Source organism: Ambystoma mexicanum, chromosome 5p, assembly GCF_040938575.1.
Source record: "Ambystoma mexicanum isolate Mex_15411 chromosome 5p, UKY_AmexF1_1, whole genome shotgun sequence".
Classification (NCBI taxonomy): Eukaryota; Metazoa; Chordata; class Amphibia; order Caudata; family Ambystomatidae; genus Ambystoma; species Ambystoma mexicanum.
The window spans coordinates 1,035,190,458-1,035,334,636 of NC_090930.1; positions in this window are offsets into that span (position 1 = coordinate 1,035,190,458).

A 144,179-nucleotide genomic window follows, 5' to 3' on the forward strand; every position below is an offset into this window, starting at 1 on the left:
GTGGTCAAGCACTGAGTGAACCCGCTACCCGCCCCTGCCATACCACACTCCATTGAAAATTTTAACGCCATCAACACCTTCTTCATCGACAATATCAGCAAGATTCTCCAGCTTATAGACACTAGGTCTGCATTCACCCACCCACCTTACGTCTCTTCTCGTGAAATCGGCACACCCTGGACAACATTCAAGAAACTCCCTACAGAGGACCTGGTAGACACCCTGACTGCCCTCAAAGCCACATCGTTTACAGACAACATCCTCCCTGAATCCATCTTCAAGACCCGCCCCGCAGAAGCTCTCCTTCCCTACCTGGAGATTATCATCAGAACCCTAACTCAAGGCACCTTCCCATCAACCCTAAAGTCAGGATAAATCCTCCCTCTGCTAAAGAAACGCACTCTGGATCCCAACAACCTATGTAACATTCCCCAATCACCCATCTTCATTTCCTAGGTAAGATCATCATGAAAGCATTAGCTGCACAAATGCAGAAACACATCAACACCAACAATCTCATCCAAACCTACAAAACCAATCCAGGTTCAGACCCAGATGCAGAATGGAGACAGCAACTATACAGGTGGTGGACAACGCCCTCAACATCCTTGATGGTGGCCACCCCAGCCTCCTGGTTCTACTCGACCTCTCAACCACTTTTGACACAGTAGATCACCAGGCACTCACGGACACCCTACATCAGCGCCTGGGGATCTGCGACCTTGCCCTATGCTGGTTTCAGCCCTACCTCGCAAACCACCAGCAGTTTGTTGAGATGGGCTCCTCTAGATTGCCAATCATACCCATCATCTGTGTAGTCAGGCAGGGTTCCATCCTCTCCACAGTGATCTTCAATCTATACATGAAGCTGCTGGGAGCCCTCATAGCCACAAACAATATCCACATCCACCAATATGCGGATGACACACAGCTATTCCTCAAGATGACTCCATCAAGGACATCCACAGGCTCAATTCCTGCTTCTTGTCTAAACAGTCTTGGATGTCCTGTGCATACTTGAAGCTCAACCCCACCAAGACCGAGTTCCTATTCCTCACCAACAACACTTGACCACCCAGATATACAGACCTGGCTATCAACCACAAACCCTGAGGACTTCACACCCGAGCTCACCTCCTGCGCCAAGCCCCTCGGGTTCCACATCGACAAACACCTTTCCTTAAGACTCAATCAGCTTGGTATCAGGTATCCTTCCTGCAGAAAGCCAAGCCCCCCCCGGACAGATTTACATTCACAGTTCAAGCACTGGTCCTATCCCACCTGCCTGGAGGAAATGCCCTCCTCGAATGCCTCCCGTTGTCCTCCGACTTTGAGAAGTGTCCTACACACGTTTGCACACCTCATCAAGGGTCTATGCATATAGGACAACCTCACCACGGCCCACATTGACGATCACTGGCTCCCACTGCACGCAGAAATCACATACATGTCTTGCTGCATCATCTGTAAGGCAGTCACCCTTAAGTCACTCATTTACCTCGCAGAGAAACTCAGCATCTCCAGCAGACAGTGCACCACCAGAAGCCAGGACACGTGAGGACTTGAAATCTGCGGCTGCAAAAAGGAAAGGACCAGAAAACAAGACTTCTCTGTCTACACCCCAAAGATTATGGAACCTGCTCCCCGTCAGCATCATACTTGCCCCCACGCTCCTATAAATCAGAAAATAAATAAAGGTCCACGTCTTCAAGGAGTCTCTCCTCCTCAACAACTAGGCCATCATGTCGCCCCCTGTGCCTCCTAGGTTTTTAGAGGCAATCTGTCTCTCTGCTCCACACTAGCATGTACAGCTGTACCCCTCCTCTTGGCCCCTCTGTAGCCTACTCCCGCCTGTATATCTGTTCTGAAAAGCTCCCCATTATGTATCTGTACTATTGTATACCTCTGTAAAGTGCTCCATTGTGTATCTGTATTGTAATGCTCTAATAATAATAATAATAATAATAATAATAATAATAATAATAATAATAATATAAATACTAATAATTGGATTGAATTGCCAGAGGCTCCTCCCATTAATGTATTAGTGCAAATAGTTGTTGCTGCACAAATGTTAACTAAGCTGATATCCCAATTATAGTCTCATTTGCAAGACTGTTGAACGCTGGTATGCACAGCACTGGGGGAATGTAAATCGGACGCACTGTCCGATATGGAAGATGATCAATGAAAGCAATGTGCTCTCATGCACAATGTATTTCACGTTCCCCGAGATTATGCTTAATGCATTGTAGGCACATTCATCATTTTGTATAACACTCACTTACAAAAAATGTATCCCATTAGACCTGATTGCTGCCCAAAATGTAACATTTAATCAGGGGACTTTGATCATATGGCTTGGTTACGTAACTTGATTGGGGGGTTCTAGAGCAGTGGTCTTCAAACTGTGGGGCTGGCCCCCCTAGTGGGGCTGAAGCATGTCCAGGAGCTGTGGGAGGCTCTTCAAAAAGGCTTGGCGACCAGTCGACGGTGATGCTTTTGATAGAAAATATAAGTAGGTGTGCCATCTGCAAGGTGGTAGCAACAATATTTGTACTGATAAGGGCTCAGCCACACTATTTCGAATCATGGGGAGGCTTAACATAAAACAATGTCAATACCTCTGTTCTAGAGGTAAGTAACAAATGGGCTTCAGTTGATACTTGGATATACAGTGCCTTTGTCACTGACTAGATGCCTTTTGGGGCTGTTCGAAGGTAGTCCAAAAATTCACAATAAAAAGTGGCTTGCGGACATGGTACAGATAAATGAATTGGAAACAAACTTCTGCAGTTTATACAATCAAAGATGTTTTCTGACAGATACATTGGTAGACTTCCGCACCTGTTTAAGATCAATGAGAGAAGAAACCTCGACTATTGTAAGATTAATTGGCTGATTTACATGTCACTAAAAATGATGCCCATATATCGATAGCTCATGTAATGATGTGTGAATCTTATTTCATTGTATGTTTTCTTACTGCTGTGCCTTTTGTCATGTACTTGTACCTTCACTGATGAAAATAATTACTCCACCGAATTTGGGTTTGGGGTGGTCGGGTAGCTTGAGATTTCCTTTTTCCATAAATTACATGTTGTAGACTATCCTTATCCTATAGGATCCTTATGGCAAGGAAGTCGTTATAATTATCCTGCTCCATACATTTTTATTAAAAAAACATAATCACATAGTGCAGATTACAAATGTTTGAGTGGAGAGAGTTCAGTGGATGGATATTGTTGAGGGCTGTGAGAATAAACGTGGGCACTCTACATTTTAAAGTTTTCAGAATTATAGCAGTGTTCTACTTTACGAGAGTGTATTTAGTACAATACACTGAGAGCAAATATTTTAAACTGCTATAAAAAAAAGTGTTATACACCTCACCTTTTCCACTCTGCAGCTTAGCAAAACGTAATGGAAACAACAACATAAGGGGTTCACAGGTGCTTTTTATGGAGGACTTTATGTACCGTACAAGCTCTTAATGGCGGGCCAGTTCTGCTGGGTTTTTTTAATCAAGAAATATTTTCATAATGTTGAAAAATATTCTTTTTGAAGTGCTTTTTGCAACTTTATTGCACATTTTTTAAGTTGAAAGTTTGTATCACATTTAATAAGCAATGTAACATTTTCTGAGGAAAGTGTGTAATAATTCATAGAAACATAATGAAAACAAGGTGTACTGTAGGCTACAGAAGAGTAATTGAGGGGTACAGTCAACATACATTAATGATAGTGCTGTAGCACGCAGCAATAACATTTACTGCTGGCAGTTTTCTATCCACAATTCACAATCTGCTTTTGTCTGTTTTCATAGAGCAGAAAGGTTGTATGTATCGGTAGGGGCCGGTGTGATCCATGTTGTGTTACAGATGGATGAGAGAGCACAGGCACGTTATGTGACATCACCCTGCCACTGGCCAGCGTGCAAGATGCCATTCGTAGGCCTACCCAGACAATAAAACTGCCGGGAGTTGGCGAAAGGGTTATCGGGAATAGTGGGTGAGTTTGAACGGGAAGCTCCAGACAGGAAGAAAAGCTCCCAAATAAAGGTGGACGACAATAGGCAATTCTGTTCAGTGGGAAAATTGATGGATACCTGGAAAATGTCACCCAATCTGTGAATTTCACTGCTGGGCGGCATTGACAGTTTGGAGCCTTTTTTAAAATGTCTTCTTTTTTTTAATGATTTTTTTTTGGGGTAAAGGGGTCTTTTGACTTTTTTTGTGTGTTTTTCTGACTACACAAAAAATGAGAAGGTGGCAAAAAACGAAATATCTGCCACACCAAAAAAAAAATGCCAATGGTGTGTTAAAAATGGTGAAAATTCAAACAGGAACGGAATTGTTGCGGAATTTCGCCCATTCTGTTTCGCCCGCCCGTATTACTGAATAGTGTTGTGTATCATGTTTCTTAATAGAGCAAACATATTCAGAATGTACAATTTGCACAAGATCACAAAGCTACACTGCAATGTAACACAAGAGCTCTGGGTGAGCAGTTTGCTAAAGTTCACAAGGTTGAACTGGAATTGCTCCTGAAGGCCCAGTACTGACTTCTGTACTGACTGCTTTGTGCCCTGTGCCTGAAACACAAGCTCTCTGTAAAACACTGTTTGGGAAAGAGTACAAGGATATCCAAGTAACGTGTACATATTAATTGTATGAGGAGTTTCTAATAAACACGTAGGGCCTGATTCCCAGAGCGTTTTCCTATGGGATTGCGCCGTTATAAAACACTTCTGTGGAACAGGCCCTTAATGCACTATGATCACTAGGTGGGCACCCAATCACAACATCTTATATTTTCATTCGAGTGCCACCATAAGTAACAATTATCATGTGCCTCACAAATGTCACTTATGGATGGTTTTTCTTCTGTATGCAAAAATATCACAGAACGTCTCCAATTATATACATGGAGTGTTCAATTCATGACAAATTTCCTCTTTGCCTTTTGTTCCTTCTTTCTGTGATGATAACAGTAGTGAGACAGAATGCTTGCTCTGTTGACAAAGTGCCTTTTCTGTGTCCCACAATAGCTAACATCAAAATGCCTGGCATGTTCTGCTGCTTATTCTCTGGTCTGTAGGCAGTCACTCTCCTTCGTCCTTCTCCTCATCATCTTAATACCCCATATCCATCTCTTGCTTCACCCACATCCCTAGTCACAATCTCTATACTCCTGATACCTTGGATATACAACCCCAAACGATTAGTGATACACCTATGGTTTTATTGGTAATAACCTTTTGGGTCGGATATCAGTGAAGGATGTCAACATCTTACATTTTTTAATGTGGATGACAGACTTATCCCATTAGCCATTTCTTCCCAGAGATCTTTTAATTGGAATTGTTCTGCCTTTGTGATGTATTGCGACTGCCATTGAATTATCTGCAAAAACTGTACATCAATGTTAGTATTCCACATACATAAGACAATTGGGGAAATATCATTGATTGATTAATTATTTATCATGTGTTTATACACAAGTGTTTCAAAGCGCAACCATGCAAGGGAGGGGACACCATAGGGAAGACAAGACAGACGATCTTACTAGGCATGGTCATTCCGATTATGCAGGTGAACAGAGAGGGAGTGCTTGGGGTAAGGGGGTAATAAGGACAAGTAATAATAATAATTTGGCATTTATATAGCGCTACGAACCCTCAGGTATCTGAGCGCTGCTTATTATTACCCATGGTGACCTCGAAGGATGAAAGGCTGAGTTGGCCCCACCGGGATTCGAACCTTTATTAGCAGGCTCTGCACTGCCTGCATTAGCAGGCTCTGCACGGATGTCAAAGCAAGCGCTCTACTTGCTGTGCCACTTGACCAGCTAAGTGCTCCCAGTCCCGTCAGAACATGGGTTAAATACAGAGAGATACCACTGTCATTGGTCATAGTGCCTCATTGATTTAGATTCCATTAAAGCTTTAAATTAATTCTTAAGTGCACTTTGACATTGTATGCTTAACATGGTACCTGATTGCTGGTTGCTTTGGAATGTTCTTTTAAAACATGATGTACATTTTTGTGTTTGATATTCAGTAATTTTGTTTTGCATGTCTGGATTGGTAAGGTGAATCAAAGGCTACCTCTCCCTGATAGCACTGGAGCAGTTGTGGACAAGATTCTAAAGCCTAGTGTAACATAATTAGATTACACCAGTGGGACACAGAAGTAAAGTGTCCGATGGACAAAATAGAGTACAAAAAAAAAAAACTAAACTTACCACGAGCAAATCAAATATATCAAAAAAGTCAATGATGGGCAATCCCTGTGCGAAATAATCATCAGTGTCAAATAAGTGGCACGGCATAAGGAGCGGTTCTTACAATTGTATGGAGGAATAAATTATAAATCAGAGAATTCGAGTCCACATACCACAAAGAACAGGACGTTGTAAGTATCACGCTGATGTCACATTCAGAAAATATGTCCGTGCCGTAATGGCCGTAACCAACATATAGCCTATATAGCCTATATATTGGTTACGGCCATTACGGCACGGACATATTTTAGTTTACTTTAGTAAGTTTAGGGTTTTTTTTGCACTCTATTTTGTCCATCGGACACTGGCTTATGGCCAATCTGTGGCCTTTTCCTTTGGTGCCTATTAGACTGTTACTTCACTGCTTTTTCGGGTGATTTGTGCACACTATGCATGACTGGAGGCTCCGGTGTGGCTGTGCACAGTTCAAGAGGACTTTTGTTTTTGCTCCCCCATACCCGGAGTGATGTATTCACTAATTGCTAAAGCATGTTAACTTACCGTATATCTTCTGTTTTGTTTTAACATTTGCAACTGCCTGTGCTTCTGCTTGTTCCACTCTCCAACTATGGTTTACGGTATGCCAACGACTTTTTATTATACAATGTGTTGTGTTATTCGGTTTTATTTAAATCATTATCTAATGAAATGTGATGCGGTTGTATTTGTTCATACTTAATGTGATTGTGACATTTTGGATCTTGCTTTTGTTATGTAATATCAATGTTGCATTTAACTATTCAGCCTTGAAAACGACCTGCGTGTCGAAACACGTGTCGGCTGTTCCAGCTACAATTAAAGCATCAACTGTGCTACTAGTGTCCCTTATTTACATAGGGCCTCATTACGACCCAGGCGGTAAGGGGTTTACGCCAGCGTAAACATCGCCGACCCTTACCGCCTGAGTACGAGGTCCCTTTGCACCATGGTGAGTTTAACGCCTGCTTTTTGCAGGCGTTAAAATCCATGGCGCTAAGGGACCTTGATGTTAATTACGCCACCGTAATTTACGGTGGCGTAATTAACGCCTTCCCCACTCCCATTATGCCCTATGGGGCAAGAATGGGAATGGGGAAGGGCAAAATGGGGATTGGGGACTTACCGCCCCGCCAAGGTCGGAATGGGGCGGTAAGTCTGCCAACCACCATGGCGGAATTGCACCCTTAGCGCCATGGACCATGGTGCTAATAGCACCATGGTCCTCCGCCAAGGTCGTAATGAGGGCCATAGTGTTTAGCGCCCCTCCACCTAAACCCCCTTTTTTGTAATATAAAATGCATTTGGCGCACATAAAGGGAGAAAGATGAGCATCTCTAATGCCTGATGGCCCCTCTCACAATACTTCAAAAGTAATGCATAACAATTTGTACACTATTGGTACGGAGCACTACTGTATGTTACCAATTTCGACCTTCACACTGAAGGTGAAAAGGTGCAGAAAAACGTTTTTTTTTAAAATATCCTTTAATGTTAGCACTGTGTAAAACTAAAAACGACCCTAGCCAAGCATAGAAAGTATATTATGTTGGCCATAAACCAATCGCATCACATAATCAACATCGCAAGCACAGACTCGTCAGTATAACCATAGGGCGTCCATCTTGTGTAACATTCGCCATTTGCTTTTTTCCTTTCTGTTAAAATGCTTTGCAAAACAGATTATACTCTGAAGCTCATACACGGTACGAGGCCGGAGCTTGCATGTTGAAAGAACAGCCCAGACAGGAATGCCAAAAAAAACAGAAATACATTGTTTTCCTCCCTCACTGAGTCCTTGAGAGCAAGCGGAAACGGCATTTAATCAGCGGCCCAGGTGCCGGCCTGTCTCCCTACAGCTGTAGAAACAGGTAGTTAAAACATGATTTAGACTTTTCTAGCGGTCCTCCTTCGCGGAGCTTCCTTTGAACAGGCTGACCCTTAGTTCACAAATAGAAACTGGTAGATAACGTGCTTTGGAATGTGTCTCTCTCGCAAACATGATATCTTAAATGATCAAGCGCTTTGTGTTTTTAATAACAAGACCTATGTCTGCAACTGTTGCTAACTATAAGTAACGTGTCATAATTGTCATAATTGTCAATCACTGAACCCTAGCTCAAGAAGATACACTATAGGCGGTTCTGATGTGCCTTGAAGGCTGTTATTTTGTATATGTGTAACTGTTCTTATGATGCTCGCTCTCTTGCGTCTCACGAGGTCTGGGTGACACACGTTGCGAGACGTTAGACCACAGTGGCTGACTGAGCATATTTTGCAATAAACCCTAGCACTTGAAAAATCGAACCTTGTGTTTGACGTATCACTAGTATATGGTGATTGTGCCTTGGTTTCCATATGCAAAGGGTCTTTAGGCCTAGCAACTGGTCAAGATGTTATTTCTGGGAAGGGGCGAAAGGGCAGTCTGAGGAAATGTCTGGCCGATGTTGCTCTGAGGACGCAGAATGTGCTAAACCCACTAAGAGGGAGGTGGCTTCCACTATAAAAAACAGAGGATACCAAGGAGTGCTACAAAAGGCAGTCTGAGGCAGTCTGATTGCTGAATTAGTGATTGGTTCCTGCTTATCTTCTATTTATCTGCATTACACCAGGCACTGGTTAAACAAATGCATTCCCGTTTCTGCCTAAATAAGTGAATCATTGATGTGTAATTCCTCTGTGCTATCATCTTCATTTTGCTGCTAACCTCCCTCTAGTTTTCAAATCCTTAATTGCTATCTATATCAACTGAAATAACCAGAGACACAACTGGAAGCCTATTTTGCAGTTGCTGATAATTGTGGACACATTTGTTCATTTTCTGGTGAGGATTGGGAAATAAGATCAATAACTGGGCAGCCCTTTTTGTAATTTTGGATGAAGAGGGGGCAAAATAGTTTTGAAACTGAGTCTGCACTCTGGCTGAATTATGACTCCCCATGACAGGCATATTAATGCGTCATCGGAATTGTACCCTAGAGCTTTTCCTATGTGACAATTCTTTTAGAGGCTGTGCTTGCAGGGTTGGTTTCCCTAGGATTGTGCTCTGATTGAAACTTTTCAAAGATTTCTATTAATTACTAACTAATTTGCCTTGATGAATCTAAGTTAAAATATGGCACACTTTATAGATTTCGGGCCTGATTCACAGAATGTTTTCCTAAGGCATTGCGCCATTATAAAACACTTCCATGAATCAGGCCCTTTGTGGCTAATGTCAAACTGCTGCTAAAATGTATAATTTCTAGCACCCTAACATGCCACCCGATTTCGTGAAAGCATCTACGGTCTGCTGTTGACCCTTAACATTATGAGGAAAATGAAACCGCAGCCAAATCAGGAGATCAATGAACTGGAGAAACAGCATGGAATGGAGTCAATCAAGCCATGTTTATTAAATGCTGTGGCATAGGAGAACAAATACATACTTAAGAATCATCTTTAAATCCTACCTTATGCACTTTTACTGAGACTGTTGTTAGTAATACTTTAATCAATGGCGCACAATATTCCTTGATGAGTGTGAATAATGATACCGCTTGATAAAGATGTTCAGTCAGTGATCCCAAAATATATAAATGACACTATACTGCATTTACAAACTGAGGCTTAGCTGTTGTGCCATGACATGAAGATACAGAGCTTGCATTATTAAGGTAACCCATGTGAGGAATATTAGGTATCATATGAAGATTAATTTACATACTGGTCTTATTATATATCGAAGAAGGGTCAGTTGGTTGGGAATGAGAAGTAAGGATATAATGGTAGACAGTATGGTCCTAAATTGTATTTAATTAATGCATGGCTGGATCAAACTCAGACTGGGTCTTATACATGCCTGGTATGAATGGGACAGTTCTACCCCTCTTAAAACCTGATCTACAAAAGATGAAAGAAGGAGGAGTAAACTCAAGCCCATGTGTAAACTGGTTTGATGCTTTATCAGACCAGGATAGTAACGTCTAACTGCACTTGACAACCCCAATAATAGATCACATTGCAGTGAAGAGCCTCTGTATGAGCTGGACACACACTTACTGTAACCCAATGTCTAATTATTACTGCACACTGTGAACATCTTCATAAACATTAGACTATGACTCTCGTATATGATAACAGGGCCAGCCCTGATGCCATAAAACATGAGGATGGCCGCTAACTACAATGATTATTCTTGGTCTGAACTAGATCATTTAGGATTATTTCTTGAGTGAATGGAGGGGGTTTGTATCATATTTTAATATATTTGTTAGGTGTGGGATGTGTGATAATCACAACAGGGCAGTAGATGTTTTTTATGATGATTTCTGAGCTGCCACAGCCAACCTCTACCTCTTTGGTGCACTTGGAACTGTAGGTCCTTTCAATTAAGATATTTTCTCTTTCAGTCTTTTAAGCTTTGAGCTTCAATATGGCTGGAATATATGAATACATTCACTGATGAATTCTCAAGAATGTGATGGCCATTGACATTGCTAATCATATCCGTTGACTAATCTATGTTAAGCATTTGCATAGTCATGCTGCTGGGGCTCTAGGTGGGAAGTTGCAGCAGCTATGATCTAAGCAGCTATGTTGGTGTTAAAGGACAGGCTGTTAGATACATTTAAGTTAGAAAGGTTCAGGAAAAGCGAAGATCCAGGTAGAAGTGTATTTGCCATTTGCTCATTTATTTAAGATACATTTGTTTTTGAATTCCATTAAACATTGAGCTGGGTTATTGAAGATTCAGGCATGCTTTCTGTCTGTTCCCCATTTTTGCTTGAGTCAGTTACATTTTATGTTGTGTTTTGCTTGCATACAATAAGCCAAGATTGAAACAAATAAATCCTTTCCTCAGAGAAAGAGGCCACGTACAATGTCAATTTGGATTGTTTAATCTTTTATGAATTTCTGATCTTGAAATGTGTTGGTTTATGGAACAGATGTATTAGAATGAAATAATTTTCTATTGTATAAGATCTGTTCCTTTATGTTTTAAGTCAATCTGTGATGTACTCTATGTTATAAGAATGTGTATGTCATATCTAAGGATCATTTAGGATGTATTGTACATTGTTTTGAGTATGTGTCTGTATTTGTAAATATTATTCTTGTAACTGCTTTTATACATTTTCAAGTTTCGAAATAAAACTTTAAATCTGATCTGACCTCTTGTCGTATTCCAGAAATACCAACTCCACCAGTCGGAAACTCTGCAAAGGGTAGACTTGCAGAAATACTACTGGTGGTATTTACTGCTAGCTCTGTTTTTGCAAAAACATCCAACCAAATCATAACAAGGCCCTGAATCACATAGTAAGGTTTTGTGAGGCGGTAGTCTACTAATTTTGTGAAATATACACTGCATGGTTTATTATAACTGCAGCAATTGTGTTGTTACCATAGTTATGAAAATTCTTGCATAGAACAAGGAGCAATAGTTTGTAAAATGTTGACTTTACCCTTGTTTCTTGAGTTGCATGATTAATGAAGAAATTATAGGACTGGGAGAACCGGCTGAAAAACCTATCTAAAAGGGACTTGACGTGGCTTGAAAATATCAAACCATATGGAGCAAAGGCTCTGAATCGCTCAAAATATTTGACCGGGAAATTTCAGCCATTTGTATAGGTATAAATAAATATTTGATGGTTTGACGTGGCTCAATTACAGCTCTTTTGAAATCCTGGATTCGAGAATACTGGACTAGAATCCAAGAATCCAGTATTACTGGTGACTAAGAATATGACACAATAGGGGCAAAAACGAATGCACAGATCATCTCGTTCACAACGGTAGCATTTGCATTGCATATCAGGGGGCTGTGTGACAGTGCAAATGGTGCACTGACAATCATTAGTGATGGGGGCATGCTCCCGACACTGATGTATGACAGAGTCCCAGAACCCAGCCAGGTGCTGGGAGCGTGTCATTGAAAAATGTTGCACAAATGATCATTTCTATCCTTGTTTGAGGGAGAGAAATGCAAGTGGGACTGCAGTGGTTTATGCTGCTGCTGTTCCATTTAAAAGAAAATGTGTGACACGGTCTGCAATAACGCTATCATGCATTGCGCATCCCCTTGGCATATATTCCAAATAGATGCAGGCAAAATGTGACTCTCAGCACTTGCACCAAGAAAAAGATCACCCCATCCACAATGTAGACCTAAGCATTTCATGGAGGCAGTGTGTCAGCACACATGATCTGCTGCCAAGTCCCCTTGCATACATTAGTGTTGGGTACACACACCGTATAGACCCAAGGGTATATACAAACTCTCATAGCATTTAACAAAGTACTCTGAATATAGCAATCGCTTTACAACAGAACAAACCTTCAATTGTTATCACAACGTTCTTTATTAGTATTTATACATAGAAAAAGCACAGTGAATAAAAAATCATTCATTTAAAATACATTACTAAGTCCATAGTTCTATAAATTATTGCAAATTGAACACACACATCCATCCGTAACCAATATTCAAACCATTCAAACCAAACCACACTCATTCCCATACATTATTCATTCATGTAGTGCAAAAAACGCTAAAGAACAATTTATAAAGAAAGTAGGTCATGAACATTGACCTAAAGTGCAACGTGCTGTCTTGCCAATAAATGCACCATAATAATCAAAGGCTGGCATGTATCAATTGTCTATTCTGATTCAATAATTCACCAAGCATTCTCCCGACACTAATGTATGACAGGTTACCAGCATGGGTACTGGAATGACATTTCACAGTGAAGGGCCGTTAAAGGGGCCATCATTGTTAAATGTTTAAAAGAAAAGAAAACACTTCTTTCTCTGCTTGAGGGTTAGAAATGCACGGGACAGCAACCGTTTATACCGTGGTTGTTCCATTCAAAAGTAAATACATGACAGGGTCGGCAATAACACTGTTATGCGATGCACATTCATTTACATCTATTCCAAAAAGGCGTACGGGAATGTCACTATTTTTTGAGCATTCCATTTGTGTGTGTGTGTGTGTGTTTATTTGTGGACATTGACATGCGATTTGAAATACGCGGAAATTACGCCTTATTTGCACAAATGCCCAAAGGGGTTGAAAAAGGGCATCTGAACATGTGCACCTGTGATAGGCACATTCAGTTTTTATTTTGTTGTTTGGTGTTAAGCTTAGGCATACATCTTTATATGAATTGTGGTTTTTGTGTGCTAATCTGTATACACATGCTTGTTGTGCATTGCTATTTTCATTTGCTGGGACTGTGGGAATTGTTGGTATTTTAAGTTACCCATCTTCTTATGCAGTTATTGTTTTCTTTTGCTGGGGTGTTTGCCTAATTTTGTAAATGTGTGTCTAATAGCTGCAGATATATTTTGTAATCTATTATGGTTATTCAGTTGACTGTTACTCTTTGAGTTTGGACTGCTGCTACTTTTTTCATTTTTTCTTTCTTTGCTTTGTTTTGGTCTACTGGTTGTGTTGTGTGTGTTGGGGATGTGTAAGATATGAATTATAATATGTTTCCTTCAGTGGACTTGTAATATTTATATTGCTTGGTTTTGGGTCTACTCTTCCTTTTTCTATTTTTATTGACTTTTGTTTGGGCACTAGTCCAATTTAGTAAGTTTTGGTCTACTAGTTCCGTTTGTATTCAGATGTATCAGATGTAAATGTTAATCCTTTTCTTTTGAAATTATTTGGTGGGTTAGAACTATTTATATTTCTTGGCACTGTGGCTACTCCTTTTGCTGTTTGTATCTACGTTTGTTGGTATAGTGGCCTAAATTAGTAGATTTTTTGTCTATTAGTTGTTGTGTATGAACAGGGGATGTGGGAGTGGGTGTAAGCACTGGTATGCCATTTGTAGGTTGTAGTGTACATACTATCTGGTTAAATGCCTCACAATGTTTGCATTTATGTTCCCAAAGATTTTTTAGTGGCCTTCTCATTTTGCAATATGCGCATGAATGTTGTGAAGGGAGGAAACGTGAAAATGCATGAATTGCTTGCTTTAAGGTACTAGTGATTATTGTATGATGAAAGTATGTTTTATATCTATTCAACTTTGTACTGGACATGCAATGTATCAGGCATCCTATTTGTTACATGCATATGTCATGTGCCCAGTCTGAATGATGATGTTGCATGTCGTAAGAACAAAGTAAAACATTCGTTTTGAAGCAGCTCCCAAATATGAAATGTACTTAGTCTTGGACAAAAGCCTGGACAAAAGTCCAAAACATAGATCCGTGGTACTGGAAAATCTTTTAGTAAATATTCATCCCTGCCACCAGAACAGGGTTAGATTTTGGTGCTGACGAATCCCTGACAAACTCCCAGTACTAGCTTCCCGTTCTTGCGCAATGATTTGACGTCCAAACAGGAGCAGGGACCTCATGACAAATAGCATCTTTATTCGCTGGGTTCATGTAGCGAATCAGGACCTTCTTTGGTGATTCATCGAGTTTGTCTGAGTTTGTTCATTCAATCAGAGACCTTTAATCTCCAAAATGAAGTTTGTCTCCGTATATAGGGGCCAACTTTCTTCCTGTTCCTTTGTGAGTTTTGTTAGGCTGTGGGGACAGGTTGAGTACAAAAACACAGCTTCCGGAATTACCATTTGTGGCAGTCATGGTGTGTCTGTGATTCTGTGATAGGGAAGAAGGCTCAGAGGGAATAGGAGAAGGTGGAGCTATGCTTGTCCCTGCAGAAGGAAGAAGATTCTCTTATGGTGGATGAGGAGGGGGAAACCTTGTGTTCTTTGTGGGCACCCGTTTGTGGGCCCGGGCCACATAGCAGCATTGATCATCTGACTCAGTGGGGGAGGCAGAGCCATAGGCCTGAGGAGAGGGGCAGTAGTCATGGTCATCAGAGGTGGCCCCAGCAGTGACAACAAGCACAGGGGCAGGGGAGGCAGGGCCTCATGAGGGTACCCTCAAAGATGCAGGAAATTATGGGCCTCACAATGATGCATTCACAGAGGCATTGGAGTAGCAGGAATGCATATTCCTCATGTGGTAGGATGGGGGCTGCAACAAGCACACTGGAAGAGCCGTTTGGGACGGATAATGTCTGGGGCGGTGGCATAGAGGAGGAAATGATCCAAGGCTCAAGGGATACTAAAGCCTGCAGAGGTGTCACAGCTGGCTGTTGACCTAGTTGAGGGAAAGGAGGGGAACTTAGAAGAAGAGGTGATTGTGGGGAGCATCTTTATCCTCCTGCAACAGCAGAGGGGGGAAGCCATGCCCAGGAGGAGCCACATAGAGTTGTAACCTCAATCCCCCCCTACATAGCCCACATGGACCTTGGTGTGGGACTGCCAGTAGGGAAGACTGTCAAGGGGGCGGGACCTGAGGTCTTGCACTTGGTGAAAAGCTGAGAAAAGAGGATTAAGAAAGCAAGGGACAATGGCCATAGCCTTGAGATGATGGCCATGCAGATCCATGTGCTCCAGTGGCACAGGAAGATGTAGCAGGAGCACTTTTCCTCGGAGGATGCTATCAACCATGCAGCTACTACTGCCCCATGAAGCGTTGGTGAGGAGGGTGGCGAGGGTCCAAGCAAAAGCTATGGCAAGAGTGCAGCACAGCGGTGTCATCAAGAATGCCCTATCATAACCCCTGCACCCATTGAGCCAGCCCAATTGGTGTGAGTAGCACCAACAACTGTTGTCAGTGGTAGGCACCTCTTGCCAATACTTCCCCAAAAATCGGTTGAGATGGTGTTCTGCCAGCCGCACTCACTCTTGCGAAGGACTCCCTTGACAACATCATGTGGCAAGGAATTACCTACTGCCCTTATTGAGCGCACTCCATTAACCAGGCGAACTGGATCGTATAGTTGTGGTGGCCGACCCGGGGAGTCATATTGAGCTCCATCACCATTCCTTCTGTAGTTCATGGTGCAGGAGGAAAGGGATGAGTCAGTCATGTGGGCGCTAGCCTCGCATGGAGAGTTCCCACTTGCAAGAGTGGCAACAGTCTGTGGGAGAGCTAGATAACTTTACACAATACTCTGTGGGAGAGTCTTAGAGCTTTAGTGGTGAGGCGCACCCTGCCAAAGAGCCCTAGGGCCTTTAGTGGTTGAGTGTGCCCCGTGACAAAAACTGAGATCCTTAAAAGGTGGTTGCACTTTTTGGGAGAACTTAGGAAATGTAGAGGGTTGCTGTGTCCTATGAACAAATCTATGAACCTTAAGCATTTGCTGCACCCTTTGGGAAAAGCTAAGAACCTTAAGAGGTGACAACACCCTGTGAAGGAACCCAAGAACCTTAGTTGGCAGAACCTTAAGGGGTGGCTGCACCCTGTGAGAGAACATGAGAACATTATAGGGTGTCTGTGCCCTGTGAGAGTACCTGCGGGCCATAATGGATGCCTACACCTTGGGAAAAGGCCAGAGAACCTTAGTGGGGGGCTTGGGCCTGTGGAAGAACATACAAACCTTTGATAAGTGATTGCGATCCCTAAACATTACTTGCACTTTAGTCAGTGCAACAGCATTTGGAAGACAGAAACTGGTCAGAGCCTCTCAGTCACAGTCACAACTAGCACTATTCGTTTCCCAACCATATGCACCACAAAACAACCCTGCTCCACTTTTCAGTGTCTAATAGGTACCGGGTAACAGACCTGCAGTTGGGGGCTTCTTTCTGGCACCACAGCAACTCGCACAAGTGTTTCTGGCCAGACAGGTTGCTTGCTGCTCCAGTACCATAACGGGTCATCATTTAGTCCCATGGGTGAAGCGTCCAAAAAGTAGCAATCAAGCTTCTATGCGACACATAGTCCATTGTCTGTTCGTGTTGATGACCTGTGTGGAGAAGCCCCTCACGCTCACACCAGAGAAAATACACCCCACTAGTGAAAAAATCCCAGCACACCTCTTGCAAGAAGAGCAAGTCTTTAATCTGATAAAATCCAGGTACGCAATAGCAAAGAACTCTGCTGTCATGGAGCTCTCTAACAAAAACCAACATGGACGGCAGCTTATAAGGGCAAAAAGCATCACAATGATGTACATCACATAGGATTCAAATCCATGGAGCTGGTTGGTGTGACCCTATACATATGCGACCTGCTCCGTATGGGATGCCAGGTCATTGTTCCCAGATTTCCTTGTCCATCTTCTTTATCAGGCGCTGGGCTCGATAATTGCCAATTAAGGATGGAGTTCACTGCCTGCCCTATCAGTTCCCTAATGTGCACCTGGTTCCGCAGACATGGATGCAGAGGCTACATTCGAGGCCGTCTTATCTGAGAAAACACCAGCCCGATACCAGACGCGTCTGTGCCATTCCAAGTCTTCCCACCCGTGCTGCTAAATGTATTACTTTCCCTCCCTGGCACCTCGCCACACAAATTACAGGTGCCTCAAACATTCTACTGTGATCTATTTAACAAGTGGGTGACCAAACAGTTTTATGGTCAGGGGTCTTGGACTGACCGATGTCCTGGAACGCTAGGTTCTTGGGACGGGGGCATCTGGGCAATATAACTTAGAATTTGGGTTGGGCTGGGTCACAGGCTTGTGCCCTCCTTCTTATGGGATAACTGTTCGCAGTGAGCTCTCAGCCCCCTCATTGCCTTGCAGGGCGCATGCTTTCTAGGTTACATGTGCTAATGATACGAAACAATGAGAGGTTTATGAAGCTGTGTGAGGCCTGTCCTACTCCTGCCCCAGTCGTACCCTGCTCTCGCATTCACACATGTACAACTATGCCCTGTGCTGGGGCCTACTGTCCTGGCAGCAACACAGCACCGGGCCTTCATTTAAAGATGGCGGCTATTTACCAAAACGGCGCCTTGCGTCTAATGCAATCTACATCCACTCTCGCTATATTCTATCCATAAATGCAACCCCTCAAAACGCCCGCCTACACACTGCCCAAGCATCTACCACCGCACAGTCTTAGGTCTTTGCCGCATTCGAAACCTCTTGAGGGCCTGGGACAAGCACCTCTGTTTCCCAACACCTGCCTGTATTCAAGATGCCAGAGTCAATGAGGAATGTGTTCCACAGATTCTCCTTCCCTTAGGCTTTGCCCACACTGTTCACAAAACTCTCACAAATGTCAGTGATGTGTCACCCATTGATGCTGCCATCTTCCTTGAGCTTGGCAAGCCCAGTGTACTTGGGAAACCTTAGGCTGCTTGGTGTTCTTCCTGCTGCCTTCATTCCTTCTCCACTTTGAAATGCATGTCCACAAAGGAATTCAGCTGGTACTCAATAGTACCTTTAAATCCACTGTCCGTGGATCATCAAACTAGGTAGAAAGCTGTTCCCTCACCATCTGTGGCACCACATCACCTGCAAAGATGCAGACTCTACCCATGGTGGTCAGGTTGAGCTCAAGCAGGGACACCAGATCGAGAACCTTTCTCAATGGTGCATTGTGATGGATAGCCCATTTTCTGGCCTCCTCAAAGGGTCTTAGCTCGGGTTAGACATTAGACAGCAGCTTTCTCTGATATGGTGTTGATAAAATGCCGGAGCTGGTGCCCTGCGGCGAGTGATGCAGTAATTTGTGATAGCATTGCATTGCTTGCATAGCCTGTACAGGATGTGCAAGGTAGAATTCGAACAGGTGGCCACTGAGGTCTTCAGGTTGTGCAGTAGCGAGCTGTGGTCCACTTGCAGTTGATGCACTGCATTTTTGGCATGTATGTCAAGTTGAAATGGAAGCTATTCTCCTGGGCCACAGCAACCCCTTCCTTCACAGGCTGTCATTTGCTGATAAAGCCTGTGACCACGGGGTCAAGAACATGTACAAAGCAGTAGGTGTGCATTGTCTTGGCAATTTGTAAGGCAGAAAGGGCATTGATCCACTGTCTGCTGCAAGAAATCCCGAATGCAAAGTATGAAGTCTTAACCACTGAGTTTCCATCCCCTCCACCTTCTCCCGGATGTCAACTCCACTGTGGCATCTGCCCTGAAACCCTTGCATTCACATGATTGATAGAATGAGAAACATCATGCCATCCTACCTGCTCTTAAAGCACTTTTAAAGCTAGTGGAATCCAGTAAGAAATTATTTTAAAAAAATGTAATCGTATTATATAATTACAGTTATTTTAAGGTATTCCCCACATGCTCACAGGTACGCAATTAAACACTGGAGTATAACACAGTTGAAGACAAGGCATCCAGCGAAGGTGAGAATTTCACCCAGCCCTGAGAAATACTACCCTCAGTGAGGACATAACCTGAGAGAGGAAAAGATCCTGCACTCGAGGCAGTACCTTGGGAATTGCAGTGTAGAAAAAAGTAAGCAGGCATACAATGAATGTCTAGGGCAAAAATTGCTTGCTTGGCCGATATCTTGACTGTGATGATGCTGATCTTAAAGGAATGGTTCGGTCAGAAATATTATTGTCCCTATGGTTCGGCCATGTGTTTTTAACCATAAGTCGATCGATCGTATAAACATTTCCTATGTACCTTACCCGAGTTTTCGTCTCTCGAACACAAGCGAAATCAGGCAGCAGGTCGCGGCCATCTAGTGATAATCTTATCACTTGCTGCATCGCCCTGGGTGACCTGCGTTTGCAGCACTAAATCATATCCCTCGCCCCTGAGCCTGACATCACCAGATCATTTATATTCTCTGACGCTCTCCGTGACGTTACTGGGCAGCGTAGCCAAACGCGCCCAGTCGTCACCTACGCAACTAGACGCGGAACCTGGAAAACAACACACATCTTCTCACAGCACAGCACGTCACAATTAGGAATATGAAACTGTACTTTAAAAGGAAACAGCAAGACTGTACAATTGGTAAAGTACATTTATTTCTCATTAAATGTTTTGATAACATTCGGCGTCTGACATAATCGATCAAAATGGGAATTTTTTCCTTCACTGTCGATCCGCAAATCCGCAAATGTTTATCGTGAGTCACACGCTGTTCCTTTTCGGTACACAAGGTGTTCGTTTTGTCTAAATGAAGCACTTCGGTTGCACGATGAATTGCAAAGCTGGTGCATGAACTTGGCACTAGACCACCGTAAAGGTTGTTATGTTGCTCCTCATCACTGGTACCTCGTAAGGGAATATTGGACCTTGTCTGTCGTCCCAAAAGATGGTTAAGTAGATCCAGTGATTGACATGTAGCTACAGCTGGCGGTTGAAGAATCCATTGGTCGGGGTCTGGAATAGATGACAATCGCAGAATGGCACGATGTACCTGTTTGCAAAAAATAAAAATAGAAATGTGTCTCAGTAGCCGATCTTAATTACAATCAATCATTTTCTTTATTAGCACAGAGGTGACACAATGTGAACCGAGAGAATACAATGTGGAATATCAAAGTACTCCGCTATTTGCTTCCGAGGATAGTGCCATGGAGTATGTTGAGCTCTAAACGTAACAAGAAACTGTGGCAACAATTCGAGGTGCACAAACAATGTAATTATTTATTAGCGTAGAACCAGGGAGAAACGAGTGGTGGTCTACATGCGTCTCGATGCTGGCCTGCCCATGTGCCCGGTAGATAGCCCAGCACACAACGGTTGTACTATCAGTTCATTGCAATATGCCACACAGAAAGAACAAGTACAATGTGACCCAGCAAAAACGTTCAGATATTGGTATTTCAACTAGTTCTGGCATAAAATCGTCTAAAGAGAAACTTACATTATATTCAGCATTTCCATTCTCTTGGCATAATGCAGACCGTAATGCAGACTCCTCCGTTCGTGTTAACGAAATTTCATAAACTGAACTTATATGTAACTAGGTCCAGTTTCGGAATGGGAAACCTTATCATATCATATGTTGTTACACCCCCCCTTCAATTCAATCCCTTTCGAAATGGTCCCTGCCTCTCAAGGTAAAAAAACAATAGAACCTTATACTGTGCGCAGGACACATGGGTCTCCCAGCTTCTAAGCAAAAATTCAAAGCTGTTGACCTTCACTCACAATGAACATACTTTCTTTCTTTGCAACATCCAATGTCAACCCATCCATGAGAATATGATTTTTGAAGCACGGGCACAGGATGAAAAAATGTGGGGCTGTCACTGGTCATTGTTCGTTGTGGTGCTTTGGTGTATAGGGGAAACCTTCCAATGACAGAATGCCCCCTACTCTCAAATTATAATCAATGTAACACAAAAACTGAGTCGAAATGTGTCAAGTAATAGGTCCACCTCTGCTTATCTCATCACCTCATACCCTATGGCATGTTTTCACAGTCATTACTTCTTGCGTGCCTAGAATGTTTTGTAGCCTAGGTCTAATCCCTTTTGTGTGATGCGCAGATATTCAGCTGTTTGGGGAACTTTTTGGCAAGGCAACTGCCAAAACCCAACGATTCTTACACACTGTTATCCATTGGTCATTTATACGAAAAATTAAGGTCCCATAGTAGCTCGACTAAACTGTGAAATGTGAAAGCAATCGTAATAATTATACTATTTTTTTAAGAAAAGCACTAAGAGGATAGATATCAAAAGACAAATTGCATACTTTATTTGTACAGAATATAAAAACATTTTTGTCAACAAAAAAAAACAGATGGTAGTCATTTGTACCGGGATTTGAACGATTGAACGAGCTCTTCTTTGGGTGGACATGGCACATTGGCAAAGTTTTGTGGCAATGTATCTGTGCACTGAACAGATTTGTGCGCAATTCCATGAGTATCCATCTCTATGTCATTAACAATAAGATCTTTCACAAAATCGAATTCCATTTTGTCACATAATGGTTTGACAACCCATTTTTTTGCTTCTTTTCGTAAAGGCCATAGTGTAGCGAAGCATCCCTAAGTTTCCTGCAGTCCTAGATTGTTCCTGGCCTATTTTCTCGTTATGCACTAATACCGCTAGTAAAGCCCTAGATTTTATCCCTTGGATGCCGAAATGCAATCTCTTTGGCCTGTACTTTGGGCACATATTGTGGAACACCTCAAAATCTCCTGTGTGACAGAATTCTGTGAGTCCCCTCAGATCTCTTGATAGAGTTTTATCAAACACAATCTTCTCAAGTGCTTTGTGTGGAGATGAAGATGGGATCAACCACTTCTTCTTCCGTGCCTGCTCTGGGGACAAAGGGCCATGTTCACATTGGTGGAAATGTTGGTTTTCTGTCCAGTGGTGAACGTTGGAACAGTGGTGCATTAGTGACTGCCATTTTTCCAGTAGAATTTCCACAGACCTGTCACATGTTTTGGAGCTCCACCAAAGATGGTTGCTGAAAGACTGGGACCATTGTGAAATACTTTCAAAACCTTTTTTTTCCCCTGCCGCCCTGATTTTTTTATTGATTCATTTGGCAACATGCCATACATCAAATTGAGGTGTAATATTGGGATAGTGCTCTCTCATTGTCTTGGCTATTGAAACCTGTCTGTCCGTGGCTATGAGGTCGATTTGCATTCCCCTCGATTGTAGATATTGCAGTGATTTAATAAAACCAAGTTTCTCCATTGCCACTGAGGATTTACATTGGGACACCTGCACGACCACCAAACTCACAATTTTCTTAGTTTCCATGTCCTGAAAATGGTAGGTGCAGTACTTGGCAGAAAATCTGGGGCTGTCACACTGTCCATCGACAGCTAGCCTGAACCGTTTGTCGGAGAAGGTACTTTGAATAGCCAATTGTTCAATGTTCCATGCTTCACTAATGTCAGGGAATAGATAATCACATTGGTATTTGTAGTATTGTGTTTTAGAAATGAAATGGAGTCCCACAAACTGAAAGAAACTGGATAACTTCATGAAACTAGTGCCACTGAAAAGTAAAGCTGCCGCACACAGTAGATTGCCAGCTGGCATTTTCCCCAGCATCGGTTGAGTGGACCATGAAAATGTTTTATGGAACTTTTCACAGGTGGCGTGTATTTTGAGGTTACTGCCTTGTGTTAGACGAGTCACGCTCACCAATGGCTTCCCACATACTGCCCCTCCCACTGAATGCACACATTTCACCATCTTTATAATCTCGCTCAAGCTGCTGTCGAATACAATGTATTTGGCCTCTTTTATTAGATTGTCATCCGGCAACACTGTTGTTTCGGACTGAACTGTTGTTGACATAGCAGCCAAACTGGACATACTCTAGTCGATATCTGTGTCTGGTTTGTCGGTCAATAGTGTTGATGCTTCAGTCTCTGTCATTTCAACATCTGTTACTTGACCATGGATAGGAGAAAACATCAATGTGGACTGTTTTTTGGGGGCCATTTTTTTGGCGGGTGTCGATTGTGTCAAGTGCTCATCGAGTAATGTAAACTATCTTCTATAAATTGACTTTCACCTTCATCTGGCAGAGCATGCGCATTGTAGCAATGGTCCAGAACACTTTGCTGGATTTGCCGGTCATATTAAATTCATTTTCTGGCCATTGGACATAGGCATCTCGAGTGTGAACACGCCGCGCCTCAGTTTATAGTTCCTCCATGGTGAAAACAGTTTGGCAAGCAGCATCTGTCATTTGTATCGCTGTCTATGTCTGCATAGTCCGTACTCCATCGGGCAACTACAGGACAGATAGGAAAAGGGATGTTCAGTGTAAATCCAACATACAGTGTTGTACAATTTACATTAATAAAAAAAAATATATTGAAGGCTTCAGCACAAAACAATTGCCAAAAACAAAGTATATATAACTAACCTTATTTTTGTTTCTTTTCTTTGAAACCTTCTTTACTCTAACATCACTATCAGCAATCTGGCCCACCGACTCAGATCCATGTGCCTCCCGTTCAATATACAGATCTTGTATACATCCATACAAACAATAGTATCCCTTTAAAATAAGTCATTTGCATTACACATATAATAAGACTGACTTTCTTTCGTTAGATGGTACTGTAAGTACACATACCTCTGGCTCCGGATCAACTGTAAGGTCTGGTTCCGGAACAACATCAAGGGATAATGTAATTGTAGAGGATGCTCCAGCATCTCCCTGAAACACAGTACTTGCATTAGTAAGGACAAAAATATTGGAAATTGGACACACAATTTGGAAAGACGACAAAGGTACATATCAAAATTAAAGTACGAATGAAACATTGTGTAAAACAATTACACGATATGTAAATATGATCAGATTATCTCGTCCAATTGAACTGCGAAGACCCATAACTCTGGCACCGGATCTACTATGAGGGATGTTGTAATTGTAGTGGACGCTTCAGCATCTCCCGGAAACACAGTACTTGCATTAGTAAGGATGAAAATATTGGAAACTGGCCACACAATTTGGAAAGACGACAAAGGTACATATGAAAAGTAAATTACAAATGAAACATTGTGTAAAACAATTATACAATATGTAAATATTATCACATTATCTAGAATTCCGTGCATGAAACCAGTCTGGAACAGAATAGCTAGGTAAGATTACCTGATACACACTCGAAGTGGTTGATGACTCCAGGCACAACATGGATGTTCAATCTTGTTGCTTCATATTCGGTGGATAGTCATGGAGTTGTAAAGGGAAAGTATTATTCCATTTAGAAATTCCAACATTAAAAAGTGGCATGTTTGGAGACTGAATACGAGAAAATTATGCTTATGTAAATGCATAATATAGCATAGTTATCTGTCCTCATAAATCAATTTTCTATGTGGGTTCTCAAAAACAAGGACTGATGTTTAGCAAAATAGTCATTATTTAAACAGATATTCAATCACATAAATATCGAAAGTATTATAAGTTACATTTACACCGAAAATACAGGCGTAAAGCTAAATCTGGAAGCGTGACTCACCTGTGGCGGCATTTTCGCGAATAAAGTCGGAATAGCGTTTGGGAGCAATTTACGAGTTGTTCTCAGTTGATTCCTCTTTGTGTACAAGTATGTGTCGTACATATCCAGGTTGAAGCGCAGGCTGCAGATGCAGTATCGATGACCCCTCTTGTCCTCCAAGACTTGTTTGACTTTACTTTCAAGCTCTTCCGGTGGATATCCGCAATATCTGACCCATTCTCTTATTCGATCAACTGTTTTAGGGAATACATGCATTGTAATGCCTTCAGATTTGTCATGGGTCTTCGAAGGGCAACTGAAAATAGAACATGCAGGCCTTGTTGTAAATTCTGCAAAAAACATTATTAAAATTATTTCGCATAAAAATGTGAGAAAGAATGAATTGGACCATACATTGTTCATTGCAGACTTTCTTTTGGGCACCACAGCAAAACCAATGCAGCGTGGGCGGCTGTATTATAGGATAAATTTCACAAACGAATCATTGATGTGTTCAAAATCAGAACATGTTACTCGTCCCTTGAATGTTCTATCATGCACGAAAAGGAAACATGCTTATACTATAGACACGGACCGTGAAGGATGCAATACGATACCAATTGACACTGATAAAAATTGATATATCGGTAACATAACAAAAAGAAACTCAAATCAATAGCAATAAGACAAATTAACATAGCACTAGTGAGTATGTTACTTCGACATAGATATACATTTACAAATGAAGGAGATATGATTAGGATGCATGCCCTTACCTTGACCAACAAACAGTTGGATTCAGCAAGCAGAGTAATTAGTGGCAGGAGAACAGGGAGATGTTCACAGGTAGCACACTGACGAGTTCACTCGAAGCGGTCACAGAGTAGCACGATCACGAGCTAACTTGCAGTGCTCAAAGATGTTCTCATGGTAAATATCAAGTGGTTTATAAAGAATAACAATAAGGGGTGTGTTTGTGAATGAATGACGTGTATATGTCGTGGTATTATGTGTATTGCCGGGGAGTGCCCTGCGTCAAGGGGAGCCTGCCTGGAGACTCAGGATCTGAGGAGGCCATGTGAACAATGGCCCCTGGGCATAAGATACCTTTTGAAGTGTACATGTTGTTTGGCACCTGGGCCGTTTGCGCCCCTGACAGCACCCCTTGGCAGCGCACATCCACTGGTGCGAACTGCCTTTGATAGTGGAGGGGGAATGGATGGACCTGGGGCGTGCAGACAAGGCACCGGAACACTGCTGAATGGTAACACACTTGATTCCCTTAAAAACTGAAACAACAATTGATAAAAAATATGTTGTGTTTTATTTGGTTTCTAATTTTGATGGCACAAAAATACTACACATTGGGCCTCATTAAGACCCAGGCGGTAAGTTACCGCCTGGGTCGTACCTTTACCACCATGACGTAAACTACGTTTACGCCATGGTGGTTGGCGGACTTACCGCCCCATTCCGAGGTGAGTGGGGCGGTAAGTCCCCATTAACCCATTTACCCTTCCCCATTCCCATTTCTGCCCCATAGGGCATAATGGGAGTGGGGAAGGTGTTAATTACGCCACCGTAAATTACGGTGGCGTAATTAACAACAAGGTCTCTTAGCGCCATGGATTTTAACACCTGCTAAAAGCAGGTGTTAAAACCTCCATGGCGCTAAGGGACCTCGGAATCAGGCGGTAAGGGTCGGCGCTGTTTACGCCGCCGTAAACCCCTTACCGCCTGGATCCTAATGAGGCCCATTGTAAAGGTCTGGTTGCAGCTCAGCGAGGGAAAATCCCCTGTACTGACCGCTGTCACTGGGGAAAGTTTGTCTAATGGCACCAACGACACAGGCGGGTATTACTCGTCGTGCACGGTGTCCAAGCCTCCCATGAAGACACCATGTGTACGAACGATAGGCCAGCAGCCAGTACCACCTGTGAAAGAGAAAGATACAAACTGTTTTTAAATGACCAAGATAAGTGTATTAAACCTTAGTTGTCAATGGCAATTCTTGTAGGCAATGGCATTTTTTGCCAGGACAAATGCTAACTAGACACTGCACAATACTGAACGACTTTTATGCAACTATTACTAGAGAATTGCAAGACTAAACTGATATGACCATGATATATTGAAGTTACGAGAATACAGGGGACAACCATGAAATAGTAGTGTCCTAACGGACATCACAACCAGACTATACGTACTCATTACTGGGATTATGAGGGCAAACTGTTGAGCGAAGTTCATGCATAAGCACCATCAAAATTCTCAACACGGACCGTGTGAGGCAGGCTGCCGTGAAGTCTGGCAGCTCGGTAACGCATCACGTCTGTAGATCGCGTTGCGATATGTAGGACAAGCATCCTGAGTTTTCTCGGCAGCAGCAGTTCTCCTCCTCGGTTGGCATTAGCGCGCACCGATTGCATGTACACCAGGTGGAAACACCGTCCATGCGCCTAGGCCCACGCTCTTCATCTGTTGAATCGTCCTCCCAACTGTTGTCAGAAGCCCCATCGTTTCCGCATCTTTCTCTTTGCAGTAATTCCTCCTCGGAATACTCGAGCTCGTACAGGTACGGCATTATTGTTGCCATTGTGTGGTAAACAAAAACAAACGAAAATTATTTATAGCGGTGGTATTGGTATCTGTTCACACGGGCTACAAGCAACGAAGGTAGCTGACCAGAGCACAGAAACGAGTCACAGAATACTCAAAGAAATACAGTGAGAGGAATGGAAAAGAAAATCTGCTGTTGTGTGTTGTGAAACGGTCTGTTTATACTTATTGAGGAAAGAGGCTTCCTGCCGTTTCCATGGCAACACGTCATTAGCTGAAGGGCAGAGAACGTTGACACGAGACGTGCTTTGATGTTGTGAAATGGGCGGTACGCGTCTAGTGATGTCAGGCTCAGGGCGGGGGATATGATTTAGTGCCGCAAACGCAGGTTACCCAGGGTGATGCAGCAAGTGATAAGATTATCACAAGATGCCGCACCCTGCTGCCTGATTTCGCTTGTGTTCAAGAGACAAAAACTCGGGTAAGGTGCATAGGAATTGTTTGTACGATCGATCGACTTATGGTTAAAAACACATGGCCGAACCATAGGGACAATAATATTTCTGACCGAACCATTCATTTAAGATCCCTTCAGAGTTAAATAAGCTATTACAGTTAATTGGCTTTTAACTCTGAAAACACTGAAAAGCAGTCCTGCTCTCTGTGTTGTAGAGCATGAGGCAACAGTGAATCACCAAGGGGACCAGGTGGTCTGACTCCGCCAGTAACCACACCAGACAGAAACTACTGAAAACCTGGAACTTTCAATGCGATTCGCTGTTACATCAGAGATAGACATAACTTTGGGCTGCTAGGCGAGATACCCAGATTAATGATTCAGTGTGTGAATGAGGCTAATGTGCAGACTTCGTATCATGGAAGGAACTGCTAATGATTTCAAGCAGCCCCCTCCATGCTATATTGGCCCATTTTGCCAATGGTCGTGTCTGGGTTTCGGTGTTATTTTAGCACCATTAACAAAACATCATAAATGCTGCCTGGCTTATTTGTGTAAGTTAGGTAGCATTTACATGCATTCCTATAGAAAACCTGCTGCTTTATGCAGGTGCAAACAGCATGTGCATACATGCCAACCCTCCCGATTTAGGTGTGGCACTCCGGATTTTTCAATTAAAAATAGAGCATTTTTTACTCTCCCGCCTAAAACAATAACTCCAATGCAACCCTATGGGAAAATTACATTCTCCCGATTTATGTTGCAAAATCTCCCTCTCAAGGGCTGCAGAATGTTGGCATGTCTGCATGTGGGTTCCATCGAAATACACAGAATTCCGCCCCGCATTCAAATCACATGTGACCCAAGATGCTCTTGGATTTGTGTGGCGAGGACATGAGTGGCCGAATCGTGAATTGTGATCTCTGACATCACTCTATTTTATTTTATTGTTTAAAATTCAGACCAAGCCGGAGAGCAGCAGAGTGCTGTGCATGGTGTGAGTAACCAGTGTTTAGACTGGCATCGTTTAACAGTAGTGCAGTACTGTTAGTTGAGGTCTGTGCGTTCATTGGGATTAGTCCTATTTGACTATATTATTTTAATTGCGTTGGTCAATTTATCAATCAAAGTTTCATGTCACATAAAAAAGTGTCAATCGCTGTATGCAGGTTTTTTACACACCGCGCAGAACCCTTGTGCCACAAAAATGACTCCATACTTTGTGTTTCAAGCTTTAAAGGAGCTCTGAATGGCCGTGGCTGTGGTAGCTTAACAACATTCGCACTCCGTGGGTTAAAATCCAGCCATTAGCAGTCACTGCCTCTGTAAAGCCTTTAATAGTTTCATCCTGCTATAGAAACAACTCCAGGTTTGTGATCTGACTGTCACAACATGCGTGCTCAAGCCGTCTCTGCTGTGTGCAGGTGCTTGAGGGCAGCATAGATTACGACTCGAAACTAAGCGCCATTTTGAACTTTCAATCAATCAGTCTGTTAATTGCCCAGTCACCTGTCTGTGAAGATGTGCCAAAAAAATCACACTTTTAAAAAAACACTCCAGATAATATGGATTATGTGGTATGTCACCATTAAAGACAAGGCCAATTCCCACAAGGACTCAAAGAAACAGAAAAGTGCACATCTACGTTCCCCGGAGTTCACAGGCTCTGATTTAATAATAATAATACACTTCTGGCTATTAGTAGGTTCCTGTTTGTAGCCAAGTGTGCATGCAAGCAGTAGAGAATGAGAAAAATGTATTTTTTCAAGGTCAGGTTTTGTAATTGAATGTCTAAGAACGTGGTGCCCTTGACTTGACTGCAATGTAACATCTGAACGCAATGCAGAAATACATCATGGGATCATAGTAACAGTGTGCTTGTCTCTCAGATGTGCATCCCTTGTTCACTTTTCTTCAGTGGGACATCCTCTTGCAATGAACTGTGTGCCCCGCCAAACTCCCTACATACCCATACACTTCAATGGGCTCTCAACCACCCAAAAGAAAAATGATGTGTTTTCACTAGCCCAGAGACACAAAACGTTGAGAGCTATGACAATGCACCTGTCCGAGAGGCAGTCCGCCCTCCTGACCCATACATGGAAACCCCAACTTCACAATCACAGGAACATACATTTTTATATCAAATTGATAAGAACCTTGCTGTAGTGTGTAAATAAATAGTGTAGTGAACCTCTATATATTTAATGGCACCCCATTACATGTGATGAACCTTCAAAAGGTTGTATATACATTTTATATAAACACACTAAGAATCCCACTCTACTGTATACATAGATGATGTTTCAGCACCACTAGATATTTAATAGAACCCCAACAATGTTAAGTACATATATTTTATATACATTGTATAGGCATATTATATAAATGAGATGAGAATCCCAAAGAATTTTAATAGAGCTGTATTTGAACACCCCACATATATGATGGCCCCCCAAAATCTTTATATACATTTAAATTAATTTTATCAAAATTTGATAAGAACTGTAAAGGATTGGATATAAATAGGTATATATCTATGGGTGGTTCTAAGACTATTGGCCTCATTATGAGTCCGCCGGTAACCCTGCCGGTGGTACCCGCGGGTTGCTGCCAGACTTGTACAATTTTCCCAGCGCCTGACTTCCAGGTTCCACCAGGAGATTACAGGTCCGGTGGCCTGGGATGTCAGGCGCCAGTAAAATGTAAGTCCCCATTCCCATAGAGTCCCATACGATTCTACGGGAGTGGGGACTCAGAAGCACCGGCACCATTGTTAATGGTGCCGGTGCTTCCGTGAAGGGTCTGCCTGCCATGGCAGGCAAACATGTAGTTTGCCGGTCCAGAAACAAGGGTGCCGGCGACAATTCCGGCACCCTTGTATCCGGACCAACAAACTTGTAATGAGGCCCTATGACTCTGTTATGGGTGGGTCTTACAATGATAGCTGTTTCTGTGGCTTTAAAAATGTGCGCTCTTCAGACTTCTCAGGGCTATTCAGAGTGGTGTCAAGGAAACTGTAATTATGAACATCTACAGTTTCAATGAGTGTAAAACAGCCCCCTGGCAGCTCCAGTGAATCTAATGATGGTTAAAAATGTACAACCTTATTGGAGAATACAACAGTATTAATGCAATGGAAGACTGTCAGGATTTGATGGCGGCCCGTGAAGCTGAGGAACTCTGTAGGAACATGACTACACTTTCTGTCGGCAGTCAGCTGCCTTTCATCTCCACTGTCAAGGGCGATCTATTGGCGATGCCAATGAAAACATTTCAGTACAGTCGATGAGATGGTTAATTTGGAAACTGTTACCAGGCATTATGCTGTGGTTCTCGAACAGCCCCTGGCTGCTAATTTGGCTGACAATTAAGTTGAGCCTGTGTGATCATGTTCAAGCAAAATGGATACTGAAGAAATGGTCATGCAGAATGATGCAGTTTTGGTGACAGAATGTGACCCCAACCCCATGAACCTTTGGGGAAAATGGGAGGTCATCAAGAGTGGATATTGAATGACGTGTCAACCGGTGGGTATATTTTAAAAGCAAGCGTTTGTATCATCGAGGGGGTATAACGCCTAACCCAGAGTTAAACCAAGCATTTCTGTGTTGTTTATAGCCTATAACTGCTAAAAAGGACGGCAATGAGGAGAGCCAATATATTGAAGACACAGTTAATATTCATTGATGTTCAAGACAAATTGAAAACCCGGGAAATTGCAATAATAGATTGTGAGCAATGTATTTCGATAATGGAGACTGATAGTGTTAAAGAAGATGCAAACACATCAGTTCTGACCTGGGTTGATATTCTAGCCATTCAGGGCTTCACAGCCATAGGAGTGAAAACATGTTTAAAACAACACTTTCACAGATGGTGCATCGGGCCTAACATTTACAGTATGCAGCAGGAGGCTGCTGAATGTATAGAAATATCCCATACAGATGCTTCATTATGTAAAATATGCTACATGTTGAAACCTAAATGTCTTGTAAAAATGATGCACCTAATACAGCCGTCAACCCAGCTAGGTGTTGGAAAATGGGTGGAACAATGTGTGCCTAAAACATTGTGGGCTATACACTTGCATGTAAGCACCTATTGAAAATGAAGCAATTTAGCTCAGGGTGTCTGTTGTGTGTTATAAGTATAATTGAGGAAACGATTTACAAGTGGGGGGATAAAGTATTTCTAAGCCAGTACATGGTGTCCAATATACTTACCTATGAAAATTGAGAATGTAAATAATGTACATGTTTTTAGTCTTATTTGAAGGAAATAAAAAATGAATACCTGTTGGGAAGCTGCCAATTTAATGTGAAACCCGCCAGTGGCTGTGTACAGCAAATACTTTTGGGTTTACTTAAAAAGCATCTAGTCAGTATATCCCCAAGGATGTTATTTTATCTGGAAACACCACAGCAGATATACAGACGTAAATGTAAAATTGTTCTATGTATCGCAAACATATGTTCCACCAGATGTCACCCTATAAAGGACAACCACTGGCAAAATCACTACAAAGGGTGTTAGAACAATTCAAGGTCGCTTTTGTTACTTTCATTGCGATTGAAGGTGTATGACATGTCACAGTTTATTAGGCGGTCACACTCAACTAAGGAAGTTCCTTTCCCCCCAAACAAGATGGAATGCACCCAAAGCGCTTACACAGATTTACCTTTAGTGAGGCTTCCAACCCGTCTTCCACCTACCCCAAGAAATACCCTGTGTCACCAATGGACTTGGAACGGTATCAGGTAATAATATCGTCACATATATGGTCGCCGTAAATAATATCGCCGGGAAAATGTCAAGGCTATATTATTTGGGTGACCATATATATGGCGACAGGGGCAAAACAATATTTATTTATTTAATATTTGACAAAGCAGACTAACCACCAACATCAACCACCAATGCTGTGGATCCACACAATAGCACAACTCCAAATTACTTTCTGTTATTAAAACAAGAGAGGTCAAATTTTGAAACATGCAGTGAGTTTATATTAGATTTAATTTCAAATTAACCAATAGAAAACATACACAATACAATGGAAAAAATCATTTTGCAACAGACATTCAAAGGACAGGCAGTGTTTTGGGATTCTGATTTGGGAGGCTAAAAAATTAATGGGAATTTTCGTAGTTGGCTTTATCTTTAGAAAAGCAATGTTTGAGAAATAAACTGCATGGGAAATCGTTTTTTAGGCTTTTATTTGACAGGCAAGGTTGGAAAAAGGGAACACATGGGGAATTTCGTTCTGTACCACACATACAATTGAGATGTAATGCCTGGTAATTCTGGTTTGGGATGCAACAGAATAAATGGGAAATTTCATTTTGTACCACTCATACAATGGAGATGTAATCCTTGGTAATTCTGGTGTGGGATGCAAGGGAATACATTGGACATTTCGTTTTGCACCACACATACAAATGAAATGTAAGGCTTTGTAATTCTGACTTTGGAATCACTGGGAATAAATGGGAAGTTTTGTTTTGTACCCTCTACATTCACTTCAAAGGTTGCGTTTAGGATTACTTCTTTTGGGATTCGGTATCCCTCCTTCTGGACAGACGTCAGGGGTTTCATAAGGACAGTCACCCAAGTCTTTATTGCCTATACCGGCTCTAACAAACTGGGCATGAACTTAGTTAGTTTTGAATTCTAACAACACTCATCCCATGATTTTCTATATGGGAATTCATTGATTTAAATTCAATTAAATGCACTAAGGATCTACACAGCTTCCCCCTCCCCACAATATAATGGAAAGTATTAAAGAGGGCTGTTCCCAAAACAATTCAACTTAAATAGATAGGGTGATTTTCATTTGAATTGGATTTAATACAATGTGCCAAGGGCCTTCCAAGTACCACCCCCCTACACGCTATGCAAGATGGAAATTAAGGCTGGCAGCCCCTTCACACATTGGATGGCATTTAGGATATGTTTACTTACATCGGATGCTTTGGTCAGGGAAAAACAGCAAAGCTCCTCTGAAGGCAGCACAGATCTTGTCAAGGATTTTCAGTCGTGGATTTTCTCCTGCACCCATACTCCCTCTAGCTCCTCTGATTGGGTCCCAGCTAGCTTCTAGGTTTCCCTGTCACTTTCTGCAATGCAAAGATTGAGGCCTCTCTTCTAGTTGTTCCTCTCAAGAGAAACAGGCTATCTCTAGAAATAAGTGAAAAGACATTATGATGCGAAATGGACCTCTTATAGGGCTAATGACACTCCTATATTATCATAGTTCCCATGGTAAGGATTGGCTAGCACTCGCCCATAACCTCCCCCCAAGATGGCCACTGGCTGCTGATAGGACCAGAAGTTGGGAGATATGTATGATGTAAACTGAGGGAGGAGAAAGATTCATCATCTCAAAATGACATGTGGGATTTACCTTTTTTTGTTCTCAAAATCTAACAACAATTTAGTCATTGAAGGTGTATGCTGACAATCATGACTTCCTTGGAAATATTGGATTGGCACAAGTGGAAGAGTTAGTATGGCTCACTTTAAATGTGCAGACATTGTGATTTTGCATTGTGGAGGGTACAGTTTGGGGTTTGTGACTCCAGTGTCTTGTCAAGTTGTGCTGAATAATTTCTTTAAAAGCCTAATGCAACTGTTTCCTTCTGCACAGCTTATTTTTTGGGAACTAAATCAGATGCAAACATGAAGATGTCAAACACATATTTTCAGTCCACAATTGAAGAATCAAGGCAGCTTGTCAATAAAGGTGTATCTGCTTTTTTATATGCTGCAGTAATGTCATCTTTTGAGAGTGATATACTTTCTGTTGGTGTGAATTTTGTTGTCAAGAACGAGTTCATTTCAAAGATTTCGGAAATGGAATTTTCCTTTACAATCTTAGTTCCTGCAAAAAAAGGCGAAAAGGGTGTTTGTAAACAAATGCCCCCAAAAATGAAGGTTCTTTTCAGAGCCATCAATAAATATGAAATAACTTAAATTGTGTTCAAATTTACCCCCCGCCACCACTTTGAGTGGCTGTGATGTCCACGGCTACCTCAGTGTCTGTTGATGGCACATGCCACATGCAGGTCTTTCAAAGATTGCCTGGCATGAAAAGGAGACTGTGGGGATTAGCCAATGAGGTGTTATGGTTGTGGTTTACAGGAAGAGAGGGTAGTAGGTATTTTGATTGGTGTGTGTAGGGAAGAAGGGTGTGACTAGTGCTCAAAGAAAGCTCACTGTGTGGATGGTGGGAGATTGCTGAGCGAATAATTTGACACAGTACACTCAGTTGTGTGGCCTCTCTGGTGGAGATTTGCTGGTATACAGTGTCTGGGCTAATCTGGGTGAGTTTACTATCATTTTGTAAGACTATGGCTCACTTGCAATGCCCATATATTATTGTTGTTTATTGTGGCGGAAATAGCTTGGGGTATGTTACTCCTCTCTATTTGCAGGTTGCATTAAAAGATATGTTCAAAGGCTTAATGGAACTATTTCCATGTGCAAAGGCTATTTTTTTCAGAAATACATCCACGAGAAGTGTGGAGATGGCCAAATGTGTTTTCTGCACAACTAGAACAAGGCAGGCACCTTGTAAATAAAGGTGTATGTGCTTTTTTGAATGTGGGTATGGCATCTTTTGAGCACTTAGCAAGTTTATTTGAGAAAGATGTACAGTGCATATGAAAACATTTCTAAGTAGTTTTAGGAAAATAAATCTGAAAAGCAATAGAAAAATCAAAACAGAAAAAACTAAAACAAAAAGGCTCTTTTAAGGGCCATCCCATTCAATTGGACAATCTGTCCGTGGACACCGCGGTGGTCTGCAGATGGCACGTGCCTCATCCCGGTCTTTTAAGGCTGCCTGGAATAGAAAGAGGACTGCGGATATTGGGGACAGTAGTGGTGTCCAAGGGCATCGGTGGATCAGCCAATCAGGTTTTCTCTGTATGGTGCACAGGAAGGGAGAGTGGCAGGAGTTTTGTTAGTAGGAGTTCCGAGATTATTGAAAATGGCCATAGCAATGTATTTCAGCAGGCAGAGTGTTTGGATTTTGGGGGACTCTTGGGTCCACTGGTTGAAGGTGTATGCTGAGCATTGTGGAATAACCAAAAATCTTGGATTGCCTGAAAGGGAAGTGTTCTGGTATGGAGTCTGATGCATGAAGTGGGAAGACCTGCTCCCATTTTGAGCAAATATGCTTCAATTGAAACATGCAGACTTTATTATCATTTATTGTGGTGGGAACAGTTTGGGGAACGTGACTGGAATTTCATTGCAGTTTGCAATGAAGGACACATTGGGAAAGTTGAAGGAAATGTTCCCTAATTCAAAAATGATTTTATCACTCATTGCGCAGACGCAGATGTAGATGCTTTCCAGTTCATTTGGTCCGCAAATGGAAAAAGCAAGGTGCAACGTCAATTAAGCTGTGTGTGCATTTGTTTGCGATGTTGGCATGACATAGTTTCACAATGAGATCATTAAATTTGATAGGTTCTATATATTTCAGCAAGATTGAATTCATCTAACTGATGTGGGTAATCAGATTTCTATGGAAAACATTAAAAATGCTTGGAAGGAGTTTTTTTGAAAGTGAGAAGAAATAATGAAATTCTGTGAAATGTTTTCTTAGTTCAGTTTGTAAAACCAAGAATAAAAAATCTATAAAACCAAAAACACAAAAAAGGGTTCTTTTAAGAGATACCCTTTTCGAATGCAAAACAGTTACAATTACTTCAATCAGATAGGTGGCAGTGTTTCTCATGCTACTTGACAGCAGCCTTGAAAGCACTCCAAAACTACTCCTCCCTTCCAATCCTTGCTTCACAGAACATGTATAGCACTATGACCCTCGAAAGGTAAGGGTCAACAGCATTTGGTATTGCCTGTGAAGCTGCCGCTTGGATCCTCTACCCCAAGGGAGTACCCTTTGTGGTGACAGGGGCAAAAGAAGATGATTGGGTGGAGGAAATCAACCAAGGTATTGCCTTTCTCAGACCAGTCGGGTGGCTTGGGTGTGTCGATTTGGTGTGGCGCCTCATGGAAGTAGTACCGGAGGAATACAAGACAGGTTTCCCAAAACTGAGTATAAGTTTGCACTCAGTGCATCAAACCTTGCATGCACGAGCCTCTGGGCATTTGCAATGGTTGTAAAAAATTGCCACACCCATGACTCCCTCTGAGTACTGCTGACAGGGGCTTCCTCCACTTCATCCTCTTCTTCCGCTTGATCCTCCTCTTCTGTATCACCACGCCTGTCCCTCACCAGGCCCTCCAGATGATGATGGTGGAGGTGGTGGGGGTCGTGGGGGACTGTGCAAAGCAATAGCCATAAGAGATGCCATGGTCTCCAATATGCACAGCAGTGAAGTAGCAGTTGCTGTCCGCAAATCAGATCTGCAAAGCAGTAAAGCGAGAATTTGTGCACTGCAAGCAGGTGCTCTCTCCTGGATAGTCAAATTGAGAATGAGGAAAAGTAATTAGTGGGTCCCTTCTGAGGAACCGTCCATGGACAGTCGTGCTGTTTGCGGACAACCGAGACGCACAAAAGGCCTTGAAAAGTTGTAAAAAGTTGCCATATCAATGAAGAATGAGCCTGCGAGCTGTGCAAGGTTAATATTTCTGCCTTAAACATCCAGATTGTCTGGAAAAGCACTTTTGACCTGTTCGCAGCCACAGACACCATTCGCAGGCACCCGTGTCATGCCACATGGGTGTGGTCACATGACCGCGGACACCCTCCTGGAGGGAATCGCAGGGCACATGCGCTCGATGTCCGTAGAACAGTCGCGGAGTCCACAGACTAATTAAAAGTGCATCAAATGAAAACGGACATGTCCAGACATCGGCCCTGTCCGGGGAGTGTGGACACCCCAGACAGTCGTGGTGTCTGGGAACTCATAAAGGAAGTTTTAAAAAATTAGGAAATATCACACACCAATAAACAAACAATTTATAGTACAAAAATATATTTATTCAAGAAAGGGATGGGAGAATCAGGAACTGTTGTACAATAATTATGAGAGGAGAAAGGGAGTGAGGTTTCATCAAAGCGTCTTTCATTAAAATATTCAGAATTTGGTGTGGATGATTGCTCGTGACAGGGGGGACAGGTGCAAGAAGGACAGTAATAGGGAACATTTTTATTACATGATTTTTCACATAATGTACAAGTTTATCTAATGTGTTGCACACTGGGGCGTGGTTTCTCCATGAAAACTATGAACTGTAATAGAAATAGACATTATTATTTGAGTGTGGTGTGTACAGAATACATTATTTGTTTACATTAAAATATCTATTGTACACCATTGGAGATGTTATCATCGCTCATTTCATCAGTGTGCTTGCCATTTCTGTAATAGAAAAAAAGGACTTCTGTCTTATAACACATGTTTCTGTAATGAAAGCTAATAAAAGAAATAAGTGCAATGCACTTACTATTTAGTGAGAATGTGTTGTCCAATAAGCACCTGGTGTTTCTTAATCTGTATGCAGAGTTGTAGTGAGGAGATTATATGAAGTGTACAGTTATGGTTTGTGATTGGTGCATACCATTGTAATGTGTGTTAAATAAAAACAATTTGTATTTTTAAACGTGTTTGTACAAAAAGATATATTTGCATGTTGTAAACATTAGCTGTGATTTTAAGTACATCTGTTTGTTGGTTGCTGGGTACATCTTTTTTAGGTCTCCCGAATGATTCCGACCCTTGTAAATGTCACCCGATGTCCGCTGACTACTGTGCTGTCTGCGGATTCCTATTTGATATATTGGGCAGGGGGGCATATAATAATGGGAACTTGTAGCAGATTAAAGAGACACTAGTAAAAACCTATGAAAGGCACTGAAATTCATGATAACATCTCATAGTAAAGAGATGCTATCATGAAGTTGCACTAACAAAAACCCATGAAATTCACTGAAAAAACTTTGTTAAAGGGATTGTTAAGTTGCACTAACAAAAACTCATGAAATTTACCAAAAAAACTTTGTTGAAGGGACATTATTGTTACAAGTAAAACCGAAAACTGCTTGAAATTCGCTTGTTATGGTACGCTAAACAAAAATTAGTAATGGGCGCCCTTCTATGAGAATTAACATGGCAAAAATGGCCTGTTCTATGGGATGGTACCCCCTCTAGAGTCTGCACCCACATTTTAGCTCACTGTACCTTTCAAAGATGGGAAATTCCCATTTGCATATTAGTCTTTGTCCCGCCCACATGGGCAGTCCAGCACCAAAATGCTATGGCAAGTCCCATCTGAACAAGAGTACCAAGAGCAACCCCATACACGTGTTTCAGCCTTGTTGGGCATCATCAGTGAGGTGGAGCTGTGCCTCTCTTAGCACAGTGAGCAAGGGATCCACGTCTAGATGACTATTTTTTTTATTTTTTCAAGGGCCTTAGTTTTAATCACCGTGAGTGTCCTAGGGTCATCCAGACGTGGACCCCTTGCTCACTGTGCTCGAAGAGGCACAACTCCGCCTCACTGATGATGCCCAACAAAGCTGAAACAGGTTTGTTCAGAAGGGAATAGCCATAGCATTTCGGTGCTGGACTGCCCATGTGGGCGGGACAAAGACTGATAAGCAAATGGATTTTTCCCTTCTGTGAAAGGTACAGTGAGCCAAAATGTGGCTGCGGACTCTATATTGGGTACCATCACATAGAGCAGGCAATTTTTGCCGTGTTTGTTCTCACGGAGGGGCGCCCATGACTAATGTTTTGATGGTACGATAAGCAACCATAACTCCCGCCACCTCCGTGTACTGCTAAGACTAACACCCAGGACATCAAATATGACATCAGAAATGGCATTGATGACATCACTGATGACATCACATATGAAATTAATTGTGATAAAAAATCTCCAAAAGGGGTTGTGTTTATAATGTTAGTAACAAGATTTGAGGGGTGATTGGGAGATCCATCACGAACTACTTAATGTATTAAAAAATGTAGTCACCTCAACAAAACATCATATTGAAGTGTTGTTGTTAAAACAGGACCCTAATCATACATAAACATATGCAATGGCTGCCGAATGCACTATAGAAATACAACATTTTTCGTTTGGTAATTTTGGATAGTCAAACAATTAATGGTACCTTGTCAGAGTTTTCAGTAATGAAAAAGATGGAATAAATTGCTAATAGCTAATAGCTAAAATAATTGCAGACTTACTACATACTTGTGTTAGTACAAACAATACACATCAAGATCTACAATGCATACAAATCTGAGGCACATACAAGAAAACTTAAGTAAGGAGCAGCAAAGAAACAATACCACCAAAAAATGACAGTAACATTAGACTTTATCATGAAGTACACAAATGATTTCTGTGTTTGAGGCTTGCTTATTTCACCATGTTTGTGTACCGTGAACTGAGGCCAAATCCTAAGGAAAGTGCATTAGCAACCTACAAGAAGGTTAATGAGTACATATGTAACACTTTTTAATTCATAAAATTGTCTCTATCAGTGAACAAATCACATGGCCTTAATATGTCAGTGAACAAAAAGTAGTGTGCCAGATATGTGATGTCATCAGCGATGTCATCAGTATTTGTGATGTCACCTTTGATGTCCTGGGTGTTAGTCTTAGCAGTACATGGCGCGAGTTATGGTTGCTTAGCGTACCATAACTGGCAAATTTCTGGGCTTTCCGGTTTTACTTGTAACCATAACGTCACTTTAACAACATTTTTTCACTAAATATATATTATATATATAGAGAGAGAGATTTCCAATTTGCCTTTTCCAGGAAAAATGTTGATTTTAGCAGCAATCAATCCACTGAAATCTTTGATGAAAGTGCTAACTACTTGGATCCACTTAATGCAAGTTTTGGACCTGGAAGTGGAGCAGAATTGATTTTAGTTGCATTGTCCAACAACTTGAGGCTCTCAGTTGACCTACACTGACTTGCGGCCATGGCCCCACTTGCAATCTCAGGGACTTTTGACACTGTGAACCTCAGGATTCTTAGGCCCTTATTCACAGAAGCATTTTATAATGGCAAAACCCGATTGGAAAACGCTCTGTGAATAAGGACCTTAGTCTTCATTTGAAAGAAGAATAAGTAAACGATTTATCACTGAAATGGATTTAAACATTCCTTTCCAAGAGAGTTCAACAAATCTCCTGGCCTTTACTTAGACTATAGATTGTGAGTTTCTCAGGAAATGGCTTTTTAACCGCTCCACTTTATCATCTGTATGCCACCATTGGCAGAATTGTTTAGAACCTTTTTATACAATGGTAGCTTTGACTTCTGTGATGAACAACACATTTTTTTAATTCAACCATAAAACATAAAACTGAGATATTAGTGGCAGGCTGCCTCTTGTAGACATTCCTCTTACCTGGCCCAACGTAATGGAGCCATACCCTGAGCCTGTGCTGGTAGTAAAAACCTGGAAATGTATCTTGACTCAGAGCTGTCCCCAGAATATCAGGTAATTTATGTAACTAAAGCAGGATTCTTCTTACTTTTCCAACTTCAGAAAAGGTTTGCTTATCTGATTGAGGATTAACAGACACAAGCTGGTAGGGTTCTCGCTTGGATTATGCAGATTCAATCTACTCAGGAAAGCTTAAGGTCCTTCTCCACAAACTTCCACATTTCAAAAATTCTTCAGCTGGCTTCCTGCAAAATACCAAATGGCAGCACCGCGTATTGCTGGTGTCAAGATCCCTACCCTGGTTACCAATTGAAAAGTGCATTGAACTTCTCTGTATTTCACATAAAGGTGTGAAAACATAATGTCCAGCGTTTATCCAATGAAGGATCAAAACCGTACTTTGTTATCTGATTGATACGCTTGAGTAACTACAACCTTATTACCTACAACCTTACCAGGCTGCATGGGTGGTTGCTCATGTTCTCATCAAGCTCCCATCCACTGAAACCCTCTTCCACAATATCTTTGATTAATCCAGAAGCATCTGTCTTTTTTAAAAAAAGCTTTGAAAACATGGCTCTTTAAAATCTCTAATATCTCTAAAAATGACCTTGTCTCTACCTGTAAACAGTTTAATACCTTCAACTCCTCTGCATTATTTGTAACTTAACTAACATAACATAGCATAGCATGACATAACATAATAATGCTTGTAATAGTGCACTCAAAAAATGTACTAACATAACATAAATCACAGAGTAAAATGTGATATCTCATACTTCTCCACACAGTGCTTAAGTTGTGGATTTTTCATATCACTCTGTGTGAATACTCTGTATCTTGTACTTTTCCCATGTTTCCATTTTAGGCGAATAAATCTAAAAGAATTTCATTGTTTTGTTAATACCATTTGTGATATTTAAGCAAAAGGCTGCCATTTGCATAAACTGTAAATAATCCTAAAATGTATACTTTGGTCCTGATAAACACTGGGCATCAACGTTGGAAACCTTGCAGCCGAAATCCAATTTACTTTGTCATGTTAAGTTCTTATTGTAAGTTCCCTTTTTGTATGTCAATGTTAATATTGTCCTACTATTTTCCTATTTTTCCTAAAATGACCAATTATGGCAAGGCACATTGCAAATGCCACTACCTTGAATTGTGGATGTTATTATTTTATTATGTATGACACAGGACCAGCCCGCACTTTGCAAATTCAAATCTGTGCAAGTGTGGACTCAGACCTTCATTCGCAACATTGACTACCATTAAATTATGCAATAATAACAACTTTTATAACATTCAAGCCCAAATTCAAGTGGACAATATAACTAGACCCTATTTGCAAATAATGCCTGTTTCTACCTTTACGGGTAACCTCATAAAGAAGGGGAAATGGGAGGCTCTGCCGCAGCAGATTTCGTCTGGCATATTTCATTGAGTTTTTTAAAAAGATTTTGCCGAAAATAATTGTGGAGGGTAGGTTTGGGCTAATAATAAATGTAGGGTGACTAAGGGGGGGGGACTGCAGGGGTCCCAACCCGCATATATTTTGTGGCAAAATTAACCGTTACCAAAAATAATTTGATTAAAATGTTCAGCGATGGAAAAAACTCTGCAAAATCACATAGAACGTACGTGTCATGATGCCTACCCCCGGAGCACCAGGCCAGGCCCATCACCCCCGGGAGCAGGCATCATGCTCATGTTGGACATCAGTCCTGGTGTTTTGTGCACTTACCTTAAGCTGATGCTGCAAGATTCAGGCCTCCTTGAGACCTGAAAGGGACTATTTTTTTATTGGGACTATTTTGCCACTTGGGCGTGGCCAGGGAAGGATACTTACCTGGAACTACTTTGGGGGCTATTTAAGCCACGGCCAGACAGTAGCTCACGCTTCGCGTTGTTCTGCATCCAAGCAGCTGAACGCTCACCGTGTCTGCTCCTGCATCTGGTCTCCAACCACGCCCGCCTCGATCCTGGAACACCTGTAAGGAAAGAAGAGAAGAGAAAGGTGAAAACCAAGAATTTTATCAAACTTCTTACCGGCATCTGGAAGCTTCACGCCAGCGTTCCTGAGAAAAGACTTTCATTCAAAAGCACCGCATTGCTCGCTGCAGCGCCGCGCTTCACTCACCTGTCCTCGGGAGTTCTTCTGGCTCCACCGCGATTGTCTGCACCGGTCGCCACATCTCTGCGCCTAGGGGGGAGAAGAAGAGACAAAAGGTGAGCAGAAAGAACATATGAGGAAAGCCTAATTTTCTGCCATAACACTTACCGGTCTTCTGTTGGTGGACCATTCCTCATTTCGGGTCGGCGCTGCTTCGTTGCCAGGTACTGCACCCCGGCCACTATGGGGAAAGGACAAAAGACATTACTGGAGGAATATAAAGACATTAAGAGGGATCGCCCCCATCGCTAACTCACCTGAGTTTACCATCGGCAATTCAATCCCTCAACGCATCGCCTTCATTCTGCACCTGAAATAAAGGACAGATCACAGGTTAGGAAGGCAACAGAAAAGGAGGCTCTACACTTGAACTTTTGTAATCTTCATACTTACGGCGTTCCGCTCGGAAAAGCCAAGTGGATTTGCCGGCGCCATTCTGAAAACCAGTGAAGTAACTGGACAAACACGCGCCCCTGCACCAGAAGCAGGATGGAGAGTTCATCCTTTCAAACCATAAGGTGAGCTTCAACCAGGGATTTCGGAGGAAGTTAGAGAAGAACGAAAGTGGCAAGGGGGGAGCAAGCACACTATTCTGCAGAAATCCCCTTTCTCATCTGCAGAAGGATATTCCTATGGGCCAGACAAGCAAGATTTGAGGGTCCTGTTCAGTCGGTGTTCCGAGTTCTGCGCATCACGCTCGAAGAGGCCACAGCAACCCAGACTAGACCAGCGCCTCCGTGGGAGTCAGGTGAGTGTTACAGAACGCGAAGCCTTCCTACGAATTCCCACCCAGGCGCTATGGAAACTTCTGAGACTGATCAGTTGGCCCAACTACTGGGGGAATTACGGGCCGAAGTACACGCCGCTCGTCAAGAGACTAATGCTCTAATGGAGGGAAGTGATTGTATCAAAGGAAAGAACTGATGACCTGGCTAGACAGTTTTTGCAAGGTCAAGCTGGACACACTCCTCTACCCGGTTCCGGGGGGAACCCCGCTCCTGTGGTTCCCAATAAACCTGTGCAGATTAATCTACCTGGAAACATGCCGCTGGCCCCACCCGAGCGCTTTGCTGGGGACCCCAAACAATTTGCCGTATTCATGAATCAGTGTTGTTTGCACTTCCTATGCAGACCTGGGGCCTTCCCTAATGACCAGACCAAGGTAGCCTTTGTGTTGTCATATCTCAGGCGCTGCGCTGCCGATTGGTCAGTTCCACTGGTTACTCAAGATGACCCGATTCTCCGTGATTTCCAAGGATTTCAAGCAAGCATGGAAAGGTTATTTGCTCGACACTCTCAGGGGCAGGCTCTGGATGACGAACTCCTATCCCTGCGACAGGGCAATAAGGACCTCCTATCCTACATTGCAACCTTTAATAGACTAATTGTGGAAACTGGGTGGCCAGAGGATAAAAGAATCACGTTATTTTATCGAGGTCTACGCGGAGAACTTAAAGATGTCCTGGCCCAAGTTGTAAATCGCCCCAAGAATGCACAGAATGTATAGACTTAGTGGTCCAATTGGATCACAGATGTCAAAACAGAAAAGCAGATCGGTCCAAGTTTGAGAACCAGGTGTTGGTCAAGACCCACGCTAACCCCAAGGGTGCTGATGTCTCTGAGCCTATGCAAATCGGAGGGGTTAAAGGACCTTTAACTCAAAAAGAACGTGAAAGAAGACGGCAGATGCAATTATGTCTTTATTGTGGGTCCTCTGGACACTTTCTACGAGATTGCCCGGCAAAACCGCCCAAGAAGGTGGTAGGAGCCGCTGATAAAAACCATGAAGACTCTGTTTCGGGAAACAACCACGCCCGACAAGCGTAGGGGTCCGCTTGCCGAGCTTGAAAACTAACTCTCAGACCTCGCATTTCATTGTGCCAATGGTCCTCGTAGATCCGGAACAGCCTAAGCGGTTGCATGCAATAAAGGCATACATTGATAGTGGGGCTATAGGAAATTATGTGGATCGTGAATTGGTCTCTAGGATTAACCTCCATCTGTGTCCTAAAACCAGCAAAGATGTCATCACCTCAGTCGATGGAACCGAAATTGCCTCTGGACCGGTAACACATTCCACTGCTGAGGTGACACTTATAGGTCCGGACGGCCATCGGGAGGCAGTTGTGTTTGATGTAATCAAGGCTCCACAGTTTTAGGTTATTCTCGGAATCCCTTTGTTAGAGACACATAATCCTCGAATTGATTGGCGAGCAAAGAGAATAACCTTCCCGGATTGTGCACAAACCTGCTACCCAGAAAATCTGAAGATTAGTCTAGAGTCTGTAACCACTGTCTCCATGCAACTACCTCCGGAATACCAAGACTTTCAGGACGTCTTCCAAAAGGAACAGGCCAACACGTTACCTCCCCAAAGGTCGTACGATTGCCAAATCGATCTGGTGCCCGGTGCACAACCCCTTTGTAGCAGGATTTATGCCCTTACTGAACCTGAGAATCTGCATTTGAGACAATATTTAGATCAATACCTAGCCAATGGTTTCATTCGCCCGTCAAAGTCTCCGGCATCCTCGGCTTTGTTCTTCGTGCCCAAAAAAGAAGGCGACCTTAGAACTTGTATCGACTACCGCGCATTGAACCAGATAACTGTTAAAAACTGTTACCCTCTGCCTCTGATCCCTGAACTCCTTGACCAGGTGAAGGACGCTTGTGTATACACCAAGTTAGATCTCCAGGGGGCTTATCATCTGGTGCGAGTAAAAGAAGGCAACGAATGTAAAACGTCCTTCCGTACAAAATATGGATTATTCGAATACCAGGTGATGCCTTTCGGGTTGTGCAACGCGCCTGCTGCCTTCCAATTCTTTATGAACGATGGCCTTCGGGAACTCATAGATGTTTGTGTTGTCGTATATATCGATGACATTCTTGTGTACTCCTCTTTGGAATCTGATCACAGAAAGCATGTCAGGGCCGTCCTTGAGAAATTGCGCCAGCACAAACTGTTTGCAAAGCTGGAAAAGTGCATTTTCCATTCCACCGAGGTTGAGTTTCTTGGATTCATCATGACACCTAAAGGGGTCTGAATGGACTCACGAAAAGTGGATGCCATCCTCAAATGGCCATCACCTTGTTCGGTGAAAGGTGTCCAAAGCATGCTTGGTTTTGCTAATTTTTATCGCAGATTTATCCCGGAATTTTCACGTGTGGTACAACCCATCACTGCACTCTTGCGAAAAAATAAATGCTTCGAATGGACCGAGGAAGCTGAACAGGCCTTTCAGGAATTGAAAGCTAAATTCACGTCCGCACCTATTTTGAAGCACCCGCGTCCCGATCTCCCATATATAGTCGAAACCGATGCGTCCAGCTTAGCCATGGGAGCTGTCCTGTCTCAGAGAGACCCTGAAACCAACCAACGGCACCCCGTAGCATTTTGGTCCAGAAAGTTCTCGCCGCCTGAGGTAAATTATGCTATCACCGACAAGGAATTATTAGCCATTAAGTCCACCTTTAAGGCTTGGACGCATTATCTTCTTGGCGCCAGGCATACCATCACTGTGATCACTGATCACCGAAACTTACAATATTTAAAAACTGCCAAGGCTCAATCGTCACGCCAGCTCCGATGGGCTTTGTTCTTTGCTGGGTTTGATTTTGTAATCACTTACCACCCCGGCTGTAAGAATGGAAATGGGAGAAATAGACACAAACTCAGAACCTGTGCCGATAATTCCCGAACAAAGAATTTTGTGGATAACCTCTTTACAAACCCTTGAAGACATTCAAGCACGGGTAAAACAACTCTTGGACTCTACAGCCTTGCAGGATTGGATCCAAAGGGGGTCTTACTATTCGTTCAACGATGGCCTACCTTACTTCCAAGGACGCTTATTTCTGCCTGAAAAGGAATTGCAAGAACTGGTTATTTCCCGTCATCATGATACCCTGATGGAAGGACATCCTGGTGTTGCCAAAACTGAGGAAAAAATTAAACGACAATTCTGGTGGCCTTCCTAGCGAAAGGATATTAAATCTTTGGAAAGGGGTGGGGCCTCAGGAAAGGTCTTGGGAACCCAGCGACCACATACATGCACCTCGGCTGGTAAAAAGGTTCCATCGGAATTTCCCAAACAAACCGAAACCTCCAGAGGGAACGACCTTGGGAGGGGCCTTGGGGGGGAGTGCTGTCATGATGCCTACCCCCGGAGCACCAGGCCAGGCCCAGCACCCCTGGGAGCAGGCATCATGCCTCTGGGTAAAAGCCCAGCGGCCCCTTATAGGGGCTCTTTGGACTCTGTCCTGGGGCCGTTGGCGCCAGGCTCATGTTGGACATCAGTCCTGGCGCCATAGGCGCCAGGCTCATAAAGGAAGGTGTTTTGTGCACTTACCTGATGCAGACCATGCTGCAAGATTCAGGCCTCCCTGAGACCTGAAAGGGACTATTTCTTTATTGGGACTATTTTGCCACTCGGGTGTGGCCAGGGAAGGATACTTACCTGGAACTACTTTGGGGGCTATTTAAGCCACGCCCAGACAGTAGCTCACGCTTCGCGTTGTTCTGCATCCAAGCAGCTGAACACTCACCGTGTCTGCTCCTGCATCTGGTCTCCAGCCATGCCCGCCTCGATCCTGGAACACCTGTAAGGAAAGAAGAGAAGAGAAAGGTGAAAACCAAGCATTTTATCAAACTTCTTACCTGCATCCGGAACCTTCACGCCAGCGTTCCTGAGAAAAGACTTTCATTTAAAAGCACTGTGTTGCTCGCTGCAGCGCCGCGCTTCACTCACCTGTCCTTGGGAGTTCTTCTGGCTCCACCGCGACTGTCTGCACCGGTCGCCACATCTCTGCACCTAGGGGAGAGAAGAAGAGACAAAAGGTGAGCAGAAGGAACATATGAGGAAAGCCTAATTTTCCGCCATAACACTTACCGGTCTTCTGTTGGTGGACCATTCCTCATTTCGGATCGGCGCCACTTCGTTGGCAGGTACCACACCCCGGCCCCTATGGGGAAAGGACAAAAGACATTACTGGTGGAATATAAAGACATTAAGAGGGATCGCCGCCATCGCTAACTCACCTGATTTTACCATCGGCAATTCAATCCCTCAACGCATCGCCTTCATTCTGCACCTGAAATAAAGGACAGATCACAGGTTAGGAAGGCAACAGAAAAGGAGGCACTACACTTGAACTTTTGTAATCTTCATACTTACGGCGTTCCGCTCGGAAAAGTCAAGTGGATTTGCCAGCGCCATTCTGAAAACCAGTGAAGTAACTGGACAAACACGCGCCCCTGCACCAGAAGCAGGATGGAGAGTTCATCCTTTCAAACCATAAGGTGAGCTTCAACCAGGGATTTCGGAGGAAGTTAGAGAAGAACGAAGGGGGGAAGGGGGGAGCAAGCACACTATTCTGCAGACTGTTAATCCCCTTTCTCATCTGCAGCAGGATATTCCTACGGGCCAGACAAGCAAGATTTGAGGGTCCTCTTCAGTCTGTGTTCCGAGTTCTGCGCATCACGCTCGAAGAGGCCACAGCAACCCAGACTAGACCAGCACCTCCGTGGGAGTCAGGTGAGCGTTAGAGTACGAGGGCCCTATTCATCAGCGGGCTTTCGATCCTTTCGATCCTTCAACACCCACTTACACAGAGCGGCTGGGGCATTCGTGCTTCTCCCTGCAGCTACTAAAGTAAACAATTAGACACAGTCAGACATCTGGCCACGGATTCCAGTCTGCTTCAAGTGAGGGAGAGTCACAATGTCTAGCTTCTACGAGGTAGGTGTATGCACATCTGAAAGCTGCTCACATCGCTAAAAATACAACACGATCATCCATTGAAGTGATTGTCACAACAGATGATGAAAATATGACCTAAAGCCCCCCTTTCTAAGTCTCCTGCTCTCATGGGACTGCCCCGCAAATGCCCAGGTAAAGCTGGTTCTCACAGCAATGTGGGATGGTAATGCTTCTGCCAGAGGCATTGCTGCAGGAGTTTGAGGGGGCTATAGCCCTGGGACTTTTGGTTGTAACCCACGCTAGAAGCTCAGGGGCACAACCAAAAGGCTAGCAAGCACGGCGTCCTGGCAGTCCCGACCTTAGGGTAGCCCCAGATCTTTTCCAGACCTAGCAACACCCCTGCTGATGTTCTCAGACTGTTGCTCCAAGTTCTCGAACCCCACTTTTAATACTGAAGTTAGGGATTAAATGCTGACTTTAACAGTTTACAAAGCTTTCCAGTTGCCCTGAGCCAGTTGTGATAGGCTTAGTTGGTCTGACTTTTAAACATCTAGTACCTGCAGCCTGCCAAGCTTAAGGGGAAAGGTGAAACTTACATCATCCATTTTGAAGCTGCATTTGCACAGAGTCAAACATTGCCCCGCTGCCAAAAGTACAATGCTGAAAGTTTTGCATTGTGGCAATTTTTGCTCAGGGCAAAGTCTAGGGGTAATGTGTGGCATGTAATAGAAATGGTATGAGCTAAAAAGCCAGGACAGGCCCAACATCTCAGAGCTCATAGCAGTCAATTAGAACTCCCGAGAAACTGCCATTCAGCACAGCTTAGACAGGGAGTTGTCAGACTCGGCATTGCCCGGGCTGGTCTGTGCCTCTCTTCTGTGAATCATGCCAATGCATGGAATGTGCAGAGCGCTCCACCGCTGAGGGCTGCAGCGTGCCTTCCGGGCACGGACCACCTGCAGATTCTGTTTATAATTCCAGCATCCTAGCCTGATTGATCCTAAAATAGAAAGGCACAAAGTAAACAGATCATTATTTTGTTAAAGTCTGCTGACTGGGGCGTTGTGTCTACTACTTCCAAAGGGAGATGAGCAGATAAGTAGGTTCAGATGCTGAAATTACACGCAGATTTTGGTTTTGATAACTTTCTAGGCCTTCATTTTTTCCTCACTGGAACCCGGGGTTCTTTTACACAGGCATTCCCAATGCCCTGCGCGCTTGCACTCTCAATACTGCATGTGCTTGCATTCCCACTGCCCCCAGTGCACGCATTCTCAATGCCCCAAGCACTTGCATTCCTAATGCCCCCAGCGCCGGCATTCCCAGTGACCCCCAACACCATCATTCCCAATGCCCTCAGCGCTTGCATTCCGAATGTCCCAGCACTTGCATTCCTAATGCCCCCTGAGCTGGCATTCCCAGTGACCCCAACGCTGTCGTTCCCAAAGCCGTCTGCACTTGCATTTCCACTGCCTCAGTGCACGCATTCTCAATGCCCCAAGTGCCTGCGCTTTCAATGCCCCAACACTTGCATTCCCAATGCCCCCAGCACCGGCATCCGCAGTGACCCCAGCACCGTCATTTCCAATGCCCTCAGCGCTTGTATTCCCAATGCCCCCAGCACCGGCATTCGTAGTGACCCCAGCACCATCATTCCCAATACCCTCAGCGCTTTTATTCTCTATGTCCTCGTGCTTGTATTCTCAATACCGCAAGCGCTTGCATTCCCACTGCCCCCAGTGCATGCATTCTCAGTGCCCCAAGCGCTTGTACTCCCAATGCCCCAGCACTTGCATTCCCAATGCCCCTAGCACCGGCATTCCCAGTGACCCTAAAGCAGTAATTCCCAATGCCCTCTGCACTTGAATTCCCACTGCCCCAGTGCACGCATGCCCAATGCCCTCTGAATTTGCATTCCGACTGCCACCTGTGCACACATTCTCAATGTCCCAAGCGCTAGCACTTTCAATGCCCCAACACTTGCATTCCCAATGCCCCCAGCACCGGCATTCACAGTAACCCCAGTACCCTTATTCCCAATGCCCTCAGCGCTTGCATTCCCAATGTCCTCCATGCTTGCATTCTCAATACCGCACACCCTTTCATTTCCACTGCCCCCAGTGCACGCATTCTCAATGCCCCAAGCACTTGCACTCCCAATGATCCAGCACTTGCATTCCCAATGCCTCCAGCGCCGGCATTCCCAGTGACCCCAATGCTGTCCTTCCCAATGCCCTCAGCGCTTGCATTCCGAATGCCCCGGCACTTGCATTCCTAATGCCCCCTGAGCTGGCATTCCCAGTGACCCCAACGCTGTCGTTCCCAAAGCCGTCTGCACTTGCATTTCCACTGCCTCAGTGCACGCATTCTCAATGCCCCAAGTGCCTGCGCTTTCAATGCCCCAACTCTTGCATTCCCAATGCCCCCAGCACCGGCATCCGCAGTGACCCCAGCACCGTCATTTCCAATGCCCTCAGCGCTTGTATTCCCAATGCCCCCAGCACCGGCATTAGTAGTGACCCCAGCACCATCATTCCCAATACCCTCAGCGCTTGTATTCTCTATGTCCTCGTGCTTGTATTCTCAATACTGCAAGCGCTTGCATTCCCACTGCCCCCAGTGCATGCATTCTCAGTGCCCCAAGCGCTTGTACTCCCAATGCCCCAGCACTTGCATTCCCAATGCCCCTAGCACCGGCATTCCCAGTGTCCCCAAAGCAGTAATTCCCAATGCCCTCTGCACTTGAATTCCCACTGCCCCAGTGCACGCATGCCCAATGCCCTCTGAATTTGCATTCCGACTGCCACCTGTGCACACATTCTCAATGTCCCAAGCGCTAGCACTTTGAATGCCCCAACACTTTCATTCCCAATGCCCCCAGCACCGGCATTCACAGTAACCCCAGTACCCTCATTCCCAATGCCCTCAGCGCTTGCATTCCCAATGTCCTCCATGCTTGCATTCTCAATACCGCACACCCTTTCATTTCCACTGCCCCCAGTGCACACATTCTCAATGCCCCAAGCACTTGCACTCCCAATGATCCAGCACTTGCATTCCCAATGCCTCCAGCGCCGGCATTCCCAGTGACCCCAATGCTGTCCTTCCCAATGCCCTCAGTGCCTGCATCCCCAATGTCCTCTTTGCTTGCATTCTCAATACCTCAATCACTGTATTCCCACTGCCACCAGCGAATACATTCTCAATACCCAACGCGATTGCATTCCCAATGCCAAAAGCGCAAGCATTCACAGTGAGCCCAGCGCCAACATTCACAGTGAGCCCAGTGCTTGCATTCCCAATGCCCTCTGTGCTTGCATTCCCAATGCCCTCTGTGCTTGCATTCTCAATACCTCAATCACTTGTATTCCCACTGCCACCAGCGAATACATTCTCAATGCCCAAAGCGATTGCATTCCCAATGGTCAAAAGCGCAAGCATTCACAGTGAGCCCAGCGCTTGCATTCCCAATGCCTTCTGTGCTTGCATTCTCAATACCCCGAGTACTTGCATTCCCAATGCATCCAGCGCCGGCATTCCCAGTGACCCCAATGCTGTCCTTCCCAATGCCCTCAGTGCCTGCATCCCCAATGTCCTCTGTGCTTGCATTCTCAATACCTCAATCACTTGTATTCCCACTGCCACCAGCGAATACATTCTCAATGCCCAACGTGATTGCATTCCCCATGCCAAAAGCGCAAGCATTCACAGTGAGCCCAGCGCCAACATTCACAGTGAGCCCAGTGCTTGCATTCCCAATGCCCTCTGTGCTTGCATTCCCAATGTCCTCTGTGCTTGCATTCTCAATACCTCAATCACTTGTATTCCCACTGCCACCAGCGAATACATTCTCAATGCCCAAAGCGATTGCATTCCCAATGATCAAAAGCGCAAGCATTCACAGTGAGCCCAGTGCTTGCATTCCCAATGCCTTCTGTGCTTGCATTCTCAATACCCCGAGTACTTGCATTCCCACTGCCACCAGCGCATGCATTCTCAATGCCCAAAGAGATTGCATTCCTAATTACCCAGTGCCAGAATTTACAGTGAGCCCAGAGCCAACATTCACAGTGAGCCCATCACTTGCATTCCCAATGCCCTCTGTGCTTGCATTCTCAATACCCCAAGGGCTTGCATTCCTACTGTCCCAGCGCATGCAATCCCAAAGCCCCCAGTGCCAGCATTCCCAATGCCCCCAGCACTTGCATTCCCAATGTCCTCCACTCTTGCATTTTCCATACCCCAAGCGCTTCCATTCCCACTGCCCGTAGCGCATGCATTCTCAATGCCTCAAGCACATGCATTCCCAATGCCCCGGAACTTAAATTCCCAATGCTTCCAACATCAGCATTACCAGTGATCCAAGCTCTGGCATTCCCAATGCCCCCAGCACTTGCATTCCCAATGCCTCAGGAGAGGACTTGGTTTGTGTTGTGACTCATCACCTTAGTGGTTGTCAGAACCCTGAACACTCTGTAAGCCTCAGGATGCAGGAAGTAGGACTGGACATACTTTGTAAGTAGAGTAAGAGCTTTTCCTAGCAATGTACCCCACTGATTGTTTATGCATACTTCCAGGGGAATCAATCAACTGGAAGACTTTAGCAGTTATCGATTCTGGGGCTACAGGCAATTACATCCTGGGAATCCGTCAGATGTTGCATGATCACTTGCTGTAGCCCAGTTAATTCTTTGACACAGGCCCGAGCAGCAGGACTGTCTAGTGGGAGAGCGGGATCCAATCGGAAAGCACGAGGGTGCTGTCCATATATGGTGAAGAAAGGTGAATTGTTGTAAGCAAATTCCCCAGGTTCTTTGCCTTTCTTTGCCCTCTACGAAAAGCACCCTTGTGCTTTCCCCTTGGATCCCGCTCTCCCCCTAGACAAAGCCCAGGTTGTAATGCCTTCAAGGTGGTCGGGGTGGGATGAGTTCGGGAATCAGAAAATAGGGTCAGCAACGTTGTATCCAGCAGAAACAAGGAAGGTGTAGAGTCACGGAAGGAACTCTAATCAAAAGCGCTGCGTTGTCGGCAACAGCGGTACTTATTTCCTGGGTCACGTAACGTTCTGTGCATCATGGGACCGCGAGGGCCGGTCTTCCCAATGGATGCCTTAGGCTACGTGTATGTAGAGGCTTCCAACGTCACCATGGCAAACTCCATGGCAGGAGGGGCTGTGCTCCCTGTATAAATGTGGAATGATTGGCAACGGAATGGAGTTGAGGAGCCCTATACAAAGGACCTTTCCCAGTATGTGGAGACTGCACAGTGCGTTTATGTAAAACCCTGGTTTTATGATTACGTGGATTCCTGACAGTTTGTCAGCTTAGTGACAAGGCAGGATGGAGAAGAGTTGTGTTGGCATCTAAATGCAAGGCAAGCCCATTTCAACTGGATTCTGCGCATCACGTTTAACCATTGGCACGGTCTGCATGCCCCGGAGACATGATGTCGTTTGCCCACACTGCATCACATGGACAGCAGAGTGCTGAACTCCTGCTAGGTTGCATAGAAGAGTTGGTGGACCTGTGGATAGGACGTCTGCACAATCCAGCCTTGACTTAATAGATACTTTGTTTGGTCTCGAGAAAAGGAATCCATGTATAAAGAGTTTAAAATGGGTAAAACAGCTGCTAACCACCACATTAATCTGAGGTCTCAATGAAATCTGTGCATCAAACAACACAGCAGAGTCTTCCAGCCTGGGGCACGGGGAGTGGGAGAGACCAAGAAACAATGGACTGCTAACTCGGGGTTCGGCAGACCTTCTCCTGACATCAGGGGTAACTGTGACTCTTATTATGAAGACCATAGATTCCGGAAGAAGTTGCTCTGATTGGCGGCTTTCAGGCATTCATGGAGATTGTCAATTTCGATGTCATTATCTGCTGTGAGTGGCGAATAATCTGGAAGGAGACTGCACAGAGAAGAGGAATAGGGTGAGGGCCGATGCTGGGAAATATGCACAGGGGGAGGGGGTGCACAGCTCAGGCTCAGAAATAAGCAGACACTGCAGGTTGCAAAATTAGGCACAGGGGCTGGAGGGGAAAGAGGAGGGCGTATTGATTGTAATGAGGGTGCTGGCAGTGAGGGGCACTGATGTCACATATTAGTAGACCCAGCATGTACATATTTTCCTACAATGGCACTATTGTCTAAGTGGCTATATGGGGAAGCGCAGCAGAGAGTAAAATGCAATCTTAGAAGATTTGTATGGAAACAAATTATATGTTATTTGAGTATAAATGAACGTGCTTGTAGTATGGTGCAACATGTGGTCTACACCTGCCTCTTGAGTCTGTGACATGCTTAATTCAAAACTATTCTCAGTGTTTCTTCTATTTTGGTTTTCATCTAGTATCTCCGGTACAAACATAAAACTATAGTCTTCTGTAATTTTTATATTGGCATATGACCAATGACCATTGCTTAGCAGTTTACATGTGTTTATGGTACACTGTACACTATATATTGGCCGATATTTTCTAGCTTACTTCAGCTTTTTCCCGAACTTCAAACTTGAATTTTACGGATCATCTAAGGCTCACCCTGGAAACTGTGTGTGCGGTTTGACCCTGCATTTTCCGCATTCACTTTTCCGCGTCACTTTAAGCCGTGCTGTTTTGCACACAGCCTTGCTTCCACTTGTGCATGACATCATCACCTGACGCTCAATGACATTTCAGAATGTGCACGTGACATGGGGGCGCCCTCACCAGTGCAGCACATTTGCAATTCCATCACCTTGTTATGCTTTATAACTGTTTATGATCTGATTTAAAAAATACAAGTTTTGGAGTATAAATACATACAACGTGAATTCAGTTTCATTTCAAGCTATTAGAACTGTTATTTTATACATTTACTCTGCTTTTCTCGTGCTTTTGAAAAATAATTCTTAATTCCATAGGAATCCCGGTAGTCAGTGGTCCACTCAAAGTGTGAAACTCAACTAACTACTCTGTCTATACCCGGGAGGGAGAAATGTAAATATATATAAGAGACAGAGCTCAAGGAACAGGTTGTACACTAAACTCTACACATAAAACAACTTATACATTTTTAATGTAATACACATATAAAAAATGTAAATCACTCAACATATAACAAACACTGTATCAAAACAGTAAAGGTTAAGAACATCAACTAAAAAACAAGGATTTCGTCACTTCCCATCAAATGGTCAGATGTCATATAAATACATAAGTACATTCAACAACCAAATGACAATGTACTTCAGTTTCTGATTAGTATTTGATAACAACAATTATTCTAATCCTGTACATATCCAGGACATTATCTCGACATGTTTCTGTTCATGGGAGGGTTACTCAGTGAACATTCTTCAGGAGGGTTGTTCAAGATTACGAAAATCCAATTTAAAAATATCAACTGTTATCTGGGTACAGCAGTATGATATACACGTCCAACCTGTCAACATAAAAAGAGAAAGGACAGATGAGGTGCTAAGGAATAGCTAAGATGTCTCTGTCTACAACCCCAGTAGGGGAAATGGGAGAACCAAACGTCGGATTATAATTACCTTTCGTGGTGCTCGTAGGGGCTCTCAACATGAATCAATATAGTTGGAATCAGCTATTCGATTGCTGAAAAACTGTAATAAATACATGAAAACCTAAATAAATGGTTTTCAAGAGAGCTAAAAAAACACTGTTAGAGACAAACAATATGAAACGGTCATGAATCAAAATCTGTTAATCCAATGAAGCTCACCTGTTTGGTGCTCCTATGCGTAAAGTAGTTGTAAAAAGTGCAGAGGGTGACTCATCAGCTCGCTCTGCTTTTAAGGGACACATTCGGGCCACTCTTCATACATCAATGTCAAGGCGTGCTTACGGTAAAGAGATCCTGAAAAAACAAATCATGTAGACAACCAGGCTCATATGATGTCTACCAAATGCCAATAACTGTGAGCAGGAATCTTAGGAGTCAGTGAAGCCGTTAAGTAATAGGTGGACTTAACAAGTGCTCTAAGAAAAGTGGAGTGTACACCATTAGTGTCAGAAGGAGTACCAGTACCAACACCTCTTTAATACTAACACGGGCACGGCCGGCTAGAAAGCGCTTATTACATATATGGTGACAAATAAACCAGTCCGAAGCAATCAAAACAGACCTAGGGGTATGTGGGTCCGTGCATAACACCCTCGGACAGTCAGAAACCTCGGGAGCCCCAATTAATGCAAAAATTGTTGTTATCTCCTAACGCTCGGGTATCTATAAAGCGGTGTCCATCCAAAGCCCAAAAAAATGTATTAATTAAAATAGATTAGACCCGTGTGGAATAGTAGCTGAGTATGACTTAACGCTTACCGCCTGAATCTTAAACAGCACACAGACGGATACCTCTAGGGTCGAGGGGCTGTTATAAAGTGCAGTACTTCGGTCGTAGACCAAGAATCATGTCTACATCTGTAGAAAAAGAGAGCAACATACAAGGGTTTACCATAAATAACCTGGCTCATGCTAGTGTCAAATACCTAATATGCATTAGCCCTTGAATATCGAGCTATATATAAACATGTCCGCGTACCTTCTACGAGATCGATCGGTATGTGGATACTCTGCAAGCCTTTCGTGCAATGTCCATGTTCTCCACCGCGTCTCTAGGTAGTGCGCATGGCCACAGTCATTGTTTATATTTGTTACTATGGAAACCTGAGCATGCGCGAGTAATAACGTGGCACTAGCATGACACTAGCATGAGCCAGGTTATTTATGGTAAACCCTTGTATTTTGCTCTCTTTTTCTACAGACGTAGACATGATTCTTGGTCTACGACCGAAGTACTGCACTTTATAACAGCCCCTCGACCCTAGAGGTATCCGTCTGTGTGCTGTTTAAGATTCAGGCAGTAAGCGTTAAGTCATACTCAGCTGCTATTCCACACGGGTCTAATCTATTTTAATTAATACATTTTTTTGGCCTTTGGATGGACACCGCTTTATAGATACCCGAGCGTTAGGAGATAACAACAATTTTTGCATTAATTGGGGCTCCCGAGGTTTCTGACTGTCCGAGGGTGTTATGCACGGACCCACATAGCCCTAGGTCTGTTTTGATTGGTTCGGACTGATTTATTTGTCACCATATATGTAATGAGCACTTTCTAGCCGGCTGTGCCCGTGTTAATATAAAAGAGGTGTAGGTACTGGTACTCCTTCTGACACTAATGGTGTACACTCCACCTTTCTAAGTCCACTTGTTAAGTCCACCTATTACTTAATGGCTTCACTGACTCCTAAGATTCCTGCTCACAGTTATTGGCATTTGGTAGACATCATATGAGCCTGGTTGTCTACATGATTTGTTTTTTCAGGATCTCTTTACCGTAAGCACGCCTTGACATTGATGTATGAAGTGTGTCCCGAATGTGTCCCTTAAAAGCAGAGCGAGCTGATGAGTCACCCTCTGCACTTTTTACAACTACTTTATGCATAGGAGCACCAAACAGGTGAGCTCCATTGGATTAACAGATTTCGATTCATGACCGTGACATATTGTTTGTTTCGTAATTTTGATCAACCCTCCTGAAGAATGTTCACTAAGTAACCCTCCCATGAACAGAAACATGTCGAGACAATGTCCTGGATATGTACAGGATTAGAATAATCGTTGTTATCAAATACTAATCAGAAACTGAAGTACATTGTCATTTAGTTGTTGAATGTACTTATGTATTTATATGACAACTGACCATTTGATGGTAAGTGACGAAATCCTTGTTTTTTAGTTGATGTTCTTAACCTTTACTGTTTTGATAGTGTTTGTTGTATGTTGAGTGATTTACATTTTTTATATGTGTATTACATTAAAGATGTATAAGTTGTTTTATTTGTAGAGTTTAGTGTACAACCTGTTCCTTGAGCTCTGTCTCTTATGTACATGTCTTTTGAAAAATAAAACATATTTTTATAAATGGGTATTATATTTCAAGTGGAAATTATAAGTATTGGAAAAATGAATTGAAAGCTATCTGTGGAATGAAGAATGCAGCCATATCTTCAACATAACACTCAGTTTCAGTACAGTCAAAACGAGCCTCCAATGTCACCAAGCACAGTTTACGTCGTGATTACAAATTCTGGTATAGATATGACAATGACTATATTCATTGCTATGAAAGAAATGCATTTTTTGTTTAAATCTGTTTATTCACATTTTAGCAGCAGTGCCAGTTACATCTTGTTGCAGCCATTATCATATCATGGCCACATTGCAACATTTCATAGCCAACATTTATAATTTAAAAAAACGAACATACTTAACAACAGCTTGCTTTACGCTACCATGGCTGATCAGTCGAATTATGCATTCATCAGGGGAAGCATCCAGAGTCCTGTGGCGTAGCACACTATTTGAGGGTCCCCTTGCTAGACTTGCTGAGGGGGCCCTCCACATTCCCGGCAACAAATCATGGGTCACACCACACTCTCAGCTGGCCTACACTACCACCCCAACTGCCAAAATCAGCTCCTCAGCCCAGAATTACCTCCACATCCTTCTTCCTCGCCCCAGTACTTGCTTATGAGGAACCTTTCCTCATAGGTAAGTACTGGGTGGAGGAAGAGTGGGATTAGGGGTAGTGAAGATTACATGTAACTAAGCCATGCATTACATCCACATCCCTCTACCTTGGCCCAGTACATGTGTACATGGCAACATGCCTCATACACAAGTACTGGGTTGGGGAAGAGTAGGGCTAGAAGTAATGAAAATTACCAATAAGTAACCCGGGCATTTAACACAAGCACACACCATTACCTCCATGTCCCTCTTCCTCGTCCCAGTACTTACCTAAATGGCACCTTGCCTCATAGATAAGTACTGTGATGAGGAAGAGTTGGATTAGGAGGAATGAATATTACAGGTAACTAAACCAGGAATTACATATACATTCCTCTACCTCATCCCAGTGCTTGTGTATGACGCAACGTGCCTCTTACAAATACTGTGACGAGGAAGAGTAGGGCTAGGAGTAATGAAGATTACTGGTAAAAAATCAGAGCTTTCACCGTACATTCACACACGCACACCCAGTCACCCATTCATTTACATGTACATCTTTTCCCCATAGACTCACACACACACCCAAGCAGCCACCCATACATCATGTACTCACTCACTCATTCACACACATTACTATATATACATATACACACTTACATGTACGCACACGCATTTACACAAAATAAATGTTCTTACCTTTCAATCTGTTGATCCAGGACAGGGAACGAGACCACCAGCTCAATACAGTAGGAACACTTGTTCCCCATGGAGCTGGAGGTATCCATGTCAAGGTGTACAGGGGAGCCCTGTGACTTCAAAAATAATAATTTATTTTTGAAGTAACTCTGCCTTCATAAAGACATTATTTCTGTTACGGTAAATGGAAATAATTTCTTTATGAAGGCAGAAGGACTTAAAAAAGAAACAATTTCTTTTTGAAGTCATAGGGCTCTGTCCACCCAGTGACATGGAGGCCTCCAACCTGGATGCCTCTAGGTCATGGGGTGGAGAGGGGTGCCTATGACTTCAAAAAGAAATCGTGTCTTTTTGAAGTCCTTCGGCCTTCATAAAGAAATTATTTATGTTACATTTACAGAAATAATGCCTTTATAAAGTTAGAGTGACTTCAAAAAGAAACAATTTCTTTTTTAACTTTGAGGGAGCCCTGCCACCAGGACATGTGGCAGCGAGGAATAGGCTGCAGGGGCCTCTGCTATGCCACTGCCCGCAACCACTTCCTATTGCGCAACCCTCCAAAAAATGCTTTATCTATCTCTATATACCAGAGTCACCCTCCCATTCCGATTCATTCCTGGCAATACATTCACATTCCCAGAATGGGGCATGTCATCTGATGTAGCGAACATTGACTGCACAAGTGCATTCCAGGTCATGATGCTGTCGCACACCTCCCTCATACACCTGCTCATAGCCCTGTACCACTGTGGTCTCCAGCATTAACCACCATCTCAATCATTCCACCAGCTGTCTACATGTAGACCCATCTGGGACTTCCACACCATGCCAACACTGCGCTTCTGTAATATGCAGCCCAAATCTCTCATCGTGGTGACATGCTTAGCAGTATGCGGATGACGGAAAACCCCAAATAAGCATGCCTCTGGGGTTCACACAAATCTGGTAAACACCTCACTGTTTATGCAGGCTGCAATCGCCGACCAAGATTATTGTATCACCAGACACTTCCAAAGCAAATGTATCATAACCATCCTGCCATCTGCACATCTATGGCAGCAGGGAGAAAACCTTGCTATTCTGCATAGTGTCATATATGCTCTATGAAGCACGTACAATTGGATAAGCTTAAACCGTGCATTCCTAGACACCTTTTTGGTGTAAAGCAACGCGTTTGCGCATTGTATTTCCGTAAGTTCTCTACACAGGTCTTCCTCCCACTTGGTTTTCACTTTGTGTTCCGCCTTCTGCAATATAGACAGCATTCCACCGTATAATTTAGAAGCCCCATGTACCTTTCAAACAAATCACATAATAGTGCAACCCTCTGAAAGTCATACTGAAATCCCTGCCATCTGTATCTGGCCTTTTTGATCAGTCTCATATACATCAGGAATTGACCGACATACACCCCATATTCTTCCACCAGCTCAGAGAACTCCATAAACGTACCCACACCCCCCCCCAGTATCAGGTCCCTCCACGTGATAACTCCTTTGTCCTCCCAGTGTGACCTGATTGTATAGAGGTCCCCCACCCTTGCCGATAAACCGAGGTCATGGGTATGTAAGGGGAATAGGGCTCTCGAATACCAAGTAATTTATGGGTCCTGAATCATACTCTCTTGCATAACTGTTGTAAGTGCAGACAGTTGAGAATTCTCTTCTCATCCACCCACAGCACCTCTTTTGATATATATGGCTTCGCTGCTTCCGCTCGTAGTATTGTGTCCAACGTTGCTTTGTCAGAGAGCCAACCAGCCACAAACTGCATCTGCCCGGCTAGATAGTACAGTTTGAAATGCGGCAGCTTCACATGCCAGCCACATAGTACATACATAAGGTACTCAGCGCTAGCCTTTGCCTTCCACATCCCATTATAAATCCACTCACCATTGTGTTCAGAGTGCCAAAGAATGTCCTGGGAATGTCAAAGGGAACACTAATGAAACGATATAACAAGCGGGGGAGAACCACCATCTTTATCAAAGCATCTCAGCCCATTACTGACAAAGGTAGCCTTTTCCAGAATCCTATGGACTACGCTATGCCTGCCAGTGCCTTCAGAGTGTTTCATTCATGCAAGGACTGCACCTCGTGGCATCTATTCCCCCATAAATATCAGAATGTATCCATGTCCCATTTCAATCCCAGGTCAGGCAACTGCGCCTTGCCCCTGCCCACTAGCCCCACCAGCAGGAAAATACATGACTTACCTTGACGTATGGCTATTCCTGAGAGCATGCAAAGATGATCAAGGGCCTCAACATACAATGAAATCACGTGCTTGGTTCCATCCACCGTCACCCCACCTCCCCAAATTCGATTCGTAAACACTGCAAGTGTCATGAGTTCTTCCTCTGCTTCACCATCCTTTATCAGTGAGTTTTTCAACTGTTCTATTTCTGCCTTTGTTTTTGATAAACTTGCCATTAGTGATTTAGTAACTCCTCCCATCTTGGCAATTGCTTTGCCTCTCACCACAACCTTAAATGTTCCCCACAGAATGTCCACCCCCTTGAGGCTACCTATGTTCACCTTGAAAAATTCAATGTTTTTATCTGCCTTGTGGTCCCTGAATGGTCCGACTATCAATGCCTACGCCCTCAATCTCCACGCTGGGTCCAGGGGTAGGCCATCGCCTATCTGCCAGGGAATAAATAACAGAGCATGGTCTGACAGCGTCCTCCACATGTATGTGGCATTAATAAACTCACCCACTCTTTCTTGCCCCTTGAAGAAGTAGTGAATGTGTGTGTGAAAACCCTATGATCCCCATTCATCCATACCAAACATCCACAAGCTCCAGATCTGTCATTAAGCTCCCTAGAACTCTTGCCAGAGGTGTCGGGTTTATATATTTCACATCCAATACGTCTAGACTTGGGACCAGCATGCAAGTTAAGCCCCTCTCCCAAATCAACATGACTTCGTGGTAGGATGCAGGTCTTGAGTACAATGACCGGAAGAAACAAGTGGCATCATGATTAGGTGTGTAAGTGTTGATAATGCACACTTTCCTGTTTTCCACATATTCAAGAAAAAAGACCATCCTACCCTCATCATCAGTACGTACCTCTCATAGCCGAAAATGAACAGAGGGTGCTATCCATATCAGGACCCCCCAGAGTATGTAGAATAAGTCACCCCATATCCAACCCCCCATTTCCCTATAATAACAGCCAGCTTCTCAGCCGTAAGGTGTGCCTCCTGCAGAAAAGCTATCCCCACTCATTTCCTACACAGGTACGTGCCCACTCTGTTACATTTAATGTAGCTGTTCAGCCCCCATACATTCCAGGAGACCATGTTCAATGTGTTAGCCATGTGGCACAATGTGTAGCCGCTCTCCACCGCCATCCAGGTGACCCTCCCACCCACCCCATCCCGTGCAACCAACAGCAATCATGGCAACAGTAATCGGTTTCATTCAGCAATTCACCACGTGACAGAGATGCATGTCCTATATCTACCCTCCCACTCATGACATCTCCATCCCATCGGGCCATGTTGATATAGAGACATTCCACTCAAGGCTCCCCAGTCCTTACACAGCAGCATTCCAGCAAGCAACCAAAACTCAACAATAGAGCCAACAATATAGAACCGCAGCCTAAAAGTGCCATGCTTTTCAGGCCTACCTGCTCTTTCCCCTCCATCCTGTTGTCAGGTAGCAGATGGCAGTAAAGTACCAAAAACAAGGTATTCACAAGATGTATTTCAACCGGGGGGTGTTCCAACCATATGGCATAACTCAATGAACGTTAACCAGTTTGTGTCACCCACACAAGCCTACTCCCAATCAGCAGATTCATGCCTGCTGTAGATACTCAGCCTTCCAGCTTCACTTCTGGCCACCAAGCAGATCCCCATCAGTCCATACCCCGTTCATCTATTATTGTTCCGCTTATCTCTCATTGGGTCCATTTTATTGGTGTCCATCCAGTGATTTGCCTCCTCAGGACTTTAAAAAAAAATTGGATTTCCCATTATAGAGAACCTTAAGCTTAGCAGGGTAAATTAGCATGTATTTCAGACCCCGTTGCCACAGTCAGTCTTTTGTCGGACCGAACATAGATCTTCGTCGGTGCACCATCACAGTGTAATCTGGGTAAATAGCCAATGCTGAGGACGCCATGTGTATAATGGCACCACCCGTAGAGAATGCCAAAATCCATTCCCTAGCCTTGTAGTTTAAAATCTTTGCAATCAGGGGAGCTCCTGGTGGAGGCCTCCAGGCCAAGGATCTATGCGCCCTTTTCACTGTTAATCCCAATATCAATGCACCTGGCCGTACCTCCTGGAGAAACATGTTTTCACGTAGGTAGTAGAATCACTGCCTTCCACTACCTCTGGGAGGCCCAGGATCGTGATGTTACTCCTCCGAGCCCTCCCTTCAGTGTCGTCCGCTCTGTGTTCCAGGGTCCTCACCTTTGCCGCCAGGTCTTGCTCCACAGACTGCAATTCTTTGTAGGTGCTCATATTTTCCTTCATGTTTGTTTCAGCCACTATAACCCTTTCAGCAAGGAAGAAGACATGCTGCATGAGTAGGCCCACATCTATTTTCACCTCACCAATTTTTAGTTCCAGTAACCTTCTCAATGCTGCTATGGCCTCCGCGATTTGATTTTCTTTCTCATGTGGCAAAAAATTCTGCCATTTTGCTTCCAAGCACTGTCAGCTGTCAAGGTCCCTCGCTGATCTTCCGGCTTGTCACCCAACATGCTCCATGGTCTGTGGCAGCCACCTGGGGTGCACTGCTCTCTGGCAAATCGCTAACAAGTTTGTCCGGCACGCCCTGCGTGCCCTCTCAGAATCTCCAATGGGCCGTTCACAGCAGCCACCACTCGCACAGCCGCCAGCCACCAGATTCAGCTGCCAGGACCTTCCCCAGGTCAGAGGTCAGACCCTAGCCCGAGTAGCACAATCCTTCGGCGGCTCGGCTGCAGTTTACCAATTCAGGGCGCCATCTTGTCTCTCGCCCTCGTGTTCATCTGGTTCACAGCATCCTTCGCACCACACTGCACCGACACTTCCATTCACTGCAGTCCACAGTTGTGCCATGTCTCCATACAGCCAGGCCGGATTCAGTTGCTGAGTCGTTACAAGGGAACTAATCTAGAGAGAATACATCAGGAGTTTGATGAGAGCATGTTCTTACTCCACGACTCCAGGCCACGCCCCATTGAAAGAAATACATGAAGTTCACTACCCTGGTTACGTCTTGAATGCCAAGAATTCATTATATCTATCCAGTTTGCCTCTTTTCTTTCTCCTCTGAACTGCAACTTGTCTGGTTCCAAGCCCATACATTAATTGAATTGTCATTTGGTTGGGTTTCTTTCCAATGTACCACCATGGGATAATTTGTATATTTGTTTTTGATGGCGCTGATATATCCTGAATACACACTTTAAATTGTCTTACTGTCCTTCCTATATATTTCCTTTGGTATTCACATAAATTATATAAATCAAAAAGTTAGTGTTGCATTTTATGTGTGATTTTGTTTGATAGTTTTTATTTCCACGTGTCTATGTTTTCTTTGTTTTTCCCACCATTCATTGATAAATGTTATATGGTGCACATTGGATGCTACCTAATGTTGACAACCAAGAGGTGCTTTACATCTGCATCACATATCCCACAGCAGTTCCTATGCGCCCTCACTGCCTTCCTATGTCGCAATGACCTGCCGCTCCCACCATCTCATTATTCTAGTGATCTAATCTCTTTTGTCTATTCTCCAAAGTTGCCACAGTAAAAAGTGCTTTCTTCCAGAGAGTCCCTGTTTGTGTTAGAGGGTGTAAATTCTTTAAGTGCATTACTTGTACTTTGTGTAGATTAAATTAGTGAAGATGCGGCCGCAATCACAACGCCCTTTCCCACCTCCCTCCTCTTTTTCTTGCACCCCCTATTTTAGACCAGAAGGTTCCCAGGGCCAGCACACTCTTTGCTGGTCATTCCCTGAGCAGCATGACTGCAGGGTGGCTAAAGGTAAACAGCTGTAGTCCAACATCAGGACACCCATTGATGGTAAAGTGAGATGAGGTCTCAGCAGAAGGGTCCAAGTAGCTAGTGGAGCATTAAAGAATGGGGGTTTCCACATAGAATGCCTCCCTGCTGCTCGCACTGGAGCCAGATTCTATGCTTGAATCTAAGCAGTGGGCGTACCAGGCTGAGGGGCACAATAGGACCTGCTCCTGCCATGCAGTGACCAGGTAGGTAAACAAATGCAATGGCTGAATCTCCTTTATCCCATGCTGCGTATGACCCCCCCCCCTCCCGACCCAAGGCTGCCTGTATCCCCAGCTTAGTTACTTCTCATGCACGTCTAATATTGTCCTGCACAGATTGTGCCATTCCTCTGACATGCTTGTTTCATTCCTCCCTGCCTGCTCTCACTGTATACTCCTTCCCAATGCTTGCAGTGCTCCAAACCTCTACCCGCTTGATATGCACAAAACCATTCTCACATGGCAAATTCCCGCTATAGGTTTAAGGATATCTACACCACATCCATCTTCCAAGGAATGGTTCCAAAAGATCCCAAAACAGCTTACATCAAGCCCAATGAAGAACAACGCTGGAGTCCAACAAACGACTCCGGTATATCCATCATCCACTGCCTTGGCAATGTACCAGAGACAAACTACTACCAGTCTCTCAAGCGCATAGATACACTGGATCTAGCAGAGGTGGGATGCAGACCACTCAGGGGAATGACATCTGTCCTGTTGCCAAACTGGTATGACATGAAGAAAAATGGCCTATACGGTCCATCCTGGTGCTTTTATACCACTAGACACATCTATGGTACTTCATGCAATCAGCCACAATAACCTTAATAAAATCCTGGGAAAAAACGTGCCTGTCTAGCACCACACGCCAATAGATGACACCCTTCCTAACTGGCAGGAAAGATATCACATACGTGGCATCTATGCAATGAACCCCACGCAGGACCATCTGTACCGCACCACACAGATGCAAACTCTCCCTCCTGTTTAACAATTACATTGCACCACTCATAAAAGCCATCTGAGAACATAACCTACATATAATAGTGCAGTTCGCACCCAAGTCATTTCCAAGCTCAATGAAAAATGACAAGGGACGCAAAAAGGTCCATGCAACTGTCTCACATGAGTGGACGACTGGACAACACGAAACCTGCTCAAAATGAACCTCAACAAAACTAAAGTAGGAATCTTTTGTAAAAAGGCACACAACCTCACAACCATCCTGTGGCAAGGTGACATGGTTGTGTGCACCGAAATGAATAATTTGGAAATGTTCATGGAAAATCGACTCACACTGGAAGTACACATCAAAACTTTGTGCAAAAATGCTTCTTTTACGTGAAATCAATCCGATGTATAAGGCCTTTCATGAACTTCCCACAAAGAGCACTCATCGTCATCTCCCTGGTTATCCCAAAGCTGGGCCTCACACACAGTATTTACCTAAGACTTTCAGACTTATCTTGAGACATCTTCAGAGAGCACAGAGCATTCCTGTGAGACAACTATTGGGACTGGATCAGCGGGAAGACACATCACCAGAACTTTGAAAACAGGACAGACAACTGGCCAGACACAGAATCCATTTCAAGGCCTTATGTTTAGCCCTGAATTTCATCCACTGCAGAAAAGCTTGGAGAGCACTTGGAGCTCACAAGAATGCCTTACTTGTGGTACCACCATAAAGAAAAGGCCAAGGAGGCTCTTCTTTTGCTGTCATAGCGACTAAACTGCGGAGCTCTCTAAAACCAAGAATATGACCCCTGCAAGACCTCCACTGCCACAGACGGTTACACAAAACCTGGCTATTTGGAAGAGCATCTAAATGCTGGAACCCACACAACCCAAAGAAAGAATCACAAACCAGCCCTCTAAAAAGGAAACACTAAGACATACATATCAGTCGCATGAATTACTGTTCCAAATGGAGAAGCACTAGCTGCCATAAACTCTGCAAGATGAACAGCAGATAAGGAAAATACCCTCCCATATGACAGCGCCCAGAGGGCTAAGCCAGCGAATACACCACCCCAGACAAACACTCTGCGTCCATCACTAAAAGCAATCATACACCATTCCCATTCACCCACACTAAATCCACACCCACTACTAGATCATGGTAGCCCACCCAGCTCCTACTGGGAATGTCCTTTTTCTGTGACACCCGCCAAACTCTGGAACACGCTCCCTGTGGCTCTGAGATCTACTCCTAAACATTTGCAATTTAGACGTCTTTTGAAAACGCTTCTCTTCTGAAAAACATCTGGGACCATCTAGCTGTGTTTGATGTCTTAGCACCAAGATACCTTCGGGCCTACGAGCGCTTTATAAAACTGTATAACATAACATAACATTGGTAACGCTACAGCACTGTGCCAATGTAGGTAAGGAGATTGGGTCTAAATCTGATATCCTGGAGTGCCTCCTCTTCTGCTGGGGTGTATCAAGATCTCCAAGAACCCCTGCGTCGCGCGTCCTTACCACATAACTTACGATGCAAATTATTGCATACCTTGATTCATGTCATGACCCACTATTAGGGCTATCAGCTAGTGCATGCTGCGCAATGAACCGCTCCGCTACGCTATGATGCAACAAACTTAAGGCCCAAGACTGGTGATTCATCATGACTTCTACTCTGTTAGGAAAGACGTCTAATTCGATTCTGTTGCTAACAGCTAACTCTCATCCTCCTAGTCTGACACCCAGCAAACTCTATATTAGCCCCCTTCACCTGCCACCACCCTGTTGCCAGACAAGACTCATACACATTAAGCACTGGATAAGCTTGCTAGTTCCCATCAAAATCCAAACGCATACTGCACACATGGCACACCGGCACACAAGCAAACAATCGCAGGCCCGCTTTGCAGAGCTGATCTAATAGCGAGTTTTAAAACGCCAGAAAAAACTATTTCACAATACAACGCAAAAACTTTTCAATCTAAATGCATAAAATAAAATGATGAACGTTTTGAGAGAAAAAGAAGAATTAAGAGTAATATCAAGTATTTTTTTCAAACCCAACTATCACAATTTCAGAAGCAAACTTTACACTTTGAGAAGAGATGAAAAAGTCCATAAATCAGTCACTGTTTTCTAAATGTACTTACTTGAGCTTTGTAATTAGGCACAGAAAAGGCAATTAAAAAGAAGGAATCTAAATAAAATGTCTGACCAACTTGAAACATCAGGGACCAGATTACAGAAACTTTGCACGGGTGCAAATGCAAGGTTTGCATGGTATTAGCACTAGGGCAATGTTTGCACTGTTTTTAAAAACACTGGGTCACATTAAAAAACCATTGCACCTGGGCAAGTGCAGTTTGGCACAATAAAAGCACCAGGGTTAAAATTGCCATAGTGCTAAAAAGATACATTTGTGATGCCTTTTTGCAACCTCTTCTTATTTCCTCATTCAACCAGGGAAACAGAGTACAATTGCCTTTGTCAGAACACATGACAATAAAATCCTTATCTGCGCACCCTAGCTTTATTTGATCTCTTGACACTGAACTCTTGACACTGTTCTTCTGCCCTGAGGTCTTATCTGACCTAAGACATTTTTGTCATGGAGCTAAGCTGTGCGTTGGTTTTTTGAAGCATCCCATGACTGTCATTGTGCAGGTGTGGTCGCCTTTGTAATAGACAGGTTTCATCTATCATTATTCAACTCTTGTCGTTTTTTATCTTCTGTTGGTGGCATGATTTCACAAAGTCACCAAATAATATGCGGGGGTATAGGGAGAGGGGACCTGTTGGGTGGTAAATTGGTACATATCTCTTCTCTTCACTGATATCTGACTGCGGTTGACTACAAATGGTTATCCCAGCCACTGTGAGAGGTTGCTGAGGGTCTATACATTCGTTTTGATGCCTGGGGGCTCCTTTCAGTTTTCCACCGTCTCTTGTGTGCCAGATGTCTTTTAAGTAACATTTTGGTCATAACGTGTGCCTCCAATGAAACCCCAGCTAAAGCCTTCTTGCAATTCTCTCTTATCTGCTCCTTTCAATCAAACCCCTTTACTTCTCTCACTGCTTCACATTATAGACTGGGAGTGATTTGGTGGAAGTCGGAGCAAAAGCTCTTTCTTTCTACTGCCTCTTACCATGTCTTGTTTTTTCCTCAGTTAAAATCGTACATTTCCCAATAGATATAACTTAAGTTAACTTAACTTCTTTGCATCTCATATCTAACCAGTTATATATCTATATAACATAGTATGGTTATAGATACAGGTTACACACACAAAGACACAGACACACACCAGCATTTATCATATAGAGATAAAGTATTTGATAAATGTAGTATTTGAATGAATAAAATATGTTATGGCCACTCGTATCCTCTTTTGCTTTGCAACATGAGAGAATGAGAGATAACTATATAAATATGCAAACTCACATGTGTTTACAAAGTTAAAGAAGACAACAGTTATAGTTCCAGTTTGTATATGTGGATGAGCACAAGCATGCCTTTATTGAAATTGGGTACATTATCTTCTGTTTATTGAAAAAAATACATCAATATGTTTATATATTCATATTTCTGATATTGAATAAAATACATCTTTCACAGGTATTTTCTCTGTATGTATACAAAGGTCACAGTTTGTATGATGTGACAAGTCTGAAAACCTTTACAACATGTATATAAGTTGTCTTATTTTCAGGTCCCGTGTACCACGAGGAAGCTTGTTGGAGGGTGAAATTCATTGGTGTGCTGCCATGTAATATGCACAATATTGACCCACTGGTATGTACCAACAAACAAACCTCATCTGTGTTAGCACCAAATGCTTGGAGTCTTGGAGTCTTTTTTCGTTTACCCGCCCATTCGAACGGTTGAGAAACAAACATTTTTCTTTCCCTTCCCGGTGAACATGGTTTACATCTTCTTCGGCAGGCACCATTTCTCAAAAACCCTCTGATAAAGTAATTTCACCTGAGACGGCAAACATTTTTGTTTCCCTTCACCGTGAATATGGTTTACGGCATTCGAAAGCTTGTTTAGAGCCAACATTTCTTGTTTCCCTTCCTGGTGAACCTGGTACGGCTTCGTTGGCAGGCACCATCTCGCAAAAATCCTCTGGAAAAGTAATTTTACCTGATGCAGCAAACATTGTGAAACTTCGGGAATGCTACCTGCCTTTGCCTTTGCCTCTCAGGTCCTTTTGCCTCTCATACATTTTTTGTTTCACTTCCCGGTAAACATGGTTTACGGCTTTGCCGGCAAGCCGCAAATCCACAAACAAATGTTAACTTTTGCTGAAATCCGGGGAAAGGGCTGGGTTGTTCAAATGTCATGTAGCCAATAATGTCCGGAGAGTCCTTACAGGTATCTATGCAAGAATTTGGTGCAGATTGGTGAAACGGTCTGCAATTGTATAAGGAACAAGGCTTCACTAAGCCACAAACCTACAATGAAATGTTGACTTTTGCTGAAATCCAGGGAAAGGGGTGGGATGTTCAAATGTCATGTAGCCAGTAATGTCTAAGAGGTACTTATGCACAATTTGGTGCAGATTGGGGAAATGGTGTGGAATTGTATAAGGAACACAAAGCTTTTGACTTTTATATATACAATCAATACAAATTATAAATGAAATAAATCACCATTATCAATCATACTTATTTTGTACATTTATTACATATTCAGGGAAAACACTTTGTTAAAGGGGCGTTAGGGTTAGAAGTAATATCAAATAACCCAAGAAATTTGCCTGTTATGGTAAGCTCAGCAACCATTTGGGCCACTGCCTTGTACTGCTAACACTAACACCCAGCACATCAAAGATGGCATCACAAATTATATCAACAATGACATCAGTGAAAAAAATGTTTTGTTATTAATGTTCATGTGTAAACAATTTGGGTTTGAGGTGCAATCCCCCATTCCACAAATTGTTTCTTACACTACATGTATTGTACAAGTCAATCCATGATCATTGTACATGAGACTTGTGATACCCTGACAGCGGGTCGTTTTTCACTTCTGTGTTGGCAATTGTTTGCTCCTTAGACACAGTCCCTGACAGTTTTAAACCCCTTAAAAAGGTTCACAGATTTTTGTAGGGGAAAGGGTGATCTGCTGATGCCAGGTGTAGTATCCCCAGGTATCATGTTTGTAAAATATAGGAGGTTTGCCTAGGTAGTGCTCCCTGTTCTGTCAGTCTGACAACCCCTGCTGTCTACCATTACTACATATGTCAGTAGCAGCTTCCTTGTGGGGAGGATCAGTAGAGGAGAAGATAATGCTCAAGAGCAACTCTGGAGCCTCAAAAGTGTGGCAACTGGGAGGTGGGCTAAACTCAGTTCAGGCCTCCTAAGTATGGACTAGTATGGATGCTCCGTGGATCTCCCTTTTGTGATGTCCCCCTAGAACCATACCAACACAGGGGAAAGACATAGTGCCCGTATTGAATATTTTTTTAAGGGATTCTTAAAGGGCTTTGAGGTAGTCAGAGGACACTGATCCCACAGAGGAAAGGCAAAGTTGGAGATGAGGGGCTTCAGAGATCTTAAGGGTTTTTATTTAATGCACGTCCCTGGTCAGGGAGGAAGTAGACCCAAGGATAGAGAAGGGCACCTTAACAAGACTAAAAACCCTCTTGGAGTTTGAATATTGAAATGATACAAAATAAAACAAATCTAAACAATAGTCACATTTGTAAAGAGCGAGAGATGCAAACCATGGTCGTAGAACAAGGATGCTCAGTAGCTGCTTCAGCTATTGATAATATAGGGTTTCAGCAAGAAGCATGTTCTGACTTTAACAAGGGCTTTGCACGTGCCTTTTAGATTCTGGAGAACAATTGTAATGCTTTGGTTCCAGGTTTTATATTCATGGTGTGTTTATTTTTTTAATACCCTATGACATGTTACGATTCCAGTTTTCAGTTGATAACTGCTGATTGTAGCAAACTTGATGGTTTCCTTTTTATTGTGTTCAATTGCCTATCATCGGTGTAAGTGTTTCTATTTCCTGGTCATTTATGAAGGAAGTCTTTGAGCCATAGTCACCTAAAGAACTGAACCATTAAAAAATAATCTGACCTCTTGCATTGAGTCTGCCGCCATAGGAGGAGCCTCAGTCATAATGAACATGTCTAACTGTGTGCCAGAAGTGCATGGGAAATTTTCTAATTAGATATTCTTTGGCAAAGTACTGGAGGACTGACCCAACGTGGTCTATACAAAGTAAATTTCATATTTTAACATCTGCCTAACATAACAAATTCGCACCCGGGGACGGGTGCTCTGCCAATCAGGTGGCTGGAAGAGCGGGTGAGAATGAACTGTGTACTGCCAGCACTTTCCACCCACCCGAGGCCCGCCAAGAAATGAAAAGTACCTTTTCCCATGGCAGCGACTGACTATCTTGTTTTTTTGTTCTCCAGCAGATTGGGGTCACGCAAAAAACGTGCAGTACATCCTCTGAAAAAGAAAAACTAAACTATTTGCACGCTGGGCAAACCCTTGGGTCCAACTAGCTACCACTCCCTCACCTGGGGTGTGTTCATGGATGGAAACGCCCTGCAGCACCCACGAAGTCCGTGCTTGTGCCTGCATAGGCTCGGGCTGGCAGACCATTACCGGCCATGTCTGCCCCCGACTCAAGAGTGATTGCTAGAATAAAACCTCATGAATGTGAATGGAAGAGATCCAACATTTTAAACCTTACACAGGCTCCTCAAAATGCATTAGGCAAATCGTCCAGAGTGCCTTTAATTTGGGGTAATTTCAGCATGGCTGAAAACAGCGTTGGCTGTACAGAATGCATTTTAAACACCCAGATAAAGAAAACAACCAGCTACAAGCAACCACAGGCATGCCTGTGTACCAATATCCTTGATAAGACTGAAGTGGTAGCCTCCATGACATCCTTGGAACAGCTGGATGTGCCCACACATATATTGCACAAATAATTATAATTTATATGAACCCACAACTCATTTGATAATGGCATCCACCTTCAGAAAACTTGAACAACCATGGGTACAAAGATGGCACCACAGAATACCAAACTTCTTATGGTGAAACTAGAAAACCACAAATTATCTCAGCACCACCCACATAAAAGTTCTACTTCTGGACTTCAAGTGAACATGACCTTAAACAGTTTCCCAGAAACTTTTACAAACTCTACATACGCACTTACAAAGTTCTCAAAAGATGTTCTTGATCTAAAGGCAGAGAAGGGACTATTTTATATGAGGCAGAGATAATAGTGGTATGCTATTGGCTAGTAGGCTGAAGGGGGTGGTCGAGAGATCATTTATTCAGGGTGTGGAAGACGTGGATGGTCGTGTGGTGGTGAAGAATTCTGATATTTGCAGGTGCTTTTGTTTATGTTATGCATCACTTTATACTGAGAATACCTATCTTTTGAAGTCTGATTTATAAGAGTTTTTTGGATTGATAGAGATTACTGTTCTGACATTTGAATGTAGAACTGTTTTGGATGCTCGTATTGAGATGGGGAAAATTGTGGCGGCAATAGATCAACTGAATGTTGGCAAATCTCGAGCCCTGGATGGTTTACTGGTGGAGTTTTATAGGACCTTTGGTGGTGAGCTGGCTCCTTTCTTATGCGAGTTATATAACCACTTTGTGTTAAATGGACTTGTATGCCCAACTATGTGGGAGGCTTTGATTATGTTGATTCCCAAACTAGGGGAAGAGCAGAAGAAGTGTGGGAATTACAGGCCTATTTCTTTGCTCCATGTGGATGTGAAGATATTCTCGAAGGTTTTGGAGAAATGATTCGACAAATGTATAAGGGGTCTGATTCACTCTTCTCGGGTTGGTTTTATGAGGAGCAGTATGACAATTTTAGGAATATAATTGATGTTATAGGGCTTAGGGAGGATATTCTTTCTGATACTATGTTGGTATTTATGGATGCTGAGAAGGCGTTCGATAAAGCCAATTGGGAGTTCCTGAGGTATTCTATGCAGAGGATGGGGTTTGGTGCTGGGTTCCTGAGGGCAGTGAGTTGTTTGCACTTTACGGTGACAGCAAAGGAATGAGATGTCCTCTGTCACCCCTTTTATTTAACATTGTTTTGGAACCATTGACAGCATATATTCATCGGGAACAGGGGCTTCGAGGTTTTGCGATGGTGAGACGAAAATCATGCTGTTATCCTATGCAGATGATATAGTATTGGTCCTCTCTAGTAAGGGTGAAGGCAGTGCAGTGTTGAAAGATGCCTTTGAGAGGGTGTGCAGGCTTTCAGGCCACAAGATCAACTAGGATGAGGTTTTTCCACTCTCTGTGAATTGCAGCAGGGGTGATATTGAGTGCATGGAATTGTAAGTGGTCTGATTCTGATGTGAAATATTTGGGGATTTACTTGATACTGGATTTGAAGAAAATTGCTGAATTTTATATAAATAGCTTAATCGAGGGGATGATGAAAGATGTGGGGAAATGGGGGAAATTGCCCTTGATCATTTGGGATAAGGTTACTACCATTAAACTGTCCATTTTACCAAAGGTTCTCTGTTTCATCCAATCACTTCCTTTGCTATACTTGAAGAAATTGTTGAAGAAAATGTACAAGTTTTTTCAAGACTTTTTGTGGGGGGAGAAGAAGAAGCCAAGCATCCTTAGATTCATATTAATGCACTGTGTTTGGGAAGGTGGCTTTTGTTAAACGTAGCTTGTTAAATATCATAGGGGGTTTCTGTTAAAGAAGGCGACATATTACTTTGAGCGTTAGGGTTCACCAGGGTCACTTTGGTTGACGTTAGAGAAAAATTGGTTCTCCCTATTCTGATTAGATAATGGGCCTCATGACACGGATGGCAGTAAGGGATTACCGGTACCGGTAAGGGCACTGGTGCCGGTAATCCCCTACCGCCCTACTACGAGGTCCCTCAGCGGGTCCCTTCCTTAATGTGTGTGTCAGACCCCACGTTAAGGAAGGGACCCGCTGAGGGACTTCAGAGCAAATAACGGTACCGCAAATTGCGGTACTGTTATTAGCTCTTTCCCCATTCCCATTGAGCCCTACAGGGGCTCAAATGGGAATGGGTAATGGTATTTGGCATGGGGACTTACCGGGTTCCCAAGTGTCGGAATGAACCGGTAAGTCCCCATACCGCCAACCAGGACCCAGAAGGCGGTAAGGGGTAGCCATGGTGTTAATAGCACCATGGGTACCGCCTACCGTGTAATGAGGCCCAATGTCTATTGTATGCGGAAAGTACCAAATATGAGTGAAGGATTACTATCAATTGACGCGACTCGGGAGGTTCTTACTTTGTGGTTGACTGCCAAAGAGCAGAATGTGTGGCTGCATTATAGAGCTTCACTTTGGCACAATCCGGGACTTCAGACTGCAAATAAAACCTTATGTTGGAGAAGCTGGATCTCGAAGGGGGAACTGAAGATTAGTGATGTGTTGCGGGAGGGCAGATGGTCCCATTTGCGGATCTCCAGTGTGTGTTTAGTTTGGGGGATAGGGCACTGGATAGGTTGAGAGAGTTGGAATCTCTTCTTTCACGGACTTACTTGCATCATTGTTTCGTCGAGTATCCACATTCCTAAATATAATACCTATGGATCGGTTATTTGTTGAATTGTGGGAAAAGTTGCAAAGTGCCTGGGCGGGTGAATTGCAGTGTGACATTTCGGCTAGGGAATGGGACTGGTTACAGGAGGCTGGCTTTAGAAGTAAGTTTGATCTGAACTTGCGTCTTACCCACCAGAAGATTTTAGGGGGCCAGTATTGGACCCCAGTGTGCATGCATGGTTTGGACTTATTGGACAGTGAGGAATGCTGGGGTTGAGGTCAGGAACTGGGCACTTTATTGCCTATGGTGTGGAGTTGCCCTAGAGTGCGTGAATTTTGGAGGGATTTGTTGGGTAGGATGGACACCATTTTATCTTTGAGTGTTACGCTCACCTGGTATCCACAGGGACGCCACCCAGCTGGGTTACTCGCTGGTATGCTTCTCAGCTTGGCCCTGATGCGGTCTGCGGGGAAGGTTCTGCCTGAAAATACAGGAGGACTGTGTTCAAGACTGACCGACTGGGGTAAGTATCCTCCCTCCTCCCCCGTATACTTTCAGTCCCTCTGGCGCCCTCTCCTCACCTTGTGGTAGAATTAGGCGTGCTCTCCGTCCTGCCTTCTTTGCAGGGGCGCGTTGTCTTTCATGGGCGAGTGTGGTCCAGTTACTTCACTGACGCCGGCCCGTTTGATATTGTTCATGTAGGTCCTATTGCTGTTCTTTAGTTTTGTTGCTATCCTGCATGCCTTTCTTTGTTTAAAATGTCTCTTTTTTCTCCCTTAGGTATGCAGAGCTTCAGCGCGGCGATCTGGCTTGGATGAGCACCGCTGGTAAATGATGGCGCATTAAGAGCACTATGATGCGGTAAGTAAGCGCTATGCGCAGCGCTGCAAAGTCTTGCCTTTGCTAACCTGTGTTTTCCTTCCTTGTAGGTCACGGTGTTCTTCAGCGCGAGTGGAATGTGGTGCCAGCCGAGAGGCGACCAGCCAGGTAAGCCTTTTGAGCAGTTCGTAATTTGTAAATGTCTCTATCTTCCTCTTTCGGGTTGTTTTGTCCGGGAGGCGTGCAGATTCGAGGAAGCTGTTTTCAGTAGCTGCGAGTGTTTAAAGATGAAGACTGCAGGTATGATGCTGCTGCTAATGATGTTCCTTTTGTCTCCTTGCAGGTTCTGCTTCTCTGAGGTTCGAGGGAATAGCAGGACACGGTGAGCGTCACGTTGCAAGCTGCAAAGTAACACGAAGCATGTTCTGCAGTCAGAGTGTGATTTATATAGCCCAGGTAAAGTAGTACCAGAGAAAGTGTTGGCTGATAATACAATAAAGTAGTTCCCAAGCACATTGTTGTTCATGGTGTATGAGCCTGGCGCCATAGACGCCAGGACTGGCCCCATGAGGGCTTTTGAAGAGGATGCCAGGCTCTAGAGGCCCAAGTCCTGACTCCACCTGGCCAATGGGTTTGCCAGAGGGGGTTTTGGGCGAGGGTCGTGACAGCACTCCCCCGAAGGCCCCTCCCATGGTGTTCCTTCTGTCTGGCCCAGGTTTGGTTGGGAAGTTCCGATGGAATTTCCTGATTAGACGTGGTGCGTGGATATTCTCACTGGGCTCCCAAGATCTATCTTGTGGTCCAAATCCTTTCCAATCGACGAGATAATATAGCTTGGTCCTAGAGTATTTAGAGTCCAAGATATCTTTGACTTCGAATTCTGGTTCTCCGTCAACAAGTATGGGCTTAGGTGGTGTCCCAATCTGTGTGCTGAGTTGCATTGGTTTCAGGAGGGACACATGGAATATGGGGTGGATGTGTAGATTAGGTGGTAAATCCAGTTTCACTGCTGCTGGGTTGATAATTGCCTTAATGGTATAGGGTCCTAAGAATCTGGGATGAAAGGTCCAGGTTCCCTTGATGGGTATGAATTTCACGGCTAACCAAACTTTGTCTCCTACTTGATAATCAGGGGCCTTTTTCCGGTGTTGGTCGGCGAATCTCTTTTGTTTTTCTTTGGCATGAATAAGGTGTTCCCTTGCCCTTTTGAAAGCCTGAGTAATGGTTGTGTGTAGAGTCTTTACCGCTGGCATTTCCAAGCTGGCTGGAAGGTCTAGTTCAGAGGTACGTGGATGTCTGCCATGAAGGGTGTAGAAGGGCGTTTGTCCCGTGCTTGAATGCAAAGAATTGTTATATGCATATTCGGCTATCCATAGTAGGTCTTTCCAATTCCTTTGTTCTTGGTGCAGCATGCACCGTAAATATTGCTCGAGTGTCTGATTGGTTCTCTCGGTTTGGCCGTCCATTTGGGGATGGTGACTGGTAGATAGCCGAATGTCGATCTGCGCCATTACACAGCATTTTTTCCAGCAGTTTGAAACAAATTGGCTGCCTCAATCAGAGACCGGAACCAAAGGGAAGCCATGTAGCTTAACCACGCCCTCCAGGAACACTTTTGCTAAAGTGGCTGCGTCTGGGAGGCCTTTGAGAGGAATAAAATGGGCCATCTTCGAGAATAAGACCACAACTACAAGGATGGTGTTGAACCCTTGGCTTGGAGGTAGATCAGTGATGAAGTCAAGGGAAAGAGTGTGCCATGGAGCTGGAGGAATGTCCAATAGTTGTAGGAGACCAGATGGGTTTTGTTTCTGGGATTTATTTTGTGTGCAGACACCGCAGGACTGAATATACTGAATGATGTCTTTACGCCAGGTAGGCCACCAAAAGTTTTCTTTCACCTTAGCTAGGGTTTTGGCGATCCCAGGATGACTTTCGATCAGTGAATCATGATAGTTTGAAATAATATGCTGTTGTAATTCCTTCTTGGGTACATATAGGAGATCCCTAAAAAAGGGTAGGTGGTATATTTTTCTCCTTGAGTTTGCCATGCGAGGTAGGCATCAGGATTCATTGTCCGTTGGATTTCTTTTCGTAGTTCTGCTTGTGTTAAGGTTGTCGTGATACCCAAGAGTTTGTCTTCAGGTATAATAGGTACTGGGTCTGGAGTTGTATATACTATTTCATCTATGCCCATGCGAGATAAGGCATCAGCCTTTCTGTTTCTGACTCCTGATCGAAATGTGATTACATAATCATATTCGGTAAAGAAAAGGGCCCACCGTAATTGGCGTGAGGACTGGGCCTTGGCTGATTTGAGATATTGCAGGTTTCGGTGGTCTGTGATGACTGTAATGGTGTGTCTGGCCCCCAGAAGGTAGTGCCTCCAGGCTTTAATGGCGGATTTGATAGCCAGGAGTTCCTTGTCCGTGATGGCATAATTAATCTCTGGAGGTGAGAACTTTTTCGACCAGAAGGCCACAAGATGTAGCTGGCCGGTATCCGGGTCTCTCTGTGAAAGGACAGCCCCCATTGCGAGACTGGACGCATCAGTTTCAATGACATAAGGGAGGTCTGGGCGAGGATGTCGCAGGATTGGAGCAGAGGTAAACCTTTGTTTAAGTTCCTGAAAGGCTTCTTCTGCTCCTTCGGTCCAAGCAAACTTTTTATTGTTTTTTTGTAATAGTACTGTGATTGGGTTCACAACCTGAGAGAAGTCTGGGATGAACCTGGTGGTAGAAGTTTGCAAAGCCCAGCATGCTTTGTACCCCTTTCAGAGACGTCGGTGAAGGCCATTTCAGAATGGCATCTACCTTGTGCACGTCCATTCTGATGCCTACTGGAGTAAGGATAAAACCAAGAAATTCTACTTCGGTTACGTGAAAAAAGCATTTTTCAAGCTTTGCAAACAAGCGATGTTGACGGAGCTTGGTGAGGACTGAACGAACGTGCCTGACATGATCTTGTTCCGAGGCTGAGTATACTAAGATGTCGTCTATGTACACTAAGGCGCACACATCAATCAACTCCCTTAAGACGTCATTCATGAAATATTGGAATGCTGCAGGAGCGTTGCATAACCCGAAGGGCATGACTTGATATTCAAACAAGCCGTACTTAGTACGGAAGGCGGTTTTCCATTCATCTCCTTTTCTAACTCAGACCAGGTGGTACGCTCCTCGAAGGTCCAATTTGGTATAAATCTGGGCATCTTTAACTTGGTCTAGCATCTCAGGGAAAAGTGGCAAGGGGTAGCGGTACTTCACAGTGATCTGGTTCAATGCGCGGTAGTCAATACAGGTTCTCAAGTCTCCTTCCTTTTTCGGTACGAAGAACAAAGGACTGGATGCGGGGGACTTCGAAGGACGGATAAATCCATTTGCAAGGTACTGGTCTAAATAGGATTTCAAATGAAGGTTTTCTGGTTCTGTGAGAGCGTAGATCCTGCCGCAAGAGATTTGTGCACCAGGAACAAGGTTGATCTGACAGTCATAGGGCCTGTGCAGCGGCAATGTATTGGCTTGGTCCTTTCGGAAAACATCTGGAAATCATGGTATTCACTTGGCAAGGTATTAGTCGCTCCCAGGGTTGATACTGTCGCTCCGGGAGTCATGGGAATACCGATGTCGGGTTTCTCCTCTTGGTAATAGCAGGCAGGGGAGCAGTCACTGGGGAAGGTTAATTTTCGTGCCCGCCAGTCTATCAAAGGATTGTGAGCAACCAACCATGGCATCCCTAGTATTGGCCTGAACTGAGGTGCCTTGATGAGATTGTAAGAGGATTCAATCCAGCACTACAGCTAAATCAATGCCTAGTCTGGGATACTGAATGGAAACCCTTATTGATATATCTTTATGTCCAGTTCATGAGTTCTGGATGACTACCCCTATATAACACCCCTCTCTTGGAACCCCCCTGACCCCACTGAGCCAAGAAGTAGTTCTGTTTTGCAAGTTTAAACGGTTTATTTGAGAATGTAAACAATATATATATATCACACTTTATAATAAATTAATAATTAATATCACACTTCAGAACATGAGCAGTTAACAACAATGGGTAATGTTCTACTAATAAACTGATTTGATTACCCAGGAGTAGTATCAAGGATGAGGTAGCACGCTTGGGAATAGGAACAGAAGAATAAGGTGGTAGAGAATGCTTTATCTAGTTTCAGATGGATGCAATGTTGAATGAAAATGCAATACAGAAAATACTCAATATGATTTCAACAAAACAATGTATTCACTTTTCTCTGGCAATCCACTCCCCCCTTATGCAATGTAAGGAAATGAAGAGGAGAGCACACGGTTCTTAGAAATGCAATCAAATGTAATTCAGTTCACCCCAGCAAGCTTAGACTACAGAAGTTTGAAACACAGGCCCAAAATGCTTTTATATGTGCTGGCAATGAAGTGAGGATTATGCTGAAAATGGTTTTAATTCCCTTTAGGAGGTTCAGGGTGAGTGAAATATACTTGGGGTGAGTTCAGGCTCACTTTAGCAAGGATCTAGGAGTAACTAGCAGGTTAAACAAATTTTTGGCAAAGGAAAGCAAGGAAGCTGCTATTTTCACACGTGGCTGGATTTTTAACCAAATCGCGAATCGCGGCAAAATTCGCGAATGCGTTAATCACGATTACGGCAAAAGTATAAGTCGGTTCTAAGCTTGTTGAAAAGCTGAGATTCTAAGCTTTCAGAGGAAAGTTAAACCAAGTTCCTAGCCCAAACGGTTCCAGGGATACAGACGATTAAATAAAGGTAGTTTTTCGGATTTTAAATTTTAAAAGTTCAAAGCGACAGGTTACAGCTTGCAGCTAGAAAATGACAGGTGACAGTTCTACTTAGGTTAAATAGATTGAATTATATTATATTAAACTAAGGGATATGTTCTGAGTTTTGCTCAGTACTCACAAGAGATTTTGGACAGGAAGGCGACTTTGTCACGGATCCGGTCACTGCGCACAGCACTTCACAGCGATCTGGTCTCCGGTTCCGAGTACAGCTCTGCTTTCTGGGTCACTGGCACTGCTCCTGGATCTTGGGTTCTGCTGGTCTGGTCTAGCACCGGTCTGCACGGCTCCTGGTCCTGCTTTCTCCGGACACAGCGCTGATCTGCACTGCTCCTGGACACTGCTACCGGTCCCGGCAATGTTCAAGGCAGGGAATTCAAACAGCTTGCCCGGCTGTTGATAGTCTGCAAATGATTTTTGGGCCTGCTGACAAATACTTTTGCTTGCAGTGGGCCTTCTTGGTTCAAAGTTCTGTAGTCTCTGTTTAGCTTGGAAGTCTAAGTGTAGGATCTCTGGATGTGAAGTCGTCGGTCAGCATGCTCCGCAGCAAATGGAATTGAATGTCTCTACCTGTCCCAGCAGTCTCTTTTTATGTGTTTTGAAAGTGAGTGGAGAGGCTAGCTTTCTAGGCCCAACCCCTTAAGAGTTCTGATAGGTTGGAGAATTCTTTGCGTTCTCACTGGAGAACAGGATTGTGTGTCAGAATGATGTCATTTAATGGCTTGCAGAAAGGACACTCCCCTGTCAAATTACACACAAATCTATATTTGACCTAAAGACATATTTCATAGATACACAGTGGTTTGAAATTACATGCACCCATCACGGATCACATGAGGTATACTCTGTTCAAACTCTGATGTTTCTAAGAGCTCGCATTCAGAACTGGCAACATTTTGCATTTTTTAACTGGTTTTGCAACATTGGTTTTTCATTAAAAATTATACACATATACACGGCCTTCCATACATACTCCAGTACATTCCCATGTCTCTAGCTTAAACACAGAGTCTGTGGTGTCAATAAATAGCGGGGTTTTGACCCAGAACATCACACAAATTCCCAACGCGTCTTAAAATGTGCACCGAAAAATCCCAAGAATTATGGTATCATTTAAATAATTTTGACAAGTCCGCACTGTGAGTTATACATCTTTTTTAGAATCATATTCTGGCCAACAGGGGTGTGTCTTTTCAGGTCACATGGTATAGAAACCAGTTTATCCAGTTTCTGCCAAGCTCAGAGACCCTGCCTCTCCCAGCTTCTGCCAAGAGGAAGCTGTTTTACGGTCCCCCAATAAACCATCTGCCTGAGCCAAGGCAGGGCTTTGTTCAAAAGGAAGCCATTTACGACCACCCTAATAAACCATCTGCCTGGGCCCTTTCTTTAGTTTCTTGCAATCCCCTGGTAATTCAATCAGAGAGTGTGTGACCTCCTTTTGGCAGGAGCAACAGAATGCAGCCAGGCCTGGGAATGCATTTGTTGGGCAAGCCCCCACTCCTGTCGGGGGTTGCTGTCTGGCAGAATTCCAGTTTCCTTAAGCCAGGTTTCAGGTAAAATGTCACTTTTTGTTCCCCAGTTTAAGTCAAGACAATTTTTACATATGCAGCTAGAATGCTGATTCTAAGTTCAAAACTATGACATTTTAACAGTTACAAACTATGTGACGCTCAAAAGTAGGTCACTCAGTTAATTTAAACATTTTCGATTTTGGTGGTTTTAATCCAGTTTCAGTTAGGCTGCTGCAGACCTGCAGAGCTCAGCCAGTCTTGTTATGAACATTGTTTTGGGGCTCTTCAACTTCCCAGATTTAGTATGCACACATACTTCATTCTGCCAGATGTCCGCTGGTGTTCAGTGAGATTTTTGGATATGTGGCAATGTTTGAAAATAGGCATTTTGAGCTGGCATTCAGGGAAACAAAAGGTGATTTTAAAGTGCGGTTTTTCCATTGGCACACATTCCACTCATGGCACCCTGGCCCATCCTGCTCGCACTGATGGGTGGCAAGTTAGGCAACCATTTTAGTGTGCACAAACTGCGTGGTTCTCCTGGATTCTGGAGCACATGTGGGCTTTTTGGCCGTCTTGGATTTTCTAAGCCCACAGCACCAAATGTTGCAGCATGATAGCTCAAACGTGGGTCAGGACACCCAACAAGATCGAATGAAATGGACTCCCGATGTCCATCCTGACAAAGCAAGGTTACCCTGGCTGTGCACTGGGTTACTGGCCAGGATGTGATTTCTGTCCTATCCACGGTGGTTACCTTGTCCATTGTTGGCTTAGAACACAAAGGAAGCCCCATCTCTGCTGCCAGTTCTTGATCAATATAATTTCCAACTGCTCTGCTATCGATGTATGCTTCAATGGCATGCATTCTTGACAACTGTTGGTGGTTAATTAAGATCACTGGTATTGCAAAGTGCGAGGTCAGCAACTCTTTCTTCTCACTCAACAAACTGACCTCTACGTTTGTCGAGCTTGGTAGTTCCCCCGATTCCTTAGCTTCATCCTTCTCTGTGGCCCCGACTGTTCTTCTTGGGGGTTTTACTGGACAGTCCTTCAGGAAATGTCCTGGTTTCCCACAATACAAACAAAGCTGTTGTTGTCTTCTTTTGTCCCGCTCTTGTTTTGTTAATGTAGGCCGTATCCCTCCAATCTGCATGGGTTCTACAGCATTTTCAGGTACACAGGGTGTGTTTTCCCTTGGTCGGACATACACGGTCCGAGGGTCCATTTTAGACCGGTCTGCCTTTCGGTCCTACAACCGGTGGTCTAGCTGCACGACCAGATTTATGAATTCTGCACAGTCTCTGGGTGGATCAACCAGCTGGGCTAAGACGTCCTTTAATTCGCCTCGTAAGCCTCAATGGAATAACGTGGTTCTTTTGTTTTCTGGCCACCTAGCTTCGGCAACCAGTCTGTTGAAGGTAGCAATGTACGTTAACAAGTCCTGATTCCCCTGTCGGAGGGACAAGAGTTAATTGTCTAGTGCTTGTTCCTGGGTATGGCGAGCAAAAAGTTTTTCCATTTCTCTCTGGAACCCCCCAAAGTCATGTAATAGAGGATCGTCATGGGTTACAAATGGCACCGACCAATCTGCTGCACGACCACTCAGGTATGATAAGACAAAAGTTACCCGAGCTTGGTCATTTGGAAATGCTCCAGGCCTACAAAGAAAATGAAGGCGGTACTAAATGATGAATGCTGCATACTTCCGTGGGTCGCCTGAGAAACTTTCTAGTGGTGCAGGGGCACTGTTCCAGGTAACGTTATCTGTACCAGAGTGGGTGGTATGGCAGGGTTTTGCATTATTGGATTCCAGGTAGAGGCGTCTGTCCTGCCTGTGATTGCAAGTGTTGCCTGCTAATCTCTTCAGTGCATTCTTTGGTCACTATTAGGTCTCTCCGGAGGGCATTAGTCTCTTGTCGGGCAGAATGAACCTCAGCACGAAGTTCTCCTAGTAATTGGTCCAATTGGTCCATTTCTGATGTCTTCATGGTGCCCAGGTGGATTTGTTATGGTAGGCTTTGTGTTCTGTTACGCTCACCTGGTATCCACAGGGTCGCCACCCATCTGGGTTACTCGTGGGTTTGCTTCTCACCTTTGCCCTGATGTGGTCTGCGGGGAGGGTTCTGCCTGAAAATACAGGAGGACTGTGTTCAAGACTGGCCGACTGGGGTAAGTATCCTCCCTCCACCCTGGTATGCTTTCAGTCCCTCTGGCGCCCTCTCCTCACCTTGTGGTAGAATTAGGCGTGCTCTCCATCCTGCCTTCTTTGCCGGGGCGCGTTGTCTTTCATGGGCGAGTGCGGTCCAGTTACTTCACTGATGCCGGCCCGTTTGATATTGTTCAGGTAGGTCTTATTGCTGTTCTTTAGTTTTGTTGCTATCCTGCATGCCTTTCTTTGTTTAAAATGTCTCTTTTTTCTCCCTTAGGTATGCAGAGCTTCAGCGTGGCGATCTGGCTTGGTTGAGCCCGCTGGTAAATGATGGCGCATTAAGAGCGCTATGATGCGGTAAGTAAGCGCTATGTGCAGCGCTGCAAAGTCTTGCCTTTGCTAACCTGTGTTTTCCTTCCTTGTAGGTCACGGTGTTCTTCAGCACGAGTGGAATGTCCGGAGTGGTGCCAGCCGAGAGGTGACCAGCCAGGTAAGCCTTTTGAGCAGTTTGTAATTTGTAAATGTCTCTATCTTCCTCTTTCAGGTCGTTCTGTCCGGGAGGCGTGCAGATTCGAGGAAGCTGTTTTCAGTAGCTGCGAGTGTTTAAAGATGAAGACTGCAGGTAAGATGCTGCTGCTAATGATGTTCCTTTTGTCTCCTTGCAGGTTCTGCTTCTCTGAGGTTCGAGGGAATAGCTGGACACGGTGAGCGTCACGTTGCAAGCTGCAAAGTAACACGAAGCATGTTCTGCAGTCAGGGTGTGGTTTATATAGCCCAGGTAAAGTAGTACCAGGGAAAGTAGTTCAGGCCTGCCACACCCAAAACACTACACCGCATAGCTTGGTTCTCAGGAATCAAGCTATGTGGATGCCTCCATGTTGGCTGACAATACAATAAAGTAGTTCACAAGCACATTGTTTTTCATGGTGTATGAGCCTGGCCCATAGGCGCCAGGACTGGCCCCATGAGGGCTTTTGAAGAGGATGCCAGGCTCTAGAGGCCCAAGTCCTGACTCCAGCTGGCCAATGGGTTTGCTAGAGGGGGTTTTGGGCGAGGGTCGTGACAATGAGTTTTCTGAGGAAACCTTTGCAAATTCTTTTGTTATCTGGAAGATGGAGGTGTCAGATTGCTATGGAGTATGGTTAATGGATAGACAAGGGACTGGTGTTGATGGTGAAACAGATACTGAAGGTGTGGACGACCAGAAAAAAGCAACAGGTAGAGTATTGGTTGAATGACCTACATGTTTTGTCAGATTTTGAGAGGGATTTGTTCCATAAGCAGGATCGTGAGGTCCTTTGTTTGGAACTCTGGACACCTTTTAATAGTATGCACAGTTGATGATGGGTTTTATTTTTGTGTTGTTTAATATTTGCACTGGCAGTAGGGGACCTGGGTACATTGTGTGAAGTGACATGTATGTATGTATGTATGTGTGTATATGTGTATGTGTGGTGTGTGTGCATATGTGGAGTCGTTTATTGCTTTATGTGTTTGGTTGTATTTATGTGTGGGTTGATCTTTTTAGAAATTACTTACATTATGTTTTTTCATGTAAGACCCTTTTCTGATATGTTTTGAGGGGTGTTACTTAGGAGGGTGTGATAATCTGTTATTGCCAGTTGTTGTTTTTTTTTAAATCCTAGTGTTACTTTGTATCTTATATACTATGTTTGATTTGGTTTAGGTGAGAAATTGAAAAATGTGTAAATAAAACGTTTTTTAAAAAAAGAAGTTCTGGAGACTACTACTAAAATGCAGAAAAGTAAAATCCAGAAACCTGTATCCCAGAAACCTGCACACTGCCCCAGCTACCCAAAAAGTGAAAAGTACAACCTAAACGCAAGATAGTATAATTAGTTTTAATAAGGCAATATGCTAAAAATTGATATGTTTGGAGACATAAGAGAGGAACAAACAGACTTATGTCATCAGTAGGTCATTTGGAAATTGTAGCTATTAATGCAGGATTCTTGCTGTCTTGAGCCACAGATCCACATTTATTCCTTGAGATGAACTCCTGGAATACAAACAAAAGAAGGCCATAATCTTTTCTGCATGCTGATCATGTACCATCTGCATCTGGAGGTCCTGTGCATGGTTACTGGGAATCTCCAACCCACTCCTCATGAAAGTGAAAGGCTATGAGAGGTTCCACCTGAAAACCCTCCTGAATGCATTTGTACAGGAGGCAACATCAACAACATGCCACAAAGCAAACATGATTTCAAAATGTAGTGTTCCATTACCTACAAATCGGTGTATCTGATTACATGCTTCAAATTACCAACACACATTTTACTACCAGCATTTTACCGCACAGACTGCTAAAGACCTGATCACAGGAATAATGATACCCTCTTTGTGGCCCAGGATAACATTAAGGGCTTTAGTGGGAAAACCATAGATGGGGGGCTTCAAAAAGAAAGCAGGGTGGCAGGAAAACATAGTGATGTTAAATGATTCAAGCAGTAGGACTAAACAAACTTGGTTGAAAGTGAAAGAGTACACGTGTCCCTCAATTTACTGTAACACAGAATTCTATCTGCTCAACCCCATGATTGACCTTTTCCTTGTAAAAGCATCATGTGTATTATTATGCAAGGGGCTTCATCATAGGACAGACTTCATGTAGCTATCAATATTTCGCAGGCAAGGCCCTTTAAATACAAATACTTGTAACACACAGCAATTAAAATGTATAACGTCAGATGTCTTTACCAACACTTTGTTTCTCTCCAACCATGGAGGAACAAAAAAGAAATTAGTGGATAAATGTTTTCTCATTTTTTGTTTACCAAACTTGAATCTCCTTTTATCATAAAATGTCACGACAACCAACCAGAACAAAGGCAAAACACATATAATAAAGTGTGTTTCCATTCTTTGCTCTGTTCAATAAGCTAATATTTACAATTCACTGTTCTCTACAATCCGATGGCTCTCCCCTATAGATTAGGGTTATGTTTTAGTTGTACTAAACATACTACCTTTCTGGTCTTCAAAGGTAAAAAACACAAACATGAGTTTGTTTAATAAAGGTATTGGGCCTCATTACACGGATGGCGGTAAGGATTTACCGGTACCGGTAAAATACCGGTACCGGTAAATCCTTACCGCCTTACTACGAGGTCCCTTTGCGGGTTGGGGGATTTAACGCCTGCTTTTTGCGGCGTTAAAAACCAACCCGCAAAGGGACCCAGGGAGTTAATCACGGTATTGCAAATCACTTATACCTCCGCCAAGGACAACTACGCGTCTCTTGCTCCAGGTCGAGCCATCCTCCAACTTAACATGACCCTTACCACTTTTGACCACTCTTTTGGCAGGTAAAAATGCACTCCCCCCTTTCTGAACAAATCTGGGGTTTTTTATACAAACCATATCACCCACCACAACTTCCAACACCTTCTTCTTACTCTGAGAAGATCTTACAGCCTCCTGACGTGCCAAAATTCTTTGATGTATGTTCTCCAAATCCAACTCACATGGCCCACCACCCCCCAACGCCAAGGATCGGAGGGTGGTACCAGGTTTTCTTCCTCTCATGAGTTCAAAGGGTGACCTCCCTGTGGTAATCGACAGGGTTCTGCGATATGCTGCCAAATACTCCGAAACAACTGCTTGCCAATCCAGACCATTCGCCAAAGCCAACTGTATGACACCCTTAATGGTACCATTTGTCCTTTCCACAAGGCCATTGGCACTTGGATTGTACAAGGCTGTGCGATGATGTTCTACGTCACACCATTGTCTGTGACTAAACTAGCCGGTATCCCCTCCCTGTCAAAAACTTTCCTCAAGAAGGCAATGACACAATCAGTGGTAACTCTTCCAAATGCCGATACTTCAATCCACCTGGACGTGTAGTCAACAAGAATTAACAAAAACCTGCATTCTGGCTGCAAACACTCGAAAGGGCCCATGATATCCAGAGCTACCTTGGACCATACCTCCCTTGGAATCTCAACAGGATGTACAGGCTGGGGATACACCACTTTGCTCTTATTGCTAATGGCACATGCATGACACTCTTTCACCACTTCCTCAACATCACGATCCATGGAAGGCCACCAGTACTCCTCCTGTAACCGTCGCTTGGTCAATGAACGGCCTAAGTGTCCCACATGGGCCAATTCCACAATCCTACCTCTTAAACTGACCGGCGGTACCAACTTGGCGCCTCTAGACACACCCCAGGGGCCTTCAGCCAACTCATCTAATACTTGAGTATAACCTTTGCCTACCGGTTTATCCTTGACCGCCTCCCGGCCCTTGCTTAGACCCTCTCTAATCCATCTCAATTCTTCATCAGCGTCACTTTCAGTATCCCAAACAGACTTATCCACACTGGGAGTGATACACGCAATCTGACCTTCCTGCAACTCCTCCTAGTTGTTAACCACACCATCATTACAATTCACATTTACCAATGTGGGCAGCCGTGATAAACAGTCAGCAACCATATTCTGTTTCCCAGGAACATACTGCACAGTGAAATTGTATTCTTGCAATTGAACAGACCACCTAGCTATCCTTGGAGATACAGCCACCACACCCCGAGTGGAAAACACCTGCACCAAAGGCTTGTGGTCAGTTCTAACCACATATGGAATGCCCCACAGGAACGTCCTAAAGTGTTTTGGCGCCCAGGCCTCTGCCAAAGCCTCCCTTTCTATTGCAGAATATCTACTTTCCACTTCTCTCAACGTCCTGGACGCAAACGCCACTGTCTTGCGCTCACCTTCATTCCATTGCTCCAAAACCGCCCCCAACTCTACCTCGCTGGTGTCAACAGTGAGCATGGTTTTGAACTTGGGGTCAAATGATCTTAAACATGGAGCATTCTCCACATCACTCTTCACTGCAACAAACTCCACACCACATTCATTAGACCACACAAACCTAGCAGATTTCTTCATCAAGGCCCTCGTGGCCACAGTCTTCTCAGAATAATTAGGTATGAACTTTACATAATATTCTGCTAAACCTAAAAATGCCCTCAACTTATCCTTATTGGTGGGGACCGGTGTATCTTTCAACACTTGCACCAGACCTACCTTTGGACTGACACCTTCAGCACTAATAGTGTGACCCAAATATGTTACCTTGTCCACCCCTACCTGACATTTTGACAGTTTCGCCGTAAGACCTTTTTCTCTCAACACTCTCATTACATCTCGAACCCTGATATCATGCTCCTCCCTACAACCACCCCACAGCAGAATGTCATCCTGAAAGTAACACACCCCTGGCAAGCCACCAAACAACTCCTGCATCAGACGTTGGAACACAGCTGATGCTGATGCAAGCCCGAAAGGCATGTGACAAAAGCGATAGGCCCCGAACGGAGTCACAAATGAAGTAAGTGGTCTGGAATCAATGTGCAATTCAATCTGGTGATATGCCGCAGACAAATCAAAAGTGGAAAAACATGTTGCCTTACCAAGAGTCAACAACAGTTCATTAATGTTAGGCAAAGGATGCCGATCAACCCAAATACTCGAATTCAATTCCCGGAGGTCTACACACATCCTGATGCTTCCATCCACTTTTTTAACCAGCACCACAGGGAATAACCATTCCGAAGATTCAATGGGCTTGATGATACCTGCGTCCTTCAACTTGTTCAATTCCTCTCTCGAGCCATCCCTTGCCGAAACCGGGACGCCTCTCACCTTATGTTCCTTGGGTACAGCACCCTTCTTTAAAATAATATGATGGGAAAATCCCTTGAGCTTACCCAAAGTATCAGAGAACACTTCAGGAACTCTGCCTTGAGGGCATCTGATGTCAACTGTTTGCACCCTTCCCCTACCTCCAAAATACTAAAAACAGGAACCTCCTTCCATGGGCATATCTCCATATTCAAAGCCGCTTCTTCATCCCAACCCAGGATGCTTGTACCCCTACGTGCCACATACAGTTTGCCAGTGGCCTGCCTGCCCTTAAACTTGAAATTATACCAATCATAACCTAACACCTCAATGGGGTTTTGACCATACGCACTAGGGTTGATATTAGGCGCATGCAAAGTCGAAATCTCCTTTCCCACATACACCTCTGGAGCCACTATGGTATATGGTGACCCTGAATCAACTAGCATCTCCAATGGATGATCATCCACCAACATGAGACCCATGGGCCTTTGCGAGCCATCCCTTCAACATGCAGAATCACACTTTGCTCTGGCTTCTGACAGGCGCAACCTCTCGAGTTAAAGCGCACTCTTCCGACACCACACTGGCCACACCATTGAACTTGCACATACGAGCATAATGGCCAGTACGGTACGCTTGCACTTCCTACATTCTACATTGCCCGCAGGGCACACTTTAGAGTCAGAAGAATGGCTTGACCAACCACATTTTTTGCAACTCTCCTTCCCCTTTACCCATCTTCCCCCTTGGTTACCACTTCTTTCAACCCCTTTTTTATTCTCCATGCCCCCACCCTTATTGTGAGGCAAAACAGCTTGAACCCCATTTCTGGAGTGCTCTCTTTCAGTAACAATTTGTACACTCGCCCTGGAGGCTTCAATCGCTCTGGCAATCTCTAGCATCTTTTCCAACGTAAGATCACTTTCAATCCATAGTCTTTCCCTAATCTTCTGGTTTGCTCGTCTTCATCATTTTTTGGTCTCTAATGTACTCATCTAGATTCCCCGAAAATCTACAAGTATCCTTCACGGTGCGCAGAGCAGTCACATAAGCATCAATACATTCCCCTGATCCCTGTGTTCTGGAGAAAAACTTGTACCGCTCCAGAACCACATTAATCCTTTTTCCAAAGCAAACTTCTAGTTTCTTTAATGCAGTTTCATATGCGCTCACTATTCTTTCCCCTTCGCCGCTGCCATGAACTGTTACCTCCTCACCAGGTAAATGGCAGAAAACTCTCAAACCCTCCGTGCCAATGCAGTTCAACAATGCTGCTTCCCTCTCATCATCATTGAACTTGGCGCCGCCAGCCTCCCTCAAGTACACCTTAAATGAATCGACCCACTGGTCCCAAGGTGCCGTGGGCTCACCTGGCATTGGTAGAAATGTGGGTGGGGGCCTTGTCACCGTATGTAACATGCTTGCAGGTGAGAGTACAACTGGCAGATCACACAATGCACCAAAGGCCAATTACACCATGCACCCTGATTCTTGTTCCCACCGTGACTTTGCTGCAAACAAGTGCATCAGCTCACCTGTTCAAATGCGAAATGCAACGTAGAACCCCAGGAACAACCCGGTGGCAAATGCCCAAGAAAGAAATCAGGGCATGAAGATGACAGGGGCGCTCCCCGCCTCGACCCTTCTTACTTCAGGAAGGACGCGTTCTTGTACAAACGCCGGTGCCAGCCCCGCCCCCTAAACAATGCAGGGCGAGTGAGGTTTCTTGCAAAGGCTTCCTCACCAACCCTCAGTCAGCTACGCCCCCGTGTCCAAATGTCAGCACTGGCCCACCGTCTTCACGATGCAGAAGCGAATCAGGTGCTCGCAAAGTCTCTCCTTCAGGGCTCTCGTCGGCCGCGTCACCGGATCACCCTGAACGCATAGTTCAGTGAACAGCTGAGCCCACGTAAGCAACAGCACTCCGGGAGGCGTTTGACTGCCTCGGCCACTGTCACCTACCTTCAAGGACCGCCCGATGATGGGCCCCCAGAGGTTGTGTCAGGTACAGGATGCGAGCCCCAGGGTAACATGCCCACTACCTCTCTATCAGGCCGGGCACCACGCACAGACCTGGTCGGTGGCACAGGATGCGAGCCGCAGGCCAATGTGCCCCGACCTCTCCAGCAGGCCGGACACCACGCGCGGTCTTGCCCGGTCGCCGCGCACCGCCAGAACAGCACAATCGGACCAATATTGGCTGCACAGGACTGCTGCCTCCCCCTCTTGGGAGGAGCCCACTGCCACGGACCCGGCGGACTGTTGCGGTGCTTTAGGGCGCTTGGAGCACAGGCGTTCGCCACCCCAATCTGCTTCGTCACTCTGTTCCGGGGGCAAAGGCTAGGCGGTGTTGCGTCTCCGCTTGCTCTCCAAACCTTGGGCTGCAGGAACTCTGGCACCCGCACATGTGGGGACAGGGGTCCAGTCTCGTCGCCAGTGAAGTATGCAGTAGGCTGACACAGGTAAGTGGTAAACAGCTTTATTCTCTGGATCCCCGGAGTAGCAGCCACCACCAGAGAACAGCAGAAATCAACTGGCCCATGTGGATTGTTGATTCCTGAAGACATAACAACATTCCACATGCGCCATCACATAGACCTCATTACAACACAGTTCAGGCTCCACTGCTCCTTTTGGTGTGGGACCAACCATGATTTGCATATGGCCTTTCCCCTTTTGTAATGGCTTGGCGGGTGAAGAACAATGGTCTGGAGGGTTGCCCAGGTAAAGAACAATGGTCTGGAGGGTTGCCCACAGCAATGCCTGAGGTTAAGATTAATTCTAAACCTTACAGCCATCACCTCTTTTGTTTCGCTGTAGTCACCACAAGTGGGACGGGTATGCCCAGATGTAGGGCCCATGTCTACTGGGCCTGGAGACCCAAGCTACTCTTCACTGATGAGGCCCAACGAGGTTGAAACATGTTTGGAGATGCTTGTGGTGTTGTGCAGGAGGGATATGACCAAGCAGTTTGGGCTGGACTACCCCTTTTGGGGTGGGGCCAATCCTGATTTTCATATGGTCTTTCCCCTTTTGTAATGGCTTGACAGGTGAAGAATGATGGTCCGGAGGGTTGCCTAGAGCAATGCCAGAGGGAGATGGGTGAAGGGTTAGGAGGTTGTTCCCTCTGCTGGCTTATTGTGGTGAAATATATTGAAATGTATTGAAAAAAGAAGATTTTAAAACAGTTTTATAATGCCAGTTGTGTTACAGGTTGTAGTCGCGATATTGTCAAGGAAAACATGCAACAATAGACTTTCCGAAGCAGCGGCACTTGTTTGACTCACACCTTACTTAAGGGTTTCCAATTTTGAGGTTTTATATAGTGCATTATTGAGACAGCTGCGGCTAGCACAGGGCATATCATGGCAGCAGGAGCACATGTGGGGTTTGTGATACCTTACCAGTGTGGCCGCAATTGACATAAGAAAGCCAAAAGATATTGGCTTTGCCAATGATTGTCTTCTTTCCGGTCGGGGGAACCCAATCCACCATAAGCTTCGCTCATCCCTTTTCCCACGTGTCCTCTATCATAATAAATTGCAGTCCATTACTTAAAAGGCCAGTGGCGTACAGTGAAGTGGCTTGGGATTGGTCTGTCTGGTTAAAGGGTGTCCATGTCTGCTCATTGAGAGCAACAATCACGACAGGTTTCCATATAATATGATATGATATGGCATTTATAACGCGCCTGTACATAAGTTTTTCTAGGCGGGACAATAAAGAAATCGCCCGTACCGCCACTGCATTCAAACGTATTGTGTGTGGATATCTCGAAAGCGTGCAGTTGATATGGCTCCTAAAGTCTGGATTTGGACACCCACATTTTCCGTCAGTGCAGGGTGTATGAAGTGTGAGCCAAAAAAAATGCATTTTTGTTTGAGTGTATCTGCGCACTTTCCTAGATTCTGAGTGTGTCTGTTGTTCAGCATCCTGGTCTCTCCCTACCCTACCTGGTCTCCAAGCCGTGGGTTACATAGTGGCGAACATATTGTTATCATACTATTAGAAAACAATGTAGCAGATCAAACCTGTACCATACAAGAACAACCACTGGCTTGATGAGCAGACCAAGCCGCTGTGTGAAGTACAGTTGCATAAACCTTTGCTCTTGTTATGCGTGTACGGACCAGTGGTTGAAGTGAGCGGGAATGGTGGGGAGCAGCATTCCACTACTTTTATTATTTACTGTTAACAGTTGTTGCAACCATGTTCACCATTTTGGACCTGTTCTTTGTGAAGTTAAGGCACACTTCTCCAATTTAGCAGTTGCAGGTAAACTGAAATCTGTTTCAACTCAATTAGCTGTCAACCAGCATGACTGCCACCCTTGTAAAATGTGTTGCCCATTGCTCGCTTCCTGCCTACTCTGTCCCCCGCCAGCGTCACAGCTCCACTACTTAGGTCTCCTTCTAACGCTGGCGTGGACCGCGGTATTTTCATATGAAGTAACGCCTCGACAGTTGACAGTATGAATGCGAGTCCATATATCACGGTACGCAGACGTAGGCCTTTGTTCCCGTGTTTATGTCTGCATACACGTTTTCTTTTTGGTTTCTTTATCATCTTTTAAAGCTTACAGAGTCTTTCATACTCCGGTCTTTTGTTGAGAAAAAAAAACAGTGTTGAAAAGATTTGGAGAAAAAAAAAACACTTGTCAAGCTAAGCATCTGACTAACGTTATGTGCCCGAAACCCCCCAGCGAGAAATGTAGTGTGTGGGCGTTTCGTGCCAAGGCAGAGTTTGCAAAGGTTAATTTTACAGGGAGTTGCTGCCGGTGTTATCACGCACAGGCTTTGTTGGTGCTGCTGCGATGTTTTTGAAAATAACCCAAACAGGTTATGTGTAGTAACTGCGATATTATCTCGGTGCAATTCACCTGAGGGGATTCCGTCATTGTCAGAAATGTTTTACTCTGTCTGCACGAACGTGGCCTGGGGAGGACTTTACAAGCAAACACGCTGATTACTAGAGAATCCCGCGCAGGGAGGGAGTCAGTGGGTGTGGGGCGGGGGGTGGGGGGGAGCAGACGGCAGTCTTCTTTCTGTTAGCTGGAAGACTTTCTGTGTACACGCGTCTTATAATTAATCACCAGGTACCTTTCCAAAGTGCGTGGGGCCACGTTGTATTGCTGAATGAGATGAATATTTCATAATGGGAAGTTGCAGTCTGTTTCATGGTATTCTGTGCACAGTAGGTGGGGTATCAGGGGGGTTAGCCCCAACATACCTTTTACAGATCCTGCTTTCCTGTTAAGTCAAGTCTATTAAAGGTAGCGTGGCAAGCATTATGCATAACCCTTCTTTTCTGAACTCATGAGCAGAAAAGAAGCTTCAAGCTTTTATCTAAATAACATTTCTAAAACATTGGGCCTCATTACGACTTTGGAGGTAGCCATGGCGCTATTAGCTCCATGCCTGCCTCCAAAATCGTGTCTGGTGGAGAGGGGACTTACCGGGACATTCTACCCTAGGCGGACCCGGTAAGTCCCCATTCCAAATGCCATTCCCCATTCCCCATTCCCATTTGAGCCCCCATAGGGCTCAATGGGAAGGCGGAAGGCGCTAATAACGGGCTCGCTAATTGCGGGCCCGTTATTAGCTCCAAGGTCCCCTAACGGGTCCTGTAAAGAACATGTGGTCAGACCACACGTCCTTTACGGTTCCCGCTAAGGCACCTCGGAATTGGGCGGTAAGGGATTACCGGCACCGGTCTCCTTAACGGTGCCTGGTATCCCTTACCGCCCACCTCGTAATGAGGCCCATTATGAAGAATCCCCTACTTTTGCATAAGGAGTTTTTCCTCTTTAACCAAACAACATAGCCAAAAGGGATATGACCGTAGCCCATCACTGTGCGTTGAAGTGCTCACCATCGCCACAAGCAGGAACCCAGAACAAAATCACCAGAACCTTACACACATTGGTCAAGGAGTCCATCCAGATGAATGGTGGTGGGCTTTGCTTGGGCCCTTAACTTGGACAGCAGGCTGTTTACAGCAAGGTTGGCCTGGCGTAGAGAGTAATTGCAACATCAGGTGGGACCCCTGTCTGCGTTGCATACTTACCATCTGGACCTGACACCTGGCGGTGGATCCAACACTCTCTGGACCCTGCACAGTGGAGTAACTTTGCTGAAAAAGTTGGGGTGGACATGACATCTGAAGAAAAGTTGCCCCAGCCAAATGAATGGGGACAAAATGGTATGCCATGAAAGTTGGTGGGACAAACACCCTCGTCCCCCCTAAAATTAGGCCATGACCCTGCATCAGTTACTGCTGACTTGCCTCGCAGGGCGTGGCCCGCTCCCAGACAGCGTGCAGTTAAGGGACTCAAGATCAGAGTCACGTGACTTAAGGGACCCTGTCTGCTGTTGCATACTTACCATCTGGACCTGACTCCTGGCGGTGGATCTAGTTCTCTCTGGACCCTGCGCCAGCTGCTTTTGACTTGTGCATCGTAGCATGTGGCCCCACGCCCATTGAGGATGCAGTCATGTGACTGATGAGACCCTTGGCTGCCCTTGCAAACGTACTATCTGGACTTGACTCTTGACGGTGGATCTGATGCTCTCGGGGCCCTACATCAGCAGCTGCTGACTTGTGCATCGCAGTGTGTGGACTCGGCCCCCAGACAGCGTGCAGTCACATGACTCTCAAGATCGGAGTCACGTGGCTTAAGGGACCCCTGTCTACCGTAACATATTTACCATCTGGACCTGACTCTTGGCAGTGGATCCGGCGCTCTCTTGGCCCTGCACCAGCTGCTGTTAACTTGTGCATCACAGCGTGTGGACTGCCACGCAGAGAGCATGCAGTCAAATGACTTAAGGGACCTGTGTCTGCCTTTGCAGACTAACCATCTGGGCCTGACTCTTGGTGGTAGATCCGGTGCTCCTTGGACCCTGCGTCAACTGCTACTGACTTGTACATAGCAGTGTATAACCCCGCCCCCAACCAGCATGCAGTCATGTGCCTCTCAAGAACCGAGTAATGTGTCTCTTTTCACTTGATAAGGCTTCTTGACAGGGCATAAATCACTCAGCATCCTTCTCCAAAGGCAGTCTTTCCTAAGGGCAACATAATTCCCTGTTTGCCCTTGTTCTCCCCGGTTTGCCTGGTTGCTTGCTGTTGTATCTTGGAGGTACCTCCCCTCCTGTTGTCATGTTAGGTATGAATGTTATGAATGCCTGTATACTGACTGCTGGGAGAATGTTGTGTGCAGTGTGTTCCAGGAGTGTCAGTTGAAGTGGGGCCGGACTGAGAGAGAGGTTACCAGTGCATGTCCCCTTATGTAGGTGTCCTACCCATTTCCGTAATGTGCCCGTGCCTAACTACTTGTAACCAGTAACTTAGTAAAGAGTAAAAGAGTATCTTCACTCACTTGAGACACCAGTGTCATCTGTACCAGCAGGTCACTTCGTAACTCTTGCCTTCCATCTGTTTTTCTACTGGACATGTTGAACCTTGCATAATGCTCACATTTCCAAGTCTAGACCAAGCCAGGCCTCTCGTCCTGCATCTCATTCAAATGTTATCTATCCCACTCCACAAGTCTCCATAAGGCAATCCAGCCCTCTGAATACACGCTCAATTGTCTCTAAACCTGATGTTGCACTGGACTCATTCTTTTCTTTAAACTTTGATTCTTCTGCATCACTGAAACTTGGATTTGTCAGCTTGACTTTGCCACTGAAGCAGCCATAACCTCTGCCTATTCTTTTTCCCATTCTCCTCGATCTGGCTGCTCTGGTGATGGGACCAACTTGATCCTTCACCCTCGCTGGTCTCCTGCTCCACTCACTTTTTTCACCCCATTCTTCCTATCCTTTGAATTTCATGTTGTTTCTTTTTCTTCCCCATGTTCTATTACTTTGTTGGTCATTATCACCCTGCAGACCCTCCTGGATCTTTCTATGATGACTTTGAATCTCTTCTATCCTGAGTCGCTACTCATGCTTCTTACCTTATTGTCCTTGGTGACTTTAATATTCATCTCCCCATTACCCGCCCGGACCACTCCTCCTACCCTTTGATCTTCTCCACTCTTTCTTATTATCTCTCTCTACTTCCGTCCCTTTTACCCACATTAAAGGCAGGGTCCTTGACCTAGTCTTCATCTCTTATGACTGTAATAGCGTGGATCCTATTCAATCTCACACACTTCCCCCTACTGATGAAGTCATGCTCTCCTTTATTCCCTCTTTACCTGTCCCTCTTGCAGGCCCCCCTTCTACTTCTTACTATCTGCGCCGGGATCTTTGTAATCATGGTCACTCTGTTTTTTTTTTTTTTAATAAAACATTTTATTGTTTTTACATACAAGATTAGATAGACATTACATCAACTGGGTAAGCCGTATAGGGAGCTCTCAAAGCCCAACATTCAAAACTAACCACAAAGAAAAGAAGAAAAAGTGGGTCACTAAACAACAAAAGCAGGCAGTAGTCTCTGCACAATTGATATGTACTCAAAGAGTCGGATCTATTGATAGGAGAAGGACACGTTATCGATAATCCTCCCATTTTTGCCAGATCTTCTTTGCCTTTGCGGGCCAGCCTCTTGCGGCCTAAACTCTATTCCATTGCAATACATATGTCTATGTCTGTGGCCCATTGTTCGAGGGTGGGCGTCTCTTCTGAGCCCCATACGTGTGCTATGTTCCTCTTCGTTACTGCTGTAGCGGTTGACATGAATAGCTTCTCATATCTTGACAATTCAATTTCGTCATCTATCCCCAACAGCAGAAGCTTCGGTTCTCTGGGGACTGTTTTGCCTAGAGTCCTTGACAGTTCATCGTAGCACGCTTGCCAGTATTGTAGAATGGGCTTGCACTCCCATAGCATATAGAAGAAGGTGCCTTCTTCAAGCTTGCAGCGTAGGAATTGTGAGTCTGATACCCTGCCCCAATGGAAGAGTGCCACTCTTGGGTTGTAAAACTGGTGTAGGATTTTAAGCTGGATAAGTCTGAATCTGGATGAGATCGCTATCTCCCGGGGATACATCAGAGCAGCTATCCACTCCACCGCCTGAATTGCCCCCACGTCCCGCTCCCATTTGGCCTTTAGGTTTGACAGTTCGGTTGTGGAAAAGGAAGTAAGGGCATTATACATGACAGAGGTGACCTTATGTTTAATTTGTTCGGAAACTACATTGCGTTCCATCGGGGTGTATTCAGGCATATCGCGCATGGCAGGGAGGTGGGTTAGCAGAGCGTGGTTTAACTGTGTATAGTGGTACTGTTCCGTGATTGGGAGAGAAAAGCGCGATACCAAGGTGTCCAATGGGATCACCGCTCCCTCGTGTATTACATCCCCAATTTTTGCTATCCCATGCAGCGTCCAATTGGGCCATCTGGGGAGTTTGTTTACTTCTGGGAGGTTTCTATTATTCCACAGCGGTTGTATGGGTATTAGTTTATTCTCCCAACCCATGTATTTGTGTGTTTCCGCCCATACTCGTGGTATGTGTGCCAGCATGTTTGGGGGAGTCGCTCAGCCCACCTTGCTGTATAAGTGTTCCAGGGGAGGATTGGTGGGGTCGCCTGTGATTATCGCTCTGATATGTGGTAGCGACGGGTCGCCGTGTAGCATGTCATTCACGATTGCCATTTGACTGGCCCAGTAGTATGTCTGCAGTCTGGGGAGGCCGATACCCTCCTCCCATATGGATCTTTGGAGTGTGGCAAGTGCTATGCTCGAGTGGTCTCCACCCCATTGCAGTTTTCGGACGATGCAGTCAATTTTGTGGAATTCACGCCACAGGACATGTAGTGGGGCATTTTGCAGTATATACAAGAAGTGTGGGAGGGCCATCATTTTGAAAAGGGCTGCCCTGCCCAGTAGGGTCAATGGTAGGGAGACCCAGTGCTGGACATCTTCAGCAAATCGTGTCGTGATGGTGTATAGGTTTGCAGGTGTGTATTCACTCAGGTCTTTTGTGATTTGTATACTAAGGTATCTGAATTGTTTCAGTTCAATATGGTAGGGACATTGTGTTGGTATTGTTTAATTCGCCTTACCCAAAGGAAATAGTATGGACTTGGTCCAGTTAACACGTAGGCCGCTAGAGGTACCATATCTTTCTAACAGGCGTGTTACTGCGGGACAGGAGTTAATCGGGTCTTTTAGATATATCAGTAGGTCATCTGCATACAGTGAGATTTTATCCTTCCAGTTATCTGCCCAGTGAAATCCGCTCCATGTCTCCATGGTTCGCAGCAATACTGCGAGGGGTTCGGTCGCTATGGCAAAGATCATTGCCGATAAAGGGCAGCCCTGTCTAGTTCCCTTCCCCAATTCAAAGGGGTCTGAGTTCCAGCCATTCACCTTCACTGCGGCCCTCGGGAATCTGTAGAGGAGTTTAACCCATTTCATAAAGTGAGGGCCAAGACTCATGCGGTTCATAATTTCCCACATCGCCTCCCAATAGACTGAGTCGAACGCTTTTTCAAAATCAATGGCTAGTAGGGCCCGGGGCCTCTGAAGGGTGCCACTTCTTTACAGGGCTGAGTGTAGTCTGTGGATATTCATGTGGGTTGATCTTTGCGGCTTGAAGCCGCATTGATCTGGATGGATTAGGGACAGGATGAGTTGTTGCAATCGGTCAGCTAGCACTTTTGCAAGGATCTTGGTTTCGCTGTTTATAAGAGAGATGGGTCTTTAGGAGGTGCATTTGTCGGGGGGTTTGCCTGCTTTGGGAATTACTATTATGGTGGCTTCTCTGAGGTCAGGGGTTAGTGTGCCCTGATCCTGGGCACTTTGGTACATGCGTAGCATATGTGCAGCTAACTCCCCTGCACCTATCTTCTTTCAAAGTTCCACAGGGAAGCCGTTCGGGCCTGGTGTCTTCCCTGATTGGAGCCCTGACATGGCTGCCACGACCTCTTCTTCCAAAATCTCCTTTTCAAGGAGTTCTTGTTCTTCGGTATTCAAGGTGGGGAGAGAGCGACCTCCGCTAGGATCGCATTCACAGTTGGGGAGTCAGGTGTTCTATAGAGGTCAGCGTATAAGGTGGCAAAGCTATTTCCTGATCTGTCAGCAGAGGGTCAGAGTTTTCTGGGCTGAGCCGTCTAACCTGGTTATGCCCCTCGTCCCTACGTTCCAACCAAGCTACCATCTTTCTGGCCTTACCTCCAGTTTCATATACCCTGGCGCGCATTGCGTATTGCCCTATGCGGTTGTCTGGCGTTGTCTAGGGCTATATTTTGGAGGCGCTTCTGAGCGAGCAAGAGTGCCCGTTGTGTTTCGGGCAGGTCCTGCGACAGGTGGTTCTCTTCTGCATGTTTTACCTGTCTCTCAGCCTCGTGCAATGCTGCAAGGTGTTTCTTTTTATGGGCAGTGGTCCAGGAGATGATTTCCCCTCTCAGCACTGTCTTATATGACTCCCATAGCACTCCCGGATCGTCAACTGTCCCTGTATTTGTTTCGAAATAGGATTTTGTGTCTATTTGGAGACGTTCTACTAGATCTGGGAACCCTAGGTGGTAGTTATTGAGACGCCACCACGGGGGCGGAGGGTGTCGGTCTGGAGGTATTGAGTTCGAACAACAAGGGGCAGTGGTCCGAGATTCCTCTAGGAAGTAGGCATGCCCTGCTAGCCTTGTGTATGTCCACCAGTGGGAGAAAGAAGTAGTCTAGTCTCGAGAGCGAGGCATGTGCCCCGGAGTGGAACGAGTATTCTCTGCTGCCGGGGTGCAGCTCTCGCCAGACATCTCGCAGACCCAGGGCATCAACGAAGGTAGCTAGCCTGGTGCGTGTGTTGGGATTTCTGCCTCACAGCTGTGTGTGGTCCACTTCTAAATTCATGACTTCATTAAAGTCGCCTACCACGATCATAATATCAGAGGTGTCTTCGGAGATCAGGGGTGAGATGTCAGTGAGCAATGGGGCTAATAGGGCTGGCGGCGCGTAGATTGCTAGCATTGCAATGGATTGTTCCCATAGTGTCCCTGTAATGTGCACATATCTGCCTCCTGTATCCTGAGTGATGCTGGGTAGATGGAGAGGGAGGGTTTTATGTATTAGTATGAGCATGCCACGTGAACCCATAGTAAAACCTGCGTATATTGCAGTCCGATAATTTGTGCGCCTAAACAGATTACATACTGTGCCTGAGAGGTGTGTTTCAATCTGGAATACTACATCTGGCTTGTGTCTGTTTAGGAATTGCGTGACTAACTATCTTTTTATGCCACTACCTAGACCATTGACATCCCATGTCATGAATCGGAGTGCTCTGGTGGTGTTGTTATGCGAGGCCATGACAACTTGGGGTGGGAGTATCACACATTAAGATGTGCACTGTGGGTGACTCGTGTCATCCAGCTACTGCGGTCGACTGTGTGTACATGAGGAGGCAAGGGGTTTGGTTACAGGAGATATCATCCCCAGTAGGAATGTGTTTATGTTGCCGTTGTGTGTTTTCACCCTTTGGGGGGTTGTGCCTTGCTCGATGGACCCATAGATAACAGAACTTGAAAGAAAAAACACCCCAACATACCCCCCACCCTACACTCCACCCAACTTGAAGTATCTGTCGCCAGAACAACATATAGTAGTTGTCAAACAGACAACTTATACACATTAAAACATAAATTCTCATTCTAGACCGAGATGTCTAAGTGTCTAGCGAGGTCGGGGGGGGGAATCTTCCCCTGCCCCCTGGGCTGCTCAGTCGTAAGTCTATACGTGTAGCTCTTGACTGCATATTGTGTCTCTGTTGAGCCACCAGATTATTGTTGACATATTCTCAGCAGATTGGATTGGTACCTTTTTCCTTATTTGTACGCTCAACGGTCTTCAATCGGCGGTGGTGGTGGGTCAGGATTTTGTATTGGTGGCAGAGCCGACAATCGTCGGTCGAGTGGCGGTCTGGGTCTCCGTTTATTTCTATATCTTGCTGTACTCCAGTCACCCTCAATGTGCTGTTCCGCCCATCTCCATGCGTCCTTTGGATCTGTGAAGTGCACCATTGTGCCTTGATGGTATATTTTAAGCTGTGCTGGGAAGAGAAGGCCGTATTTCACATTCATGGTTTGGAGGTGTTTCTTGAGTTGGTCAAAGGATTGTCGTGCCTTCTGAACCTCCCTCATGTAATCCGGAAAAAAGGCAATGCAGGATCCGTTGTGTGTGATTGTTCCCTTCGTGTGGGCCATTTGAAGTAATGCATCTCGATCTCTGTAATTCAACAGCTTCGCAATCACTGTGCGCGGCAGTAAGCCAGTTTTTGCAGGTTGTGTAGGAGAAGGGAGACGTCCATTTTGATACCATCAATTTTTTGCTCCATGGATGCTTGCGAGTCGGCTATTGTAGCCATGACGTCTTTCAGGGATATAGAGTTCTCGGCCTCAATCGCTGGTCCTGGTCTGAGGAGGAAGTCGCCAGTGTTGTAGTGTATTGATCGATTCTGCTTCGTGTAACTGTCTTTTTAGCTTTGTCTTTGCCCATCATGTATACAACTGGCACCAGTCAATGCAGAGGATTACTTCCTTAACGTGTAGCGGGCAGTCGCCCTAGCAGATGTTGCACAAGTGTGGACAGCGCCCAGCTGTGGCACACTGGTCCACACCACGCGACCGTAGCAGCTAGGTCACAAAGTTTGCAAGCGTAGGGTGCCATGAGAGCTAACCAGTTCGGGTCACATGGCTATCCCGCCATTGTTGTATTTGCTGGTATTCACTCTGGGCCATAGGCGTCTACCCATTGGAGGGGACAAGCGGGGGGGTGATGCCCACATGCACACCGTGGGACGGCTTATACTGTTGTTGTGTTTATATGCCCCACCTGTCGACAGTGTCCTGCGATTGGAGCAGGAGTGACCGGCCTGGTGCCTACGCCTCCCCGGCACCCTGTTGTAATGGCGGACACCCACTAGTCCGATGCGTGTCCCAGGTGGGTCGCTTCCGGTTTGCCCGTACTCTCCTCTTGGTCCAGAGTAGGGTGTCACGGTCCTTGTGGCGGAGAGACTTGTTTGTTTGTGCAAACTTGGGTCCTGAGGGTGTAGACAGGGATGGGATAGTGTATCTCTGTGTCTGGGCTGGGGAGGGAGCTGCCTTGTTCAAGCCGGTGCATCTATATCCTGGCGTTTACTGTGTCGTTGGTGCACCCCCACAGGATGAGGCACTCGTTGCACCGATGGTTGCACAGTTTTTCAGTGCGTTCTGGGCCAATGGCAAGCGAGGAGGCTGGGCAACACCACTACCCTGGGCTCGTTGGATAGGTACCTCTCTGCGTGCATACATCACCTGCAGGGGGGGGTGTCAAGTATGGGGAGCGCGAGCCACAGGCCCGGGGGGTTAGTCAACTGCAGCCCACTTCTCGCTGCGGTTCCAGGTCGTGGCTGCAAGGGTACAATGGTCTTTTTCGGGAGGTGGGGGGCACAGCCTCCCTCTTCACTGATCCGCTGCACCCGGACTTTGGCACCCACGGGCCCCAGGGCCGCGTCGGCAAGGGGGCATCTGTTCTGTTCTCTGTTCGCCCGCCTCTCCTTCAGGTATCCCAACACAGCTGAACAACACAGGTCTAATCCGGAGATTATATTGTATGCACTTTATTGGGCAGTCCGGATGTTCGGTCTAGACTCCAGGGGGGCCTTCGCACTGCACCGCCCTATGATGCATCGGACAGGGCTGGTCCTGCAGGGTCCATTCACTCTGTTACACAAAGTGTGGGGGCAGCCGTGGGTCCACACACGTACCGCACTGTACCTCAAGCCGTTCGGATGTGGCGATGTCAGCAGCGCAGCTCCTCCAGGACTCGGTCCGCCACACTCAGCGCCCATTCCGCTGCCACCACTCACAGGTTCACTGCGCAGATGTCCCCGGGGGTGCACCCAGGCAGGGTCACCACTCTTCCTCGGGTCTCCCTACGACAGTCAGCGGGTGATGCAGCCGCTTCTAGGGGTTGTCGGGTTGCACATGGTAGGGAGTGGGTGATTCGGGTGCTTGTAGCAGTTATTAATGCAGTCTGGGTGTCCCCTCCGGGACGGCAGAGGCTGTGTATCGATCGGCATGTCTCCTTCATACACCAAGTCGCAGGCCCAGGACACGGACCGCAGCCATCTTGTCTTTCTCTTACCATCACCGTTGCAGATCTTCTTGGCAGTCTAGCACGCGTAGGGTGAGGGTTCCGGACTTTATTTTCGGTCCAACCAATCTCTGGGTGTGTGGCTCTCGGCAGGGTTATTTTTCCACACTTCCAACACAGATAGCAGACTGTTTGAGCAGGATTTGAGCGGCGGTCTCGGGAGCTTGAGGGACTCACGTCCGCATTGCACAGAAGCTGATGATCACTCTGTTTTGATAGACTCTATTTCATCTCATTTATCCGACTCCTCTCCTTTTTCCACTAATGTTATTGATTCTGCCTTTGATATGTTCTAGACTGCTATCTCTGCATCCCTTGATTCTCTTTGGACCTTATGCCAGTTCAAACCTAAAGGCACACCACCTCGTCCTTGGCTCTCTGATTCCCTCAAGAGGTTTAGGGCCCCCCTCCATAGAGATGAGCATAAACGGGTGAATACAGAGATATTGGTAATTATCCATCATTTTCTTCATTATTACACTCTTTTTCTTTTCTCGTTGAACAAGCAACATCTAACTACTTTCATGTTCTTATCCAGTCCCTACATTCTTCTCCTAAAATCCTTCATTCCACTTTCAACAAACATTTTACCCCCTGACCCCTGATCCCTCAGTCCCATCCTCCGTTGACCCTGACGATTTTGCAAATGTATTCCAGTCAAACATTGATGGTATTAGGCATTCACTGAACCCCCCAGTCTCCCTTTGCTCCAGTGACTAATCCCTCTGATTTCCTTACTAGTCCAATGTCTGATCTCCCCATTTCTCCCTTAGCTCTATCTCTGAATCTAATATTGTTTCTCCATTTCCCAGTCACACCCTACATCTGCTCCGTCTGATAGGTCTGCTCTGTATTTCGCATTAAACCTATTCTTCCTGCTTTTGTCTCCACTATGTCCTTTCTCTTCAGTTACTCTCTGTGTTCCTGTTACTATCTTCAAATCTGCTACTGTCGTTTCTCTCCTCAAAAATAAAACGTGGATCCTGCAGATCCCTCTGATTTCCGCCTGGTTTTTCTACTCCCTTCTCTCTCAAAACTTCTTGAGCATCTTGTTTTTTCCCAACTGATCTCCTATCTTAATTTATATAATCATCTCCCCTTTCAACAGTCTGGCTACCATTCTGGTTTCGCTACCAAAACGGCTCTTCTCTTAGTCAATGACTCTAGTCTTTACGCACCTCACCGTAAAAGTTCTTCTATTCTTATTTTTCTCTATCTTAGTGCAACATTTGACACAGTAGATCTCGCAACACTTCTTTCTACTCTTTCCTCTCTTCAGTTCCCTGACCCTGCTCTACTTTGTTTCCACTTCTCAGGCTCACTCTCTTCTGTATGGTGTCCCCAAAGGCTCGGTACTTTGCCCAATCGTTTTCTTGCTTTATACGTCCCCCTTAGCTTCACTCATCCTTGACTTTGGCTTCCAGATTCATCTGTACACCGATATCACACACATTTGTATTGGTTATATGGACGCCCAACAAAAAGACACATTTTTTCTGCTGATTTTGGGTGGTCTACAAAAAGCAAAAACCCTCATTGCCTCGCCCCCGTCCCCACACACACCATTCCCCGACAGGATTTTTTCAAAAATCGGGGAGTATCACTGCGCCAAACACCCTCCGTTGCCACCCCTCATGCTCCACAGTCCCCGAAAATAAAAAAAACACACACACAAACGCACACGCAACACACGTGTCACAGGGACTGGCAGTTCAATTTAGAAAGACTGCTCTGTGCGGTCAAAGACTGGTATTTCTAAAGCGTTTTATTTTTATTTCATTTTTTTTAAAAGGTCTTTTGACCTAATACCCTTTTATGTCCTTCTCTTCCTTTGATGATTCAATCCACCAACACCTCTCCTCTTAGCTCACTGTGCTCAGATTTTGGATTGCCTCCCGGTTTCTCAGTATTAACCAACAAAAAAAATTATATTCTTTTCCTTCCTGACTCGCCTTCCATTCCCTCTCTTCTGTCTATTTCTTTTCCTCCACTCATATTCTCTATTGGCAACCAAGCACAAAATCTCAGTTTTCTTTTTGGCTCTTGTTTTTCTATTCTTTCCCAAATTTTGTCTGCCGTTCGATCCTGTCGGCTCCACCTATTTAATATTAAGAAGTTCCACCCATCTCCTAACTTTTTTGTCCACCAAAATGCTTCTTCAAACTATGTTTTTTTCTTGTCTTAACTATTGTTGCTCATTATATATTGGCCTCCCTAACTATGCTATTCGACCTTTACGTTCTATTCTCCATTCTGCTGTTCGAATCTTGTTTTATCCTTCCTTCATCTAATCAAATCTCTCCTTACTTGACCCATCTTTGTTGGCTTCTTATTCATCTCTGGTTTGAGTTTCACTTCGTTTGTTTAGTTTTTAAGAGCATCCCTGCTCTGGCTCCTCCCTATCACTGTTCCCTGATCTCTCTTTTTCATCTCGTGCTGGAACATTGATCTTCATCTCAGAATCTCCTTTCTGTCCCTCACCCTCCTTGTGCTTCTTCCCATTTTTGTTCTTTCCAGCTTCTTCCCCCGTCTGAGTAATGTCCTTCCATTTGAGCTCCACTCCTGCCCGTCTTCTCAATAAATTCAAGCAGCATCTAAAATCTCATCTACTTCAATCTCTCACTTCTTAATCATTTCCGATATTATACTGTGCCCTGTGAGTTGAGTTGTTACTTGGTTTTTGCTCTTGTCTTCCATATTTTTCTACCATTTATTATTTTGTTCAATGCTTTTGATAAATGTTTTATGTAAGCTTAGTAAAATAAATAAATAAATAAGCATTACCACCCACAAATAAACACACATGGGTGCTAAAGGCTAGAGAAAATATACCAAGAACATTAATTTACCTTTGTTTCTGCAAGGCCGCTTCCATCTGAGGGAGTCCATGTTTAGCGGTGTTAATTTCAATGACGTAATCCACCTTGAAAGCAGACTCTCTGTATTGAAGCAGCGTGTACAGGAACGAAGGTAAGTGAGTTTTTATTTTCTTCTATTTTTGTCTAGCCTTAAGCACCCACATATGTTTTTTTTTCCAGGTGCTAACGGTAGCAGCGGAAAGAGGGGGAAGCATTAAGGAAAATTGTATGCAGCACTGGGGAAGCTCAGAAAGTGAGTTTATATTATTGAATCAAACCTGCATTCCAAGCTTTCTGATTGGCTAAACTAAACTAAACTTCCTCTCATGTTGGTATGAGAGATTAGACAGTCCATTGCATTGCTACTTATTATGTACGTTTAAAGCAGATGTATTACTTTGAAGTAATACACGGAATAAGCGTGTAATAAATGATTCGTTCAGTTCTGTTCAAAATTTCCTCCAGCTTCCATCCAAGAAAATCCCATTTGGGATGGGGCATGTTGGCATTTATGAGAAGCTGTAGGTCTTTACCTGCTGGTTTCTGCCAATTGCCCTTCAAATATTTCATGTTAATGTTAAAGGATATTTGTACCATGCATTATCACCACTGGAGTGGTCCCCTAGTGCTCTAGCGTATCTGAAAGAAAGGGGGGGTAGGTTAGGGCGCATTAGTAGGACAATGTTTGGAGAGGAGCAAAGAAGCTGTGATGTGCTGTTGGCAGCTTCAGTTTGGCAGTTCGGTTAACACCTTTCACAGAGGTTTTTGGTGTGATATCCAATCGGAGTCCGTAATGTGCTGTTGTGTGAGGGTCTGTGTCGTGCGTTTGTTGTTGCGGTATGGTGAAGTGCGTGCAGGTTGCTGTTGTTTAAGAGGTATGGTTGTGTTTAGTTAGGGTTTGACAGGTGTGTGAAGAGGGGTGAGGTATAGGTCGTTTTTAGTAGGGTTGATTATTAGCATTGTTGTCCAGAGAAACAAACACTCCTATTTTGTGTCTTTTTTCGAGATTTGGATAAAATTGTCTTCCTTACAATGATTTAGTTTCAGCATGATAAGGCTGTCTCTCATCTCTCTGTCATTATGTTGCGTTAGTTAATCCCTACATTTCTCTCTCTGTTCTTACTCAGGCCAGACCCTACATCCCAGTCTGTGGTTGATGCAAACTGGTCCCTGTGGATCTATCTACTTTCGACCTACGCCCTTACCCATTGCTCTGTCTGAGTGGGTAAGGTTGGTTGTTCTGCCTGTTTGTGTCAGCTTTGTTAGTTTGTATACGTAGGTTTCTCAGAGTTTTGCCGGGTAGGGAATGTTTGAAATCGGTCTGTAGTTGGAGAGGTCTTCCACATCGCCACTTGTGTTCTTAAGAAGTGGTTTAATATATGCTAATCTGAAGGATCGTGCTACGGTCCCTGTCGCGAGCGACAGGTTCAAGAGCTTTCTGTAATATTCAGATTGCGTTCCTTGTGTGAGGATTGATTTGTAGATGTCTGGGCCAGCCTGTTTTCTTGATATGTTTTGCCAGCTTGATGAATGTTTCCACTGATATTTGCGTGAAATTTTGGAGTTTGTGGTCTGGCTCCTCTTCAGATCCAGTTGGTTGTGTGTTAGGATTGATCGGTCTGTTTTGTATGATTTGTCGGATGTTTTTGATTTTGTTTTTGAAATGGTCTTCTAGATTGTGGCATAGTTTATGTAATGGTATTGGAGTGTTGTCGCAACCTGGTGAGTTTATCATTTCGTTTATGATATTGAACATTTCTTTTTGTGTGTTGCTGGCTTTTGTGATTTTGTTGTCATAATGCTTTTTCTTTGCCTTTTAAATGTCCTTCTTGTACGATCGGATTTGTCTGTGGAACTGAGTGTTCTTATCTTGGTCATATTCTTTCCTCCATTCTAGTGCCAGCTCTCCATTCTAGTGCCAGCTTCTTCTTCTTCTTTTTCATAGTAGTGGGGTGAACCATTTTACCATTGCTCTTTTTTTTGAGGGGGTACATGTTTTTTTCCGGGGTGATGTTTTTATGGATAACGGACTGAAGTTGACAGCATTTCAGGCAGAATGTACAGCACACACGGTGAAAGTGTTTAGTTGAAAGGAAAGGCTGCCAATTTTAGGTAACGAGATAATGAGTTGGAAAATCATTACTGATATCCCATAAAGTGGAAGCTGTAGGTTTTTCAAAGACCTGCAGTTTCATGTCAGAAACATTACACCATTGCATTTATGCACAATATAAATGCTTGGGCAAAACTGTTCTTAGTACAAATATGTATCATCGCAATGCATTGTAGAACCAGGGCAATGTTTGCCCTGCTATTAATGCTGTGTCCTTACAGGACTGAGGGCAAACATTACCCTGGGACAAACTTCATTACAGCTATGTGATTTTTGCAGTAGAGCAATGTATGATCTAGTGCTAATACCGTACCCTATTTCATTTCCGTTTGCGCAAAGTTTCTGAAATGAGGATACTGGTCTGTTATGGATCTGAGAAACCTTTTAACTAAGAAGCGTTTGCCCACAGGGTTGCCTATAATCAGATCATGCCGCAGAGAAATGGCAAATCTAAAATGATTAACAGCTCTGAAAGCATTTCCCTCTTAGGCCAGGGACACTAAGACATTGACCATCACTGCTGAAGAAGCTGGCAAGTGCTTGAAATTCCCCTCCATGCACTAAAGTACCAGCGCTTCTTTTCTGGAGGAGAGGAATTCACTGACGGGCCCATAGGTCAGCGCTCACCCTCTAGAACTTGTAAAACAAGATAGCTGCACCATGTGAGGACAGGGGGTGCAGGATTCACTTACTCCAACACGACTCAATAATGAGGACTCAGTAAGTTGGCAAAGGGAAGTCTGTTTAATGGCAAGTACATCAAACAGAGAAACAAATGGAAATCAGCAGCATTGCGATCACTTGTCTCGCTCCGACTTGCTCGAACTTCAGTCGAACAGTCATTGTTATAGGCAAAACTCGTCATCACTGACGTCTAATTCTATAAAAAAATCATCATGCAATATAATTGGTTAGGAAAGGAAACTTAAGTATAGGTGTTATATCTGTATATGATAATAGGGCATGCGGATTGGATAACTCTTATCGGGTGGGCGTCTACGCCCATCCCTGTACATTACGCGTGATAGACGTCACTACAACTACGACGTCTTATTGGTTCTACTATCTATAGGACTCCAGATAACTTGGTCCATTGTGATTGGGCAGGTTACACCCATAGACATAAATCCCTGTTTTAATTAGCAGCATGCAGAATGGACACCCATGTGCCTGGTGTCCCAAGTTTCACCCTGCCTCCCTTCCATCAATCAGTGTTTTAGGGCGATGTGTCAATTAGTTGGCTAAGGATGGCCTCGAAACTGTAGTCTCTTATCAGGAAAAGTTATGGCATCCTCGGGTCCTGGATGACATCAGGCGGTGGTATGTCTTTGCGCCTGGCTGGTCACGTGTTAGTTCACCATGAATCTGCTTCAGTTTCCAGCTTTTAGTGCACTTAATTCTGTTTCAGCCTCGACACCTGCATGGGCCCCCCTTATCTTGTCCTTCATGAGGCAGGCTAGTATGCTCTGAAGTTTGAGTCTTGTTAGCTGACACTCTCCTCCCTTTCTCTGGTTGACCTCGATTTCCTAGGCATGAGTCCCTTTGTTGAGTTTCGATTCCGCTCCCTCTTTTGGCTTTGGCTGGGTTACGAAACTTGGGCTGTCAGTCCTCTGGCTGCCTGGGTACATTTCTGCTTTTACAAAATGGAGTCACACTTGTATATTGTGCCTTATTGAGGTAGATATATGGTTGGCGCTTGCCGCTCTATCTTCTACTAAGCATTGCAAGCAGTATCGATTTCTTAGCATCTTGCGTTTCAAGCCTATTTACACACGTTTAACAGGTCGGTTGCTTCCATCTTGTCTCGTAGCACCGTTTCCTTACGTTTTAACATTGTCTCTTCTCTGTGTCCATTACATTTATTTTTTGGCCTGCTTGTCTTCGATAGCCGCTTTTGTTCATTCACGAGTCTGTTCAGGCCCTTGTGTCATTTCCACTGGCCTTCCATTAAGGCTTTTGGGGTCTCTTCATGGACCGTATGTAGGTACTCCTCATTTCGTATCGGCGGCTGGTATGGCTGTCTGATAGGGTACCGTCCTGCCCAGGGTTGTCTGGTTATGGGTGCTTCAACAGGTATGGATCTTCTGATGTATACTGGGCAGAGTCCCAGTGCAGCTCTTTGTAGGTTAATTTGCTCTTCATACGTCACATACCTTGGCGAGTACGCTCCTGGTACCTCGAAATGAGGGGAAGGGGTGCAGGCCATGTCTGGGACCTCCTGTACACTTCCACACTGTTTTGTAGTTTGAGTGAGTTGACATTGCTGAAGAGTCCTTAATGATGTGAGTAGCATTGCCAAAAAGCCAGACAGAAACCAGAAATGACTGAAATCCTTCAAACCATCAGACACAATTGACCTTGAAATAAAGGTCATCAAGATACATTCCTTAGGACAATAATGTTTGCTCCTAATTCCAAAAGGGGTAACCCAGGCTCAAGCTACACTTCCCTCAATAAGGTTGAAAACAGGCCGAAACATGTCTGGGGTTGCTTGTGGTCTCATGTAGAAGGAAAGTGACCTAAATATGTGGGCTTGACTGAACTTTTGGCTGGTATTAAAACTGATTTGCATATGGTCTGTTCCCTTATGCAATTGCATGGAAATCTGAAAAAACATTTAGAGGGTTACATGGTGCAATGACAGAGGTTATGATTCATTAAAAACTTTTTAGTTATCATTCTTCAGTTTTGCATTTAACAGGCTTGCTAGTAAATGAAGGTAAAGGTAAACTGGAAATCTACTGATATCGTCATAAGATTTGGAAACAGGGATATTAGAACCAAGGTATGCCCCTACCTCTAGATCAGAACAAGAGCTCCCGCTGTCATGATAAGAGGGAGTAAAGCATAACCAGTGATGTCTGACCAGTCTTGCAGGACTGTGTCTCTGGCTAAGGCACCTACCTGCATCTGGATGCAAGCTGTAACATGGATTTATTCTGAAAAGAAACCCAGATCATCTAGGATAAGGCTAATTCTGCTCTGCCCGACACCCCATCACACTTGGCTCTTTGGTATCTTGAGTTCCAGTCTATCGCTGTGTTGAAAGAGTCATAGATCTGTTTTGCCCCTAATGATTTTCGTAACTAATTATTGATATAAGAGACATGCTGAGGAAACCCAACAATTTCCCTGATATTATTCTAAATTATTCAACATTGAGGAGGCCTTTCCATCCTGTGGTAATTATGCCCTCATTAACGTCCAGCCGAGGCAACTGGCATAAAACCCCCAAACTACAGCTGACAGCTAAGAATTGCTCCACTGTTCAAAGCTTTAATAGGGTTCCCCTACCACATTTGCTCTTACCTCAGATACCGAGGCGACTGAACTACTTGCATGTATGACGTCTTTGTGGCCATTGTTCCTTTTAAACTTTGAAAAATCTTAGTGGAGGAGGACCCAGGAAAATACTTGAATTGATGTGTAAAACCTAGATCCTAATTTGCTTATAGCCTGAGAGAGAAAAACATCTTTCTTTAGGATATTATTTATTTCCTTCCAAACACTACTCATTTTCTTCTCAGCGATAAGCCCAGATGAATTGTGTAGGAACCATAAAGCAAGACATAGAGGGGCAGTATTGACATTTAAAGTCATTCATTTCATTTGAAGGTGCTTTGTTGTGAGGAAATGACCCTGGCAAGGGTGTAGGAGCCCAGGCTCCTTTGATTTAAATTAATTAACAAGATGCAGGTAATTCCATCTCAGAAATATTGCTCTGTTAACCCGACCCCCTTTCAGTAAGCTCCATGCCAAAAGCATAACAAAGGCATAACATATACCATTTTTAAATACCTCTTGAACTTTACATTGCCGGGTTCTCCTAATATTGGTTTAGAGCCTTCACCTTGCCTTATTTAGCTAAGGACCTACGTTTTTCATTTTGTAACATTACTGTGTTCTCTGTAGTCCTTTGAACTACATATTCCAGCAATACAAGCACCTCAGTTAAAGTACATAAACATCTGTAATTAGTCAACTTCCAGGGCACCAGTGGTTCGGGGATGAATATCAGTTTCTAAACCATAATTCAACCCCACACCTCTAGTGCACCAGAAAGGATCTGAACAGATTGGAAACACAAATCAATTATAAACCTCCTTGTCCAATGTTGGTAAAGTGGATGGAGCGGCAGGCTTATCTCCAAAAGGTTGTGGTTAGTTGCAACACAGCGAAAATACAATTATTACCCATTAAAAGAGACTGTCCAGTCAAGGTAGTATACAAATATCTTCTTTATTATTATCACAACAGACCGTTCTAGTACACTACAAAATACAACCCACCCTGTAAAGCAATGCAGAGGACAGCCAGTTTCAGAGAGGGAAAAGGGATTCACTCTGGATACTGACAGGAGGGTAGTCGGTATAGTAATTAATTGCAATAGTTCAAGCATACTTGGTTTCAACACAAAGGGAGTGTTGTCTTTTAAGGAGGGGTCGGCCAAAAGCTGAGGAGAGTCTTGCAGGCCTTGTCCTTTTTTTGGTTCAGATACTCTCTGGCACTTCCCAGCTAGGAAGCTTGCTGTAGAGCATAGTAGGGCACGCTGTGTGCTGGCTGGGTACTGGATTTAGTACTGCAGGACTGTCCTCTGGATTCATTATCTCCCTATGTTCGCTGGGAGTTGTTTACGAGAGGGTTCTTACTTCCCTCTTGGAGGTCCTGGCCTTCTTTCACTAGCGGAAGATGTAAGGCAGACTGTACCTTCTTTTGTTGAGGGGTCCATCCCTTCATTCTTGAAAGAGGCATGGGTTACCCCCCTCTTGAAAAAGGACAATCTTGATCCTTCCATTGTCGATAACTATCGACCAATTACAAATGTCCCTTTTCTTTTAAAGATCCTCAATAAGGTGGCATACACTCAGTACTTTGTCGAACAAAATAATATCCTAGCTGTTCACCAGTCGGTTTTCAGACCGGGCATGGCACGGAAACGGCCATGCTTGATCTCAAGGCTAATTTATTGAATATAATTGACCATGGGCATCCAGCATTGCTGGTACTTCTGGATTTGTCCTCTGATTTCGACCCCGTGGACCATGCATTACTGGCAGATAGACTCCATACCGTTGTTGTTTGCTGCCCTAAGGTTTCTTAATGGATTGCGTCCTTTCTTTTTCCATGCAACACCAGAGTAAGTGTGGGCGAAGCCCTCTGTAACCTCATCCCCATTACTTGTGGTGTTCCGCAGGAGTTATGCCTCTTCTCCTCCCTGTTCAATATCTATATTATCCCCTATTATCCCCTTCTTGAGACTCTTGGACGGCCTGGGTGTCCAGTATACTAATTATGCTGACGACACCCAGGTCATCGTCAAACGTACAAGTTCTTACTCCCAGGATAAACTCCAAGTACTCCACAATCCATGTATGGATGGCTACTAACTCCCTGGCTTTGAATACCAAAAAGACAGAACATCTGATTGTAGCCTCCAGTGCCAAACTCAAATCCCTACCATCAGAATACAAGAGTTTTCTCATTTATGGTTCCATTATCCCTGTGGAAAAAAAGGTGAAGACCTTGGGTGTTACACTTAATGCATAATTTATGATGAACCAGCGCATTGCTCAGACTTGTTCTTCCTGTGGACTGATCAATAAATTACTTTGCCGTATTCAACCAGTCTTGACACACGAAAACACAACCATTCTTGCCACCACGCTAATCAATTCTCGCCTTTATTACTGTAATAGCCTTCTTAGTGGCTGCTCTCAGCTCAATGTGTCATCTCTCCAGGTCTCCCAAAATGGAGCTGTCTGAGACATTTCACGCCTCTCAAGGCGAGCTCATGTGACTGCCTCTAGGCGGGACCTTCATTGGCTCCCTGTGAAGCTTAGGATTACCCTTAAATTGCTTACTCTGACCCATAAGTGCTTTCTTAACCTGGCTCCTAAATATATTGCGGATCGTCTAAGGCACTATGTTCCAACTCGTACCCTTAGGTCTGAGAATCAACTGAGAATGGTACAGCCTAGATTCAAATCTGCCAAGGCCGGAGGTCGCAGCTTTGATGCCCAGGGTCCTATTGTCTGGAATGCTTTGCCGCTCAGCCTCAGAACAATTCCAACAACGGTTGAATAAAAAAAGGCTGAAGACATAACTTTTCAACCTATCACCAGACTAACCTGCACTATGCCTTTATTCCTCTGCCTCCTGTCTCTGATCTCTGATTCTGCCTGAATTGTCTGTTCGTCTCGTCTTTGTCTCTTGTCTGGGCATGTTGCGTGACATACACACATTTTAAATAAATAAATACCTTCAGCCAGGGTCCAATGGTGAGTTATTCCTTCTGCTTCTGATGAAACCTTCAGATGATATGCCAAAAGAGGGGCTCAGCCCTCATTTAAAGCCAAATGGACCACAGGGATTGGTGTAGGCTAACCCTACCTTAATGACCCAATCCTGGGTCTACACCAACGATCTCATGTATGGGTGAGGTCATAACCAGAGTGCTTTACAACAGAAAAGGAAAAATGGTGAAAAGATGTAATACTAAGTCCCACCCATATTTCTGTCTGTTGTGAATAAAATGGTCCCCCTTGTTAATAGAGCTTTGTGTGGTTCCTCATTAAAGTGGAAGGTCTCCCTTGAAGCTGCAGAGACCAGACTTTCTGGCTCTGTCAAACCACATATTTGTATCATCTGAATGCAATCTCCCTGCGGGGATGACTAATGTAAACACTTATTCCCAGACATTACATTTTCCTGTCAATCGATACTGAGGGCGGAAGCTGGCATATGTTGGGGTTTCCTGTCTCCTTTGTTAGCCTCTGCAGCCAGGCCCCCTGTGGACCTGTTTGAATTAAATTCTGATTAGTTTGTGAGTGCTATCACCAGCTACAGGGCTCAACAAAAGGAACGGGTGGATCCATGGAGCCTTTGTTAGTTAATTAGGCTGGCGTTGGCAGGGTGAAGGTTTCGTCCTCCCCCTTATGGAGATGCATCATGTACTCCACCTATCAGATCCCAACTAAATATGACATTGGAGGGACTGCGCCTGTAGGCTGTGTCCACCCACACTACATGGGTCAATGCGTATGTCATGCAATGAGCATAGGAAAATGTGTATGGATTAGCCCCACATATTTTACAGATGTTGATCTACCATCATACAATTTCATTTAAAATTTCAAAAACTCCCCAGGCGAGCGCACACCCACCGTGCGGATGGTCGAATTCCTCACAACTTCTACAAGGTGCATTAGCACGGTGCATTTGTATGGTGCACACACTGCTTGTCGCTGGTTGAGTCTGGATATATCGGATTCCCCTGATGTAATTTGGTAGAGCTCTTGATTTTTATGATTTTAGGCACTTATATCTTAATTTTCACTCTATTAACTATGACTGAAACTAAGACCATGCCCACTAAATTTTATGTATCCACTCTTATTCATGTGTTTGCTAATATTAATATTAGCTCTCCCCTATCGGCTTTGTCCGGGGATGTAGGAGCAGATTTTGATTGCCTTAAAAATGTTAAACTGAAGGTTACCCGTCCCTGACCTCAGAACTACATGGCAAACAAAATGTTACTTTGCCTACAAGCAATAGCGATGCTATAAATGCTGAGAATTACTTTAAAAAATCACATTGTTGAATGTCCGGTCGCTAGTTCAAAATGCTACTAAAATTGTCAATCTTATTTTTCAGAATAACCAGGATATCCAGGTTCTCGCAGAGACTTGGCTCTCAGACTCTACAACACGTGCAGCTTTGCTCGTTAAGCCTAGCGGGTACTCCATTCTCAGGCCACGTTGACCATTGGCTAGAGGGGGTGGTGTCACACTTTTATTTTGTGAGTCATTACAAATTCACTGCTCTACAACAGTAGTTATAAGGGCTTTTTAACTAAGCTAAGCATTAATCCATCTACATCAGTTAGCATTCCTTTGTTATATGCACCCCCTAACTTGACTCCAGATTTTGAAGAACAACTTTTGTCTTTTTTAAATGACAATATGAAATCTAATTCTCACTTCTTATCGGTAGGTTTGATAAGAAAGCTGACCTAAATGCGATATCTCTTAGAAATGCTCTCCAGGCTTTTGCGTTTCCGCAGCACGTTATGACCCCAACACATGTTGTTTGGAATATTTTAGATGGTGTGCTGACTAATACAATGAACATTGCAACGTTGTTAATAGAACCCTGTCCCTGGTAGCATCACTCTTTGGTATCTTTCGTACTGAATCTGCCAGGACTATGTTCCTGCATGGATTTCAATCACAGAGTGAAAAAGAAGGTTAGGAACTTGAAAAAACTCATGCCAGCAGCCATTGTCCATTAATTGCAATCCATGATGATTCTAATGTTAATTATATTGCAGAAAAATTGCAACAGATTTTAACAACAGACACTAATACACCTGCCCCCACCCAAGAGAAAATTGTCGAACTAGAAACCAATAAGAATATCTGATTTAAGGAAGGGATTCTTGGCCACAGAAAAGCAAAAAAACAGGCTGATCGAGTCTGGAGAAAATATCCTGATGATTAGTCTTTGAACATCTATAGAAAAATAGTGAAGGATTACAAACAGGCTATTATGACAGAAAGGAAGTCTAATTCTAACTAACGAATTAAGAATACCAAATCAGATTCAAAGGAGCTTTTCTCTATCCTCAAGGAGTTGGAGGGTAAAGGCTCCACAGAACACTCCCAGGTCATATCTAATGCTTGCTTGTGTCAAGAGATTCCAGAATAGCTAATGCTCAAAGTCTTAAAACACAAACAAGCTATAGAAAAGTGCAGGTTGACTATAAATGATACAATAGTACCTGCTATACTGAGGTAATTAGTATCCAAGCAGAGATGTCCTATTCCTCTTTTTCCCGGGTGACAGAAGAAGCAGTACAAACTTGTCATCTCTTACTTAAAACCTACCCCTTGTTTAGGTGATGCTGCTCCTGCACAAAGCTTTAAGGACTGTATCAGAACCTGCTTCCCATAGTTACTCAGATGATTAACATCTCGTTCTAAGAATTTTGTGTGCCTAGATGCCTTAAAGAGGCCTAGATTGCCCCCTCTTTTTGAGATTGCCCCCTTTATAGACCTATAGACCTATTACAAATGTGCCATTCCTTATGAAAATCCTAGACAGGGTGGCATATTTGCAACTGCAGGAGCACATTGAGAATTATAACTTCTTCGGTATCGTCAATCCAGGTTTAGAGTCAGCTCTGTTTGATTTCAAATCAAACATGTCTAGGATTATAGATGAGGGTTACACAGCACTTTTATAGTTGCTGGACCTTTCTGCAGCCCTGGTGAGGAGATTGGTCGGATGCTCTGACAGGGCAGCGGCTTGTATCAGTAAGAGTGGCCATGGCAGACTGACTGGCAGATCCAGTAACATTGGAATGTGGTGTTCCACAAAGAACATGCTTATATCCCTCATTATTCAATATGTATATGAAGCTTTTTTTTCTCAATTTGATGGATAGCTTTGGTGTATCATATACCAACTACACCGCTGACACGCAAATACTAGTTACACTTACGGGAGATCATGATTACGATCTACAGACAATTAAGAAGATCTATGCCCTTATACAAGCCTGGATGAACCACAATTCAAAGGCTTTTAATGATAGAAAAGCAGAGCTTCATATTGTTGGTACTGGTCCTGGGCTTAGAAAACTCGGTTCCTGCTATTATCAGTTCTCCAGTGCTGGCCGTTCCATCCCAGTTGCAAAGACACTGGGAGTCTATTTTGACTTTTACTAACATGTCAATTTTGTCAGTTCCTAGCGACTGCCCTAATAAACTCAAGATTAGATTACTGCAACAGTCTTTTGGCTGGCACATTGAAAAGCCATGTAAATAAACTACAAATCGCCCCTATACATTGCTGTTAGAGCTGTTTATGGGCTAAATAAAAGACATTGGGCCTCATTACGCCGGACTCGTATTACCATTCCGCCTCCGTGACTCCCGGAATTACCAGGGCATTACAGCCCCAGTGTCCTGGGAGTCACAGAGGCGGAATGTGTTAATCCCCATTCCCATTGAGTCCCATAGGACTCAATGGGAATGAGGAAGTGGAAACACCGGCACCATCTCGTGATGGTGCCGGTGTTTCCACGTCCGCCTGCAGGCCTGCAGGCGGGAGGTGTTGAACCCGCCAGGTCCGACCAGGTGGGAAGATCACCTTCCGCCTGCAGGGGTCGGGTTCGGGCAGTCCGGAATTAACAGTGGCGGCGGGTTTACCGCCACTGTTAATTCCGGACCGCCCGACCCGTAATGAGGCCCGTTGTGTCACCTCTAAGCAGTGCCTACTTCATTGGTTGCCTGTACAGTGTCAAATTGAACATAAAGTTCTTACACTTACTCACAAATGTGTGTGTCATAGGCACAGCCCCCCAATATCTGAAAGATTGTATTCACAAACGAATTCTATACAAGATTTTATGATCAAACCACAGTACTCTTCTTAATCAGCCACATTTCAAATTGAATACATATGGAGGCATTAGTTTCATTGTTTGGGCACCTAAAGCTTGGAACAGTCTGCTAACCTCCTTACAGGATTTGTCCTGTCCGTTGAGGTTTAAGAAAGACTTAAACACCTTTTTCTTGGACAAAGTAACAGGCTAAGTGTTGGTTCAGTTGTTCTTCTTTCTTCTATTATTGTGGTCTGTTTTGAAGCACTCTGAGGCCTCTGGGATAGTGGTGCTTATACCTGTGCCCTGCTGCATCAGTTTTCTGAACTGCATCTCATGCTCTCAACTGGCACAGAGCACCTTCAGAGGCCACAAGTGCTCTGCTTGACAGCTGCTGTGACAACCAAGTCACTGCTGTGCAGATGCTGCTTTTATGTTTACCCCTCGGTTCCAAATTCAGGATGATCCTGATAAACTCCCCAATCTGGTGGCAGGTTAATCTGAAAATATAAACCAAACCCAGTGTGCTATATGGTGGCGGTTTGCATATTTATTAAGAGCCACGTTTGATTTATATCATACATGTGTCAACACTGTGAGCCCAACCCAGATCCAGATGGTGGAGGGCTGAGTGTATTCTGGTCAGACAGCCTGTCCTGCCACCCGGCAGGACAAGAGACAGAATTATTGGACTTCTCCTTTGATAATTTGAGAGGTCGGGTAACACCTCTCTCCAGCCAAGGAAGCTCACATCAGGAGCTGTCCTGGGAAATACGAATCAAAGGGCACACCCTACACAATATGACTAGCCTAACACCAGGGTGTTGCATACCAACTGCCCTTTGATGCTATGGGTCTGAGAAGAGGGCGGGTTAGTGTAGCCAGCGGGTGCTCAGTACAGTTGGGAATCTTTTCCATCATCTTGTTTCTCTCTGTACCTGCATTTCATGAATTACTGCATAGATCCGGCTAATTTCAAAGCTTGCCTATGCTAGTTCATGAATTATATAATTCATGAACTAGCATAGGCAAGCTTTGAAATTAGCCGGATCTAAGCAGTAATTCATGAACTAGCATAGGCAAGCTTTGAAATTAGCCGGATCCATGCAGGAAAAGCATTTTCACCCAATCTAAAATGGCCGCCAGATCGTAACGTGCGTGATGACATCATCGTGTCGCGCCAGATCGGCGTGATGATGTCATCGCGGCACGCGACTACTATAAATAGAGTGGGAAACTCTTTGTATAATACAGACTCGTCAGGAAATGCTTATCATGGCAAGGAAGGACTATATTACGAATAAGACTGAAAACAAGGTAAGCTACTTTGCAGGAATAGATTACTAAACTTAAAAAATTTCTCTTTTCTCCAAGTGCTTCATAGAAGACATTATGTCTTTACTTTTTCTCTTCCCTTTTAGTGCCTCTGATCCATAGAATGTATACATTGATTAGAAGACAATCCCTGCAAACATTAACTAAGAAGCATTAGGACATAACATTAATTAACCATTTACTTGATGCAACTTTAACCATTTGGAAGAATAAGAAGATTGATTCTGGAAAAATCTGTATAAATAATAGGGTGAGTCAAACACAATGTTTATTGTTTAAATCTCAAATGGAATTGAATATTAATTTGAATGTGTAAAACCAATGTTAGTACTTTATAGCATTTAAAAGTAAACATTTTTTTTTGTTTTTTTTCTATTAGAAAGTATCTATTCTCCTGATGAACTATTGACATTTTCAATGGGGAAACACGTGTCGAGTGTTAAAGATATATAATTTGGAGTAAAGAAAGGATCTGCTGTACATGTTATCTGATGTGAAAATATAAGGTGTGAAGCTAACACCAGGCAGCAAATTAAAAATGTGAAGACTATCAACACTATTGAATTGGAATTTTTTTCTTTCAATGAATCAAAGTGGAATTTGTTTTGACAACAATTGTATGACTCACCACTGCACATTATAAGAAAAAAGGTTGGCGCATTTCAGTAATCTGTTCCCAATTCCTCTTTCACTCATAGTATACTTGTGAAGCAGCCACACAGTACTTGGGAAATACTCATGCTGACAACTTAACGCATGTACTCTTAGCTATTCAACACTTGGTCTATTTTAAGATTATAATTGCAGTCGCCAAGGGAGTGCTTTTTATGGCCGCAACTTTATTTGTTTTCACATTGCTATTTGGTTTGAACATACCCAAAGTATTATTTCTGTGCTGCATTATTTTTCCCATCATTACTCCTTGTGATTAAAGAGATTGTTTAGTGTGACATCACCCCATTGGTGATCATTGTATACCCATTAAAATAGTGTGATATATATATATTGTGCAAATCCATAAATAAATAGTTTAACTTTGCAAACCAGCCTGCTTCCTGGTTCAGTGTGACCGGGGGGGGGGGGGAATTCAAAGAGAGGGGCGTGATATAAGTGGTACATCGTTCAGAAATAAAAGAACTTATAGACACAAATAAATAATTAAAGGTTTCAGTTGTGCATCACATGCTAGGCATTGACTTAGGTGAAGTGCTGGGTTGAAATCACTTACAGAACCCTGTTGGGAGAATAGCCCTTTCCTAAGTCCTCCAGTTTGAAGGTCATGATAGGTGTTCCACGACAGAGACAATCTCTGCTCCCTAACCATCCCCAGGACACATTGGGGGGGACCTGCTGCTAGAGCAACACGTGTCCCTCTGCCAGCTACACTGGTACCTAGGAACTCACTCGATGTGAAGGACCCCTGCAGGTGTTTGCCAGCCTCCCCTTGGGAGATTATGAAAAAGGCCCCATTTTATCCCTGAGTCCTGGATTGGTACTCACAGCAACATGACAGCCATATCAGTCTGGATTCTTGTTTTTTTGCCATTGAACCACTTTGAGTTATGTTTCAGACACTGTTTGACACATCAAAAACACCAGGACCCACTGGTGCATATTTAGGGACTCTACCTATCTATGAAACTCTGTGCTGCAATCTCGAACCGATTTGCAGCCACACTCTCCAGCTATGCACTTCGTTGCCTTTGCTTAAACAGGAAGCTCATTGCTGCACCTGCCTCATTTGAACAGCCTTTTGAACCAACAGCATCTTCATCGCTGATCCAAATCGATGGTCAAAACGAACCTGGTGACTTCATTGTACTGCGACCTTCGAACGCCTCACCAACCTGTTCTCTACCTGTGCATCCAGTCACTTGCATGTTCACCGCCAAACATACATCGACCGTCGTGCCGACCCTGGTGGCCCTCATGATCCGCATTCTTCAGCAAACCAGACCATCTCAAACTGCGCATCCAGTCATAAGTGTTTTTGCTATTGAACGAATGGTCGACCTTGAATTGATCTTGGTGATCCTCCCGATCTGCATTCTTCAAGACACATTTCACTCCGCAGCAAACATCAGCTCGTCCCTAACTCAACACTTGCTCCTCATCTGGAACATCGTGACCACTGCATTCCAGCCTGGTTCGAACTGCTCATACAGCTCCACGAAGCTTGGTCCAGCGTTATTGAACAACCAAGAAGTGTAAGAAGGCATTATTGACTCCTAACTGCCCCCATGGCCAACCTTGGGCCCTATAGACTGTTTAGGTCATGTTGTATCCCTTTTCTCGCACAACACATATCCATTAATGAACATTGGGGTTAATGATGGCCTTTTACCCCATTTTCATTAACCAGAGTGCTGCATTCTTCTGTCTCTTGCATATTCTGTGTTATTTGTGCGCCCATGAAAAGGCAAACCAGCGTCCTACATGTCAGACAATAGTCAGCTAGCTATGATCCCAAATGTCAATCTCATGCAAAATAACACAAACTGCATCCATTATACTTTCTTGGATTCTGGAGCTGCTTGCTTAAGCCAGGTGACCTATGTAAGCACTCTCCTTGTTTCTTGCTGGAGCTCACAGAGATTCTTTTCAATGGGGTGCTACTGCTCTGGCTGCAGAACCTTTATTGAGGGGCAGCCATAGAACCAGGATAATTATCCAGAATAGGATATCCACTGGTGACAAATGACAACGTCAAATACAGGGCAGAATTAGTCAGATCAATTTTAGTACATTTCTCCTTAATGGGATTTGTCACAAAAGCAATAGGTGGGAATGTATGTTGTACAACATAGGAATCAAGTAATGCGTTAAGCGTGTGTGGGTGACCACTGAACTTTACCCCAGAAAAATAAAGCACAAAATATCACTGCCCATTCATAGGCATACCAGCATAGCAGCCTTGAGGTATGCATTGTCTCCCTTTATGGTCTGAATCTCATTAGACAGACTCATTGCACAGCAGATGTCGAAGCACGTCTTTGCAACTTGTCAACACTACCCTGATGCCATCCTGTTACCTCGTATATAAATACAGAGGCAAAACAAACTACCATAGGGGTCAGAAATAAAGCAGAAAAAACTCCAGCCATAGCGTAGCCACGTGTAGCTCATGTAAAAAAGTAAAAAAAAAGGGTTGCAATGGGACTTCCTTCCTGGTGACTCTCTGAAGTACTGCCAGAAATCCACCTGCCAGGATGTAAGTACACAATGGCCTTGGGGTCCATCTCAGCACAATCAAGTAAACAGTATAAATAGACTGTGTCGGACCACTTAGAATGGAAACTGGCCTGCAAAGTCAACAATCAAATCTAAGCAGCTATTGCAAGTGCCACGTTCCAAAAGCCCTAGTACCTGTTGAGAGCACTAGTGGAATTAGCATAAAGAGGCATAACTCTAGGACTCTTATCCACGCACTAACAAAAGTGCAGCTCACTACTGCCAAGCCCCCAGTGATGAAGGAGACCACCACCCGACCCTTTAACATATTTCAAGACTTGACTGTTTTGTCAGTTCCTTGAGGTTCTGAGACATCGGGCCTCATTACGACCCAGGCGCTAATGGGTTAACGGCGCCGTAAAAGGCTGCGGCACCGTTAACCTATTAGCGCCTAATTACGAGGTCCCTTTGCGGGACCCGACCTTAACGGCTGGTGTAGACCAGCCGTTAAAGTAGGGACCCGCAAAGGGACCTTGGTGCTAATTACGGTACCGCAATTTGCGGCACCATACTTAGCGCCTTCCCCATTCCCATTGAGCCCTATGGGGCAAAAATGGGAATAGGGAAGGGCCATGGAGGAAGGGGGAATTACCGCCCCGTCAACCTTGTAATGGGGTGGTAATTCCTCCTTTCTCCATGGCGGAGTCGGTAACTTACCGGCATGGACCATGGTGCTCATAGCACCATGGTCTTCCGCCAGGGTCCTAATGAGGCCCATCTTGTTTTATATAATGGGCCTCATTACGAATCAGGTGTTAAGGGGTTAACGGCGCCGTAAACGGCGCCAACCCTTAACGCCTGATTCCGAGGTCCTTTGCGCCATGGTGAGTTTAACGCCTGCTTTTTGCAGGCGTTAAAATCCATGGCGCTAAGGGACCATGGTGCTAATTACGCCACCGTAATTTACGGTGGCGTAATTAGCGCCTTCCTCACTCCCATTATGCCATATGGGGCAAGAATGGGGAAGGGTAAAATGGGAAATGGGGATTTACCGCCCCACTCACCTTGGAATGGGGCGGTAAATCCGCCATACACCATGGTGGTTAGGGTACGGATCAGGCGGTAACTTACCGCCTGGGTCGTAATGAGGCCCAATGAGTCTATGACATTCCACACACAAGGTATTCCTAACTTAATTCTCTAGTGGAATTCTAATGCAGTATCTCCGTGTGGCAGGGCATCAGAGGGATGTCTCTCTAAGGGCTGTGGAGATTGAATATCAAAGGAGCAAACATGGACTTTAGGAGCCTGTTTCCATCTTTTAGGAATTGTGGCATAATCATCAGAATTCTAGAACTGGTACTTCTTATGTGGAATAGTATGAAAATGTGCATCACACTCTATAAATAAAATCGATGCACACCTGTGCTTTTCCAGTTGATTATTTTTAAGCATCATCATCTTTTACCTATATTATTTTCAAAATCCTCTGCTGTTTCTGATATCTGGCAACAAGAAACATGTCACTACATGCTTTACACTGTACAATCATCATCATGCGGCTAAATTAACACAGACACAAAGACAGTTGCGACACAGTAATCTATGAAAAGTCAGTTCTTGTTATAGATTTTCTTCATCTGACAATGACACACCCCATTACCCAATTTGTTCCTGCAGTTCCATCACTTTGTGTGGTACCCAAGCATTAACTAGCATTCATTTATGAGATGTCATTCATGTCAATAACCAGTGCTATGCTCAAATGATAGTAAGGGAAGTCTCCTTTAACAAGATTTGTGATTACAACCGTAGAATGCCCGGCCCTAATTCTCTTATTGGTGACCCTAAATTTCTATCCAATGTCAACTGTGATTGACATCATTGAATAAAAATGTATGGGTGTTTATATCCTAAACATGAACAAAATAATATTTGGATGTAGATATAAAGATACATTTCAGGCTTAATATCCCATTAGTACAATACAAAAAAAGATATAATGTTCACCCATTGTATATAGAGTTAAAAACCTCAACATGAATCAATTACTCTTAAAAGACATAAAGGAAATCCTCAAAGTATACAATGATTTGTTAAAAGATCAAAATAAAACTAAATATGATTAATCGTCACACCAATGTCCAATCTATGCAATCTCTTCATAATCGCTATAAACCTATTAACATTTTCCAGTCATTTATGTATTTATTCTTCCTTATTAACCAGACATGTACCCAACTATTCTGCTTATGGGGAAGAACGTACGTTCCAGTCCTCGCTCATACCCCTAGAATCTAGACTCTGACGTTTTTTTTTATCCAGGAGAACCAGGAGGCGTATTGATATCACTTCAATAACCTGAAATTTAAGATGTGTTTTTGATGTATTGATTCTTAGAAGTGTTGCGTTGTGATTGGTGGATTGCTATTTATTTTAGTGTGTCATGTATGTTGACCCGTTCTCTGTTTTTCAGGTTATAGGGTTTCTTCTACGCAAACCTTTCCATATGAGCATGTGATGCATTACGCTTATGATTTGAAACACATACTGCATAACATTGTAGTGACATTTCTTCTCCAGAGATTGAGTGATGCAGGATTGTGTATTTATGTCATTACAATGACTGCAAATTAATCATGGGTCAGAAGCCAGTTTAGGGAGTTTAGGGTTTCAAACGTTATGGTGTCAACTCATACCAATATATCCTTAAAATTTGTTGTCTCCTGTATATATGTTTAGGATTCTCTAAAAATAAGATTATTTTTAAGTCAGCTTCATCATGTAACAAAAAAGGCCTACAAACAGTGGGACAACCTTCCAATCAGTCAAATAATTCACAGATGTGGGAATCGTACATTTCTGAAACTGCCAACTCCTCATTGCCATCTGCCACAGCTGATGGTTGAAGCCTCAGCATGTGACCCATGGAATACCTCTCAAAAGGAGAGGGGTGAAATAATGGATGCACCTTCCAAGTCCTAGGGAACATCAAAGGAATAGCCACAGAATTAATGGCATAGAACCACCAAAAAGGGTTATACTGTAAAAGCAAAGATGATATTTCATATGTGTTCTTCTTAAACTAAGGATGCGGCATGCTTAGAGCTCAACCAGACCTCTTCTCCTCTTGGAAAACTTAGCATCATTGACACCAAGATTATAGGGATCTGCCCCGCTGCTATCCACTTATGAATGACCACCCACTTTCTCTTCCTCAATTCTGTTCTACAAAATCTGTGCTCCGCTTGTGTCCTGCTAATAGTCAACCTGTCCCTCTTCCTGCACCCTTTGTAATATTTCCCCAACTCCTTTTGCATTTTCGTCTTCTGATAAAAATGTAGCTATCATCTTTTAGCCACTTCTCTTCACATATATCTAACCCTGCTTCTTATTCTCTCACTCATTTTTTTCTTGCATCAACTATTGTTCCGCTTTGTTAATTGGCCTACCCATTTCCTATCTCACACATGTTTGCTCCACTTGGAATGCTACTGTTTGTCTCCTCTTCTGTATTCCTCCACAGACTCCTATCACCCCATCCCTTTTGTCTATTTCATTCCTTTCTTTTGACTCCCATCTTCTCTTTCCCTTTCTCGTTATTGTGTTTATATTTTTCCATGATCTTGTTCCCCTTTACCTATCATCTCTTATTTCACTATACGTTCCTTCCCGTCCATTATGTCCACAATCTCAATTCCTCCTTACTGCACCCCCCTCCTTCTGATCCTTCTAGCTTCCGATCATTCTCACTTCTTTCATCTAAACTCTGGAACTCTCTTCACCTGTATACCCACTTTACTTCCTCCCTGCATCTCTTCCACAGCCTGCTTCCAAGCCCATCTTCTTTCCTTGCCTCATTAACCCTGGGGTGCATGATTTGAAGCATTTTATCAATACTTTGTACTGTTATGTCTAAATTATATAGCTTTCTAAGTTCAAATAAATACAAATTACACGTCACATATAGATAAGGAATCTCTTGATATAATATTCATACATTGAATATAGAAGGAATAGTCCATGCATGTTTGAAACTTCATCATTTCTTATTTTCACTTAAGTGATATACATAAACAAAATCCTAAAATACTGTACTTACTGCTTACATGTGTTTAAATTATACAATAATGTGTTAAAAGATCAAAACAAACCTGTATATGATTAATCGTCACACCATGTATAATCTACGAAATCTCATAATTTGCATATACTTTTTCATATTTTTCAATCATTTACATATTTATATTTTATTATAAACGGGGCATGGATCTAACTATGCTGCTCACAGAGATGTGCACAAGTTGCAGTCCTTATTCATGCCACTAGAGTATATAATTTGAAGTATATGTATCAGGAGGCTTCTCTACATTGTAGTGTGTTTTCATACTCACCACCCGTTTGGTTTTTTGATAGCTCTTCAATGATTGCAAATTTAATCTCTGAGACTTCTTTCTTTATTTCTTTATTTCAGAGTGAAAAACACCCCATAAAAGTGAGATCAGTAAATACATAGTAAATCCAGTAGAGTCATAAAAACAAATGAGGCTAAAAACTAACTTTAAGATAAAATTGCTCCCCTTAATTACACAGCTTTAGATAAATACAGTTCCAGTGCACTTCAAACAGCTAGGTCATTACACATCATTAATAAGAAAAGAGCTGGTTGGTAACTCATCAAATTAATTCGCTTTAGAATCGGAATGATAGTTATCTGCCGTAGGTTCTTGTACATTGTGAAAACGAACATAAAATGTGCCCAATCTTCCACTACGCTTGGATAGAACTTACACCCAGATGACTCTTTGTTTTTGCTCCAATTTCTGGTTTCACTCTTTAAGGGCAAAATATATAATATAAATGTTGCTATTAGAGAGCGAGCATATCTTTGCCTGACCCAGGGGAGATAAGGCTCATAACCGACAGTCCACTTGAGAGATGCGTGTATACTCACTGTTGTCGTCACAAACTCAGAGCTTTCTCTCTGCCTTTTACTATTTCGAAACAGAGGTGCTTGAGTGTGTTTTCCGAACTAATGTCTAATTGGCAAGGATTCTTGTACCAGTCAGCTAACCCCAAGGAAGTTTAACTGTTTTTTTTACATCAGTGAGCTGCTGGTTCTTATATGCTACTTCACTTTTCTGCAGATCTTTCAAAATAGTTTGTGTTAAGGCAGCCTGAGGGCTAGTCCAAATTGAGGCCCATAACAAGAGAGGTTTCAGTCTCAGCTAGTTCCATGTTCCGCCAGCTGGTATTGTCGTTCCCATTTAGCCAGCATTTCGCCCAGCCCAGTTGAGCCGCCTGGTAGTAGGCCTGTAGTGACAGGGCCACTAGTCCGCCATTGTCTTTACTTGCTTGTAGTACAGGGAGGCGCACTTGGGCTTTTTTCCCTCGCCAAATGAATTTGTTGATGGCTGTATTTAGGTCTTTGTACATGTTTGGGGATGGGCTATTTGGCCGCATCATGGTAATGTATATCAGCTTGGGGAAGGAATTCATTTTGAGGGTGTTGATCCTACCTGTCAGGGACAGCGCCAGCGTGTCCCACCTCACCAGATCCGCCTTTATGTTGCATATAACTAGTGGGAAATTGAGGTCCCCTAGCTATGCCACTGCAGCGCTTTTGCGTATCCCAAGATACTTTATGGAGAGGGGTTGGAGGGTAAATGGCGCAACGCCGCCCGGGTCCCAGCGTGCATCTTGCCTTAATGGCATTACTTCTGATTTACTACAGTTTACTTTATATCCCATCATCGGGCTGATGTTTTGCATGAGAGATTGGGAGGGTTGTAGTGGTTTTGCTGGTGTAAATTAGCAGATCATCTGTATATAGCGATACTCGGTGCTCCTCTGGCCCTTGTCGTATGCCCGCCCAGTTAGGGTCCACGCGAATCTTAATCGCTAGGTGTTCAATGGACAAGGCATATAGCAGAGGAGATAGTGGGCAACCCTGGTGGGTGCCCGTTCTGAGGCAAAATTCGGCGCATGCAACCCCATTGGTGACCACCGAGGCAGTCGGACCTGTGTAAAGAAGTTTGATTAGGTGTACTAGACACGGGGGAATTCATACTTGGCAAAGACGCGAAACTTGAACTCCCACTGCACCTTAAGTAACACCTTTTCTGCGTCAATGGCTATTATTGCATCTTGGGAATCCCTATCACCCGTGATGATGTGTAGCAACCTGCGTATGTTGTCGGTGGTGTGGCGCCCTTTAATGAAGCCTGTTTGGTCCTTATATACTAGTTGGGGGAGGGTTTTTTCTAGTCTTTGTGCAAGGCATTTTGCCAATATTTTGGTGTCAGAACATATTAAAGAAATCAGCCTATACGAGCCGCATAATTCAGGGTCCCTCCCCCCTTATGGAACACTATAATGTTGGTGTTTAGCATCGATTTGGGTAGTTGCTTCTGGGTGAGGGCTTCTTTGAAAATGTCTTCCAATTTCAGGGCTATTTCTTCTACTATACATTTATATAGATCGACTGGGATCCCGTCAGATCCGGTGGCTTTCCCAGGGGATAGGGATAGGATCGCCGGATTATTTCTGCTTCAGTGATATGTGAGTCCATGTCGTTGGCCTGCTCTGTTGTGATTTTGGGGTTGGGGATTGACTCTAAGAAGGTTTCCATGGCCTGCGGTGTGTATGAGTCAGTTGCCGTGTATAGTTCTTGATAGAATTTGGCAAATCTTGTGTTGATTAGCTCGTCCCCCACTATTGTGTTGTTCGATTTGTCCTTGATGGCTGTAATTAATTGGGCAGATTGCCGTTTTTTTAGTGCTAGTGCCATCAGGTGCAGTGCTCTGTCATTCTCTATATAGTATCTTTGTGACCAGTTTGTGTAGGATTTTTGTGCTCTATCTGTGGTGGTTTGCCTGATCTCTGCCCTCAGTTTCCTGAGTTGGTATAGTAGTTGTTTGTCCCGGGTCGTTTTTGTCGCGTGCCTCCACCGTCTTGTACGCGTCTCCTTCCCCCCCCCACTGCCTCAGTTTATGTGACCACCGTGATATGCATTGGCCCTTTAGGTATGCCTTGAATGCATCCCAGCACCTGTATGGATTGAACCCTGGTGTGTCGTTATTGTCCCAAAAATCCTCTACGTTGTCTTGTAAGTGTTCAACAAGATCCGGGAATTGCAGGGTTCGAAGGTTTAGGCACCACACCGGGGTCTTGCGAGCAGTATCGGGGAGTGATATTTGTAGAGTGACCGGGACATGGTCCGAGATTGTGGTCTTTAGTATGGTACAATCCGATATCATGTGTAGTTTGTTATCCCGCATCAGCCAGTAATCTAGCCTTGAATAACATCTGTGGCGATGGGAGTAGTGTGTATAGTCTTGCCGGTTTGCGTGGAGATGTTGCCACATGTCTTTCAATTGTAGCTCAGTCATTAGAGTTCGGAGGGTCGACCTTTTCCTATTGTTGGACGGGTTATCAGGTCTAGTCCCTTGGTGATCTAGTGTTGGGTCTAGGGCTACGTTCAGGTCCCCCACAATCACTGTAAGATTCTATATGAATTGGGCACATTTGGAGAGTGTGGGGGTGAAGAAGGCTGGTGTGTCCATTGAGGGGTCATAAATATTTAGTAGAGTGATTGCATGCTGCTGCAGTATAACTCGCCCCATTTTGTCATTGTATGTGTGCTGCACTTGGAAGGGGACCCGTTTGTTTATCAGGATTGAGACTCCCCGTTTCCCGTGGCACAGTGAGTGTAACGCAGTGCCCACCCATCCTCTTGCCAACTTTTCAGCTTTGGTTCTATTGAGGTGGGTCTCTTGGAGGAATATTTTGTCCCCTTGGATATCTCTCACATAATTTAACAGGCGCACGTTTGATGGGGTCACCTAGTCCTTGAATGTTAAGGGTTACTAATGTTAGCTTAGCCAGTGCGTGTGAATGGAGGAACTCAGTGTTGGGTCTCCTATTGGTCTCTCCACCGCTGGCCGTGGCTATTACTGTTGGGATTGAGCATGTCTCACAGTTAAACCCTGTAGTAAACAATGTGTGGGTAACCATCGACCACATAACAGAAGTCAGGCCTAACCATGGGCCAATGATGAACAAACAAAGGTAACATTGGGTGGGCCAAACAGTCGGCCCATGTCCAATACATGGCTGCAGAGCCCATACATGGGGTCAGAAGGTGCAGACTCCAGGATTGCACCCTCTTCCCATATATCTTGTCTTTGTTTCCCCCAGTGGGCAGTGGGTGGTATATGGGGCGGGTGTCACTCCAGTTAGCGATTTTCTAATCTTCCACCCCGTCGGTCTCATGGAGAGAGAAGGTATAGGTTGAAACTTGTCTTCACTTAGCGTGTCCATCTGTGCAGATCGAATTGTCTTAATGCCCGTTTGTTTCCCGTCGAAGGGTGGTTTCGGTCTTCATTTCCTTGACGATGTCCCTGAAGCAGTCTGGTGTCAGGATTTTTCAGCACGTTTGTTTGAGCTGTGGGCCCATCCCTTTGGGCCTATGCCTGCTTTTTGCCACCTCCCTTTGGTCCGTGAGCGTTTTTGTCTTGCTAGGGGGAAGTGGTCCGATCTAGTGGCCTCCATTGCCTGTCTTTCGAAGTCAGTTGTCACATGTCCTGCTGTTGTGGAACCGCCAGGCGGATTCCGGGTCATGTGCCATGTTTTGTCAATTTGCCATGTTTTGTCAATTTGCATGCACCAGATTGCAGGAAACATTAGATAGTGTCTGTGTTCTGTGGATTTGAGAGCTTCAAATATGGAGTTGTCTGATACTTGGGTCTGGGTTCCTGCTCAGGGCTAGTGTTTGCACAATGTTAAGAGGGGAGCAGCGCCAATCTTGGGACTAGGCCAGAGGTTGCGTCTGGCAGGTGTTGGGCGTGGGGCTAGGTATGGCTGGTCTGTCTGTGTGTGGCCGAAGCCACTTGAGGGGCTTTCTTTGCGCCCTGCCTCTTCTGGTGTTCGATTTTGTGATAGTCTTTCGCTCTGAGGGTCTGCCCCTGGTCTTGCGCTTAGGCCGTTCCCACTACGGTGTCCCAGGGTTATTGTATTAAGGCTCTTTGATTGCTGTGCAATCCTCCTGTGCTTCCCTGGGGTGTTATTGCATCCCTGGGTGGTCTCCCTTTCTCCTTCGATCTCCTTGCGGGCCTTCCGTGGGCCCTATATTGCCCACGCAGCTGCTGTGAGCAGGCCGCTGTCCTATTTGTTCCTTTTTCTGAGTTCTAATACAGAGCAGGCTTCTGAGCGATATCCGAGAGGGTGCGATGTCACTTAAGGACCAGAGCTGGGAGTGGCGCCTGGTGAGCACAAGGCGTGGTGACTGGTGTGGCTTGGCTGAGTAGGCAAGGTCGTGGTCACTTAGAGGATATCTCAGGCTTAGGCTCATGGGTCCCTGCATTGCGGCTTTTGAGGAGATCCCCCGGGGGAGCGGGTACAGTGCTTTGGCACCTCCATTGCGTGATATGTCTGGGCATGTGATATTGCTGTCAATATGCTGAATCTTGTTTGCATGAGTCCCGCTGCGTGGGCGACCCATGCCGGTGGCTGCATGCATATGGTGCTGCTATGCGCTGCACTTACTTGACAGTGGAGGTCCTCGTGTGGCATCCATTCCCTGTGGCGATGTCGGGGGGCCCACCGCACCTGCCTCGGCTGCCTCATAGTGTCCATTTGCGGTGAGCTTTGGGGTCCTGTCGGCCAACCAGGCGCCCTGGAGCGGTTTCCAGGTGGCCCCTGATTCCTTGCAGTCTCTGTTATTGTCCTGGGGCGCTCTTGCTCTTCGGGCGGTGTGTGCGTCGTGCGGGTCAAAACAGTTTCACGTTCCTGGTAGAAGCTTCTCTGCTGCGGTCCTTGCAGCTAGGGGAGAGCCGTGGTGGTGCTCCCTCCTTCATCTGTTGTTTTGACGCCATTTTGCTCGGGCTCTCTAGCGCCCCTATTGCTATTATGTTTAATTTGTCAATTATAGGGTTTAGGTTTCTTAAAAGAAACCCTTCCCACGTGGGGATTTGATACATTATGCTGTATTATTTGTAGCACATCTAGTATAGCATGTTAGTGCAATTTCTTCTCCAGGAATTAAGTGGTACCTGCGTGTTAACTGATGATGTTACTACAGTGACTGCTATTTAAACATGGGTATGACCTAGTTTAGTCTTACTAATGTATATCTCTAACTCAATTGCTGTCTACAGACCACACCCCCTAAAGAACTACATATACAAGGCCATGTACAGTAGGCCGCCTCACAGACATAGGTGTTTAGGGGAGCGCAGTCTGGAGGGAAGATGGACGAGTGCACGGAGCACTGGAGGTGAGTGTGGGGGAAAGGGGAAGTGTGGACATGGGGCCTTATAATTGGCAGAGGGAAGGAAGGGTTATGCAAAAGACCAACCTTCCTCAAATGCGATCTTTTGTCTGCTGTGTTCTGATCCCATACCATTCCTTCAAGGATTGAAATGGTATCACCTCATACCAATATATCCCTCAATTATCGTTGTCTCCTATTAACACATGTAAGCTGTTCTCTAAGTAATATTTTCAAATCAGCTACAGTATATGTAATACATCAGAATTCGTTCAGTCGTAGGGTCTCATTACAGGTTTGGCAATATTCTGGCAGTAAATCTGCTGGAATAATGCCAAACCGATTTACCATTGCCACCACTTCGTCCCATGGATTTACTGTGGGATAAAAAGTGGTGGTAGGCAATGTTAGCCCCTTGCCATCCAACACTGATTTTCAGTTCCATTTCTACAAAACGTTGTTCCATTTAATTGCACAACTACAGATTTAAAACAAGCATTTGAAAAGACAGAAGTTAGGTCTATTATGTTATGTTATGTTAATAGTATTTGTTGAGCGCACGATCACCCAAAGGTATCTTGGCGCTGTAAGGAGGGGAGGCGGAGGCGACTAGAGCGGAACAGAGATTGTCTAAAATAGGTACGTTTTAACAGGCTTTCTAAAGGCAATGATAGTTCAGAATATTCTTTATCAATTTCGCAAGATTATTCCATAGACCTGCTGCAGCTACGGAGAAGGCCCGACCGCCAAACCGGGACCGTTTAAACCTTGGTACCACTAAACAATCAGCCGAGGCTGATCGGAGGTCTCGATTTGGAAAGTATCGAGTAAACTTAGCCTGCAGATATTCCACCCCCTGACCACGGAGAGCCTGATGTAAAACCAGGCGGCCTTAGCGGGACCCGCAAAGGGACCTCGGAATAGGGCGCAAAGGGATTACTGGCACCGGTGTCCTTACCGGTGCCCGGTATCCCTTTGCGGCCAACTCGTAATGAGGCCCAGGGCCTTGTAATCAATCCATTTGGTCACTGGGAGCCAGTGGAGAGTATGCAGCTCTGGAGTTATATGTGCCCCATAAGGGGAGCCAGTGGCAACCCGAGCTGCCAGGTTCTGCAGGCGTTGCAATCGCTGGAGCTGGTCTTTAGGTCGTGATGACACTATAGCCGCCACTACAGGAGCACGCACTGAGGCTGGAATCAGAGGAAGAACCTTCTTAAGAACTCTAAACTGGAAGTGACCCACTTGGCAGACAGCTGTGACCTGTTTGTCCATGGTCAGTGTAGCTGAGAAAATAACTCCCAGATTTTTTACTTTGCTAACAGGAACCGGAAGGGGACCCAGAGATTCGGGCCAGAAAGAGGACACCCAAAGTGTGGGATCAGGGGGACAGCCCACCAACATCACCTCCGTTTTATCTCCATTCAGTTTGAGCCAATTGCAGTTCATCCACTCTCCCATGGCCGCCAGACACTCTCGCAGGCACAACGACACTTCAGCTTGATCGATATCTAATCGAATTAAGATCTGGGTGTCGTCGGCGTACGAATCGCATCTGACGCCGAAGGAGCGGATCAAACATACAAGGGCCCAAATATAGATATTAAATATGATTAGAGAGAGGGAGGAGCCCTGAGGCACTCTGCAACTGAGGTGACAGGGGGCAGATAGAAATGGTAGCATAGAGAGGGTCTGAGAACGATCAGCCAGGAATGACATGAACCATGCCAGCACTTGCCCCGATATACCAAATTGGGCAAAGCGGGATAACAGGATGGAGTGGTCGACTGTGTTGAATGCCGCGACAGACCTAACAGAATCAGGGCACTGTGTGAAAGGTCTGGCTTTTTTGCTGTAAGTGAAAAGATTGGTGGGTGAATATGGATGCAGGAGTGGACGAATGTGATTGTATGGTGAACGAAATCATGTATAGATGTGTGGGTGGAAATAGTTGTATGCTTGCTCGATGTTTGAATTAGTTGTTGAATATGGGTCTATATGTGGAGGGATGAGCGAGAGAATATGGTTGTATTTGTGGGCGGATGAATGGGTAAATATGTTTTTTCAGGTGGATACATGGGTAAATATGTTTTTCAGGTGGATACATGGATGAATGGCTGAATATGGTTGCATCAGTGAATGGATGAGTGGGTGAAGATATGTTTGTGGCAAATAAAAGCAATCACTTTGAAACATGCAAACTCATTTTATCGTCAGTGAAACAGACCTTCTATGCCTGAATGACAATGAGCAGGATAATACAGTTTGGGTCCCTCTGATCCTCATCTCTCCTTCAGGATGGGATACACAAAGTAAACTTGGAGATGTACTGTTAGTACTCACCTCTTTGCACTGGTAGAAGTGTACCAAAGAAAGTCGTGAAAGTAGTGGAACTGTGATCCCAGCGGGGTCAGATTAGGCAGGAAGGGAGCAACGTGCTACACATTTTTCAAGGGTTGCAGCCATGCTAGTTGATAGCCAATTGAGGTTACAGTTCAGATGTAACTGCTATCGGGTGGTAAAATGGAGAAGTGTGCTTTAACTTCACAAAGAACAGTTGCAGAATGGTGAACATGAATCCAAAAAGTAGTGGACCTGTTAACATTGAAAAATAAAAGTAGTAAAACCCTGCTCGCGACCATTCCCGCTCACTTCGACCACTATTTAAAAGGTGGCTTTTTGTCATGGGGAAGTGTGTTGGGATCCTAAGGCCTCTCGCAGGGTTTGTGTAGTGTTGTGTGTGCTGTGACATATAAACATTCAAATGTGTCCGTCGTTATGATATTCACATCTGAGGTGTTTCTCCGAGAAGGTGCTTGTATTGTGATCTCCGTGACCACGTTTGTTCTTGCAGGGATAATGCTCTGGAATATTGATACTTGTGCATGTAGAGTCCTTTTTGTGACTGTGTGTGTTAGTAATTGCTGTGTCTGTTTTCTTATCTCTTGTCGTGTGGCTGAATGCTGAATGCTGAGTGTGGGTGATGACAGATTGAGTGTTGTCATGAATGGAATGTGTGTATGTGGTCATAGAATGCTTGCCACAGGTGTTCCACTTGACACATTTGGAAGATGAAGCCTGAGTGGTGGACACCGCTGGGCCCTTCCCTTAATTGTATTGTGCTTCATGTATGTAACTTAATAAAGTAACGTATGGATTACCCACCTGCAGCTCTAGAAGTCTTCATTAATATTGATCTCAGTTGTGGAGTAGGTCTTTGCAGAATTGTTTTTGTTGGGACAATGCACAGAGGTGGACATCTTTGGGTTGTGATTTGTTGCAAACGGGTGCATTGGCAAACACGTGTAACTGATTAAAGTCGTGTTATTGGTGTGTTGCATACAAAAATACGTAGATGTACCTAGCGTTGGCTGTCAAATTATACGTTCTTGATGCCAGTGTCTACAATATATGCCAGCAAGACGCTGTAAAACACATCGAGCTACTGTGCCCAAAGAAGTACCAGTATACTCACTGTAAAGTACATGTGTTGCTCATGCTAGCTGTGCCCAAGTATATGCCAGCATGCCATTAAAAAAGTACTCATTGTGATGCTGTTGCAGGGTCCCTGTGAAACAAATACATACACAAACACCTTGAGCTCCCACACAGAAACATTCAGTCACTAACTTATACCACAGTGACTCACACATTCATGCGCACGCACTCATTCACGCTCCTTTGAGGACTCGCACATCCACAGCAGAACATTGAAAACATGTATGCATAAATGCATTATGCATTTGAGGGCCAGACCCTACTCTGCCCAGGGTTGGCGAAGTCTAATACAAATTGAAACGAAAAAGTGTACTGTCGGGAAAGTGATTTCTAAAAGGATATGAGTTCCTGGTAGTTTATGGGTGGCGGTTATAGGAGAGGGCTCAAAGATTGAAACTATTTCTAATAGTTTGAATCTAAGGGCCTCATAACGACCCTGGCGCTAATGGGTTAACGGCGCCGTACAAGGCTGCGGCGCTGTTAACCCATTAGCACCTGATTACGAGGTCCCTTTGCGGGACCCGACCGTAACAGCTGGTCTACACCAGCCGTTAAAGTAGGGACCCGCAAAGGGACCTTGGTGCTAAGTACGGTACCGCAATTTGCGGTACCATACTTAGCGCCTTCCCCATTCCCATTGAGCCCTATGGGGCAAAAATGGGAATGGGGAAGGGCCATGGAGGAAGGGGGAATTACCGCCCTGCCAACCTTGTAATGGGGTGGTAATTCCCCCTTTCTCCATGGCGGAGTGGGTAAGTTACCGGCATGGACCATGGTGCTATTAGCACCATGGTTTTCCGCCTGGGTCGTAATGAGGCCCTAAGTCTCGGATGTTACAATTCTGAAAAGGAACACATGTACGAATTTCCGACATTTTCCACCTTGCAAATTGCAAAATATTTATTCTTGCAACATTATTACTTACAATTTAGAGTCTGGACATACACATGTGCATTGATTTTGATGATGTGGACACGCGATGTTTGAGCATTGCATACAATCCAAGCAAACAAAAGGTAAACAAGAATATTTTTGTAATGCATTGCTGGGTGCGTGTGGAATGTTGATCTGCTTTCAGGTATCAACATTCCACACGGGCCAGTTGGTCTTGGGCTCTCCGGTGGCGGTGGCTTGTCTCTGGTGTCCACACAATAAAGCATTATACTTACATACCAGTGTGTTGGCTTCCTTCACTGGCGACGAGGACGTGTGTGGACCCTTGTTCCCATGTGTGCGGGCGCCAGAATTGTTGCGGCGACCCAGATCGGAGAGAGCAAGTCGCGGGGTGTCCCAGGAGAGAGGCCTTGGTTTTGACGGCCCTATAACAGTCGGGGACGGCTAGTGTCACTAGCGCTGGACTGTGGGCGCTGGAACAGGACCGCAGCAACCCGCCAGGTCTGGGCGAGCTATGCCGGGAGCAGCGACATTTGAGGCAGTTTCGGCTGTAACCCCGGCGTAGGAGGGTCTGCGGCATTCCGCCCGGTGGTGCTGTGTGTTTCAACAAGGGCGGCACTGGCGGCGTTGGACAGGGGCAGTCGCGGTCTGCCGGATCCTGCAACAGTGAGTACCCTGAGGGCAGGTCGAGCTATAGTACCTTGGCTCTGTGGCTCGGAGCAGCCGTCAGCGGTTGGGTTTCCTCATGGTACGACGCCTGTTTTAGGAGGTCATGGGTGGCCTACACACCTGGTGATCCCTGCTGCTGTCACTGCATACATCTGCTCTTCTCTGGGCGGGGCCACCGTATTCTTTGACCCGGCAACTATTGGTGGTGCAGAATCCTTCAGTGATTGGCTGTACAAGCTGCTGTTCGGACAGTCTGGGGGCGTAGCTAGCTCCTTCTTCCCGGACTACGCATTGGTTGGTCCAATGTGAAGGGAGGGGCCAACGTCCTTCTTGCAACGCCGGGATACGCTGCTGCTGTAATCTCACGAAGGTGATCTCACTGTGTGAAGTATGTTGGATTGGCTGTAACTGGAGCTGGTGAATGCCTGTTTTATTTTTCTGACATTGCAAGGTGGGCAAACGTACATACAGGTATTAGTGTTGTACAAACCAAGGAGATTTTGTTTTGAACATCGCATTGCTGGAAAACACCGGGTGTGCCCACGGCAAAGGTACTCTTGTGTCAACTGTCAAGTGAACGGGCAAAATCTTAGTCCACTCTGAGTTTGCACTGTATAGAGTCTGCCCAGAAGGTCTTGGGTGTGGCCTGCAGTTCCTTGAATCAGACATGTTGCACATGGCTGCCAGGCCTCCACCTGCATTTTTGCCAACTCTGGGGGAGCCTACTGCCCCATGGGACCAATGGGTAGACGCATTTAAGGTATATTTAAGGGCGGCTGGTGGTGCCAACTTCAGTGATGATGAAAGGGAGGCTGCATTATTGAACTGCATAGGCACCGAAGGATTGAGAGTTGTCAGACATTTACCTGGCGAAGATGTGACAGTTCCTGGGGGCGGTGAAGGGGAGAGAATTGTGAGTGCATACGAGACTGCCTTAAAGAAACTGCAAGTGCGTGTTGGTAAAAGGATTAATGTTGTGCTGGAGCGTTATAAATTCTTTTCCAGGGCACAGGGGTCGGGGGAATGTATTGATGCTTATGTTACAGCATTACGCGCTCTCTTGGCCACATGTAGATTTTCTGGTAATCTGGATGAATACATTAGGGATCAAATAATGATGAAGACATGCAACCAGAAAATCTGGGAGGGATTGTGGATTCAGAGCGATCCACCCTTGGACAAGGTTATAGAGATCGCAAGAGGCTTTACAAATAGTAACGGAAAGAGAAGCATCCAGAGACGGAGTTCATGTGGTGTTGCCACGGAACAAGCAAGGGGTTGATAAGTCGGTTAACCAAGGGGGTAGATGGGCCAAGGTCAAAGAATCTTGCAAAAATTGTGGCTGGTCTAGCCATTCTTCCGACTCTAAAGTATGCCCGGCTAGTAATGTTGAGTGTAGAAAATGCAAGCGCACTGGCCATAATGCTCGCATGTGCAAATCGCAGGGTTTGGCCAGTGTGTCATCGGAAGAGTGTGCCTTGGTACAAGAAGGTGCCTCGGGGGTAAACCTGAGCAGGGAATAATTTTGCATGTGGATGGAAGGCTTTGCAAGGGTCCATGGGTATCGGTGTTGGTCGATGACCATCCTTTGGAAATGTTAGTCGATTCAGGGTCACCATATACTTTGGTGCCTCCAGAGGTGTATGTGGGAAAGTTGGGGAGGGAGATATCGGTTTTGAATGCATCTGATATCAACCCCGGTGCATATGGGCAGAACCCTATTGATGTGCTAGGATATAATTGGTCCAAGTTCTCGTTCAAGGGCAGGCAGGCTACAGGAAATTTGTATGTAGCGTCCAAGGGTACGAGTATCCTGGGTTGGGATGAGCAAGCAGTTTTGGGGATGGAGATACATCCGGGGAAGGAGGTTCCCGTGTTCAGTATTTTGGAAGGGCATGAGAGTGGTACCAAGGTAACTCCGTCTTCACTCATGGCTGAGTTTCCTGAGGTATTCTCCAATACGCTGGGTAAACTCAAGGGGTT